This window comes from Lissotriton vulgaris, chromosome 7 (genome assembly GCF_964263255.1).
Source record: "Lissotriton vulgaris chromosome 7, aLisVul1.2, whole genome shotgun sequence".
NCBI classification, from domain to species: Eukaryota; Metazoa; Chordata; class Amphibia; order Caudata; family Salamandridae; genus Lissotriton; species Lissotriton vulgaris.
Window position 1 is genome coordinate 418,933,060 of NC_141695.1, and position 144,179 is coordinate 419,077,238.

At 44.4% G+C, this 144,179-nt stretch overlaps 1 protein-coding gene across 1 annotated transcript; it reads right to left on the reverse strand.

The window, feature by feature from the left end:
• Positions 1-12,550: 12,550 nt before the first annotated feature.
• DBP (D-box binding PAR bZIP transcription factor) lies at positions 12,551-116,268 on the reverse strand. Its single transcript, XM_086930402.1, has 4 exons — positions 115,934-116,268; positions 93,853-94,185; positions 24,778-25,001; positions 12,551-14,756 (listed from the first exon to the last, which is right to left on the reverse strand). The coding sequence occupies exons 1-4, from the start codon at positions 116,097-116,099 to the stop codon at positions 14,541-14,543; spliced, it is 939 nt and encodes a 312-aa protein (XP_086786528.1). The 5' UTR covers positions 116,100-116,268; the 3' UTR covers positions 12,551-14,540.
• Positions 116,269-144,179: the final 27,911 nt, after the last annotated feature.

Consider the following 144,179-nt stretch of genomic DNA (forward strand, 5'->3'; position numbering starts at 1 on the left):
CATAGGATGTAGCTTTCAGAATGTTTATACAGAACATAGACTTCGGAGGAGTTCTGCAAAGGTCATTTGGAGCCTGTAAGCTGCCAGGGGTGGTTGGTGTGACCTATGGAGAAAGAAGCATCTTATAGTTTTTGATCTTTGATGGAGTATTTCTTTATAAACACTGGTGAGGAACTGTCTGGGAGGAGACAGACAGGCATTGTCATCAACCTTTCCTTTAACTGGACCCATGCGCTGTACGCATATGTGAAGATGTCAACTTCTTCACTGTGCCACAAAGGAATGTAGTGTAACCGTGCCAGACTCAATTAGTAAACATTTGTGTGGATGGTTTAGTCCACGGGATTTTGCATAATGGGGAATGGCGGGGCATATTACCAAGCAATAGCGATAATTATCGCTATTGCTAGGTTAGCGATAAAAAATTATCGCCAAGCTGCGGCGATTTTTATCGCAGATAAACCTTGGTATTACCAAGGTTTATCGCAAATGCGATAAAAATCGGCAATAATGCATGGATATCGCTGAAAAATCAGCGATATTCAGGCATTACCGAGCTAATGCTTTTAGCCATGTTATCCACCTACCATTGGATAACATGGCTAAGAACTTCTCCTGGGCAGGTGTTAGCTTTTGGAGATATTCGCTCGTAGCGCGAATATCTCCAAAAGTTGGTAATAGGAGATAGCGATGTTAGCAACTGTTTCCAGTCGCTAACATCTTGGCACACCCACTTTGCATGCCATTAGTGATAAATATTTCTGACATGCAAAGCGGGGCCCAAGATGGTCGCTATTATTATTATTATTATTATTATATTCTAATATGGCGCCACATTCGACCCCTGAAGGGGTATCTCCGCGCTTGCCTTGGGAACCCGTCCTGGCTTTTCCCTGTGAGATAGCCCCTACAGGGAATCCCCAAGGTGAAAGCCAGGCATCCCGCCGCGGGGGGCCGTTGTGGAGATTAAGCAAGCTTAATGCCCAGAGTTGCAGAGTGTGAACCCATGATTAGGTCAGGCACCGAAGTGAGAATTATTGAGTCCATGGACATTTGAGCTCAAGACCCTGCCGCGTCGGGAATTGAACCCTGGTCCTGGGTCTGATCTCTGCTTCAGGGTATGCCTGCTCTAACCAGTGAGCCACACTTCTCCTACTAGCTGTCGCTAACTGGTGTTAGCGACAGCTAGGTAATAGGGAGATAATTTTATCTCCACTTTCTTGGCTTTTAAAGCCAAAAAAGCGGAGATAAATCCCTTGATAATATGCCCCGGCATTCTTATTGCACGGATGCCTCTGTTCGTTGTAACGACAGCTGTGGAAGCACGTTTGAGCCTCTTGACAGCTGTGTATGCAAGCTCTGTCTCCCTAGTCTGGGTCCCCTGTCAGCGCATCCTCGTTAGAGTACGTGCTTGGTATCTGGCACGCTGTGCATTCGTGATGCCATGACGTCATTACACACCATCACACCTCCATTTTGAATTTGGTTGATGATACGACAACAGAGAAAGGCGCCGATCCATACAATTTGTGTAACATGTGCATAAGCAACTCACATTTTTTAGGTAATTTTGGTGTTTTACATAAAATCACAGCAGCGTAGCTTCCTTTCCCATCCTCTCTTCCTGGCAGTCAGCGCTGGGATGTCCCTTTGCCGGGACAGCCATGCTCTTTACAAATCATATGACATAACATAACATTTGTGAGGCTTGGTAAATGTTACAAAAACTGTTAGAGCACTAACTTGTATAGCTTAACTGTGGCAGCAAGCTGTATGTTTCAACCACCACCTTTTCTTTCAGAGAAGCGAGAATCAGTTTATCCCTGGAAGAGCTGGAATACATTTTCTGATTTTTATCTACTGGCAATTGGTATTGAAAGGCAGCTAGAAAACAAGGAGTTCTATTACATAATCTAGGTATGAAAGGAATTAACATTTATGATAGTCTAGAACCCATGGCCATTGGTGATGCAGAACGAGAACCAAGTGGTAACTATGAGATGTCCGTCAGGAAGTTGGCAAATCATTTTGATACTAGATTGAATGTGGTTTTGGGGCGACATAAGTTTTTTTAATTGACTCAAGGCAACATTCTGAATGTTGGAGATTACAATGCGTGTTTGCGAATGCTTGCACGCACATGTGATTTTGGTACTGTAACTGACTCAATGAACAGAGACCAGTTTGTACGTTGTAGCAACAGGAGGCGTGTTCAAGAAAAACTGTTAGCAAAAATCCCTGATTCAAAAGAAGTTGTTGACACTGTGGAAAGTATGGAGACTACCAACAGCAAAATACAGTAGATGAGTCAGGGTGGTTTGCATGGTTGTTCAGTTGCCGAGGTTGTAGAGAGGAATGAAAATGAGTTTTCTCACAGTGAATGCTGAGGGGAGAACATCCTTAGCTACAAGATAAGGACTCCAGGGGTTTTAAATTGAAATGTTATTGTTGTGGTAAACAGGGTTAGTCTTCAAATAGTCCAAACTGTTATGCTAAAAATTAAACTTGCAGGCAGTGTGGAAAACAGGCCTGTATGCAGGTCTAAAATGGTGAGAAGTTTCATGGTCTAGAAGCAGTGTTTGAGGGTGTGAGCAGGATGGTGTACAATGTTAACCCTAGGGCATGTGCAGTTGATGATGGACCCATTAAAATTCCTGAATGTTATATCAGATTCGATGATAAACATATTAAGGTTCTGGTGGACTCGGGTTCCTCGAGTACAGTTGTTGGAGGTATGAATTGGGAGGAAGAATTTGGGAATAGTGTAATTTCCCTGTTGCCACCAGATATCAATCCACTGCATTATGGCTATACCAAGATTGATGTTTTGGGATACACTGTTATGAGGAAAGAGTTACAAGGGAAAGAAATGTTTGGGAAGGTTTCCGTTGTCAAGTGTGCTTACAACTTATTGGGCTGGCGACATTAACTTGACATGAATATCATGTTGAATCTGAATACAACTCACCAGGTCAAGTTAGTGGGTAATGATTTTAAACATCATGCTATTTATTAGGAATTTCATATGGTTTTCAACAACACTTTAGGTACTTTGCAGGATTTTGAACATAAATCATAGTGAAAAAGAATGCCACATAGTGTGTTCAGAAGATTAGGAAGGTTCCCAGTCTAATGCTGGGTCCCCTGAAAAGTGTGCTTCACAAGCTGATGGAGACAGGAGTAATAGAGAAAAATGTAATCTTCAGAATGGCTGGGACAGCTAGTGCTAGCGCCCAAGGATCGGGTGAACAGATTCGGATGTGTGTGGATCTCAGGGATTTAAACAAACATATTTACGTGGATCGACAGCCATTACCTAACATTTTTTAGACTTTCTCGGGACTTGGTGGGTCAAGGTCTTTCTGTGTTATGGACCTTTCATCTGCTTATCAGGTTATGTTGCTTGAAGAGTCAAGGCATCTGACATCCTTTGTCATGCCATTGTGAGCCTTTTGCTTTTTAAGAATGACGATTGGGTTAGCATCAGTGGCAGCCGGTTTCCAGAGGATAATGAAGAAGTTGTTAAACAGAATCTCGCAAGTCCTCTTCTTTCAGGATGACATACTTGTTTTTGGAAGTGAAAGGTCTGATGTTAGGTTGAAGAAGGTAAAATGCAAATTTAGAGTTACCATATTCTCTTACCTGGGGCATACCATTTCAGAAGGCAGTAGACCCAAGTTGGAGTTGGTTAACTCTTTTGTCAGAATACCAGAGCCACAGGACAGGGACAAAGCCAGATTATTCCATGGGATGGCTCAATACTATTCAAAATGAATTGCCAATTTTTCAAGTGTGGTGTAATCTCTTTGATTGTTACTCAAAAAAAAGTATTCGTTTTGATTGGACAAGTCAATGTGTGTCAGCTTTCTCCTTTGTTAAAAAGAGGATCAGTAGCATGCCCACCCTTGGTCATTTTGATGTCTCTTTAATAAAACAGTGTTAAGAACCGATTCAAGTCTTAATGGGCAGGGGGCAGTCTCATTGCAAGTTGTGGATAGTGAAGAGAAAGTAGTTGTATTTGCCTCATGTTCCCTCAAAGTCACTGAGGAACCTTATTCTGTCATTAAGAGAGGGGTTTTGACATGGGCCATTAAACATTTTACATTTTACTTCTCAGTAATGTCTTTTGAGGCTAAGACTGATTATAGGCCTCTTGTCCAATTTTTTCCACCAGAAAGTGCAATACAATTACTCCAGAAATTTAAAGATGGTTGGAAGGTTTAACTGATTTCAATTTTTAAGTGGAATATGTACTCGGGATAAGGAATAAACTGGTAGATTTTCTGTCAAGCCAGCCTATTGAAGGAGGTGATGAGGTTTCTGACATCAATTTGATTAGTTGGGTGCATGAGAAGCCCATTTCTGGAGATGAGTGGAAATTAGCGAGGGAGGAAGACGGTGAAAGGAACATTCTTGGAGATTTTGTTGTGAGAGGGTGGCCAGAGTACAAGAAACTCCTTGATTCTTTGAAGGGATTCTTGAATGTGAGAGACGAGTTGTGTCTATTGGGGAAGAACTCTTTAGAGAAATTAGAGCGATACCACCTGCAAGTTTGAGAGATAAAGTTTGAGAGATGGAGCGTGTTGTCAAACATTCAGTTCTGTGTGCTTAGAATGATAAAGGTAAAGTAGTATCAAAGGCACCACTGTCACCTGTAGAGATTCCTGAAACACCTTGGAAGAAATTGTGGTTGGAGTTTATTGAAGCTTTCCAGCATTTACCTGCCAGCGAGTGCTATGTAATGTTTTTAGTAGGTTACACTTCGAAGGGTAGTAACTAAATGTGTAGGGCACTGGATAACAATGTGGTGATTTAATTTCTTAAGGAAGAGTTTTCATGGGAAGGTATACCCAATGATCTTTTTACAGATAATGGGGTCCACCTTACTCCCCAGGAAACGCGGGAGTTTTTGAAAGGGCATGTCATTGTCTATTTAAAAACAGTGTTCTATTTGACATAAGCCAATGGGCTTGCTGAATGCATGTACAGAAAGGTCAAATCTTGTGTCCAAAGTGCGTTTGAGACAAAGAACCCTTTGACAGATATGCTAAGTGACAAGTGGTGGGCACATCGTAATACTCTGAAATGCATAACGTCAGTGTCCTCTTTTATGTGTTTGAGGAGCAGAATAGCTTGCACTAAGATGAATCTGGTATAGATGGATGTGTTGGTGCAGAGAGAAGATCCTGGGAGGGACACAAACCACCTTTCTTAGTTAAGGAAAGGTCGCCAGGATACATATAGATTAAGATATGAAAAACAACAGCATAACAAATCCACGTTGATCTGTAGGTAATAAGATGCAGATAACAAAACCAGGCCTTGTAAGGAAAGGCTGGTCTGCATTTATGGGACTTTTGTGATTCTAATGCATAAGAAGAATGTGGTAGTGTAGTTTGTGGCATGATGTTCCCAAATCAAACAACGCTAAGGGCATTGCTCCTGCACAAAATGACCAAGGGTTTGACTTACCTTCTGGTAATAACCTGAGATACATACAATTTGCAGACTAGTATGGTGGAAAGAATATGTATCTTAAGGGACGCATGGTTCTTTTCTGTGGTCCTGCCGTTTATTTCTTTTGTTGCAATCAACGTAATTGCTTGGTCTATTGTATTTCCTAATCTATTTTATCGGTATTGTTTACTTGCATAGCTGTTATAGTTTAGTCCAAAATTGTTTAGGGAAGGGGATATATTGTGAATTTCTATATACTATAGATTGTAGCTTTCAGAATATGCATATTTAATGTAGAACGTTGACTTCAGAGGAGTTTTGCAGTGGTCAGTTGTAGTCTGCAAGCTGTCCTGGATGGTTGGTGTTAACTATGTATAGTAAAGCATCTCATATGTATCATCTTTGATGGTGTCTCGCTTTACAACAGGAACCAATAAATGCACAAGAGTCCCCATCAATCATTCTGGATATCATAACCAAATACATTATCCTACTAGTCACTCATTTATTTTTGCTTAATAATTTGTTAACATGTAACATGTTTAATCACTGCATCTATGTGTACGCACATTATTTTACACTTATGTTTAGCGAAAGAAATGATTGATATGATCTTGTTGTTATTACAGTTAGGATGTGCCTTTAAAGTTCACAAGTGTGTCTGCATGCCTCATTTTTTTTTTAAATAAATGTTTTTGCTTGTTGTGCATAAACCTAATTTTTTTTTTCATGCATTGTGTTCTTCTTTAGAAATTTTCTTTTTGATAGCTTTCATTTTGAAGGTCCTAGCATAGCCATTAATTTCTTTGGACGATGATTCCCAGCGCCAGCATGTACGAAGGAGAGAAGGTGAATACTCCTTTGTGAGATATCGTGGAAGTCGCTACAATGGGAAAAGATGGCATTGTGTTATCCGTGAGGAGGTCGATCCCGATTGCAGAAGGATCACAGAGTTTTGATTGGTCTTGTTCAATGGGAGTTTGTGAGATTAGATGCATCTTCATGTTTTAACTGTGTGAAGCTTGTTAGCTAGCTAGGTCGTTTGGCCCTGTTCAACTTTGCAGGTGGATCTCCTTTCTCCTCTCCTGAGACCAATGATCCGTACTTTTCTGCTCATAGAGATACTCTCAAGAGCAAATACATTTCTTCTATATCTAATTGGATCTCATATCTAGTTCTTCTTTCGATTCTGTGGATTGCAAAACCATAAACATTTATTAAAATCAGGTGTGGCCAGCACAAGTAACAGCGGTGTAGCAGGCGGGAGAATTGGACAGACAGCGGGATAGGGAAAGTAAAACGAAAAAAATAAAAAAGCTGCTTACCTTGCGCTCCTGCATCACTGAGTCGGCGAGCACAAGGTAAGTGGTTTTTCAATTCTTTATGGGTTTTTTATGGTTTTGCAATCCACTCCTCTCTGTTGTTACTGTGGGGTAAAATCAGCTTCACTCTCAATACAATGTAATGAATTTGTGATTTCAGTCTCAGTTCAAGACAAAGATACCTTTGGGTGAATTTAGCAAAATTCCCATTTTGCACCAAGTTAGCATGGTGCACTACCATCCTTATCTCATCTGCTATCAATACCTTCCTAAAAAAGATAATTTATTATTCGTCTCTCAAGGTCAGGAGCTACAAAACCTGCACCTGCTGCAGTCTGGCCACTCCATGAACATACTCACATACAAACTTACAATGAATATTGGCCTTACAATTGCAATTATCACTGCTTTGAGGAGGCCTGATCTTCCCTGAGATCAGGGAAGCATGCCAACAAGATATTTCAGTAGACCATCATAGCTGCCACATAGCACTGAGACGCCTTACAGGCCTCTTGTCTAAGACATGGGAAAGAGAAACCACAATCACTTTTGACATGAGGAGATCCCAGGAGATACATACAGAGAAAAGAATGCTGCACAAAACAAAAAAAATCAACACCCACCATTTTGTTTGTTGTTGAAATATTTTTTTTAATTTTTGACATTTTTTTTGTGTTGTTTTTTGAAAGAATACATTATTTATTTCTCATTAAACCTTACTAAAACGCATAGGCTTTAATTCCTGCAGTGCACATCTTCGCCTCCAATACACTTATTCTAGGCTTTTATTTATTGCAAAATGTACAAAAATGCAAACAACAAGTATTTTTTTTTCTTCTTTTTAAGTTATCATGGACTCTTAAATGCCACGGGAGAGCAGTCAAAAAGTAGGCAAAATGTTGAACTTTTTTTTTAAGCAGTGCTAAGAAAAAGCATCTTTTTTTCATGACCTTGTGAGATTTTCACTCCCTACGTAATCTTTCTCTTTTTTACACCTTTTTTCGTTAATGCCCCAAAATTCTTGTTTTGTCTTGTTTATTTACATGCCTCATGGCACCAACTCCTTCGTTTCGTTGCATTCGAGTAGTTCAGTTCAACATTTATAATGAGAAAAGGTGTCCTATGCTACACACAATTATTATGGGACAGGTTGGTTACTCAGTATAAGCTACCTCTTCAATTGAAATCAATTTACTATTTCTCAGGCTGTTTTCTCCCAGGCAGTTTCTGCTTCTTTACTTTCATCATCCCTCTCTAGTTTCACAACAGTTTTGGCTTTAGCCAGCACATTGCCTCAATCCATGCACTGGAGTCCTGGCCATTCCATGAGTTTTCCCTGTTTATTTATAATGATGCAGCCAGCAAGGCCAACCATTAAGTGGCCAAAAGGCCCTTCATGAATTTTCTGACCCGTGCCCTGCTAAAACCTCTGAAGGGCCAGCATCTACCTGCACAGAGATCTTCAACACCCTATATATGGATATTGTTATTGCAAAAGGATGTCCAATACCATATGTGTCCTTAGGGGGATAGTGTTAGATGGCTGCACCAACTAATTAAGCATTAAAGTGGATTTATATGGCACGGCTAATCATCTAGGAGGGTATCCAGGCACTTGAGGGTCATGATGGCTCAGGTGACTCAGAAGAACAGCCAGGTCTTGAGTGCTCTCCGGAAATCCAGTAGAGAGATGCCACACATTCAATAACCATGTCACTCCTGCTGTGTGTGTTAATCCGTTCTCTTGGTTTGTGCAGTGCAGGATATGACCCTAGCACTGCTGTCTCAAGCTTGAGATTCATTCGCGCATTCATGCCAAAACTGCTTCCATTTAGGAAGATTAGGCCCAAGGAAGCCATATCTATTAGGCTTTTTAGTTTTTAGACTTTCCATAACCTGGAAGGCTTTGTCACTACAATTTGGGACCTAATGTGAAATTTCACTTCTGGTTCATTCTAGCTAACTTAGATTAACCATATTTTCCTTGCACCCGCCATACACAGATTCAACCCAATAAAACCAACCCTTCTTCTCCTCAAAAAGTTTACTGAAAAAAAGATGCTTTTTGTTACTTTCACCTTCAAAGTCCATTTCATCACCTCCAACCGTTGTTCTATCAGACACACAATGACAGTTCGATATATAGCATACCCTGCAGTTTACCTTATTGCTCTGTGTAAAGGAAACATCTCTCTCACAAGGTTGTGAAAATAAATATATATTTATATCTATTCATATATATTTTCCGCTCTTTTTTTAAATATATTTTGATTGTGCTAAAAATAACCACATTTTGGCAACTTTAGAAAACGTGCTTTTGTTGGGGAGGGGTTTACATGCGTCTGGGTACCCCAAGTCCGTCGGTACAGGTTGAGCATGAAGTTTCACATCTCTCTTCGCATAAGCCCACTTCAGTCTTCCGCTTGTAGTTCTGGTTCTCAGCAGCACAATGGGACGACGTATTCCAGAATAAACCAGTTTGACTTTACCACTACTTAACGCTGCTGTGGGCCAACACTGCCCCCACCCCATAGTTCTGGATACAAAAGGAGATATAAAAGTGTCCGTGCTAAAAGTTGTACGTGACAGACTGGCCTCGATTATGAGTACTTCAATATTACACTGTCATTTATCGCATCTGAGGAATAACAGTACCATTGGCGTGGTTATGTATCAGATCAAACAAATCATGGCAATTACAAGTTTTACCCTCCAAAACTTGGCACAGCATATGGAATTTGGTACTCACTACAACCAACATTTGCATATCTTGTTATTTACTAGTTTTTTTTCACCTGGTAAATTCCAAAAGGTTTCTGCTGCTAAAATGTATCGAATGAAAAATCTGCCTGTCGAATTTCTCCGATAAATTCATAGCTCTGTGCAAACCATGGTTTGCCTGGGTGTTGTGAATTTAGCAAGGCACTCATTATGGAGGCCACTGTGTTTCTGTTGAAAGAGTTCTCATAAACAGTGTGAGTGCGCATGTGTACTTGTGTTTGAAACCTCAAGAGAGTGGATGTTTGAGATCACTGTGTCCTAGATCCCTCCACAGCACTGTAAGCTTCCTAGCACCCAACAGTGAGGGTGGATTAAAGACTCTACGTTCATCCAATCACTGGACTCTCCCTAGAGGCTGCCATTAAAGGTGTTTAAACAAGGCCTACATTGAGGATAGTTTAAATGGAGTCGCCTTACTATGAAGCAAAGGTTACGCCATGTTTCCAGTATTATGCTTTCATTTGAAACCCTTAAGCATTCTGGGAGTTGTAGACTTGGTTCATGTCAATTAAACCAACTGGGCCCAAGTGCCAGAGTACAGTGGCTTTTACAAAGGAAACCTAAGGCTGGAAACACGGTGTTCCCGTTGACAGAAGCCACTGGGTAACTTTGTACCTAGAAATAAACTGAATACTCATTTGTCGGACCTCCAATAAGGAAAGCTGGAGAGGGGAATGAATTCTTAGGAATCTGTGCTGGTTCAAAACAGTGGCAAAGAGATCAGTTGTGCAATTTTCTCTCTGCTAGATAATGAAACCTTTTATTACAAAATCTGAAAATATGGTGCTCCGAAATTACTCCATGTCAGGTGTGGTAGTTAATCAATTAATTCTCTTTGCATTCTGGTACTTGTCGTTTGTTTGTCTCACTTTGTTAATGCAGTACTATTAGCAGGGGAATGCAGTCAAAAATGTGAACTACGTGTGCTTGACAAGTGATAACTCAAAATCTCAGGGTTATTCGGGGGCAGTGAACCACAATATATTATATAAACGACTAAAGCATGAGATTTTCTCTAAGGGAAAACACACCTCTCAAGTTACTTTGGACCACTACCAAGGTCACCCAGAATAAGTAGCAGCAATTGGCACCCCATTTGCTCATCAGGCAATACTTTTGGCTAACTATCCTTCTACCTGTTATAGGTGAAGAAGCTAGGTCGAACCAGAATGAAGTAAAGACAAGATACAAAATGTCGTGGTGGAAACCCAGGCAGATAAAGTGCAGTATTCTTTGGGTGATAGTAAGCAAAAGACTCAGTGGAGATAAGCAGTCCCATGTGGGTGACCTTCAACGCTGAAGGTATAATGTACGACCACGCCTGCTTATCTAAACACATCCTTGACCACTTTACTCTGAGGCTTTTTATTTTATGTGTCTGTACACAGACCTTTAAGAAAGCCGCCGGAATCTAGATTGAAGCTGCATCCTTCCCAAGATGATGCTTTTGATTAACCTGAGCTGTGTAGGAGCAACTCTTATGAAAATACTTCTCTATCCCAGACTATCAAAAACATTGTTCCCAAAAAATAAGTAGACTTTTCTTCCATATATAAATATACAATTTTTATAAGGTTCCTAAAGGTATGGTTACCCTACTAGACCAGGATATGATAGTACGAGTGCAGCTAAGGCAGCTACATCAGCCCTCATACGTATACTAAGCGCGGTGGGCCATCCCTATCCACTTTTTGACATGCCATTTTTGTTGTGCCTCCTTTTCCCCGTGGAAAATGGTATAATAAAGTAACGTTTGTTTTTTTATCAGTATCCCTACTAAACTGCAAAAAATGTTCACCACAGTGCTGTTTCTGAGGTTCAGAAGAAGCCAGTGACACCTGGGTTTTTTGCATAAGCCCGTAGTGCCATATTGTTGCCACTAGCTAACAAGTGTATTACATGTTCATGGAGGATAATAGGTCTTTGGCAGATAAGGGGATATCTGGAATTGTGCTCCTGCTAGTGACTGTTCTCAGAGAACAACTCATAAATGTCTCTTGGGTCCTGTTGTTAAAAACACTGACATTGCTTGCCCAACATTTGGGCACACTGGATCAACTGGGATATAGTATTACTTAAAGAGGGTAGTCTTTTTCTAATGAGCGACATTGCAAATAACCACTGGGGATACAGCTGTGTCTCTTGTTTTCACATTAGAATTCTTCAACACACAGTGGGCTTACAAGGGCCCAGCAACGCTGCAACGTCTCTTTAGTAGAGGACTGAGACAAGAGGTACTCCTTTAAGAGCGCCGGGCGTGCCTGAACCGCACCTAAGGCTTGGAAACAAACATTTACTGGGGACCGATCCAGCAAGCTAAGTTCAGATTAGGACAGACCAACCCTCCACCCACACCTTAGGTGAATGTATCCCATACACGCCAACTCCTCGTTGCCAAGTCTGGGTTGCAAAGTAGAAGATCCTGTCCATCATTGGAGATCTCACTCACACATACCTGCCACTGTCGCTCATCTCAAGGGACAGGCACATTATTGTTATCATGCTTCATTAGGGCCCTTGAGACCAGCGACCTATGTTTTCCATTGGGACTATTTCCAATAGCTATCACTATTAATTATGGCGTTTGCACTCACTATAACTTCATAGAACAGAGTCTAGTAGGGATGCCAAATTAAATGAAATACTTACTCTTGCTAATTGAGTACTTAACACACTGCATTCCAGTATCCCTTTGGGTTTTCAGGATTACAAATAGAAGCACCAACCCTGCCAGGTAATATCTTCAAATCTTAGATATTTACTTCTCGTATCTCTGTTAAAGGAAACTAGATTGAATTTGGATTTTTGGTAACCTGTATGTGCTCACCACTTTTTCTTCCTTATCTGGGAATGCTACCCACTCAATGCTATTGAGTACAGGAGAGACATCTCTTCAGTGGGATGCTGTTAACTTAAGGGGTGGGTTTCTGGCTGCTGCCCCAGCTAGGAACATTGGCAGGCTTGATGGTCCTCTTTTCTTTTTTATTGTTATATCTACATAACTTTTAGGTGATGTTATTCATGGCCTATCATTGTGCAAGGGAAAGGTCTGCCAAACTTGGGCAACTCTTTTCCAGATCCCTTTGTGGGTGAAGTTGCCCCGTTCAGCACCCTTTCAGACAAATTCACCATTTTGCTTTCACCATCTTTAAAGCCCTCATTGCTATGCCTTGCTTTCGAAGACTGGGTAAAATTGCCTTGCCGTGAAAATACATGTCTGCATTAGTCTCTATCATATCCTTGGTCTGTAGGGTATGTATCTATTTTCGCCACATACTTTTCAATGCTTTGGGTACAGATAAAATTGGGCCTCATCTAATTTCTGCTACTAGCAAAAAATGTCCACCCCAATCCGCCCTCACCGGAAAGCAGGAGGCAAGGGATGGTGACTGTGCTTGGAGGGCAGGATCAAGGATTAACACAAACAATGCGGTTTGGTGCCATCTTGTCTTAGCACTCACACTGGTCTATGTTACGTAGATTTTCCTGAGCTTCCATTGTGCTATAACCTCCTTCACAACCCACAATTTAATGCCACCTACACCACAGCCACTACGTATGAGCAGGAACCAAAATTAGAGAACAGGATGGAATATTATTCCTGCTGCTTCCCTGTGGTTTGTTATAAATTTCTTGGCTGAGGTCAGTCTGTTAAATTTCCAGCAGGTTTTTTCGCACATGCTACACAGCCTTTTCAAAGAGGAACCCTGTCCATGTCACTTGGGATTGTATTACACACCCTCTAAATAGGCCTGGGATTCTTCAGAACCTTAGTGTGAGAATGTGCAGCCTCGGTGCTTAGTTGATGAATACTGAGTGAGGCCTTATGTACTCCATGACTTGGTGTCTGCGTGGCAGAACACAGCGTGAGTGTGAGGATGGGTGTGTGAACGCTCATGTACATTTCCAAAATATATTGACATGCCATAAGTGGCAAGTGCATTTAAAAAAAGCATCTCTCCCTCTGTCATTAAATTCGCACCAACTTAACAAATCTAGGGCAGACCCCAGAGATTGTGGCTGTTATTTTCTCACTCGCGCACAGAATATAAAAAGCACTGCACAAATACAAGAGACCAGGAGGGATAAAACTAATCCTTCCTTGAGCACCTGTTATCCCTGAAGATTAAGGAATCATCTAGCCGCTACGCTCCTTGGAGTCTGAAAGCACAGAGGTTCAGCTCTTGCTTCACTGACAGGAGCCTGCCAAAAACATAGGTATCATCTAAGTCAAATAGACAGGTCCCATCTTTTAGAAGGGGCTTGCCTACCATCTGATGGACTGGCATTTCCCAAGATCAAAAATAGAATTTGCCTCTCGGTAGATGGGCTGGAATCTTCAGGAAAACAAACATGAGTTCTCATCAGTTGGCAGGACGTTTGCACAGAGATGATTTGCTCACTCTCAGATTTCCTATGCAGTTAGAAAACTAGGCAATGAGAATATTGAGGGTGGGAGGATGGTCGTGTGCCCTAGACGCTATTGTACTCTGACTTACTTGACGTGCATGTTGGCAATCGTCAATTCTGTGCTTATTGACGAAAAAGTGCTTACCCTCCCTCCCCGTCCAAAATGTTGCCACCGCTGCGGCTTTAAGTCTGTTTAACTGGAATGCAACTCAGTGTCCACCAGCACACACACACCAAGCAACGCCTTCGGTCACAGTCCTCACAGAAGGCAGCGTGAAGCCCATGGCCAAATCCCGGATCTGCAGGAGTCCATTTGAGACTAAAATCCACCGTGCTCCTGTGCATTTCGACTGCCATTTTATGATGCTTCCTGTGCCGATGCACTCCTGGGATTATCCACGCCTCGTCGCCATTCAACCGCATCCTTGGAGAAGAGGTGGGAGAAAGGGGAGATCTCTATTGTGTTTATTCGTGCACACCCACGTTGGGGGGGAGCCAGGAGGGAAGATACAAAAAAGAGAAAGGTCTTATCCTTGTTTTTCTTTGCTCGGTTCAACGCGTGTCCAAAGTTTACAAGGTTCCATGCTGGGATTCGTACTTGGAAAGGATGTTTCGATAGCGCGAGAGTTCCTGGCGAATGTTGGCCACTTCCTGCCTCAGCACGGCGTTCTCCTTCTCGAGGAAGGCGGCCCTCACCGTGATCTGGTTCTCCTTCAGGCGTCGGGCGTCCCGGGAGCGCTTGGCGGCCTCATTGTTTTTGTACCGCCGGTTCCAGTATTTCTCATCCTGGGAAAAGAAAGAGATGTTAGAAAGTAAAGGGGCATCTACTGATCATGAGGGCTATCATCTAGGTTCAATATTAAATCCCAAATTGAGCACTCATTTCAATCATGTTAGACTCAAATCTAGTTGAGGCAACTGGAAAAATCAGTCAACTAAGATGCTGAATGAGCTACCCTCAAGACACAAGCTGAAGAATATGATACATTTTCTGCAACATTTACTCATCACTTTGCTCATTCTCATTATTGTGTTTTTCATTCCTTCCCCAAATATTTGCCTCCTGCTCTGTTCCCTAATTGTTTTTCCTTGATACAGAAGTCATAACATTAGAGATCTGTGTGTTTGTAGGTTTTTATTGAATGAGGTTTTTTTTTTATCCCTTCTCCATATCTTACACAATCCTTTCTCTTCTGCTCAGTTGTTTATGTCCCCTTAATATGGCACTCTAAAATTTGGGGAGTGTGTTCGTTTGCAACATTAGGCAAGTTTTCTTTTGTGGGCAAGATCATTTTAATAATTTAATTATATAATGAAATTAATATTAATCGTCTTTAATAGCCTCGCACTTATTTTAGTGGAGAAACACGAAAAAACGTTTTCACTGGCCAAATGAAGAAAACTTTTCAAATGTTTTCCTCCTTACTCACTTGACAAGATTTTTCCAACAAACGGAAGACTTCCTAAAGACAATGTTATTTAGCTTCGGTAACAATCTTCTTTCTGGTGGGTACTTCACCTACCTGCAGATTCCTAATTTTTAAACATCCCAGGCACTAGATTGAATCCTTAAACTTTTTTTGTTATAGCTCTCCTCTGTCGGTAGGCGGCACTGTCCCCATCTCAGTGCCAACAGAGATACAGATGTGACGTCACAGTAGCCTTATAATGCACCAATGTAATTTCATTGCCCATTTTTTCCTGATCCCTTTTGTCAGAGTGTTCGTTTGCATCACTTCAACAGTGGATGTGCAGTGCCATAAAATAATGTGGAACCTTATTAATACCAGCGTCTTAAGACCATACTTCACAATGGGGAGGTGAGTGGGATCAGTGAGGAATATGCTTGTAGTTAATCCACCAGAAAGCTCATGCATATTTCTACATGCAGTTTCCTCACCTCATGAAAAGATGCCATAGAAGTCCCTATCCCAGGTGTTGGGTCAGAAGGCATGGTCAAAATGCTGCAGCATGGAATGACCAAAATGGCCACTGGTTATCACTTCGGAGACCAAGCAATAGTATTTTGCAAAAGTGTGACAGGAACCCCATGTCCCTATCCAACATATCTCTGCTCTGGGGACAAATCCTGAAATTGAAAGCCTTTACTCTAGTGAAATGAGTGTAGATTCCCTCCGAAAGTTCTTCTTGGCATAACACACTTTAAACCACAGGACAATCCAACGTGATAATGTATTTTTCTGGACCGACCAGCCCTTTTTGCAGTCTACATATCCAACAAACAGTTGGTCTTCATACCTAATCTGCTCCTTTTCATCAATGTAACTGGCAAGATGGGATAGAGGGACAATCTACAAAGAGTAATGGATTGCTGGATATGGAAAGGGGTCATCACGTTGGGTAGAAAGTCACTTTAATTCTCAAGACCAGTTTGTCTGGCTAGAAGCAGGTGTACTGGCTCATGCACCTCACCAAAGTGATGGTCACAAGAAAGACTGTTTCAAAAAGTAAACAACCTCATTTAACAACTTTGTAAGAGTTCAAAGCAGGCCCCATCAAAAAGGGGCAAAACTAGGTTAAGATCCCATGAGGCATCGCAAAGGGTGTAGGGGGGATAGATGTTCTCAGCAGGTCCACATCTTCTTCTCTACACCATGATACAAGGCAATTCCATTTTCTTGGCAAGACAGATTTTGTGGAGGGGTGATGAGCTGACAGTATGATGCCAACGACCTCTGTTAGCAAATAAAAGGAGGTTAGGTGTCCTGCTCAATCTCCACGTATGAAGGTGGAGGCTCTGGAGGTGGGGGGTGCAGCACCTGAATCTCCAACTGGGAATGGTGTCTGCTCAAAGAGGTAGACAGAGCAGGAAACACAAGGAGAGCCACAGGAGGTCTGTATACCACAACCATCTTGGCCAGTCTGGGGTGATCAGTACACCTTGGGCCTGGTCCTGGCAAAGGTTAAGGAATTAAGGGTATGTGGGAAATGCAATGAGAAGCAAAAAATCCCCATCAACTGAAGCACATTCGACTCAGCGATCTACATGGTAACACCCAGGGCAGAGTAATATACTCATTCCCGTGAGTAGCAAAAAAGTTCACCCAAGTATCACACTATAGGGCAAGATGTTTGAAACCACCTGCAGGTGGAGATGCCACTTGTGGGTGGCAAGGTGATGCCAACTGAGGCTATAAACTCTGGTGGTTAGAAAGCTGTGTAAATGTTTTGCAACCAGCCAGATTTTTAGCAACGGAGCCTAGGCACAGAGTCTCAGAGCTTCCCGACAGAGAAAGAGAGGCAGCACACCACCTTGCTTGTTGATATAACACATCATGATCAGGTTCTCAGTAAAGGTCTGGAAAGATCATCTGTGAAAGGAGGGAAGGGAATCCTTAAGGCCAGATGAAGTGCCTGCAGCTTGAGAATTTCGATGTGAAACAAACTGCTCCTCTAAGAGACCAGAGGCCTCTAATCTCCAGGTCCAACAGATGCGCACCCCACCTAAGGTGAATGTGACCGTCACTACTCTGGCCACTGCTGGTGAAGGTCGCGGCACAAGGTTCTTCTCTACCCACCACCAGTTTAAGACTGTTGCAGCATGCATCAAGTGGGACAAGAGATTCTGATGGTAACACACCACTGGAGAGCCCTCATGTGGTAGCAGGTGTGTGAGACAGGTAGAATGCAGGAAGCTGCCAGACCCAGAAGGTGAAAAATCACCAAGACTGAAACTTGAGCCTTCTACAGGGACATTGGAATCATAATCCTCAATGTCCAGGATCCTCTAAGAATTAGAGAAGGTTCTTAAAAGTATGTTTGATACTGCCCCTATGAACAGGAGATGCTCTAAGAGGTCTAGATTTCACATGGGCCGATTGATGGAAAAGCTGAATTCGGACACCAGGCATGCTGCTGACTATAGATAATGAAACACCAGCTGTGGCGAGATGGCCTTGAACAGCCAATCCTCGAGCTACAGGAATACAGGCATCCCAAACTGTGCAGATGTGCTGCAACCAACTCACGCACTGATAAGTCAGACGAGCCCTTCTGGCACTGTCAGACTGATCTTTAGGTCTGTCGAACCTTGCCTCGTGCTGCAGAATCTATAGGTGATCCTCTGACTGAAGGAGGCATCTGTTGAATGAAAGGGCACTCCCCGTTTTTAGGATTTGCAGGAGCTGGAACTGCATAAAGGAAGACACATTCCCTCCTATTGGTGCACATGCTGATGCAAGAGGAAGCTAAAGTGCCTTCCCAGATAGTGGAGGGAGGACAAATAGGAGGGGTCCTGGGTCTGCCGGCATTTTCCTTTGCCGCTGCCCCTGTACTCCTGCAAAAGCTGATTCGGCTGCTGGGTGGACTGGATGCTGCTGCTGGTGAAAGCCATAAAACTTGAGAGACTGCCAGTAGTCTCAGACAGGTGACTGAAGCTCAAAGATCAAACAGTAGCTCTCCCTACCATATATCTACCCAAGGCTGAGTAAGGTGTATTGCCGAACAGGTGCACCCATTTGAAAAGCATCTGTATGAGCATCACCTGTACATCACTAGAAAAACCAGTAGAGAGCAGTCATGCTTCTCTCCTCAGGGCTACGGGAGAACCCATGGCCCTAGCCACAGAGTCCACTCTATCAAGGCCTGCCCTTATAATTTGATGAGAGATGGCCAGAGGTGTCCTGCCTGTCCCTCAGCACTTCAGCAAAGTGGTGTTTTAAGTGGTCTGATGTTTGGCTCCACCATGTCCCACAAGGCGGGGATAAACCTGGTAGGCAGATATGTGACTTTCAAGGACCTATGGGCTAAAGTGGAGTAACGGCCAGAACTGCTGACTTTAGAAGTGGGGCTCAGGTTCGAGTCTCGGTTCAGCATCCTGTGATTCTGGGCAAATCACTTAATCTCCCCATCATTAATATAACAAAATGTAAAGCACTCTAAATAAGTTCTGGTTGAGTTCACACTATGTAAAACTGCAAAAGTGTCAGCCAAGTACATCTTCTTCCTTACCCCTTCAAATGTTTCTAATTCCTATAGAAGTTATTGGATAAGGTGCAGGGTTCTGTTTTGTGCTGGAAGAGGGTCGCACCACCAAGCTTTTTGGTGAGGGATAGTTCAATAAAATGTTGGGATACTCAGAGGCTGGCTAAATCACCAGGCAATCAACTGTTACCCGACTGGGGCAGAGTTTGGCTTCTTCCAAGTTGCCCTATTATGGTAGAGTAGGGTCTCATTAAATGTGAGTGGAAGTTCTGTTGCAGCCAAAGCTGGTTGTTGTACCGCCGTAAGCATACTGGATCTGGCCTTCACTGTTAGTAGTGGCAGTTGTCTGCCTGACCACAGCATGAAAAGAGCTGGCCGTACAGGGCACTCAATTTCCACCGGGGGATGTGTCAAGCCCACTGGCATTCTGTAAAGAGAGGTAGTCAGAAGAAACAGGAGGTAGTACAGTGGCTGCTTCACATCTATGCGGGACTATCTTAAGCATTTGGAAGTCACGTATGTCAGAGCCAAAGATATCCTCTGTAGTTTGGTTGTAGCTTGCCTCTTTAGCTAGCCTTTGAGTCTTCCTCCTAGATCGCATTAGGATGCATTTTATTTTCGACAGCTGTTTCTGTGTAGGAACTGACACTGGAGGCGGTGCCGGAGTTGGCGTTGTCAAAACATGTGGTGCACAGGTATCAGCATCAGAGAAGGGGACATTGGCAAGGGGTTTATCACCAGAATGGCTGCAACCAGCATCAGGGGTGTGCCATGAATGAGTCTTGTGGGGTTGAATGGGCCCGAGGGTGAATCCACCCGCAGTAATCGAAACAGAACACAAAATGGTCCCATGAGGCTTGGGGACACACCAGGGGAGACTGCTGCTTTCCTGAAAAATGCTATCATGGAAATGAGGAACTGTTCCAGGAGAAGGGAACCTCCTGCATTCCTGCATGTGTGCCAGTGGTGAGACTGGCACATGGGTTGGTACTCACCCTTCGGTTGGAGGCGGAGCAAGTGGCAGGCCAGCAAAAGACACTCATACAAGTGCCAGAATTTGTGGCACACCTGCAGGATGTTCCTTGGATCAGATTGATATTGACAAGCTCTGACTCAGTGGACTCAGATCACGGAGATGGCATCCCAAGCAACATAAAGAAGAGTTGTTGTCCCTAGTCCTGTGCTTCCTCTGTTTCTCCCTGGAAGACTCAACAAGTGGAGATGAATGCGATTTTAAGGCTGACCGCAACTGGCATTGGGCCAGACACTTGCCACTTATGTGATTCAAGTAGAGTTTGGCCTCGTGCTCTTTAATGGCCTTGGTGTGCACGACTCAATAGATCGCATGTCTACGATTTATCCTTTGGTACTTGGCACCACAGGCAGATCTGCCGGGCGTCAGATATAGACTGTCCATTTCAGAAGCAGCAAGTATTGAACCCTGATTTCTTAGGCGGAGACACCCCTAAGCATTGGACAATTTACTGAAGAAAAATATTTTAAATGTGAAAAATCATTGAGACCAGGTCTATATCTGCCTCAAAGAGCATGGAAAAAAGTAACATGTTTTGATGCACTGGGATAAGTCTATCGGAACCTAATGCCATCTCAGCGGAGCCCTTTAATTCTTGCCTGGCTGAAGTTGCCACTTGGATGACGAATAGCTGTTTAAAATTGAATGTGAATATAACAGAACTCATGCTAGTAGGAAAGCCTCCTTCGATCTAGACTTAGGTCTGGTCGCCTGTATCCTTGGGCCAGCCACCGGAACCCAAACACAGAGTGAAAAATGTAGGAGTTTGGTTTGACTCCAAACTCTACTTCGAAGATCAGATTAGTAAGGCTGCGGGTAAGTGCTTTGCCACTCTCAAAACCCTAAGAAAACCGAATACCTACCAAATCCCACAAAACCATTGTACGCGCTCTCATTACCTGCCAATTGGATTATGGTAATATTCTGTATCTTGGAACCACAAAGGGTAGTATCAAGTCGCTGCAGCTTGTTCAAAATGCCACAGCGAGACTTGTGCTAAATCTCTCCAAAAGATCCTCAGCATCAGCTACTCCCAATCAGTTACAGTGGCTCCCGGTGTCCCTAAGAATTAAGTTTAAATCCTTGTGCTTTTACTGCTGCATACTTCACAAGCAAGGCACTGGTTACCTGCATTCAATGATACGAGCTTACATCCCAAGACGTGATCTTAGATCATTAGAGCCTAAGCTTGCGGGAACTCCGATGACAATGAACGCCAGACTGGGAGCTCAATCTTTCTCCTTTCGAAAATGTGGAAGTCTCTTCCTTATGCTCTGAGAGCGTTTCCTTCTGAGAAACAGTTCAGAAGCGAACTGAAAACATGGCTGTTCCGCAGCCCGTTCCAACCCCCTCAGCCCGCTCGATTCCTATGTTTCTCTTCCTCTGGATCTAGGTCTTAGCGCGGGGACACACCCTCTGTGGTGTAACCAGGCGCTCTACAAATCGTATTATTATTTCTGTATATACTTTAATCATTTTAGTATTCTAATCTGAATATTATTTAATTTTATAAGATTCAGGGACCCACTGTGTAGGCCTCAAGGACCACCATCTGTCCTTGGACCACACGTTAAGAAACACTGACCTAAGGAACGTAGAAAGAACTGAAGGCATAAAGGAAGAAATCAAACTGAATAAGAGCGGTATTAGACAGTTTTTGGAGCTTAAAGAAAATGACTGTACTCTACAAATTACTAGTTGGCCATGCAACTGCCACTTCACAGGAGGAGAGCCGCGGTAACTACCATGCCCCTCTGTGATTTGCATGAGTACAAACAACAACACATTGTTTGCAGTAATATCTCATCCAATTGTCTATTGCAGGCGTCAGTCGCAATATGTACGCTAACTGCAGAGCCTGATATTGTATAGATCTATCCAGCAAGTAAGATAGATACTCATCGTTGTATCATTGCTCTCCTGAGAGGTCCTTTACTATTTTCACTTTTGCTTTTATGTGCTCGCAAGTGTATGCAGATAACCCTTTTGTATGGCAAAACGACACATAGTTGTATGTTTAGATATTTACAGAGCAAGAGAGCGCTGTTCATTACTGTTACAAGACTGTGTACATGAAAGGGAACGTCACACATTTTGGATTAAACAGGTACATTTGACATGTTTGTAGTTTCTAGCCAAATGGAGATTTTGCCAGAATCTCAAATTGTTCATTTAAATACGAGTCCGGTATTTAAACCCAGATGCTCCGTTTCCATAGTCAGCAAAAAAGACTCCTTATCCTCTCAATACTTTAATCACATGCCTGGCATAATGAATGTGAACTTTTTCAAACAGGCACAGTTGACCTTCCTTTTGCTTCCTGAAACTTGAAAGCAGAAGAGTAGTACAAAATGGTGCCTGCTTCTAATTCTCCCTTGCTATCTCTTTACAAACCGCAAACTTGGCTTGGCCAAATAGTCGACAGGGATGTTACACTGCCAGGTCTGATGTTCAGCCTTAATCTATGCACGTAAAAAAACGGTTTTATGAAAAATCTGAAAAAACTTTGAGTGACCCTATGGCATATATCTAAAGGACAGATGATCTAGTCCAGAAAAATATATGCGTCCAAGATTGGACTTGTGACACACTATTCTTTAGGTCTATCTAACAACCACAGAAACCATTGAACTTACTCATCTATCTCAGAGTCACCTTGCAATGTCGTGTCCTCATGTGGCGTTGCGACGTTGCTCAAGTACTCGCGCCAATACTTCTACGTAGCACTGTTCGTTCAGTTTCTGTTTTGATATTCAAGAAAAGTCTACCCTGCCTGGGGGGAGCCACTGATCTTAATTCAGGTGCTGAATATCACCTATTTCCTGTATATTCGTGAATCGCTGTAGCCGGGCCTGTAATACTGTATTCCACGGCACTATTAAACTCAGGGGATGGGGTTCTGCAGTAATCAGTATAGAACCCCATACACGCTGCCTGCGGAGGAGTAGGGAGACCGACTATTTTTTAATAGGATCTCTTCTTAACCTGAGGTCATCCCCTGAGTTTAATAGTGCAGTGGAATACATGTCGCAACGCCACATGAGGACGCAACATTGCAAGGTGACTCTGAGTAATCCCAGAGCATTTATACTGAAGAGAAACAGTCCTGAAGAAGGTGCCTATTACCAACACCGAAACGCTGCGTCGACATTTGTTCTCTTGAACTTTTTAAAAATATTGATGTGTAAAACTTTTTTTAAATTTCTCCTCAAGAATATTATGGTGTATTGATTTTTTATTGACGTTTGTATTTGTTATTGTGTGTATATAAAACCATACCATGCAGAATAAACATGTACATGTTTTAAGTTTTTAACCATAATCTCGTCAGGACAGTATTTTTTGATGACTTACACACCTTGTGTTCTGTTAAATTGTATGTATAAATTACCAACACTATTGATTTATGTACTTGAATGTTTAGCTCCCCTCTATACGAGTAAGTTCAATGGTTTCTGTGGTTGTTAGATAGACCTAAAGAATAGGTGTGTTCACAAGTCCAATCTTGGACGCATATATTTGTCTGGACTATATCATCTGTCCTTTAGATATATGCCATAGGGACACTCTTAAAGTTTTTTCAGCACCTTTCCCCTGGTCCCAGATCTGTCTATTAAGGGGGCCTCCTGATTTTTCTCTTTTATGAAAAATCTACCAACAGTACAAGCGGAGATTAGCATCTTCGTATGAGTGTACTTTTAGACGTTTTTTCTATTCCCAAAATATTCCCAGAAATGGAGCACCATGTATAAGTGCACACATTTTTTCTCTACGATAAACATTTTTCACAGTGGAGAAAGCCATTGCCCTATATCACCATCTGGTTAGGGTGTATTTTGTTCCACTTGTTATCCTGGAAGAGGTTTCTAGGGGTGTATTTGACTAGAGTAAATCTTTGACTATTTCCAGGTTGAAAACGGGTATGAGAAGGGCAGAAAGACCCACAAACATATGTCTGTGGCATTCCAAAGCTTCCAAGGCAAGCCATGCCTTGGCACATCCACTTTCCAACGCTTGAGTGGGATATAGGATATTTGGACAAAATATCAGAAACACAAATGTGTCAAAAACATTGAGAACAAGAATATTGTGTAAGTCATTTTCTATGGGGTAAGTAAAGTTTTACTCTATATAATTCCACATATATTTACCTTGACGATATATATATATATATCTTCAAGGTATGTAGATCTGGAGTTAAGAATAGTACATTTATACTTATCTATTTGCACTTACCTACTCAATATTTTTGACACGATATTCTGTCCAGATGACATTTCTTTTTTTGTTAATATGTTACTGATCCGGATATACTACAGCGAATATTTCCACACTCATGGAGTTGAAATCTGCACTAATAAATACATCTCTATATCGGCCAGGAATCCCTTTGTGGATTCTTAGCAGGCAAAAGAATGAAGTTTTGGTTGTAAACTTACATTCACGGCCAAATTATCTTTGTGAACAGATCCTATGCGATTAATTTGTAGAGGAATTCCAATGCCCTCTGCGGGGAAGGTGGGAATAATGGTGGGAAGATGTGACACCAAATGCCACAGCACTTTCCAGTCTCAGAAAGAGCCTTTCGGACAAAAACATAGGATTGGGGAAATGAAAATGGTCCTCTGTGTGTCTGCCTGACTTTATAATTGATTACAGGTCATTGCATTCGTCGAGTTGAAGTGCATCAAAGCTACAGCTCCTAGAATAGCTTTGTCTGCTTAGAGAAAAGCTAGGAGTAGAAAACTGGTGGGCTAGAGGCATGGAACTTCCATCATTCCAGGATCTCCCTCCCATCATGCCTTTGTCTGCCTACAATAGGTCCCTCACCTTCTGCTCATCGGGCACCTGGATCTTCCTGGCTTTCTTCATGATGGGCTGAGGTTTTAGATCTTCTTCTGAAAACCTATGCTTCCTGGGGTCAAAGGTCTCATGCCCGGGCACGCTTGAAAGAGCCAAGTCTGTTGGGTCGGGGTCAAAGTTCATCATCACTTCCACGTCATCCGTGTCCCCACAGGGACTAGGGCTTCCTCTAGATGCAGGTGTCACTTGATCTTGAAGGGAACAAAGAAAACATTTCTTTAGTAAAAATTAGATCATACACAGTTAAGTACTTTTCTGCAAGTACACAGGTTACAGTGCACATATGTGGTGTGGTCATAACAAAACAAGCTTACAGATGTACACTATTTGAAGCCCAATGTTTCATAACTGTGTTGTGGTGAAAAAGCAGTAGGACTTCTGTGCTGGGCATGCCACAAATCTCAATCAGGTTGCAGTCTACTAAAAAACTGAACGATGGCTAAGGTCTAAAAAAAAATTCTCGTTGATCCAGTGAGGTGTCCATCGACAGTGATTGTCCCAGCCAACGATGGACTGGAGGATACACAAACAGTGCGATGCTTATGGGAGACATACATTTTTCCCAAGAATAAAATATTTTGTTCTTTAATACTTGTCTACCTTTTGTTGGGTTTTGAAAAAAACCTTCTATTTATATTTTTCATATTTGTTTACATATTTAAGTTTTGACGTTACCAAGTCAGAGTTTTTCCAGCTCCTAAAATAGGAAGTACCGTCAGAGGATGACAGAAAGCACGTCAAGTGATTCATTAGACTACAAAAGGTGCAGTGCAAAAGGTTTTTTTTTCTTTAACTTTCCACCATTATTTTTAAAGCCACTTTTTCTCCAATCAGTCCTACGAAGACCAATGGGCACTGTGATGCAATTCTTTTGGAGCAGACACTGCACAGTGGCAACCGTATCACTGTAACTCTCCTGTATCGTTAGATCAGATAAAGTACAGAACTTATGTCGATAGCTATTTAGCAGTCTGGATCAGGCAATTGCCACGCCCAAGATATTTCTCAGTGGGTTTTAGGTTTAGGCCTGGCTGCGAACAAATACCAGCTTGAAAGAGATTTGCCCTGGCCAACCAAGAGCCATATGTGTCTCTATAATGATTAGATACTCATTATACCCGTCACTACAACACTTTACAGAAGGGTGAGGGCAGAAAAACTCGGGTATGATTTAAAGGGATCATCCAGTTAATGACATCACAAGAGAACTCAAAACCACAACTGATGTCATCAAACGAACATTCTGGAATACCTATCATTTGCAATTGTTTGAGATACATAAGTCGGCAAAGAGAACTGTCTTTTTTGCTGCACTGTAACATCGTGTTACAGCAAACAAATGACAGACGGAACGCTGATAATGCAAACATTCTCCCCAGTCAAAAGATCGGGGTTAAATTCATTGTTCTTTTGCCCACTAGGCCACCCCAGTTTGGACCCACCCATATGCAAATCAGTCTTGCTTCTGTGCCTCATGGGAACAGTCCAGACCGAACTGCCAGGCCAGGTCCTCCCTGGAACGGAAACAAACATCCCGAGCCGGTATCAGGGTATGTCACCCTTCTTCAGCCAGGCTAGTTTGAATCCAGTGGCACAGTGAGCAAGGGACCCACATCTGGGCATACCCATCTCACTTAGGGCGAAAAGCGTTACAACAAACAAATGAGGGATGGAATGCTAACAATGCAAACAATCGCCCCCAGTCAAAAGACTATAGCACTCTACATCGAGCACAATCACTTTCACTTTCTGAATTTCTGTGTAACGTTTCTACATTTATTAAGACAATCAAGCACTGCATCAGCCCTCCCTGCTGGACCCATCTATTCCTCACTTCACAGAGAAGAGCAAATGCCATCAAACACTTCTTCAGCAAAAATATACAAATGATCCGACAGCACATCGACGACACCAAACCTGCTTCATCTCTTATGCCCAGCCCTTCCCAAAAAAATCCCACAATGGTGATCCTTCAAAGCTCTATCTCTTGTAGAGCTCATGATCGACTCTTCTCCCTCAAGGCCACTTCCTATGAAGATGATGTTTTACCCCCGTCATTCTTCAAATTTCTCTTTTGGAATGCTCCGTCATCCCTACTTACCATGGTCAATGCCTCATTTTCAAGGATCTTCCCAAAAGCTCCCATGAGAGGCCAGACCCTGTCACTCCTAAAGATACATAAACCAGAAGTAGTCCACCACTCACCTACCATTCATTGGAAAGATCATTAAAAAAGCAGTCTATGTTCATTTCCAAAATAACATTAATACTAGCCATCTCGTGCACAGCTGGCAGCCTGGCTTCAGATCACTCTGCAGCACGCAGACTGCCAACTTACACATGCATACTGCTAACTTACACATCATAGATTACCTCCTGATTACCTCCTGCAAGGGGCAGCACGGTTCATCCATGAACTATAAAAATATGATCACATCACCCCACTGAGATTGAACCACAGTGGCTCCCTTGCTGGTTCCTACGATCTTCAAAAGCAACTGTATCATTTACAAAGCAATCACACCAACCCCTCCACCCCCAACTTATCTTGCAGAAAGGATCACCGTCGCTAATGGTTCTCAGCACACTCGCAGCCAGGACACTATCAGACTGCAGACTAAGAAGTGTAAATAAGTAAAACAAGGCAGTAGGCCTTTTCCATCTATACATCCAGGATCTGGAACAACATCCCTGTGTCCATCAAGAATGGCCCACCGCTGTTCCAAACTAGAAAAGAGTTGAAGACACATCTCTTTAAAAACACTGCAGCACAAAGAAGTAATATTGCACCTTCAGCTAACTCTCCTATCACTCGTTGACTTTATGCTGGTCTTTGACCCTGTACAGGACACTGCTGCCTTTTGACTAGGTTCATACTATTGAAATACCACATAGCTACATACAAACCAAGGTTACTTAAAGTGCGTTCTTTTCTGTAAATTAACATGGAGTGTATTTGTGTTTCAAACAGAGATTCTCTTTATTTTTATGTAAAGATTTATAAATACATTATAACATTTCTGAAATGTTCACTGGCTTAAAATAAACATATCTGTTTTCGTTTTCACTCAAACAAAACAATTTAACACTATTTGGGGCAAGTGATTTAGCTACAACTCCTGAAAAATGAACTACACGCTTACTGCAGAAAATACTTATTTGCATTGATCCAGGCAATCTGAGTTCACGGCACGCCTATTCAATAACCAACAACCAAAGGACACTGCCCACTGCGGCGACCTCCCCCACAGAGCCTGATGCACAAATGACTAGGAATACCATGCGTCACTGCTGGTGCCCAGGGTCACCCTTTGTGGTAGGAGTTAAGACACCCATTGCTGCATGTTCTGCTGCCTTCAAGCAAAGCCCATGAGACCCTCCCATTTATTAAAGCATAGGGAGCTCAAAATAAATCCTACCAATGGGAGGGCAAAAACTGGCAAGGATCTTCAGTACCGAGGAGAGAGTGTACACTTGCTACAATGCTGGCCTACCCTAGGGGATCATCATTGTGCCACTGACTTAACTTTATACTGACCTCCACTAAATGGCATTGTTCAACATGAATGCAACTGTAATAGTGGGCTCCAAGTTGGTCAATTAGTCCCATGCGGTTCCTTGTGTTTATGTAATTGTGAGAGAGTGGTACAATAACCATAGTTAGGTCTTTTTAATGTATTTACTTGCATCAGTCGCTTATGACAGAGTAGAATAATAACTAGTAATTAGTATGTAAATATCTTAAATAATCTGTCCACTTCATTCATTACGACATGTTATAATCGTCAGTGAGATCTTTCAAGGCTAAGGTGCATCTAATAATCCCTCCAATTATCTGTATTTGGACTAGCCGTACCTTTTAGGTACATACATGCACTGATGGCCCAGCTGCATTACAATGTTAATAATGTAAAGAGGTTCCTGAATAAAATTTAATTGTGGAACCACTATGATTTCCCTAATACTTTTTCTACAATATATAGTTGGCCAAAACACATCTGCTTAGTTGTCAATTTTAGAAATAGTCCGTACCTCCTAAGCTTTAGGAATCTCATACAGGAGTCTCCTGCAATTTCATTGGCCGCTATGGATCGCAGACAGACATGATGCAAGCTGAATGGTGGCCCACATGGATGCGACTGCCACGTGCCCCTCATTTCATGATTCTGATGAACCAATATGTTTTTCAGTGCAGGAGCCTTGTGTATCAAGGTGATGTACCTGCTTTGGCTGTAGCTCACCAACAGAAACTAGACTTTGCAGGGCAATAGAAGTGGTACTCAGTTTATCATGGGTGATTACTGTACCAATGACCATGACAAGACACTACTAATGGTCGTGCCAGCTGATATGCAGTCTTGGGGTACAGCCTTCTTTAACTGAACTATGGCACATGGAGATTGCCTACTGGGTATCTGAGTAGTTTATTATGGCTGGGCCCTTGATTTCTCCAGAGTATAGGATGCTTGTGTAAGGTTTTGTTGTATATAAGTGGTATGGGATGTCCTACAGTCTTTGGGGTGCCCCAGTATGTAAGAAGCTCCAAAGGTTGCAGGGTGCTTCATAGTTTGAGAACTAGAAAGATGTCTACCGGTTTCCGCTCTTTGTATGTTCCTCTGTGCTGCACTTCCCATGCCTTACTCTGGATTGCAACGACTAAAAGACAAGTGAATGCTTCAAGGTTTGATTCACATCACATTCAATGGAACATAAAGGTTAATTTGTGTTTACTTTCCCCATATCAAGCCAATTGATGCAGGTCAGCTTGCAGCCTGAGAGATGAGACAACTGAACTAAACTGTGGTCAAGAACATGCGCACTGCATCATAGCTATGTAAACGAATATGGGCTGTGTGCCCATTCCTGGCATCCTGTTTCCTATTCTGCCATAAAACAAGAGCCCAGCAACAGCCCCATATATGCTGTTATGTTCTACTATGCACCACAGTGGTCATCATGAAATGCCTGCCATCCCCAAAGAAACAATAGCGACAGTGCAACTTGTGGTAACTAGTTACCATGCAGGTGTACAACATCAACTGGAAGATGCACTTTGGAATGTCCAATTCCATCCATAAGTGTGAGGTCAACTTGAAAGCGGCATGGTGAACTAAGCTCAACTCTTTCCAATTACAGGAAGGCCCTGTGAGCCAGGTCAGTTTATTGTTTCACTTGAAGAAGCTTCTGCATCTGCACAGCTACAGGTTGGGAAAAGAGACAGAACGCTGGCTAAACAGACATACTCCTAGGAAAATACTTGCTGCTGCTCTGACTTGAAAGGAGGAGGTAGACTTCATAGTCTGCTGAAACTTGACTTCATTCAAGCCCTGAGATCCAGGGCTAGTTGCTCTTTACGTTGACATCAAGTCATTTGAATTACAAGGTGCTTCGGGACAGGAACCTACTGCTGGCCAGCGTGACCCAAGAATGCTCAGTCAAGAGATCAGTCTCTCTACATCTCCACTAAGAGATATTTTAACTAGAAAACACACCAAAAAGTCCAGAAGTCAGCAAGTGGACCACTGTTAAAGTTGGCATGGCCACAGCCTGTTCCTAACTCCCTTTTCCCAGGTTCCATTCCCGTGTGGTGTGCCTTTGTTTGCAACCTGGCTGGTGGTCCCCCAAATCACTTACTCTTGTTTAGGCCCTGGCTGCAATAAACACACTATTGCCCGATTGCTGCATATCCGCATTAACTCTGTCATGCTGGTGCTGCCGCAATCCTGATCTGCGCTTCAGCAACCACAACTGTTAAAAAACCCACATCTGCACCCGGTACTCAAGTACCCTGCTGCGCTGTGCCTCTCACATCCATTGAATGAGTAGAGGGAGTCTCAGAATTCTGCAGCGGGTGCTGCGGCTGCAAAAGCCACTTTGCTGCTGCTCCCCATACTCACTCCTTTTTTTTAGGCTGCACTGAACTGTCCGCCACATTTGCATGCACCGGAAAAAAAAGAGGCTGTCGAGCGAAAGCCTTCTCTCAAACCACTCACTGAGTTTAGGCCACCCCCTGCCACAGCCCAGCTTCGCCATGCCCATTCCATCCCACACCTACCTGACAAAAAGGAACAGTTTTTTTATAAGCTCCTGCTCTGACTTAGAACTTGACCTGAGCATAATGCTACTTGAATAAAAATAAATAATACTGTCTGCAACCTATAACTATTGTATGTTGTACATATGTCAGCTGAATTCATTGTTCTACCACACAAAGCTAAACCCTTAGTTGTCAGTCGACACAGCCCTGAGGTCAAAGCCAAGCAAACAGAGTTACTAGACAATTCTAATTGCACCCAGTGACCCCAGATGAACACGGTCCATACTTCAAATAGGGTCCATACTTCCTACTTCAGAAGAACCTCCCCCATTTAGAGTTCACTAACTGGGCCCAGGTGATGAACGCCCTTACAGCTGCAATACTTTAATGTCCCGTATCATGGTGCACCTGAGTATTTGCTTCACAAAGAAGCAAAACACCACAGCAACATTCCTTCTGCATCTGTGGCCAGGAGACAGGTTCAGCCCAGCTCTACTCATTCTACAGTGGTTTCGAGCTGCAAGAATAGTCTCACTCAAGGCGCTCTGCATAGGCGAAGAGTGACTTAAATCAAATGGGACCCTTCATCCTCCTGAAGAAAATGTGCATCAGTCTCTTCCAGCTGTTGTATCCACTCTGAATCCCACCATATAAAAAACCCACAACAAGAATACTCATAGGAACAAACTGGACTCTTCGTTTATACATAGATAAGCCTCATATACTTTCTCACTGACTTAGCCTGGCTTACCACACACTCTCACCAGTGGAACACATCTTTGAACATCACACACTTTGCGTATGTCCACATATATCTCATTTCCACTCCTGAATAATATGTATGACACGCTATGATCACTTCATTCGCCCTATCAACACATGCAACTCTCAGTGTTGGCTTCATGCTTCTACATCTCCTAAGCAATACAACTGGATCACATCTCTTACAGTCTCAAAAAAAACACTCTTGCCTACATAGAGGATGCACCAACCAACACCCCACCTTATCCTCACTTGGATACGCCTTCATAATCTACACTCGGTGGGACATGGCAGACGACTGGTGACATAGTTATACCAGGGTTTTCCGCGGGACCCACTGAGAGCATTACCCAAACTGCACAATGCCTGGGAAGACTCGCTGGGTCAAGCATCACAGAATGGTGTACAGATATGGACTACCTCAGTAAAATACCTCGCAACTCCTACTTCTAATATATTCAATTTGTATTCTACACGGGGCCTACTAGACCTTCCAGTGTCTACACCGGATCTACCAGTGTGCCCCGGATTATCCCTGATGTAGAACAGGCCCAGCGGTTGTGCTACATATGTTCAGGAACTGCAAAACACTGGGGAACTATTGGGATATGGCATTGTCACACACAGCTCGAGCAACGGGAAGAGACAGCACAACAATGTCAACAATGCTTCAAAAATAAAAAAGTGAATACCCACTTTGTGGGCTTCGCCCTGCTGCTAGCAAAGGGGGGGGGGGGCGATGAGGTGGAAATCAAATGCAAAAACAACAGTTGATGAACATTCACCCCAGTACAGAGATCTCGTACATCGTTTTATTGCTCACCATGCCATTTCAGTTAGAACCCAGCCATATGCAAATCAGTCTTGACCCTGTGCCCCATGGGAACAGTCCAGCCCGAAATGCCAAGCCAGGTCCTCCCTGCACTGGAAACAAGCATCCTAGGACCGGTTTCGGGCTTTCATTTTTATTTTTATTCCAGTTGGAAGGAAGAGCCCGAGACTCACGTCTGAGCATACCCGTCCCACTCGGGGTGACAAATACAAACACAACAGTTGATGGACAGAATACAGAACAATGTCATACATTCACCCCAGTACAGAGATCTGGGCCTAAATCCATCGTTTTTTTGCTCACCATGCCATTCCCGTTTGAACCCAGCCATATGCAAATCAGTCTTGACCCTGTGCCCCATGGGAACAGTCCAGCCCGAACTGCCAAGCCAGGTCCTCCCTGGACTGGAAACAAGCATCCTAGGACCAGTTTCAGGCTTTCATGAGGTGGAAATCACCATTGCCCCATTCCTTGCACAATGGACAAGCAAAGTCACCAAATGAGCAAAAGCTGAGAGCACCCCCCACTGGAGGGAGAAAAGGCGCTGGTGACAGAAACACCATCTTGCAACATATTGGGATGATCATACATGACTTCACAACTCATCCAGCCGATAACACAAGTCCACCTCAGACGCAACCCTCGCACGTCACAACACCCAATACCTATTATCCATGTGGGCATATAAAGTGGCAGCTGCTCCTCCTCCATCCCCTTGCTCCTTGATTGGAGAGTCCCATGACCACTTTTGAAATACCTATTACCCCCTGCCCTCCCACGCCCGCTATGGCAAAAATAGGAACAGATTTGCATGTGGTGGTGAGTCTCTGGGGGCAGCAGGGATATGAGAATAGTTACATTTAATACAAGTTTTGTTTGTCCTTCTTATCAAATGCAATCTCGGCAACTGTTGCGGAACCAGATTCTATCATACTGACCCATACGATAGACTGGAAAATGTGCCGATATCTTCTTTACATATTTTTATTCTGTGAAATGTTAAGCTCAGTCTCATTTGTCGCCCCTTATCCTTGTAATGCAACTGTATGGGATTGTCAATAAAACTTTTTTTTTAAAGCGGTACGCCTACATTCCAACAAGGCCCACAGAGATGCTGAGCCATGCTAGCTACAGTAACATGCTATCTAAATGGGATGATAAAATCAACATCCATAACAGTGAGCCTTTCAAACCAATTCACAAACCTGCCTGGACTCAGATTATGACGGACGCTGATGAAGTGTTATCAAACCTTAGTTTGTGAGAACAAAAGGGGATAGGTCCGTGAACGCGCAGTGAGGGCTAGACCTTATTTTAAATCGCAAAAACACACAGTGCCCACACCACAATTACTCAATCAATGCTTTAAAAGGGTAAGAAACCAATTTATTGTAATTTCCCTTAGACAACATTATTTTGTGTCCATTATTTTATACTTTTTGTATTTTTCCAAAAGTCGTAACAGAACAAAGGACAATAAATTCAAATATTTACAAGACTAAATACACTTTGTACATACTTCAAAGACAAACATTATTTACACAATTTAAAACATTTTTGCATCAAACATTAAGTTTGGGTGGAATAAATTGCCATCTTTAAACAGACTGGGACCGGCTGGTCCAGTATTCAAACGTTTACAAGTCATTAAGTTGTTTATATTCCCCCTCAAAATTTGTTTTTCTCATGTTTTGAATGTAATATCTGTTGTCTGTGAATTAATGTTTGATGCAAAAATGTTTTAGATTGTGTAAATAATGTTTGTCTTTGAAGTATGTACAAAGTGTATTTAGTCTTGTAAATATTTGATAAGCATTGATTGAGTAATTGTGGTGTGGACACTGTGTGTTTTTGCGATCAAACCTTAGTTGTCCCTTCAGCTACACGGACATCCGAAAAGCAATTTGAAAACATCATATCCATAAAAGAATGTCAAGCTTTTCCTAAAGGGTCTTCCCTGAAATCACTTGCGTTGTGAACACCACAACATCTGAATATGCAATATTGCCCTGATAAAAGAAAAGGGCTAGGAATAATCAGCGCCTTTTCTCATCGTTTGGGTGCTACTGCCCAGGGAATGGAAATGAGCTATATGTACCAGGTTTAGATACTATGGGCCTCATTTATAAAAAAATTGTAGTTGGGCAGCGCGCATGTCTTTTTGCTGTGCTGGCCTACGCCAGCTTGAAAGGGCAGGATTGCACCATATTTAAGAGATACGCTGCATTCCTGTCCTTTCTGCATGAGCACAATTTAGTGCCTAGCGCCAACGCAGGCACCCTTGCACCATTGTGTAATGGTGTCTGCGTTGCTGGCAATTGTTTTTGTGCAGGAAGGGGCTCCTCCCTGGACAAAAACAATCCATGGAGGTGCTTTCCTCTTTCTATGTGTGATGCAGAATGCAGCGCACATGGGAAGAGATAAAAACGAGGAGAAACTAAACCATTGCTCCTCGTAACGCCGGTTTTGGGGGAGGTGCAAGATTTGTGTGCTGCCCCAGGTTTACATGATTTTGCAAATCTGGGGCATCGTCAAAATCCATGGGTGCTGCGTGAGAACACCCACTGCAGCGCCTCTGTAATGTCTCCTCGACGCAGAGTAGGGCAACGCATCGCTTTGCGCTGCCTTGCCTCACTTCTTATCTATGAGGCCATGCAAAGCCACACCGGGTGGCTTGGCGTTGCCACATGGAGATGACTGAGAGGCCTGCGCCACCGGAGTGTCAAAAAAAGTGATGCTCCAGTGGCGCAGGTCTCTTGTAAATAACCCTCTATAGCCCATATTTACGAGGTTCATGCGCCGCCGTTGTTTCACAACGGCGCAAACCACAAAATCATATTTATGGAGCCACACAAAGCTACAAGTGGCTTTGAATGGCTTCATAAATATAGAATAAGGTAAGGCAGCGAAGATCGCAGAGTTGCCTCACTCTGTGTTAGGAAGGCGTGCCACTGGGGTGGGTGCTCCTTAGCAATACTCATGATTTTGATGCATCCCAAATTTACAAGACCTTGTAAACCTGGGGATGCGCCAAAACCTTACGCCTCCCCAGGGGAGATGCAATGAGGAGAAATATCTCTATTTCTCCTCGTTATTTCCTCTTTCATTGCCTTCTGTAGTACACATAGAAAGAGGAAAAAGCCTCCCAGGATTGTTTTTGCGCAGGAAGGTGTACCTTCCTGCACAAAAAAAATTCTGCATGCAACGCAGACATCTCTGCACCAAGGTGACTTGCTGCAATGCCCTGCGGCAAAATCTCATAAATCTGCTCCGAAATGTTTTGAAATCTCTTCACTTTATAAACTGACCCCCAGCTAACATAAATGGCTTAGGACAAAGATAGGAAAATGACAAAAGATGACATACTAGGCTATCTCCCACCATGGTTTAGACTTCAACTCATGACAAGATGTGGATTCCTTGATGGAGGTTACACTGCTACTCTAGTGCAAGCTGCCATTTTTCATACTGATTTACCTAGTTTTCGCAAACTGCACAATCCGCCTCTAGAGGCCCAAAATAGAGCCATAGCTGACATTTACCGAGCTACACTTATGCAAGCACGGTGTATACAACGTCCCCCTTTTCACGTGCTGTTACCCTTGCCTACCTGCTTGTGGGTCATATGGTTGGGGCCAGTTTTACTACCTCTGGAGGCATTTCCTAGGCACATATCTGAAACACAGGAGGCTCCAGCAACCTCCCCCTGCAAGGATATAAGGATGCACAGCAGATGAAGAGTAAGAGTGTGTGTATGCATACTTTACTGTGCTTTATAAGATATTTTTCCGAAATTAGCATTATCAACCCTTTATGGCAGTGGGCCCCTGAACTAACTAATTAACATCTGAGAGGGCAATCCAGCACTGAAGTCCAACGCACCCACTGAGAGACTGTGCAGCTGGACTGCCAAGCTGCAAGAGTCTTGTGTGTTTGAGTACTGCAGAACATCTCTGTGGTTGTGCACTACTCATGTGGCCAACCTACGCCCAAAAACCTACATCTGTCATTGTGAGGTTCCACATAAGTCTCTTGGTGGTGCCAATATCCAGAAAAGAGTCATTGCCACAGGTGACCTCCTGGTAACATCATTCATCATATCTTCCATAGTTGTTGACCTGCTCCATGTGTGCTCTGTGGTAATGTCCTCTCCACGAAAAGGTAGCCACGGTCGGTAGTAGGAGTTCCTGCAGGGCGGTGACGTGGGGAGGGGGAGGGGCAGGGTGGGGGGTAGTAATATATGGATTACGGAGTTTAACAGGTAAGTAAACATATAAATAAATAAAACGAATTTCGTTGCGTGTACTGCATCAGCAAATGCGATGCAGTGCGCGCAAAGAAATTCGTTTTATTTATGTATATGTTTACTTACCTGTTAAACTCCGTAATCAAGCGAATCAAGCTGCAAACTTCACAGAGAGCATGCAAAATGTATTTATTTTTTAATTTATTTTAATTAAATCAGCCGTTTCCTTTAAGAAAATCGGACTGCTTTAAGAAAAAATATGGATTAGAGTAGCTAGGCGGGAAATAGATCTTCAGAGTTACACTCAGATGTATGTCAAAAAAATCAAAATAGCTGAGATTCACAACTGCAGGTAATAGTAGACTGAAACGGCAAGATGTGAAGTGTCAAGTCAGAAGTAAGCAGGGCTTGACCAGAAGACATAAACTTGAAGACCAGTACAAGAAAATGGACAATCCTAGCATGAAGACAAGGGCATAACGTTTGATTTCTAAATTTTAGTCTCTTGGGGTCGAGCATCTATTATTGGGAAATGTTTACCAGATTTGGAGCCATATTACATACATTGTGCACTGGGCGAAAATGTCTCAAGTCATTTTTAGGTCGAGCATTCGAGACCTCTTGTATATACTTTTGTTTATACACACACTCTGGGTGGTACCATTAGCTGTGGAATGTTATCCATATATACGTCCAGGCAGAATTGAAGATGTCTTGTGGTTCCATGCAGAGCGAATGTGAATCAATCTATTGTACTATTTATTAGTAATTTTTACTTTGCTAGGCTTTTTTAAGCATAAATACTTTACAATCTCCTGTGAATGCTTTCTAGAACATGGGAACTTAGGGAATGCACTTGATAAAAATTGGTATTTGGAAATGTGGTGTTAAGTGAGACATTTCAATATGATTACAGAGGTTGCATCAAACATTGTACATTCGGGTCCAGGTCTCTCGTGATCATGGTGCAGACATTGCATCACAGTTTGGGTTTTAGAATCCCTTCCAGTTAACTAAGGTGTTGCTTGAAGACTAATTTAAAGGTGTTCATGGAGGGGCGATTCTAAAACTATGGTGGGGACAGAAAAAGTGATCTGACCAGCACTGGTAAAAAGGGACAGGAGAGTTTACAGGAGATGACAAGGATGTTGGACTAGTGATCAAACGGGATCATCAGGAGGTAAGTGGGAGGTGAAGCAAAGGACAGACTTTCAGGAACCGCACAAGAATCTTTACAGGGGCATGTGACAAATTCTGAGCAGCATGCTGGAGAACTTTAGGGGGTAGGGCTCCAACTGTGCTGTTGGCAAGGGGCTGAACAGAACGAATGGCAAGATAGATGATCTGGATGCTGCAGGCAGATCAGCTTGATAACAGCTAGCTACTGTGGGGACGTTTATGCAAATGTTGATGACTGTGGAGGGTCTTAAATCGCTGACAAAAGAATGAAATCCCAGGATGTGGGCAAACACATTTGCAAGGAAAAGAGAAGGAGAAGACATATTTTGGCTACAATCTCAGAGGGCGCAGTAATTTTGTAGGTTTTACCTGCATATCACTTGCGCTGTGCTTGTGGTATGTACTGTATTTAATATAATATTAAAAGGGGCTTACATCCTGCTATTGCTTTTCATTGGTTCCTGTGCTTGCCACTTACTTTCCTGCAGTTTCTATTGCCTGTAGCATACTATTTCCTGTTGTTCCTCTGTGTGTTTGTCTTATTAGTCTCCCCTGGCCCAAATATTGCTTTCATCTGCTTTGTGGGACTTTTTCTTTAAGCTTTTGCCTGCACAGCACTTGCGCTGTGCTTTTTAAACAAAGACGCCATCTGGCCACGATAATCAACGTACTAGCGTTTTGTCAAACTTTTTTTATGTTTATGCTTGTAAGCAGCGTTGTAGAATTGAGGATAATCTTAGCTGAGAATCGGGCTCTTCCTCCTTGAGTGCCTTTCACACAGTTCCGCACGCCAACAGCCAATACTTGCTCTAGCTCCCTTGAGTGCCTCAAACACAGCTTCACACAGAGCTTGCACTGTGCTTGATGAACAAAGACGCAACTCTTGTGGCCACGATAATCAGCATACTATAGTTGCTGTGTGCATGTGAGCATGAGCTTCACCTCTTCCTCAATTATGTTATAAGCTCATATGCAGAGTTGCAGAGTTCATGCGTAAGAGACAATTTGGGCAAATTAAATATGTGCTTATTTCCTTCTATGTATTGTATTGTATTGTAATTGCATTATAGCTTTTACTACCCCTGACGAGGCGTCGAAGAGCATTTCAGTGAGTAGCACGCTAATCCAGAACCCATAAAGGATTAGTGGTTAATGAGTATAGTGAAATATTAAAGTTATTAGAGCGGTTGATATCTTAGTCTGTTATTTGGATTGAGAAGGATAGTGGAGGGATAGAAGAGGGAAAGGTTTTGCATATATATAGTGCTGCTACCCCTGATGATGTGTTGACGCGAATTTACAGAGAGTAGGACACTACTCCGGAACACATAAAAGATTAGTTGGGATTTAGTATAGTGAAATGTGGAGTAATTTGAGCAGGTGATATGTTAGTCTGTTATTTGAAGAGGGAAAAGGTTTGCGTTTATATAGTGCTTGCTTCCCTATGTATTTACAGATATACTACAATGTAGTATATTCCACCATCGGGAATATTTTATTGTATAAAAAGGAGGACATAATCGCCCAAGCTTCTGTGAGGATTTTATGTTATTGCTCATAACTAATCCCCGCTTGACTGCTGACTTGTTTCACTCGCATCGCACTTGTAATATGCCGTTCCGTATTTTATCCCAGCTTGACTGCTGACTTGTTTCACTTGCATCGCTCTTGTAATAAGCAGTTCTGTATTTTAAAAGTAAAAATCCACTTTCAGAAACCCAATTGACTGATTCACGCGCCTTGTAGATCACTGTACACGCTCCATGAGTCCCCCTGCCCGGATTAGGGATAAGGGATGTATTGTGCGTCAACTGGAATGCATTCAGTACTCCTGCTTTAAAATTTGTTTGCTACTGAAAGGTTCTAGTTTTTGATTAAGTGAATTGCTTTCTGTGTGTCTGATTTGTGCAGGTGTTTGTATAAGTGTACTTATTTCTGTGTATGTGTGTGGCTGTGTGTTCGGCGTGTGCCGGTTTTGTATAAGTGTACCGATTTGTGTGTGTGTTTCTGTATGTGCCAGTGGTGGTATAATTGGACCATTGTGTATGCACTTGTTTATGTTGGTATTTGAAAACATGTGAGTGTTGGTAAGTATGTGCATGTATGTATTTGTATTGATATTTGAAAGTGTTTGCTTGTGTGTCTATTTGTGTGCATGTGACAATGTGTCTGTGCCAGTGCTTCTTGTGTGATTGTTTGTGTGTGAGCCTTTATCAAGAATACCTTCCCTTTCTACTAAGCGATACCGATTTACAAAATCTTTTCATTGTTCACCATACTCTACCCATCCCCTTCCACTTGCTTGTTTGCATTTCCTAATACACACTCCTTACAAGTGCATCTGCAGGTCGTCTCTCTCCTCCCCGTCTCTCTCCTCCCCGTCAGGTGCATGCATTTTTTTCTTTTTCCTCCACCCTTTACCTAATCTCCCCGCTTTAAAGTACCACCAGTAACAGTCCAATATATTGCCATTCTCAATAAACAAGTCATAATACTTTAACAGAGTTTCAGTAACTTATATTGCACAACTCCTCGCCAAGCAACAACTTACAACAAGAAACAGCTCATTAATAATTATATAGGCAAAACCTATTACATTTACCAATGTTTGGTTCGGTCTTGGCAGGGTTGAGCATTACGCACATGCATGCTAACTAGTAAATACGTGTTGTAACATATTCACTTCTACAATCTACTTTGGAGAGAGAGAGAGCGAGAGAGAGACTCCCTGAGAAGAGACGCCTTTTGGAACCCTAGGGCGGTCTCAGAATCCCAAACGAGCAGGGAGGCCGGGGCCTGTCGGTAAACGTCCGGGCTGCGGCACGACGTCAGCGCACGTGAGGGAGTCTGCGCTGGCAGGAGGTAGGCCCCACGTGCCCAGGCGTGGACACAAACACGGGCAAGGGTATATTTACACACGAGCGGGTGCCTCCCTGCTTCCTCCACGCGGCCGGGCCAGCCCACGAACACCCCCTCCGCCTCTTCACACGGGTGGCACGTGTGCCCGCCCCACATACCGGACGCGCCTAGTCAGCCAGCACACATAACACGAGTGCGCAATACTCACTCACATGGACGCACGATCCCGCCCACGAGCTTCCGAAGTTACATTTATCAAGATTCTTAGTCCTCGCCAGGCAGCAAAAGACAAGAGGAGGGCGTGATTGTGATCTTCCATGATACGTAACGGGCAGTATCACCTTTAAGATGACAGCATACGAAAAATCTTAGTCCTATATGTATTTCGATTTCCAATAGCACAGATGACGCTTGCCGTGCAAACCTACCCACTCACTTTTCTGTTACGTGTACTGTCTTCAAGGAACTATAATGTAATGCCTCTATCTACGGATTTCTAGCTCTCATTCTCGTTATGTATCACCATCTTTCTATCTCAATGTGTCACTACCATCCTTTCATCCTTTTTATTATTTTAATCTTTCCTATTCCTTATTTTACTCTTTACCCCGACCATCTCTGTCTCCTCCTCTCTTCCTATATACACCTTTCTTTGTCTCACACACCCTCAAGCTCACAATAGTCTATTCCTCTTCTCTAGGACTCTCGCTGTTTATCTCTCTTCCGGTCCCCTTTCGTTCTCTTTCTTTTTCTGCCCTCTCTCTCCTCCCACTGCCACACTGTCACTCTCTCATCCCATTTTTTACGTTTCTATTTCCAGTTCGTGAGCTGAAGGATAACACTGGAACTGAAAGGCAGCTGGAGCAGTTACTACTAGCTGAGAAGTGTGTAGCCATGCCATCCACCTGCTTTGTATTTATGGGGTTTAGTGAGCTCTAAAAGGACTAAGTACACCATGAAATACAAACTCCTGTGACATAAGGGTCCCAGGCCACTAAGTCTGCTAAATTAGATGGAAGATTCCTTCTGTTTCAGGATCAATTTCATTCTTTGTTTCTCCCTTTCACTATTTCTTCTTCTGGTGCTATTTCCTCCCCACTTAGGCTCCCTTCAGGACCTACGAGGTGCAAATGCAAACACCGACTTAGTAAAACAGGCTTTTCTCATTTAGCCTCTTTGTGTTGCCATAAATAGGTGAGTATTGTTCTCGGCAGGAAGAAGACTATGCCAACCTCTTGTAACAGATCTTCAATGCTTCTTTGTTTTCTGATATCCTTCTCCTGGGTGTTTGCAGAGCTTCAGTCATGCTTTACAGATCTCATTTTAAGTCACTATAGAAAACAACAGGGTGGAATGCTTGTAAATGTTTGGTCTACTGGGAGTCATTGTTGGTGCATTCCAGGCTATCATTTTTCACCCACTGTGCCCTTACGGAAACCAGATATGTGCAAATCTGCCTTGGTGCTGCCCAAATAAAAATAGCCCAGTCTGAACTGCAAGGCCAGATATCCTCTGAATGGGAACTCAAACTTGTGCTCCGATTCAGATGAGCGGGACTGTTCCTATTGGGGCAGGATCAAGGATGAATTGCATATGGCTAGACTCCGAAGTGGCCAAGTCAGTGAAATCGAAGGACAAGAATGCATCCCTAAGTGACAGCTCTTAGTGCAGCAACTACCTTGATGTTTTCTTCAGTGCAATGCATTAAGTGCAACACGAATGCCTAGAAATAGATTTTGTTCACAATATGCCAGAGGACTCGAGCAATACATCACTGATGAGACCTTACTAAACTGAAACGAGCCTGGGTTATCTTGTGTTCCTAACTAAAGGAGACTTGTTCCAGCAGGCTGGACTGTTCATAATGGAGAAGGACAAAAACTGGTTTCCATAAAGCTGTCTATGTCTGAAGTGGTACAGTGGGCATAAGTGGGTGAACTGAAATAAAAAATGGTGCATGCGGCAAAGTGAGTATTATCCCACCAGGCTGCCCTAATGAGTGGGCTGGGTGGTAGTTTCTGCTAGAGCTCTTGAATCTTCAACAATATTAGACAAAGCAACAACATATAAAATATATCACAGCTAATCAACTGTGAAAATCCCAGAATCAGATGAATTTCCACTTGTACCAGTACAGATTAATACAAACAATTCTATATCAGTCAGTCACTGCTAATGAAATTTAAAGGCAAACAAATCAATAGTGTCTTATGGATTTTTTGGAGCCCCGGGCAAGACATAGTTTGTCCAGCCTCCCCCCTTCCCCCACGCCTTGTTTGTAACAATTTTTAGGCCAAATAATATTAAAAGCATGTTACGCTTTCATAAATGGAAGCACGTAAAAACAGACAAAAGCTCATGCTGCCCATTATAGACCAGTAAAATAGTACAAAAAAACAAGAATTGATAAAAACCATTTCTTTCTTGTATTGTTTTTTGTCTTGCTGTAACAGGTTTTATGTCAAATTCAGTGCCTAGCCAACTACTTTCTCCCATTTTAGGAAAGACATCGCAAATACGGCTGGGTGGATTTTTCGGTCCGGTAGGTATAATATTTAAATAAGCCATAAGCACATGGTGCTTGAAATTGTAGCTTTAGTAGCAAAATATGTGCCATCACAAATAAATCTCAATTCCCAATTGGTGTTTCTCGCTGAAGCAGTGAAAATCAAAGCACCGCTGGATGTTTTTCATTATTCCTCTGCCTTATCTCTCCTCTCCTATTTCTATGTTTACACTTCGCTGGTGAGACTGAGAACTCGGCCTCTGCTGAAAAAGGAAAACAGGAAGAGGGAGGTAAAGAGAATGAAACAATGAGAGGCTGGCGAAGTAGAAGGATAAAGGTGGTAGTGACATAAATTATAGAGAGAGGTATGTAAGGTAGGGACAGACATAAGGTAAAGAGAGGACGGGAAGATGGAGGAAAAATATGAATTAGAGGCTGAGTTGACAAGGTGCAGTGGATATAAAGGTAGAGAGAGGATGCGATAGAGAGAGAGAACTGTTGTGTAGAGGGAGAGGTATTGACAGAGGTGAAGTGCAGAGATGTATAAGAAAGATAGGAAAAAAGAGAGAGGATTTAAAGAGGGAGATCTGAAAGAGAAGGCAGTAATGATAGAGAAAAAGAGATCAAGACAAAGCCGCAGCAAAAAAAAAGTAATGTAGTGAGAGAGGTGAGAAAGACTTAGCAGAGGTAAGCAGAGGTAAAAAGAGCTAGACGGTAGATGGGAGGTGAGATTGCAGACGAATGATAAACTGAGAGGGGGTGATGGAGAGAGTTGTGTGGTAGAGACAAAAATCAAACAGAGAGATAAGATGATGAGAGCTAAGGAAGAGAGACAGCCAAGGGAGAGGAAGATGGAGGTACGAGGTACTCCTGCTTTGTTATCCCTCCTCTTTCTACTCTTTCTCCATCTGCTCCCTCTGCACAGTGATCCACCATACCCTCTGAGCTCCCACTTGCATCTTGAGTGCGTGCCTTCTTGCATCTGGTGTTCCTGGATACTGCTGTGCGCCTGTCCAGTGTGTCGCCAATGCAGGTTTGCACTACACAGCCTGTCAGTGGGGGAACCATATACCGATGGTGTCTATGCTCTACCTGTTCTGCACGAGGGCCAATAAAACCTAATCCCTTACACCCTGCACTCCTCATTGCACCTTTCCCTCACGTCTTATACCATGCACTCCCCCTTGTACTCCATGTTCACCCTGTACCCCGTGCTTCCTCCACACCCTGCACACTCTTCTCCACTTTTCAAAACAGAAATGCCATCCTGATTGGCATTGCCAGTGCCTGTTGTAAGATTCCTGCAAAAGATATGCCAACAATACAGATTTTATAGGACTGACGGATTTACTGAACCAATTTTCACTTGAGCTATCGGGAAAGATAATGCACCTCCTTTCTTGTATATTGATGCAGCTTTGGAAACCACTGCAGTGAATGTGGCCAAGCAAGGGACAATGAAGGAAAGTTGATGGAAGGGCTAGTGCTTAATGGGATACGTATGTGAACAGAGCCTGCCTCCAGCCAGGACCTATGCTCAACATCTCAACCTTAAAATGGCCACTGCATAAGGCTCTCAGAGTTGCTCAGTGCGCTCTAGTTCCTGGTCCTCAGCTTTGGTATGACCATGAGCTGAACTCAGCACCCCTCCATCCAGTGCCCAATCATGTATGGCATTCTGTTGTGCTCATGAGACATTGGGAGCATAGCCTGGCCTTTAGCTGGGTTCTGCATGTGCTATCCATACCCAATTACTCACTAGTGGTGGATTTTGGTGTTGCACCATGGTCTGTTGGGCTGAAGCCTTGAGATCTCCATCTCTGCCCCAAGCACTACTGGACATGACTTTCGGAAGTGGTGCACCACCGCATAACTTGAAAAACGTTGCTCAGCTTTGCTTTGTGTGCTGGAGACCCTTTGTCATTACCCCATTCGAGGAGCCCACTGGTCTTGTATTTTACTACACCCAGCATTCAGATCTTGTGCTCAGCTACCTGTGCCAAGCTTCACTGATGTCACTGTTAATGTCAATGGTCATATGATAAGTGACGCCACTACTGATGTCATTAATGAAGTCCTTTATGGTACATTTGTAACACTACAATAATATTCTTTTGGCCTTGGCCAAAGGAAGAACCCACTCTGTAACACCTTAAGCATAGCAGGTTTAGGGTGGTGGCAGGGGGCCTCATAACCTGCAGTACTTAGTGTTTGCTTTGTTCAGTAAAATTTGGATGCAATGTGGGGCATACAACCATGTACTAAGAGCAGCTCACATACCCCAAGAACTCACAGTGAACGACCTTTGGCCGTGTGCAGAGGCATTTGGATGCACAGTGGGCAGGAAGCCACATAAGGTGCCAAGCACTGTACCCTCAGCAACGTTCATAGCCTTTGGCTACAGACTGAGGGCTTTGGACACAGCCCCAGTCTCCTATTTATGCACAGATGTTTTTTTTTCTTCTGTTTAGGTCAAGCCTAGAGGCAGCGCACAAGCGCTGCTCTGCGAGGCAAGTGTAAACCCTCTGGGATTTTTGGCACCCCCTGCTTTCCATTTGTTTGGCGTTGTACAATGCTGTCTTTTCATTGGTTCATTGGTTGAGTTTGTCCCTCCTTTGTGTGCTTGGTTCCCTCCCAAGGCGAGTGGCCCTCCTATGTGTACTCTTTCCTTCCTGCCGTTCAGTGCAGGTTGCCGCGCACTATTTCTGTTTTTCCTCTCTGCTTGGCTCGTGTTCGGTTGGGAGGAGCAGAGCTCGTGGAGGATTGGCCTTCGGAATCCTTGTGTGTTTACACTTTTAATAAAAATGTGCTTACTACCCCGACGATACGTTGAAGCTCTTTCATCGGATACCGTACAGAGAAATGGAAACAACAAATGAATATGGGAAAGTGTGCACCAAGTGTGCATTCGGGGTTGTTGAGTTCACTCGGGCCTACTACGACCACTGAGTGCTAAACTACAGCGGTATGCTGGAAGTACATGATGCCTAAAAGCCGCTCTCTTCCCCTTTCTCCATAGTTACTAACACTACGCAATTCCTGGTGCAGCTGGGGAATCTGCAGTCAATCACACAAGGAAAGGTCTTTTAATTTTTCATGATGTGTGCGAGTAGAGCTGAACCCGTCAATGACAGCACATTAATATTCGGTTGACAAATAATATTTGAGCTGTTGCTACATATCTATTTTTCATCAAGGCACTGAATGCTCGAGAGTCGGAGTGCGTGTCTAGGTAGAGGTAAGCGGGGAAAGCACTTGAGTGCATAATGCTGCAGGTTTAGAAAAGAAATACAATATTTTAGGAGGCTGCGGCGTGGGTGGGTCTACTAAGCTACCTAAAGACAAATATTACAGAGAGGGAGCCTGGATAGCGTAACACGTAAATCTTTCTTCTGGGCCGTGAATCAATATGTGACCTGCACATATAGTATGTATTTAATGAATCACAATATTCTGCTATTTAGGCACAAGAACCAGAAACGCATTACTGGATAACGGGCATATTATTTAATCCCTGTGGTTGAAAAAAATGAAGCATTTTTTAAAGAAAACCGACAACCTAAATTTACCACTCTCTGTCGCCTTCATTTTCCATTTTCTTTTACTTTTTTTAATGTATTTTGACAGAGGGAAAAGGGTTCCTAGAACGCTGGCCCAGAGCCCCTGAAGCAAAATGTGTTGTCAGCTAATGAAAAGTGAACAGAAATTAAGAGTATTTAATATGAAACCAGGATATTTGTTAACTCGTGTCTGCTTTTACTTCTGGTAAATGGAGACATTTAAACCCCCCTCAGCCAGAGCCACGGGCACCACTGTGGATAAGAGCCAAGGGCCTTGATCTGAAGGCGGCCTCTGACCTCGCTGGGAGTGGCTGGAAAGGTCATAAATCCATGTTAAATCCCCTCTTGGCTTTGACTTGAACTGTCAAAGGCCTGAAAACCTTATACCAACGAACCTAAAGGTATGTTCTGCATCTTCTACTTATATCTCTCTGTGTAGTTAAATATATTAAAAGGGGGGGGGGGCAACATAGACTTCTAACTCGAAATGCCGTCTTCAAAGGTCGTTTTTTTATTACTGTACATTTTAAGTATTTTAAGAAATTTTGTAGGCTAAAAGGGAAAAAGGCCAGCAATAGCAAAGCAATTACATCTCTTCATCTATCACTCACACACCCGTCGCATGTAGCACACGTCAGCAGCTGAACGGCTTTGCTGTTAGGCATCTCATGTTACCGACCTCTGAAGGATGAAAGATCAAGAAGGCCGTGCTAGGATTCAGACTGAGACCTCTGCACCAGGAACATTATAGCACAGCTCAGGAGGTTAAATTAACCTCCTGAGCTATCCTGAATCAATGGAAAGATCCCCAGGCACAGAGGTATTAGTTTAAACAATACATTATATATAGGACAAACACCAGGGGTTTGACAATGCAACCTGTAGCCTGAGACACATACTAGTCAGGAGAACATGCATCAATGTGCCTCTGCTCCAGAACAGTTGGAGTTCACAGCTGGGGCAGTCCAGTATTTGCTTGGGTCTGGAGGAGAAAATGGCATTAAAGCCAGAATTGGTCAGGCAATATATGGTATGAAATACCCCGGGCAGTACATTACAAGGGTATTTTAAGTAAACAAGGAGATCCATGACCCTACAGTGCAATGAGCCCACAGGCCAAGGTGTGACAGTCAGAAGGGAATGATGATCTCAATCCCAGGGCCATCTTGGGGTTCCCTGGTTGTTTCTGGAGTGTCAGAGTGCATAGAAGCACAAGGAGCTGCAACTGCATGTTGGTGACAGTGCAGCTCATCCGCTTTTCTATTCTCCTGTAAAGGCTCCCTTCTTGTCTTGGCATGCTTCAATCGTCTCTCTCACATTTTTACCTTTTCTGTACCTTATCCCTTCTGCCACTTTTTTGATCTTCCTCTTCCTCTTCTTGCCTGCGTCCACCAACTCTGTTTTCAATAACCTTCTCCGTTATTTTCTCTGCTTTTTCTTTTGAGCGCTCAGTTTCTCTTTATTGTATTTACCATTACTCACTATTGCCGTGTTGCCATTTAATTCTTTGTTTCAGTCTGTCTTTCCTGCTCTGCCATTCCATTTCTTTTTCACTATTTTTCTTGCATCTTTTTTATACTTTTTTCTGCTCCACTCGCCTTTGTTCCTCTTTTTTTTCATTTGTTTGATTTCCTTTTAAAGGCGATTCTTTCCTGCTCCCTAAAACCTGTTCCTCTCATCTTCTCATACAGTCTTTCTATTTGAAGATGCCCATTGTAAGTTCACACAAGTAATTCCGACGGCTGCTAAGGCTTCTGCCGCAAATGTTTACAAATCTGTCATTATCTGGCACAATGCTCTGGAGGACAGGGCTGTCAATGTTGGTTCAGTGTAAAAAATAGGAAATCAATTCCTGCCAATTATTTTGAAAATTAATTCCCATTTAGTTACCCTCTGTCACGGTGGAAGATTAAACGCGATGCCGATGAGTGACACAATTCGGCCTGGGCAGCCAAAGAAAAAGTGGCCTACATTCGCAATTCGCAACCTTTCTCAATATGCTGCATGGTTAGGATAATGGAGCTAATTAATGGCAAACATATGCGGTAATAAAAGAAAGTTAAAGCTTATAGGCCCAGTGCATCAGTGCAACACCACCTAAGCAACAATTCAGTACTACCTAAGCATCAGTGCAGCATCACTTCAGCACTACTTCTACATCACCACTGCTGCACAACCTAAGCATCACTCAGCAGCACCTGAGCATCACCAAAACACCACCTCAGCAACAGCACAGCACCACGTCAGCATCACTCAGCACCAACGCTGCACCATTTGAGCACCAGCACAGCACCACCTCCACATCAGCTCTGCCCCAGGGCAGCACTACCCCACTACCAGCGCTGTTTATGTCTGACCGTTTCTGGTTTTAGTGCTCTTTTCTCCATGTGGTAGTTGTGCACCAAAACGCTCATCGACAGAAAAGGACAGAATAAAGAACCACTGCCATTAACTAGTGTTGGGATACTTCTTATCAAACGGATGTGGCTAGTCCTCTGAGAATATGTCAGTACATTTTCAGGGTTAGATTCATCGTGGGTCCAAGTGATTTTAGAGCACATGTGTGTGTGAGAGTGCCTGAACATGTATGAACGCGTGGCTTTTAAAGTTTAGGCCTGAGTTTGTGTTGGCACTCTCATTTTCTTTTTTCATGTATTTGAAATTATTTTTTTACATGTACTCTACGAAAAATTGTGTTTTTGAAATGGTGAATTAGACGAACTGTGTTGCTAGGGCTGATACAAGGGAAAAACAAAATAAGATATAATGTAGAAGTTTGTTGATGAAATAAAACACCTTTTTAAAGCAATATGTATAAGTTTTTGATTTGCTCTACTTGAACCATCTCGTATTATGCATTTAGTATTTGCCTAAAGCAAATTCAGTTGGCGGGTGTTTTGTGTATTGGCAGAGGACTGCTTTAGCGCCAATCTTACAGGTACTAGAGTGCAGTAGTAATCAGTGTTATATACAAAATATCCCTACAGCACCCACAGCTAGAAGACAACCAAAGCCCTGTGATAACGTGTGTGTTTTTTTATAGTGGGAGTACTGGCAAAATCAAAGCCTTGACACAATCTGGACATCACCATATTCACAAGACCGAAATTGCCTTGCACCAGCTATCCCTGCTATAGGAGATGAAACCCTTCCCGCCCAAGTGAGACGTGGGAACAGGCATCCAAGGTCTTATGCTCCAGCATCAGAATAGGGGTCCTGCCCTGTTCCATGGCCTGTTAGAAACTATGAAGGCAAATGCTTCTTAGATGCCTCACTACGCCTATCTACGGTCCGAAGATACTGAACTAGATCACCCTACAGGCTCCTCCTACTTGCCTGCAACTTCCTTAAGGTCAGCTCTACTGTCTACAATTCCATCAAGCTGGCACCTCTTCCTACCTAGCTGACAAAAGCACTACCTCCAGTGGCTCTCCTGGGCACGAATATCGCAAGGACACTGCCAGGCTAGAGACAAAATAATGAGAAAAAAAACAGACCTCCTCCTGTGCATCCACGGTCTGGAACAGCATCCCTGCTTTCATCAGACCACTCCATTTCTCCTTCGAGTAAAGAACAGGATGGCACTACTTTCCAAAGAACACCACATCTCATCACTTGCTGTCTTCAGCCTGTACAGCGCCCTGCTGCATATATCTATATCAGTAAAACATGCATACATGCTTACATTGTAAGGGCCCTGTCATAATCGGGACCTTTTCGCCCTCGCTGCATTTTCTTGATCAACCTCCTGCCACATTCAAAGCACTGATTCATAACAAAAAGCAGAACCCTGGCTTAATACGAGAACTCACATAATCAGAGCCCTGGCGTAATAAGAGAACTCACATAATCAGAGCCCTGGCGTACTAACAGAACTCACATAATCAGAACCCTGGCGTAATAAGAGAACTCACATAATCAGAGCCCTGGCGTAATAACATAACTCACATAATCAGAACCCTGACGTAATAAGAGAACTCACATAATCAGAGCCCTGGCGTACTAACAGAACTCACATAATCAGAACCCTGGCGTAATAAGAGAACTCACATAATCAGAGCCCTGGCGTAATAACATAACTCACAAAATCAGAGCCCTGGCGTAATAAGAGAACTCACATAATCAGAGCCCTGGCGTACTAACAGAACTCACATAATCAGAACCCTGGCGTAATAAGAGAACTCACATAATCAGAGCCCTGGTGTAACAACATAACTCACATAATCAGAACCCTGACGTAATAAGAGAACTCACATAATCAGAGCCCTGGCGTACTAACAGAACTCACATAATCAGAACCCTGGCGTAATAAGAGAACTCACATAATCAGAGCCCTGGCGTAATAACATAACTCACAAAATCAGAATCCTGACGAAATAAGAGAACTCACATAATCAGAGCCCTGGCGTAATAGGAGAACCCACATTATCAGAGCCCTGGCGTAATAACATAACTCACAAAATCAGAATCCTGACGAAATAAGAGAACTCACATTATCAGAGCCCTGGCATAGTAAGAAATCTCACATAATCCGAGCCCTGACCTAATAGGTGTCTCACTATAGAGAGTAACTAATAAATAAAAAGAGCCCTATCAAAGCAAGAGCCCCCACCTCATAATCACAACTGTACAATAATCAGAGACTTGTTTCTAACCAGACCCATGACATACTCAGAGCCATGCCATAATCAGGGCTCTGCCATAATCAGGGCTCTGCCATAATCAGTGTCGCTGAGTAATCACAGCCCTGGCACACTGGCATCTTACCATTACCGTAACATTTAATCACCCAGGCTCGGCCATAATGAGCGGGCCACCATAATCTGTGCTTTGCCATTATCACAAACCTGACATCATTATAGCATTACCATAATAAGTGCCATGTGATAATTAGTGCCTACACCTGCTCAGAGGCATGCCGGAATCTGTTACCTTGCATAATGAGAGCTCTGTCATAATCAAAGCACTGTCATAACCACTGGCATGCCATATTCAAGCCATAATCTGAGTCATGCCCTTCTGAAAGCTCAACTATGCTCAAATGTTGCCATTGCCAGAGCTCTGCTACCATCAGGGCACTACCACAATCACTGCCTTCCCATTCTCAAAGTCCTGCCATCACTATCAATGGGTTCCTGCTGTAACTAAATCTATGCCACACACGATCTTCTGCAATCAAAGCCCCTGGCGGTCAGAAGGGTTCTTGTCAATATTTTCAAGACTTTCCTGTAAACACTTGTGGTTTGATTTGGATTTCGAGGTGGGGGTGAGGCCATTCCATGGTTCTGGGCCTGTGGAACTGGCTGCCTCTGTGTTTCATCTGCTTGAACAAGAACTTCTCGATTAAGTTAGCAGCCGTTCAGCAGAGGCCTCTTCTGAGTGTAGTGTGGAACTAATTTCTGCAGGTATTTTTTCATTAGTCTTTGTGGATGGTGCAGAGAACCCTGAATTTAATTTTGCATTTGACTAGGAGCCAGTTGACGTTGATAGAATTGTTAAAGTTGTTATCAACCACAAAATGTATTTCAGTGTCACCTGCTTGCATCTGGAAATTCAACTTGATGCTGCCTAAAAGGTTTTGCATGAGGATATACATACATTTTGAAAAAGAGGCTGGCTAGAGATAATCCTCTTGGACTCCACAGAACTATCCTTCAAGATAATGTCTGATGAATTTCAGTTCAGTGAATTTGAGTTTTTGTTGAGTCCTTTAATACCTTGCTTATGTCTGTAAGATTTGGAAGGATTAAAAACATAGAGGGCAACTGATAAAATGAGCTCGATATAATTGAGCAGGAATGGAGCATTGGTCGAGTGACGATGCATGGTTTGAACTTGATTCATCTATTGAGTATCTATATGGAGAGAAGGGTGAGAGGTATTTAAAGACAAAGGTCAGAAATCCTTGTTAATGTGGAAAATTCCTTTTTTGTAGTTGGGGAATGGGTGTTATTCTTTTACTGAAGTTTGCTTTTAACCATTGTGTATGACAGTTCTGTAATATTCGTGTGGCCGTTATAGTTACTTTACACTGTTTCATGTATTTAGAGAGAAAATTTGTCTCCTGTATGCATTTTGATGTTTAGCTAAACAAAAAGAGTCAGTTGTACTAAGCAGAGGCTAATGTTTGGGCGGTACGGGGGTTGCAGTGGATTGCGTTTGCCAGATGCAAAGCCTTGTTTCGCGGGATGCCTGAACAAATCATACCGGTAGTTGTAAAATGTCAGCTCCAGTTTGCATGCATACAGAATACTGAGATGGTAGTTGGTTTGAACACTCATAATATAAGAGTCAACCAGAAGGGCTAGTGATTTAGCATATAGCTGATGTACATAGAATGACTGTTCCTTAGTGCAAGAACAGAGAAGCATTTCTGCCAACTCATTTGCATGTGGTTGACAAAAGGACTTCCTCCTAGCTTGCGAACGTGGGGTTGTAGTGTGACAGGGCAGAGTCCGTGAGTCGGCCTAGGTTTTTCACTGACGGGGATGAAGAAAGGCAAGCAGCTATGTTGGATCACCAGAGCAGTGAATGATGTTGCAACAGAAGAGGGTTTTCTACCTTAAATGCATTTAGTTAAATGTGATTTCTCCCATTTAGGGATTAATCTTAAGTAGGTTTGAGGTATAAGTGGGGACACTAAAATTAAAGATAATTTGTGTCATGAGTACAGCTGTAACACATTATGCCAAATGAGCATATCAGTGGGTTTAGTAATTGTGCAGGCATTAAAAGGGATTTAGGCGCCAGCTCATAGGCACTGGATAGGTGTTTGGGAAGTTATCTACCCGGAGTAAGGTTTGTGAGCTGCCAGAGAAGAAAGATGGCGACCAGTGAAGGATCTTAATATAAATTCTCCTAATGTACAGACTGAAATAATAGGAGGGTGCTGTTATTTACTATTTCCAAGACTGTGGAACAACAGGTCTAAGAGGAAAAGTATTCACATTATTGCAGTCACTTATGAGTCACATTTCGTCTCATACCCATATTGGGACAAAATGTATTCCGCATGATCGGATGCCCAGCTGGACTGGGCAAGGCAATGTCTGTGCTTTCATCTGTTCTGTGAATTGATTGTAGATTTGCCTATTAAGGAGTATGACTGCATATGGCAAGTTCAAGATGGATAGTGGTTTGATCTAATTGGTTTTAACTGTTTTGGAAATGCGATGGCCCAGAGAGAGGTGTTGAATTTGGTTTAGAAGCACTTTGATATAAATTGTAGAGAGAGGCAATGACCAAGTGTGGCAGATGGGTTTAAATCTGCTTTTGGTTAATTTTCTTTTGCATTATGTATGTAGTTTAGGTATTGGGTTCCCATCTGTGGCTCTATGTTGGTGTAAGTGTGAGAATTGGTGGTAACTTTCACGGCGACTTTGTGACATAGTTCATGGACAGGGAATTAAGTAAATCACTGCTGTGGACTGCAGAAGTTATTGACTGAGCAAACAACTTTTTTTTTTGTTTAGTGTGTGGATGTAATTTTGATGGTAAAACGTGAGGTAAGCCTTGTCCACTGCTGTTCTGTAATGTATGTGTTGTCTTCAAGTTTTACTTTGACCTATATAAATGATTTTAAGAGTTACTTTCCCTCCAGATTGCGAATTAACCTATAGTTTCATAAGTGAAAGATTTGGATTGTATGTGATCCTGGGAGAAGTGAAGATTCTGTGGGGCAGGAGCATGAAAGGCTTTGCCACAATTTCAGGAGTTCTCAGGAGAGGTAGCATCAAATACAGTGGGGCTAGACCTGCCGAAATGGTTGGATAGGATTCAGGGCCGGACTGAGAATGAAAACCGGCCCTGGCAAAGTGCTCGGCCGGCCCTCTGGGGGTGCGACCGGGCTCTTTGCCGGGGCCGGTTTTCGGCCGTTTTTGTTACAGGGTCGATTTTGCAGCTATGCTGCAAAAATAGCCCTGTAACAAAAACAGCCCCCAGGGCCCAAAACCGGCCCCCACCCTTGCGGCCCGCCGGGGGATTGCCCGGTGCCCGCAATGGCCAGTAGGATTCTTGTCTCTATATAGTTCTTACTTTGTCTTATACTCACTTACATGACCTCCATTTCAAGGTGTTCGCAGGTGACACAGAGATACACCCCCAGCTACAAAATGGATCTGGGTCCAAAACCAACATGACCAACTGCCTTGAATATGAGAGGGGTAGATTTAGGGTTTTAATCTGGTTTTTGTTATGGGGTAGGGTTGACCTTAGTTTTAGGGTTAGGCTTAGTGTTAATGTTTTGGTTAGGATAAGGTTTAAACTTAGGGTTAGATTTAGGGCTAGGATATAGTTATGGTTTAACATTTATGCTTGGGTTCTATGTTAGCGGTGTACACAGTAGTGTTCATTTGAATATATGATGTTACCACTCATGTGCATGCCTTTACAACGCGGTCAGTACAACGACTGCGTTCTTACCATGCGTACCCTTACAAGGCAAGTCATTACAATGACTTGCTGTAGGGGGCTCTGGAGTTTGTAATAGTATAATTTACTATTCCAACTCCAGTCTGTGCAACAGTAGGGAAGGTGTGGGATTTAAAATCCAACACCTAAAACCCCTTTAGCAAGTCGTTGTAATGACTAGCGTTGTAATGGTATGCGCGGTAACACCGCAGCCGTTATACTGACTGCGTTGTAATGGCCCCACATTGTACCAACAGCATTGTAAACGCTGTTTGCCGTTCATTTTGATGTCATGCATTCTATGAAGTGATATCTCAATGTAGATACAATCTGTGTAGTGGCAGGAGTGTTGATTTTTATGTCATGCATTGTATGCAGTGATATCTCTGTGTAGCTATAATCTGTGTAATGGCACACAGCCCTAAACCAGTACAAAACATAAAAACTGTGGTCATGTTCTTGATGCTGGGGTGCTGCCGCTCCCCAGGTTACTGAGGTGGTTAAAGTACAGCATGTCTCGCTCTCTGAACTACAGATACTTTTATCACTCTTCCAGACAAATCGGCTTAGTCACTTTCACTGAAACTGTCCAATGTTCCTAGCAGAGGGCCTTTAAACTCTGAAATATCTTAAAAATGTTCAACAAAAATAGTAATGCATGTTTTGTTACCTTTTATTGCATGGTGACAGAAGTCCAGTTTTTTTTAATTGTTTCCAAGACCTTTTCAAAGTAAGAATGTTTAGCATCATTGCCAGAAAATATCATGCCCACTAGTCTAAATGAATTAACCTTTACGTAGTTTTAGCACAACCCCAACTTAATTCTTAACGTAATTTGTATTATACACAGTGGTACTTAGGTTTTTATGCTATAAGGTTTTTAAAGAAAAAAATCTGTTCGACAAATTAAAGTGATATGTGCAGGATCACACGTTTTGGTCAAGCGGAGAAGCTAGGATTTCAAATAAGTTTCCTGGTTACACATTGTGCAAAACAGCCACATGACGAATAGCTCCTTTTGACGCCAAAGAAGAATGCTTCGTGTTAATTTGTTTCAAGGCCTAAGTTGTAACACTATGTTGGAGAGATACAAGTATCAGATGCTAAGGAAGGAAAAAGAAAGTACATGGTATGCTTGGCTCCGTTTTATTTTGCCTCTCCAGCTCGCAAGGGGGCCGAGCTACATAGAGCAGGACTTCAGCCCGGGCTAGCCATACAGGGCGGTGCTTGGCTTGCGACCTGAGAAGGCGAAGACGTTGTTAAAAAAAACCTGGCTTGCTTTTTGAACGTTACTTAACTCTTCGATATTCCCTTATGTATTTATAAAAAATAATTCTTCTAAAATGTGCAAGCCTACCGCCACCTCTAAGTAAGCCTCCTAGACTGCTTTACCCAGATACTACTGGGGACTTCAGTGACACAAGGCGTACCTTGCTTCCTAAACATAGATAAAACACTGCCTCAGTCACCAGTGGAATACACGGCGTGTGCTGACCAACGGCACGCACACCCATTAACCAGATGCTTTTAATGCGCATACATATTTGACACATGTAACATGTAAACTAGGCGTCTGCATCTGGTGGTAGACTTCACACATGTATCGCGTATTCAGAATATATCTAATTCTTTGCACGTGACACACGTGTACCCTCGGGCGCTCCAATAATAGGTCTAAGTGCACTCGTAATAAACTCGTTAGTTGCGTGGCCACATATACTTTGAAGTCTCTGTTGAGGTCGGGATGTATTGCGCATAACAAATGAATACCACGTAAATACAAGAAGGGCTCGCGGCTAGAGCTGGGCAGCTCCGCCAGGTGCAGGCACTGCAGCAGCCTCGTGCATCCTCTTAGGGCGGTCCCGGGTGAACCCCGCCCCACCTTTCCGGCACGTTTTTGCCCCGCGGCGGCGGCACGCGCACATGCCTTCTTTTGGCTCCCATCTGAACGCTGAGGAGCGAGGTGGTCCCCGCGGTGAGCCGTGCACGTGGAGCAGGGGTGTGAGGCAGTCCCGGAGGAAGGAGGAGCCGTCGTCGTACAAAAACAGCACCCAGTCAAGCCAAGCTAATTGATGAGAAATCCCTTAACTCCTATGCTGGTGTGGAGGAAGGTGGGTGGCGCAAGGGTTGCCACTGGATTGGACTGGGCATGGTGCCAGTGCCCACGCGTAAAGAAACCCCGTCACCCATAAACACAACGTAGGGAAGGGCAGACGTTTGAAAGAAGTTGGCGAGCAGGGTTGTCCACTAGTAATACTGCTCCTTGTGTTGAGCGCTGGTTAAAAAGATTTTCTAAGAGGGCCTGATTCACAATTTAAACTTAAACTTCTGTGTAAGTTTACGTTTTTTTCATATTGACAAAGGTATGCTAGGAGTGGTAACTTTACGACTGAGGAGTCTCCACGCTTGTGGTGGAGACTATTAGTGGGGCAGAGAAGAGTGGCATGGAGTGGAGTGGCACAGAGTAGAGTGCCATAGAGGGTCGTGAATAAGCATAAAGTTGAGTGAAGCTTCGTGGAGTTTCGTAGGATGGAGTATTGTGGAGTAGAGTGTTGTGGTGTAGACTGGAGTGGTGTAGAGTAGAGCTATGTGGAGAGATAGAGTGGAGTATAGTGTAGTCAGGGCTCGAGTCGGGCTACCACGTGGGTGGATGGCGTCCCCCCACTTATTTTACTGGGGGTACGCCATCCCCCCTGTCAAACAGCTGGACTTCACTCTTTGGCCTCTCTGGGACGAGGAGCTCGGCACCTTTCGTGGTGTCACTTCCTGCCGTGACGTCACTTCCGGTGACAGCGTCCCCCCACTTCTTTTGAGTGTAGTAAAGCGTTGTGGAACAGAGTGGAGTAGTGTCATAGAGAGAAGTGGCATAAGAGTGAAGTAGAGTGTCATAGATTGGAGTGGGGTGGTGTAGAGTGGATTAGTGTCATAGAGTGGAGTAGAATGTCGTGGAAAGGTATAAAGTATCTCGGGGTGGCGTAGAGCAGAGTGTTGTAACATAGAGGGGAGTAGCGTGTCACAGAGTGTTATGAAATAGTGCGTGGTAGCACACTGCCATTACAGACAATACATTTTCAAATGAAATGACAATTAGATTTCCACAGACATACAGGTTTACTGACACAACTATACAGCGCACATACAACAATGGGTGGAAATGGCATCACCTAGAATATTGATTTGTTTTGATCATATTAAAGTATTTGTTTCCACCACACTGGAGAATTACAAAAAATAAATGCTTTATTAGGGCTTTCCTAATTCTCATATATTCTGAAATATTTGTACAGTTCATTTACAGACATTTAATGTTGTTGTGTGCTAGAAAATAATGTCATACAGCCTTCCTCCAGCACACCCCCAGTACCCAACATGATTACCACATAAATCCTCTCACTTTGAAGTCAACGAAAGAAAAGTTAACACCACACTCCCTGAGAAGACAGAGCCCAACATCTGGCATCTGTATTTGAATACACAGCAAATGAGACAAACACAATTTAAAGGCCTTTTTAAAGAAAAGCGAGCACTAATGATAGAATACAATAAACAGTCTTTGCTTCATGGGAGCGGTAAAGACATACTGGACATCTAGAAACAAACAAAGCAAGTAACTCTGAGTTAAAAAACACAAAACCAATGGTAAGCAATGGGCAGAATGCATTCCCACAGAAGCTTCCTGAATTTCCCCAAGTCTTTGCAAGCCAGACAGTTGCACTGTCTGGTAGCTTTGACTTAATGAATTGGACATATTTGTTAATTGCTCCTACTGAAGAAATTGTCTGGGTTGCTTGAAGATGCAAGTTCCTGTCTCAAAAGGCCAGTTCAAGTGCATTGACAACTTTGTAAGTTCGCATTTTATGTTCAAGCAGTAATAGTCGTACATGTGATTTGCAGTTTTAATTATATTTATCAGATCAAATTGCATATATCACTAACGGTCTTTAAAAGTTGTATATTTGTTATATTATGTAATTTGCGTAATTATATTTTTCAAGATATATTTTAGATGCAGGTTGGGTTTGTAGGGGTAAAGGGTAGGAAGTTAATTGAGTATAAATAATTAATAACCATTAATTGATTTATTGATAATTATCTAAATTGTGTAATTATATTTTTCAAGTTATATTTTAGGTGCAGGTTGTTGGGTTTGTAGTGGTACAGAGCAGGAAGTTAATTAACCCCTCCCATGCTCATGACGGAGCCGCTCCGTCATGAGCATCGGCTGAGCTGTGCTCATGACGGAGCGGTTCCGTCATGGCTCTGCCACCACGCCTGCGCGGCGCTGATTTCGCGCCTGCGCGGCGTGTTCTATTAAGCGGGCGAGGCCATGACGGAACCTCTCCATTATGAGCACAGCGCAACCGCGGCTCTTGACGGAGCGGCTCCGTCACGAGCATGCGAGCGCCACTCGGGCCCCCACCCCCAGCGCTGCGGCGGAATTGCCGCCGCAGCGAAGGGGTTAAGTATTAATTAAAAATAATTAAGTAAGTATTAATTATATAATTGATTATTCTGTAAATTGTGTAATAATATTTTTCAAGTTATATTTTAGTTGTGGGTTGTTGTGTTTTTAGGGGAATAGGATTGAAAGTTAAATAACAAATTACTAATTCATGATTAATTTTTATTGAAATATTTAATTAATTTATAATTATGTAAATTATTTAATAATGTAATTTAGTCATTTTTTATTGTGTTTGTGGGGGAAAAGGGTGGGAAGTTGTTTAAGTAATAATACATTAAAATGAGTTATTCATTTATTAATAATTGTTCTATTTATTACTTAATATGTTAATTGTGTAAATTTTTTTCCAATTATATTTTAATTGCTGTCTGTTATGTTTGTGGGAAGATAGCGTGGTATGTTAATTAAATTACTTATATTTGTTATAATTGATAATTATTAAAAAGTGTAATAATTATGTAATATGTTACATTTTTTGTTACATTTATATATACAATTTTTACATTAAGAATTTTTATTTTTTTGGTTAATTAATAGAGTTGTTAAAATATGTAATTTGTTTGAAGTGAACTGCTTTCTCTCTACTGCTGCACAGAGTGAAGTGGGAATAGTACATTTTCCCCCTCTGGAGTTGTACGCTTTCCCTACTATCGCACAGCCTTGAGTTTGAATAGTGAATTTTACCCCTCCGGAGTCCAACGCTTTTCCTACTGTTGCACAGACTAGAGTGGGAATAGTAAATTTTACCAGTCCGGAGTCCAATGCTTTACCTATTGTTACACAGACTGTGACCCTGAATAGTAATTTTTACCCCTCAGTATTCAACGCTTTCCCTACTGTTGCACAGACTGGAGAGGGAATAGTAAATTTGACTCCTCTGGAGTCCATTGCTTTCCATACTGTTGTACAGATTGGAGTGGAATAGTGAATTTTACCCCTCCAGTGTCCATCGCTTTCCCTACTATTGCACAGACTGGAGTGGGAATAGTAAATGTCATTCCTCCGGAGTACAACGCTTTCCCTACTGTTGTATACAACGCAGTAGAAATAGTATATATATTTTTCACAGATATTACTACTTTTTAGGTCTCGCCTACGCAGCGTGCATGTGCTGCTTAGGCAAAAAGACCTTTTCCCATTGCCATGGCTTTTCAGCCAAAAACGTGTACGCGTTCCATTCCCATCAATGGCAACGCGTGCACGTGAGGTGATCTACTTACGGGAGCGCAGGCTGCATATGACTCGCGCAAGTGCAGGCTCCCTCCTCCCCACTGCTGCTGCACCTCCTTCTGCTGCCGCGAGTGCAGGCCCTCCTCATCCCCGCTTCTGCTGCGCCTCCTGCTGCCGGGAGTGCAGGCCCCCTTCCTCCCCCCTGCTGCCACACCTCCTCCTGCTGCCACGAGTAAAGGCCCTCCACCTTCCCCCTGCTGTAGCACCTCCTACTGCTGCCGTGCCAGCTTGTTGTTTTTGCACCCCGTCAACAGTGCTCACCTAATGAAATCTGATAACTCGCGATGAAGAAAAGCAATTTGCCATGCTCTATTGGAAATTCCCTTACTGAGTTTAGATGTCTTTTGTGTAGTAAGTGAGGGGGTGTATGTTAACGTAGATCTGACAGCCACTCCATAAAACGTCTGATTTCCATTTGGGAACACATGATGGTAGTTGTCTGGGAGTCTGCATGTGGCGCGCACAGGTATTCTAGTGAGAAACCGTGGGCTGCATTATGGGCATGCGATGTGAACTCTAGGGGCGGGGTTGTGGGGGGCAGAAGGGGTGGACTTGGAGGGAAAGTGTTGGTGTCGGAGTTGTGCACCACTGTGCCTTCTATTCCCAATCTCACGGGACTTGCAGTAATAATGTTTTTGTTTGGGTGCTGAGTTCATTTCTGATGCAAATCATCATTGGCCCTATAAATTAACATAACCAGCACAGACAGATAGGAAGTCTGTGCGCTGCATTAACGTAATACGACCGACATGCCACATACTGACAAGCGACCATAAACCTACATATGTCACTCAGTGTATTTGTGCCTCGCTTAAAAAATCACATACCGCCTAACATTCAGCATGTGACGCAGTTCTATACATCATAAAATACTATACTGTGAGCAAACTCATCATTCAGTTTGGGAATCAAATATGGCGAATCAAGGCTCATTGGAATGTGGTAGTGACATCCAGCTCTTCCTGTGACGGAAGAAGTGTAGAATCAAGAGCTATGGACCCTATGCTAAAATCAAATTAATGACGCCATTAATACACGTCCTTACCGCTTGCAAAGTGCCCCTTTGGTTGCAGAGACATCAATATTATCAGGGCCGAAAGGAAATATGTTCTGTATTTACATATTAACCTATAATACTGCAGTTTTTATATCTGAATATTCAACCATGCATAGCGGTATTCGGCAGATTCTAGATTTTCCATCTTTCTGTGGACAAACATGAATTTCAGAGGCCGGTATTGGTATTTTCGAGAATTTAGCAGGTCATGTGTTCTTTGGTGGCCGGAAAAAGGAACGACATCTGAGAGTGCAGTAGGATGTGTTTAGCATTGCAGATGGCTGTGAGTTGGAAATGAACGGAGCAGCAGCATGTCAGCGTAGCGACACCAAGGGAGGGCTTACTGCACTCTAAGTCTCCAACTTGGTTCCACCCTGTGCCTCCATGTAGTTTTTGCACTGTGCCTCCACGCTGTGTCCATACTGTACCTCCATGTCGGTTCCAGGCTGTGACCCTTTGTTGGTTTTATTCTTTGCCTACATGTTGGCTCATCGCCGCTACTCCTTGCCTGGGTTCTGTGGAAGCCTGCCTGGCGTTAAGTGTTACTGAATTAATTTCTGCCGACCCAGAAGCCCCCGCGAGCCTGGCCCTGGACTCGGCCATAAACCAGAGGAAGCCTTGTACAGAGACCAGCAGCAGGCCATGTAGACAGCAGCATCTCTCTGGAAACAACGAGCACTGCTTGGAAATGGGCCTCTCTGCCGAGGAAGCAGAGCCAACACAGTCACAGTGTGCCGTGCCAGCTGCCAGGGGGCAACAACAAATATTGTCTTGATTGATTGATTGATTGATAATATCGTCTTAAGATTTTGAGCAACGATGCGTGGAAAAGATGGTAGGCACGCGAGTTAAAAGAAAAACCAATTCAGTAGCAGCAAAGCTATGTATAATGGGGACTGAGAAGTAAGCAGCTCTCCATGGCAGAAACAACAACCGTGCAAAAAATGACAGGGTTAATTAAAATACAGCTATTTCTAAACGTTGCGTGCAACGCGCCGAAATCGAAGGTGCCGGTTTCTCCGTTGTAGTTGCAGGGGCAGCGTTAGACTCGCTGCCAGCTACTTTCGCCATAGGCACACCATGCAGTACGTGCCTCAGTTTTTGTGTCTCTCATAATTTCTGAAACTGGATTCTACAGATATATATTGGCGACCCAGTTAGCTTGTGTCGTAGGGTAATGCCTAGTACTCTCATACAGATGGACCACACCCGTGTAAACCTTCATATGGGTGATTGCACCATAAAGGCAGAAACAAGCCCGGTCCTTCATATCGCGTAAAATAGCATTCTGTTTTTGAAAGCAGATGCTTGCATCATCAGTCTGAGGGATTAGCAGACAGAAGATAACCTCTCCCGATACCATACCACATCTAACTTCCTAGTTGTAGGTCAATCAATAAGTACTTAGCAAACTGAAGCTGACATCCTATGCAACTCAAATGTGCCGCAGCAGGTGGGTCTCAATTGCGGGGCTCCATCCATTTGAAGGTTGAGCGGCCTTGAGTGAGGCGGCAAAAAGCTCCCTGAAAACACTACACTTCAAAAAAAATAACCGGTATATGGCTAAAAAGGCAATTCATAGTTGAGCCTTGACACAATGGGCTCTTGCCTGAGCATAGCAGCACAATTTAGAACATGTGGATGTCACACCGCATTTGTTGAGAGTAATGTATGACTCCCACTTAAAATTGAAAATCTGTTTCATTGGTCTGATCTCTTTATGTACTCTGCAGTTCATGGTAGAATTATGAGACATGAATAAAGTGTTTGGTCTCTTTCACTGAGGATCCTTGGAGTAATTATACTTTGGGGATTACGAGTGAAAGAAGCTGGCAGAATAACAGATCCCATCTTTTAGGATCGGCCTTTCCGACTGGTTTAAAGCTCTCAGACTATTAGTTTCTCTAAAATTCATGTGTGATATAAATACATAAGTGCTCTGCTCAGCTGGGTGCAACCATTGGTCAGTTAAATTGTCATTCACATGTTTGCTTCCACCCAGCACAGCATACAGCATGGGGCAACCCACTTAACCCTTACGCTCTATTCACTCTGGGTGACTGCTTAAAGTCTGTGCACATTGTTCACATCTGCCTACAAATAGTTCCATTCTCCTCCGTGACAAAGTTGGTTTAAAGTTTATTTTTTCCTAATATTTACTTAAAATACCAGTTATTGTTTGCCTGCACTTCAGGCTCCCAGTTACATTCAATTTTTCTCTGTCTCTTGTTCTAACTAGCTACTGTGAAGTGCCATTTTAGCTGCCTGCAGTTTAAGTGCTAAGTTAAATGTGGCCTCCTTAACAAATGATAAAATGCCTGTGAGAACTTTTAGCATTGGCATTTGTAAAACATCACTAGTAAAACAACCACGAGTTGCTGTTTTTACACTGCACATTTTTATTGCAAGCATATGGGGGCAGTGTTTGTCATTTGTTTTCAGTTTGTGACATGTGCTTCCAATAAAACTAAGAATTCCACCTTTTTGCCAAGGCTAGCACCATTGGTTTTGCAAATGCTTGCTTGATCTAGATACTAGCTCCTGTTGGTAAGAACTCCTGCAGCAAGCTAGAGCCTCGAAGGGCTACATGAATCGAGGAATTTGTTATTTGTAGACATGCAATGAAGTCTGTACTGGCTAACCTGTGGCATGTTTATGCAGACTCGAGGTGGTGTTTTTTCTATAGTCCCCACTTTTTTTCAGGAACTCCGAGTTTGTTGCTTTGGCCTTTACGGGGGGGGGGGGCTCTCATGGGGTGCTGTGGACTGTAATCCCCACCCCAGGTAACCCATAAATGTACATCATTCAAGGCGATTAAAAAATGGCGATGTTGATGAGCTGGTGTCTAAAGGGTGTGATCCTAACCTTGGCTTCCCCACTTGACCACGATTGCATGAACCTGTGACACGAACATCTCGTCCTGTACCTCTGATTCTCTACCTGGCGAGCACCGACAGCAGACTGAACCTCAACATCAAGAGTGATTAACTAAAAGTGTATCTGTTTGGACCAGCAACGCCTACAAGTGTCTCCATCGCCTTGTATAGTACTAGTCTCACCATTCACCACCTGGTGTAGTGAGACCACGAGAGCTGTCTCGTCTGCTACAATAATAACCTTTATAAAGTGCTGCACCTGTGTCTAAGCGCTGTTCATCGGGTGAGGTGCATGCTAGGTGGAGGCCACCGATCATGAAAGGCTTCTGCTGTGTCTTAAGAGGTTGGTGAGATGGTACTTGCTTGCGCTGCCGCAGTCCACACGTGACGGCCATTTCGACGTGTATAGTGGAAGTTGTAGGCTGTGTGTGCTGAGCAGTACATCCTGCTTTTTCCTTCCACACTGGCTGTTTTTGAGTGGAATGGGTGCTGAAGGCCTTGTAGCTACCTGCTGGTATCCCTTCTATCCACCTGGCCCACCCCCTCCCATGCATACTGTTTGCACTATTTGCCTGTGCCACTGAATTCCTTGAACTGCCCCTACCTGCCCTCCACTGCCAGGGCATCAAGCTCTGGTGTCCATTGCAGGGCAGAAAGGAAAAAACCTCTTCTTGCCACTACATTTTCACTGGATGGAGCTTGGAATAAACCAGATCCTTCTCGGCACCCCTCTTCTTAGTCAGTCATCTATTAAACTTTACTCCTCCCAGAGCAGGGTCTGCTATCGACCCCTGCTGGGGGGGCTCCTGTTGGTCCAGGGTGGACCTTACAAAGCACGTTAACAAATTGCTGTATTTAGTGCATGCCTTTGGGTTCCTCACCTCTGTAATGGGTAGACCTTGCCATGGATGGTGTATCCTGTCCTTGCAGTTGGATGGACAGAGTAGAGAATTTACTGTCTGTAGCCTGTCCCTGTAGAGTGTGCATCACCGTCACACCTGTGTGGACCCGGTACAGCTTTACTGGCTGCCTGTAATTGGTGCATGCCATGGGCTACTGGTTTGTCAGTTGTTTTATTATTATTTTTTTCTTTCCTCCTGGGTGGAGTAAACTGGAGCAATGAAATTCTGACATCTCCCTGACACTTACAATTGGTGATCATAACTAACTTACTCCCAATAACTCACTCACTAACTCTCACTCACACTAACTAAATCTCACAATCTCTCACTAACTCAATAACTCAAACTCTCTCTCACTAACTAACTCACTCACTAACTATCTCACTCTCACTAACTAACTCTCACACTCTCACTAATTCTCTCACTCTCAATAACTAACTAACCAATTGTATCACTCTTATTAACTAACTCTCTCAATCTCTCTCACTAACTAACTAACTCACTATCTCTCACTAACTAATATACTAAATCTATCACTCTCACTAACTAACTAACTAACCTTCACTCTCCTGTTATTTATAGCCACTCCTTTAACAATAAACACCATAAAAGCAACGATTAGAACAGGCAGATACAAGTTGCCAGCATTCAAACATAAAAAAACTTAAATCATTACTTCTAATTAATAGTTTTTTAATATCGTCCTTCTGTTGTACATTATACTTTCATGTTCATAACTAAACTAACAAAAATGTTTTTCATACTTCTTTATTATAACATTTCAGCATACTACAGACTTCTGCACAACACAGCTTAAAAACAAACACAAACTCAATATCTCTAAACACATATTAGGTCCCAAAGGCAAGACCTATTGGCTGTGCCAATGCTTGTTTAATGTTGTTTACGCAGGAGTAAGGAAACAAGATCGTCTGAACGTTTCTTTATTTACTGTACCGTACACTGTACCCATTTCCTTTTTTCTATCACCCCCAGCCCTGAAGAGTCACGGGTAACTACCCGTCTGACAAAACACGTGTTGGATGTTTTTTTTCTTTGGATCTCCTCTTGAAGGAGGACCATAATCATACATAAAACCTAAAAAATCTACTTTTCTTTGTCGATCTTGTTTCCTTACTCCTGCCTTTTCATTACAAAGACTGTGATACTTTCATACTCACACATTACATGTGTTACAACAATTAACTTTACGTGTGCTCTGGACTCAGTTTTCACATTTTGCAGGGAGGGTCGTGACCTACTCTTTCTCAGGGGTTTTGGGTCTCCCCTGACCAAGTGGCACTGTTCTAATTTTGGTACTTATTCTAGTCTCACCGCTACCTGATGTGTGCCAAAATGTTCTGAATACTAAAACCCTGTGCACGATTCTTAGTAAATCATAAATGCAGATGCATGGAATTTATTTCGTTTCTTTCTCTTTATCCATTTCCATCGCTTGAGGGATATGGCGAGCTTAGCATGGAGTACATGCAATGTAACATGCAGAAAAGAAGTACTGCTTGTTTTGTGTTCGTCTATGCCTCTCTTTACGGCTTGGTTATAATATGTTCCACACCAGATTCAAAGCAGAAGAGGCTGTGCACTTGTTACAAGGTATGTTTTCAGCACATAACAGCAGTCCCCTCTTCCACACTGCACGTTCGCCAGGCCTATTTTTATCCACAAAGATGCAGCGTCTTGAATGTTCTGCTGCACTGTAGGATTTTTTTTTTTATAGAGAGAGAATGGAAAGCAAATAAATAGGCAGAGGCAAACTCTATTGCACAATGCAGTGAAACTAATCTTCCGAAGCGCTTCAAGGAGGCACAGACTGGCAGGGCCGGACTGGGAACCACAACCGGACCTGGCAAAGTGCTCTGCCGGGCTCCCATCCCCACTGGGGGGTTGGGGGTGCCGCCGAGCTTTTTGCCGGGGCCAGTTTTCGGCCAATTTTGGTAGGCCCTGTAACAAAAACGGCCCCAAGGGGCCAAAAACCGGCCCGACCCGTGCGGCGCACAGGGGGATTGCCCGGTGCCCGCTATGGCCTGCAGACTGGTCGCATTTCACATATAACTGATTATGATGATTTTTTTTTTTTTTAGCAATGCTTCCTATTTCTATAGAATGGCAGAGTAAAGATGAGGGAGGTCATATGTTTTGCGCCGGATCACGCAGTTTAAGTCAGGGAGCTGGGTCTAGAACCCTAGTCCCAATGTCAGCAACGTAGTTTCCATTAGACCAGGTCTTGTAACTGGTCTTTTTATCCAAGCAGCTTGTGGTAATCTAATGAAATCAGTGGTCCTCTCGGCTGCATTTTCTGAGTCTGCACAGTGTACTCTCTAAAGTCTCCAGGAAGTTGACTAATGGATGTAAGAATTTCTGAAAACTCAACCCAAAAATCGAATGATCAACTCTGAGTAAAGCCAAACATCAGGGCCCCACAGAAAAGTGCATATGTCAAACCAATAATGGTCCCATCACTGAAATACCTGATCGCGGTATTGGTGTCCGAGGTATCTGATGTCTCTGAAAATAGGGCAGATTCTCCAAACTTACTGATGCCACCTCCGGACACTTAAAAAATCTCGCTGCATCTTCCATTATACTAGCCAGATCTTATGTTAAGTGGGCTCTGCCAATGCACTATATGATATCCTTGTACATGTCATAAAAACTACAAGAAGTCTTAAGGGATGCATTCATGCAAATCCATGTTTACATCTCTGTTGAGTAGTCTGTTCTCAAAGTGGCACACAGAGGTTAGAATAATTAGAAACAACAATTTTTAAGGTTTCATGTAGTTAATTTGAAATGTGTCTACTGGTAGGACATTTTTCATGCTATTCTGCATGGGGTTTTCTAGTCCGATAGAAGGCTTTCAGAGGCCCTGTTGTGTGAAGACAACGTGAAATTGAAGACAAGTTTTAAAACCTAGCTAACATCCACACAAGAAACAGGAGACACCTATTTGTAACAGTTAGGCCCTCGTTTTGAGGGTCCCGTAGATTACCAATGCTCGGTAATTCTGGGGCAAAGAAATAGCCAGGATTTTAATGGGCCACTAGGTGTGAGGGCTTATACATGTATAACATGTGTGTGCACATGTAGGCTTGAGTTCTGTACATCAGTTTGTATATTTTTCACAAACTACTTAACTCTGGGAAGAAAAAAAAGACCTTGTAAATAAAACGGCATTACTCTGCTTCCATGCAAAACAAAATAATTGTTTAGGAATAATATTTTGGAAACAAAACCCTGAAAATGCAGTTTTCATTCTCGAGAAACCTATGCACTTTCCAGAATATCCGGATACATTTTAAGGTAATGTCTATTAAAACATCAAACTGACAGAATTTACACACTAACTTGCCTTTAATCAAATATGGTGCCTAACTTGCTTTTCCTTGCTGCACAATGTATGCAATACCAGAGTGCTGTATTATTATTTGCCTAAGTGCAGCACAATTCTGGAGAACCTGATTATAGTATTAAAACTGTCAAACATGCAGCACGTCATGTGGGATACTACTGGGAAAGACGCCTGACTGTGCTCCAGTACTACCAGCCTTACAGAGACAGTGGCCTGAGAAGAAATTCCCTGATTTCTCTATTGCCTACTGTGCATGATACAGGTCAAGCAATCACTTCAGTATAGATACAGCCCCTATCTACAGGCATTCAAACATTTGGCATAATGACATGTTACCATGTATGTCATCTGTTTTTAGGTCTCGGGACGAAGCTGCGAAGCAGCTTCCGGTCAGAGAATTAATGTCCTCTAGTGGGGCTTCAGAACCCGCCTCCCTGCTCTGTCTCTCCCCATTGGCTGGCTTCCTAAAAGGAGGCCAGCCATTGGAGGAGAGAGCCGTCCCTCCAAAGAAGCTCTGTCTTTTTCGGATTCGGGGGCGTGATTTTTTGCATTCTTTAGCCCTGTGACGTCGTCTGTCACTCAGGGCGCAAAAAACACGCCCCCGAATCTGAAAATGGCGTCGCTTTTCTTTATGCCATTTCGCATTGACCGTCGCCCCAAGAAGACGCCGAATCCTCGCCCCTGCTGCTGCATTACTGCAACAGAGCTTACAATGGCCTGGGAGTTAGGTGGAGGCAGACAATTACTGGGCTTCTTGGCACTTTTGGAGTCGGTGCCTTGTGGGGAGGGGGGTGGGGCAGATCCTCTACCTTAGAAGAACCAGCTGAGCTTGCTGCAGTGTTTACGGTGTCAGCCCCCCTGGAGGGGGCGCAGAGGACAGAATGCCTCCCCAGAGGCTGCCTTCGTGCTCTACAGGGCAGCAGAGCAGGGCCAGCACAGTCAGTGCAACTACTTACCTCGTGTTACAACATGCAATTTATATCCGGGTGGGTGTTTCCGCGAGTGATCAGAAACCAAAGGCATGTAAAGGGCCTTGAATAAACGGGCAGCAAATGTGCAGATAATTGCCCCGGTGGCCGCTGCCAGGTCTCGCCGCCGGGGCTGGGAGGGGGGTCCGCGCTCCTGTCATGTAATAACCCGTGCTTGGGAGAAGGCGAGATAATACATTGAAATTGTTCAGAGGCAGTTAGACGCCTAATAGACGGGCATGTAAGGCAGGCAGGGCCTTGGGTCGGCTCCATAAATCAAGCTCAGCCGCCCCTGGAATCCCAAGCACAGAGTGAAAGCGCTTGGCAGCCATGAGCAGTGCTCAAGGCCCGTGATGTGACGTCACTCCTCCAGAGCTCTGCACGGACCTTGGCGGGAGAGAGATGCCTCGCTGCTCTTATGCACAGGGCGGGCGCAGCCGAATCACGACCCGTAGCGCTGCGGGGCTCAGCTTCCCTGCTTGAGGCGCTGTACATAACGGGTGCCCCAACTACATTGATTCCCAAGCACAGAGTGAAAGCGCTTGGCAGCCATGAGCAGTGCTCAAGGCCCGTGATGTGACGTCACTCCTCCAGAGCTCTGCACGGACCTTGGCGGGAGAGAGATGCCTCGCTGCTCTTCTGCACAGGGCGGGCGCAGCCGAATCACGACCCGTAGCGCTGCGGGGCTCAGCTTCCCTGCTTGAGGCGCTGTACATAACGGGTGCCCCAACTACATTGATTCCCAAGCACAGAGTGAAAGCGCTTGGCAGCCATGAGCAGTGCTCAAGGCCCGTGATGTGACGTCACTCCTCCAGAGCTCTGCACGGACCTTGGCGGGAGAGAGATGCCTCGCTGCTCTTCTGCACAGGGCGGGCGCAGCCGAATCATGACCCGTAGCGCTGCGGGGCTCAGCTTCCCTGCTTGAGGTGCTGTACATAACGGGTGCCCCAACTACATTGATGGCGCTGTACATAACGGGTGCCCCAACTACATTGATTCCCAAGCACAGAGTGAAAGCGCTTGGCAGCCATGAGCAGTGCTCAAGGCCCGTGATGTGACGTCACTCCTCCAGAGCTCTGCACGGACCTTGGCAGGAGAGAGATGCCTCGCTGCTCTTCTGCACAGGGCGGGCGCAGCCGAATCACGACCTGTAGCGCTGCGGGGCTCAGCTTCCCTGCTTGAGGCGCTGTACTTAACGGGTGCCCCAACTACATTGATGGCGCTGTACATAACGGGTGCCCCAACTACATTGATTCCCAAGCACAGAGTGAAAGCGCTTGGCAGCCATGAGCAGTGCTCAAGGCCCGTGATGTGACGTCACTCCTCCAGAGCTCTGCACGGACCTTGGCGGGAGAGAGATGCCTCGCTGCTCTTCTGCACAGGGCGGGCGCAGCCGAATCACGACCCGTAGCGCTGCGGGGCTCAGCTTCCCTGCTTGAGGCGCTGTACATAACGGGTGCCCCAACTACATTGATGGCGCTGTACATAACGGGTGCCCCAACTACATTGATTCCCGAGCACAGAGTGAAAGCGCTTGGCAGCCATGAGCAGTGCTCAAGGCCCGTGATGTGACGTCACTCCTCCGGAGCTCTGCACGGACCTTGGCGGGAGAGAGATACCTCGCTGCTCTTCTGCACAGGGCGGGCGCAGCCGAATCACGACCCGTAGCGCTGCGGGGCTCAGCTTCCCTGCTTGAGGCGCTGTACATAACGGGTGCCCCAACTACATTGATGGCGCTGTACATAACGGGTGCCCCAACTACATTGATTCCCAAGCACAGAGTGAAAGCGCTTGGCAGCCATGAGCAGTGCTCAAGGCCCGTGATGTGACGTCACTCCTCCAGAGCTCTGCACGGACCTTGGCGGGAGAGAGATGCCTCGCTGCTCTTCTGCACAGGGCGGGCGCAGCCGAATCACGACCCGTAGCGCTGCGGGGCTCAGCTTCCCTGCTTGAGGCGCTGTACATAACGGGTGCCCCAACTACATTGATTCCCAAGCACAGAGTGAAAGCGCTTGGCAGCCATGAGCAGTGCTCAAGGCCCGTGATGTGACGTCACTCCTCCAGAGCTCTGCACGGACCTTGGCGGGAGAGAGATGCCTCGCTGCTCTTCTGCACAGGGCGGGCGCAGCCGAATCACGACCCGTAGCGCTGCGGGGCTCAGCTTCCCTGCTTGAGGCGCTGTACATAACGGGTGCCCCAACTACATTGATGGCGCTGTACATAACGGGTGCCCCAACTACATTGATGGCACTGGATCTGGGAAAGGTCAAATGTTGAGTACATGCAAGTATATGGTTAGGTGGGCTCCAAGCTAAGCAGGGCGCCATATTTGAGTAAATAACGCATACAAATGGAATCAAGATATTTGTAGCGTCAATTGCATGGATTGCCTCCGTCAGCTAGTCTCCGACCATCCGTTCTCACAGATGTGTCTACAGAAGACTCATTAACTCACTGAGCTATCGCTAAGTCAAAGGATGTGACGTCGCATGGGCATCTTTTGAAAGCGTTATGATACTAAGTGCTTGCAGCCCACTCCAGCCAGCCTGTGATGTAACACATCTGGCCCCTGAGCTTGTCAAAAGAAGCATTTTTTGTCCGTTTTATGCTAACTTTAATAGATGGTCGTCCGCACCTGTTTCCACTCTCTGTTTATGAACATGCTGCCCTTTAAATTCAGATGCAGTAAAAACTGCCCAATTACCCTTATTTGGGGTCCAGCCATGTGTGATGTCATTTCCTTTGAGATAATCGCGAGTTCAAGGGCTTTTCTGATGTTGCATCCGCTGTCTTGAATGATTACGTGAAATAATGCCACCGATGACCACTGGTCATAATTCTTCTAGGTCAAAAACAGGCTTGCAGTTCCTTAAAACGTGACACCCCAGTACATATTTCTAGTTAACGCAGCACACCCACCCTGTTTGAGCAAGTGCAGTTTTGGCACTTTATACATGTAAATCTCGAAGTAGCCATTCAATCCAATTAGTACATGGGGTAATGTAGTAAGGGGGTAAAGGGTTTATTCTATCAACAAAAACTGTCGTGGAGGGACAGAACATAGGAGTATGGAATACACAAATATACCATTACACACCCAGCTGTCACTTGTGTTACCCCCTTATGGGGTCCACATCCTAGTGCATACATAAGATGCTTCAAAGGTGACACCTTTCATTACATTCTTGCACCGTGGGATACGAGAGGTGACTACAGTAGTACAGTCTGCGGAGTACCCTCGCTGAGGCGTAGAGATGATGTGTTCAGACATCATTATCAATCACCCACAGCTACTGACGCCCACCGCTCCTGTTCTCCCTGGGAAGGGGCCGTTTACACATCAAGCTGTTACCCCTGAATCTCAGGTGTAACGCAACTTGAGTATTAAGTATAAAATAGAGCGGGCGTGATCAATTAAACTCTTATTGGTGGCTGTCAGAGTTCATGTGGTTTTCCAGTCCCCCCCCACCCCCTCCTCCCACCCTCCCGCCCGGCCAAAGGGAGCCTCGCCTGGCACAGTCACATCAGTTCAATATACCCACGTCATTTCCGGCCCTTTATTCCCAGACCTGTGTTGTTCCTCATTTTACTCACATCAGGAGGCGGCTGTGATATCCTCAGCTCTGCTGAAGTTGTGGCTCTAGCAGCAGATCTCTCTTCTCCCCATCATTCCCTCCACGCTGCAGCGCCTCGAGGTTCATCACATCAGCATCTCCCTCTTTGAGGCTGAAGGTCAGAGCCAGCCCCGCTGTCAGACCCATCGACCTCTCCCTCCTTGAGACTGAAGGTCAGAGCCAGCCCCGCTGTCAGACCCATCAACCTCTCCCTCCTTGAGGCTGAAGGTCAGAGCCAGCCCCGATGTCAGACCCATCAACCTCTCCCTCCTTGAGGCTGAAGGTCAGAGCCAGCCCCGCTGTCAGACCCATCAACCTCTCCCTCCTTGAGGCTGAAGGTCAGAGCCAGCCCCGATGTCAGACCCACGTCACCGCAGCGGACCCTCCACCCACCCTCCGAGGGAAGGGTATCTGCTTCGTTAGCTTTGTGTTAAAGTTGTAATCGTGTGCTTGCGCATTTCTTCCCCTGGCGTGCAATGCGTGGGCGGTGGATGTCTTGCCCGGTTTCATTCTGCACTGTTTGTTTTGGTTTTTTAATGGCTCGAACCAAGCAGACAACTCGTAAGTCCACCGGAGGAAAGGCTCCAAGGAAACAGTTGGCTACTAAAGCTGCCAGGAAGACCGCGCCATCTACGGGCGGTGTCAAGAAGCCTCACAGATACAGGTATGTTTTTATTATGATGAATGGTCCGTAAAGGTAGATTTAGACTTCCTAGATGAATCGTGACTGCAAACTAAAATAGTTCTTAAGGAAAACTCGAGATTTTTTCTGGTAATAAATGAACATTGTATGTGTATATAATCAATCCCAAGCTACATAAAATGCTGTCCGTGCAAAGTAGAGTGGAATTGTTTGTTTAAAAAAACCCGCCACACTGTAGGTATTTTTTAACCATGATGGTGGGTCTTTGTGCTGGGCAAGCCTTAAGGACCACTAAGCCAAACGCTTATCGTTCTACTGCTACTGGTGTCGCTTACATGTGCAGGTTAGCCTAGGCTGTGCAGATGCCGTAGACTGGAACTGGAAACCCATTGCTGAGCGGTTCCATCTCTTTTGGTCTACAAAATAACTGCTCATCATCAGGTGAATGGGTGGGCAGGTCTGAAAACAAACTGTTCCACTTTAGAAAGCTGCACTACCTCATGATGCTATTAAGCCTGTAGATGCCAGCAGGGGTTGCTTAATATCACCTTTAAAACTGCAGTGTCTTTAGGGTTGAAACCACCATTTCTGGGTGAGGTTAGTTTGTCATAAGTCTACTAACGCTAATACACTTTTTAGGCACGCTGGGAAATGTAGTTCCACATATTGCAGTAATCGTGTGGGCCTGCAAGTGCAAGTCAAATTAGTTCTGTTGGCTTCAAAAGCTATTGACGGTCAATGCATCGTTCCAGTTAAAGGTTCTGCTTTTCTCTAGTGGCCCTGCCTGAGGGAAGACGTGCCGGGATTACCGCTACCAGAGTGGATACTTTCAAGGTACAAGTTAAGAATTGCAAGGGTACCAATGACGTAGTAAAGGTACACTAGTTTGTACAGTGCTACTGGTGTCAAATATCAAAGGTACGAAGTGTGAGGGTACGTACCAGTGGCGTAAGGAACGTAATGGCTGTGCTTGCTCTCCTGCCCCCTCTGGTTGTGCTTGCTCTCCTGCTCCCTGGCTGTGCTTGCTCTCCTGCCCCCTGGCTGTGCTTGCTCCCCTGCCCCCTGGCTGTGCTTGCTCCCCTGCCCCCTGGCTGTGCTTGCTCCCCTGCCCCCTGGCTGTGCTTGCTCCCCTGCCCCCTGGCTGTGCTTGCTTCCCTGCCCCCTGGCTGTGCTTGCTCCCCTGCCCCCTGGCTGTGCTTGCTCCCCTGCCCCCTGGCTGTGCTTGCTTGCTCCCCTGCCCCCTGGTTGTGCTTGCTCCCCTGCCCCCTGGCTGTGTCATCAGCCGGGAGTATTTAAACTGGCCCGGCGAAGCTATTCATCCCCCATCCTTCCTGCCGTGACGTCTTGGCTCTTGCAGACCTGCTGACAGTCTTATACCGGTAAGCCTACTTAGGGAACATGTTGCTTTGTTTTGCTTGATGCCTGGATTTTCTAGTCTTTAATGAATTGTGTCGGGTATAATGTCTCTTGCCTGAGCGGCTACCATGTGTATGTATTTCCAAGGGGGAGATGGGCTATACTTTTACTCAGGAACACTGCCTTGATTTCATACTTGATGGGTGAGACTCGAGGCTTAATGAGGAGGGCCTAGCCATATGGTCATTACATATATCTCTCAGGGATGGCATTATGCCTATAGTTAGCAGAAGCTTGGATCATAAGTGGCCCTGTCTGTGTGTGGCCCTGTCTGTGTGTTGTCTTTGTGTGGCCCTGTCTTTGTGTGGCCCTGTCTTTGTGTGGCTCTGTCTGTGTGTGGCTCTGTCTGTGTGTGGCTCTGTCTGTGTGTGTGTGTGGCTCTGTGTGGCTGTGTGTGTGTGTGGCTCTGTGTGTGTGTGTGGCTCTGTGGATAGCTTTTTTTGTAGGTGGCTCTATGTGTGGGTGGCTCTGTGTAGGTGGCTCTATGTGAATGACTCTGTGTGGGTGGCTCTTTACGTGTGTGTGGGTGGCTTTGTGCGTGTGGCTCTCTGTGGGTGTAAATGCAATAGGTCCTGCATTTGCGAGCGATTAAGCTATTGGCATTGTAAATGACAATGCCATTTATTTATGATAAAAAAAAAATCATGAGCAATGCCAATAGCTCTACCTTTAATAATGCCGAGACCATTGCATTGTAAATGCTTGTTTAGGGGTGGAGGGTGCTTTGGAGGCGGCTACTGCCGCAATGGCTGAATTACACAGAAGGAATCATTCACTGTGAAATGGGTTCTCTGAAAGGAGCCTGAAGTAGGCCACCATGCTTCTGATGGTAAGCAGCTCGCCCCTCCCTCAGCCCCAGCTGCAGGCTAGAACAGACTGACGACACAAGTCCCACACCAACACAATGCTGTGCTATTCAGTGAAGAGGCAGCATACCGAAGGCCACATGCCCCATATGAAGAGGACCCTACAACAGTGAACTGCAAACCAGTGTACGTGATACCAATGTAATGCCCCTTGATGCTCTGCTTTCAGGGGCGTAGCTTCAGGGGGGAGGGTGTTACTAAACGTATTTTCAGATGAATTGTTGGGTACCGGCGCTTTCAGTCGGGTATAGTGAGGTGTCTGTCGGATGCCACCTTTGATATTTGCATACTCACATTGACAAAAACACACACACACTCTCTCATCTCTGTTTTAAAATCCCTAAAAAATATTTTACAAAATATTGTGTTTTTCCTATTTAGTAGTCCTAATAATCCGTATTCCTCTCCCTTTCCACTGCCTCTTAAGCTGCTCCCAGGCACCCTGCTTGTCATGCAATGTATTTTAACATTACATGCCAGCGTGATTGTCGGGAAATCTGATGTTCACATTCCCCCCTCTTACTGACCAAGCTACGCCCCTATCTGCGTTGCTTTTTTGTTGATGGAAACTGAAAGATTCTACAATTCAATGACAATCCCATTCTCTCAATGTATACATTACAGGGCCCTATCTCAGCGTTTGTACGTCAATATGTACCATAGTGCAGCAAAAAAACTGGATCAAATGATCTGCAAACCAACTAGCATAACTAATCACAGACACAGCCCACACAGCCCACATTGCAAACTATTCCATCAAGCACTCTGATGGGGAAGCGTGTCACCCATCGGCAAATGCACGTTGGCAATTCATCAGAAGCGCCACTTAAAAGCATCCACCATACACAACAAAGTTGGAAAATGTCTGGGTCGTATCACTCCTCCTGTCTGTCCAATCTTTTTTAGATAACAGCACTCTCCACACTAAAATGTGTATAATGTTTATAATGAAAGAAGAATCACAACTAGCCATTCACTTCATCACTAAGCTTGTTAGTTAGGTCTTCCAAGTAATTCCTGAGACCGTCACTCTGACTAGGTCACCCACAGTCTAGTCAGTCACGTGATGAGTCTGTCACATCGTAAGTCACTCTGCCACTCGTTATGTCGCTAAATCAGTTACTTGGTCTGTCAGTCATTCTGTCAGTTACACAGGCGGTCACAGAATCAATCAAGCACTCAGTTGGTCACCCCAGTCAGTCAGTCACGCGGTCAGTCGCCCAGTCATTTGCCGAGGCACACACTTCCTCGGCGCAAACAGTACTAAGCTGCCTTCGCCATCTGTTTCTCACTCCCGCCGTTCCTAGGCAGGCAAAAAAAAAAAAAAAAAAAAAAAAAGAGAGACTGGAAGTGCAGCCTGCATTGCATCATGTGAGAAATGTCTGAGCCGCTGCACGTGCCCAGTGCAGCACTCCCAGCCCCGGCTCACGTGCGCAGACAGGGGAGCTCAGGAGGGAGGGGGAGGAGAGGAGCTGAGCCAGAGAGAGCTGGGAATCCGCTCCCTTCACACACACGCACGCGAGAGGGCCTGAGCAGGCGCACAGCAAGCAATGAAAGGCTGTTCGCATCTTCCTTTAATAAAGGGATTGGCGCTATGTGCGGCTTCATTGGAAGCTTCTATCATTTACACCAGATTTTAAATCCGGTAGTTTACTGCAAAGACAGAACAATAGTTGAAAACAAAACTCACTACCCTCTGTTGCTACACCATAGAGTCCTTCCAGGGCAGACTGGCAGGGGTCTCTGAGAGCCTGGCAGCGCAGGGCTGCTTGCTTGCTTTGAATGAAAGCTGAAAGCTGAAAGCATAGCTACAGAAAGGGGAAGGAAGGCAGGGAAGGTGGTGGGCAGGTTAAGGGTGGCAGGGAAAGTATTTTTTTTATATATATTTGGAACAGGAAGAAGAAGCTTTATTATGCTTGGCTCCATATTACTCATTTGGCTCAGCCTAGAAATTATAAGCAAGAGCAGATTATTTTGGGGGCCATACATAACATCAATTTATGAATGGGTAACTGAGTTAGAGGGATGTTTTTCATCTTGGGGTTCTCAGTAACATCATAGCCAACACAGTCCTCGCTCCCTCAGTCTATTCAATGTCACTCAGACCCCTCTGTGAAAAACATTCCCATAACTCACAGTTGTATATATTTCTAGAAATCATCATTATTAATCAAAGGTCAAATTACACATGTGGCAGTGGGAACTTTCCATATAGAAAAGTGTGATTAGATCTGTGTCTATCCTTATACCTGTTCTAATTTCTTCTTCTCTGCATCTGTCTTCCTGCCCTCCTTTTCTTTCTCTGTCGTTCCTTCCTGGTTTCCTCCTTCTGTTTGTTGTTCCATTCCCTCCAACATACCTAATTATTTCCTTTAGTCCTTCCTTCCTTCCTCCTTTCTTGCTTAAACTCGCTTAATCTGCCACCTCCCACTCTTCCCCTTCATCTAGTCCCTCATCCCTTTTTTGGTGTAAGGCCTAAGAGACCAAACCAAACCTGTAGGTCTTATAGAAGAAATATCACTCAGGACCTTGCATGTTACTGACATTTCCGTGCCAACCCCATTTCTCCATTTCTCTCTGCTTCTCTTCCATGCGTAGTAGCTCCCTTCTGCTCCCTCTTCATTCCTTCCCTTTTATCTATCTCCCTTCCTCACTTTACCCCAATCTTCCCTTCCTTTCGTCCTTTCATTCCCCTCATCTTCCAGCCACCCCCACCCCACCTAGAAAGCACCCCACTGACCAAAACATCCATCTAGTTTTTCAGCTGTTACAAGCAGCCTGTCTGGCACGTGACTGACTCAACCCCAGCCTTTAAGGGAAACCAACCCATGCAAACTGTGTTCCATATAAGCTTTTGAGCAGGATTATTTCACTCCTTATTTGTAAAGTTAGATAGTAAATATAATTCCAAGAGGATAATAAAAACAAAAATAGTTTCGTTAGCAGGATCAAAAATTAGTCGATTCGTTTCTGGCTACGGTGTTCTCATAAAAACGTGGTTACCATTGGTGCAGCAGGTGCAGTGAAACCAGGGCCTGGTAATTGCTATATTTTACTATCGCAACAGCCGTCAAAGGGGCCATTTTCCTTGCTTGCACCACGGCCCATGGCATCCTTCCCATGCAGCGGGTTGCAGGTTATACACAGTGCTCTGCACTAGGCGTATTCATCCTTTAAATTGTTATAGAGCGTTCAACAAGCATACCAGTGACATACGTGTAGTAGGCGGAACTAACCAACAGAGACACTTTAGCAGTATTAAACTCTCAAGTTAGCTTGTGAGTTATCAGCAGCGGAGGAGAGTCGCTCCCCCCTTCCAGTAACATAAAAAAGTAAAACGATAATAAACTCAAGATTATTATCATTTTATTTTGTTTCCCAGAGTCTTGGTGGAAGGGCCTGGGGGATAAAAAGCCCAACACAGGCAGTGGTATGCACTGTTATCAGTGTGCATGAATGTTTGGCCGGCCATTCTGTTCCCACCAGCTCACTGTTCACCACTCACGAACACCCTGATTCATTATAATAGTCCTGAATTGTCCCTTAGGACTATTCAGGCCTGATCAGTGTTCCCTTTGCCCTCTAGCCAGCTTCACATTCTACAAACACCTGTACCTTCATAAACATGAACACTAGGGGCCGGTGAGCATACCAGTGCACTGCAGCCAGGCACTGCCACCCCGCACATGATGCTGCCATTGATCCTCTAAACACAGATGGGCCACAATCGGGACCCAGGCCAGGCTGCAACTCTTTCATCCCTCACTCTTCCTTCCTGCTGTTACAGATACTTGTTAACTTCGTTGCACTAGGCTCCTCACTGTTGCATTCTATTGGTGTGCGACAGGGAGCATGCTGGTGCAGTACAGCCAGGAACAGCCGGCTCTGCATGGGACGCAACAACTGGTCGCCCAACTGCAGCTAAGCCACAGTAATATACCTGCAGCCAAATACCACTACAGCGAGCTAGACCAAGGTGTGGCCTTTCTCCCACCTCATGTAGCCACCAACTAAAGACAGTTCTTGACTACTTATAATCCAGAGGACCCTGATGATGAGCAGGCTGGTGCAGTGCAGTCAGACTATCTACCCTAAACCTGCAGTTGCCTCCACTCACCCATGTATAGCAGGGCTGCAGGTATTGTCTGACGGCACAGCAGGCTTTTGAGACTGCGTGCCAGCCAACCTACGCCACTGTCTGGACGCCGCCCCAGGACTCTAAAGACCACTCTGACTGAAGAACAAGTGCTGCCACTTAGAGGATATATACAAGGGGGCTTTAGATAGATCCACCATTTGTATGCATAATCATTAATTGCCAATACAACATACAGTGCATCCCAAAGTCAAACAAGATCTATTGGGAGTTACAGTACATGAGTGCTGTTCTCGCTCCTCCTCCCAGATCACGGTTTTCTCTCCAACAAAGAGCTGCTTTTGAAGCTGGAGTTAAGAGTGTAGACTGTTGATTGGATTTAGTGAGGTTTCTTGTCTCGGGTGAGGTGAGTAAGTTGTCTCAAGCTGTCTGCTCCTGGCAGAAAAAGCGTGCGGGTAAATTCTTGGCCGAGAATAAAGTCATTCGCAGCCAGGGCCAACCTTCCTAAGCCCATCCCTGGGCACCCGAACTCAAATGAACTAAGGACAGCAGCCAACTGCACCTCTGCCAGCATCCTCTCTGATAAGGCGGTGCTTCAGGGTCGATTTATGCAGACAAGAAACCAAGGTAAACTGAGAACCGGATCAAGCAGGATTTGTAAGGTATATGAGAAGAGCAACTGAATTCAGATGAGGTACAGAGATTTCCTTTAAGTGTGGTTTGACGGATATAATGACGTGGAAAAGCTGTAAAACTCTAGCAACTCTTGGCTCTGGTCATTGTCCTACAGGAAACCAAGTTCAAAAGAGTTGTGACCCATCCCTGTTCCTTACACGGTTGGTTATAATTTATTGATATTTCCCTTCTAGGTGCCCTCATCACAGTCTTCCGTCAAGCCCACAGCGTACACATTTCACAGGTAGGAGAAATCCTGGTCCCGGGTTTGATTTCAGATGTGGATGCGTAGCTACGTGAAGATGCGGTCTGGGAGATGAAAGTGTCATTGTGGTTAAAATTAAACCGTGTCTAGTTGCTTGGTCACAATGTAGGCGATATGATCTAGTGTTTATAATGAGATGCCCTTTAATAGCTACCTTAAGATATGCAGGGCCAGGCCGGGAGCCAAAAGCAGAAGTGGCAAATGTTGTCAGACCAACCCCAATAGCGAGTACATAGTGAGTGCAGAAAGCGGACCTGACCACTAAAAAGGGGGTTTGGGAGGTTCTCTCCCAAGAACATTTTGAGAAAAATTGTGCATTCTACCACACAATTGTTAATATTTATTCAATTGTATTGGCTTTTAAAGCATAGCAAATGATGACCTTACTTTGCAAAAGGGTACGACAATCTATGTTGGGGCTCTTCAATGATTCCTTCTCTATCACCCTCTAACAGTACCTCTCATCTGTGCATAGCCTCTCTCTCACATGTATTTCATCTGTCTTATAGCACCACTCATACCAGTGTAGGGTGTCTGAGCACTTTAAATCACACACACATACAATCAATCATATGTGTGTGTGAATCAGTGTATATTAGGTTTTACATAAGGCAAAGGGGTCTACAAGGTGTAGGATTCACGTCATCCGTATTGGTAGGCATTTTTTAAGAGTGCTTGGTCTGGAGATGCACAAACTCAGGATTCAGGACATTTAACACAGTGGTTGGGGCTGTCTTTAATAATAAGAATGTGTTTCTACCCAAACAAACCCTGTTTAGCAATATCAGGATAACGAAAGGATACGAAAAAACATAACTTTTTAAACTGTACAATGCAGTTTGCTTGCAACTCTTTGAGGCAGTTCGTACCTTACTGTGCTAGATTACGATTGTAATTTATGAACTGTAAAGTAACAAAGAAATCTCAGTGACAAAAGCAGCAACTCCATGAGCTATGGACATAAAATACTGTTCTTTGATATGCATGGTACACGTTCTTTGTAGCGGGCATATTGACTCTCTGTGCTATCATAGATGAGTCAAAACTATCACTAGATTAAACCTCATCTCTATAAGAAGGCACATTTATCACCAGAGTTATCTTGAAACTTTTATTGTTGCCCGAAAACTTCTGGATATACATTAAAAATACAGAGCTCTTAAAACTGGTACATTACTACAAAATCGGCACCCATTAATAAAACAGTCCCTCCCTCCCACCCCCAGCCTCCCAGGGAAATGCCTGATGCCGAATAGAGCCAGTCCGCCCTTGGTGATACAGTGGTGTAACACAGGCCCCCGCAGCCTCTACTGTGCAGAGGGTCGAGCTCCAGGGGCCCTCTCACCACAATACCCTGGCCTAAGAACTCCTGACTGAGTCCAGAGGGGGGCCCTTCCATTTAGTTTGCAAGGTGGCCCCCTAAAGTTTAATTACGCTAGTGTGGAGATATGGTATAGTGCTAAAATACATGAGAGCAAGGTTAGAAAAATTTGGTTCTTAACCAGATTTTTCAACCTGAGCCAAAATATTTGATCCTAGGCAAATCACTTTATATCCCTGTAGTTTGGTTTCCTTAGCTGCATAAATTGAGTATTTACAAATTATTCAAAAACAGCGTAAAATGTTTTTTTTCCCCAGTGTTATAACCTCGGTACACAAATCTTGGGTGATGATATTTGGAAAACAAAAACAATGCAGACATAAATACAAGAATACTAGTTGAGGGTGAGAACTAAATTGAGGACTGGGTATAAATGACATAACAGAAGGTTTAAGTATTGTGGGAAATGGGGAGAAAGGTACAAGAGTTACCCTGCAACTACAAATAAAATATAGAAAGTAATGTGTTAAAAATAATATAACATTAAAAAAATAGAGATACAGCTTGTCGAACTCAGGAGAACAAGGAATGCCTCATGATCTTTTTTAGGGTAAAGCCTGCTAGAGCATGCGCTAGCACATTCGTCTTGCTTGCGAGACACTGTTGTTAACAAACAGGGCTTAGAGCTCGCCCGTACCTCACCATTTGTTTGGTTACATAGCACTCTTTTTTAAAGTCTTGTAATTCATCAAGGGAGGCCTAACTTCATTTACGTTCCTCTCTGTGAAGCAGGGACCATGCACTGATTGGTTCAACTTAATCAGTGCCCATCCGCTGCTCCTGATGTGATTTAGGTACTACTTTGTTCTTTTGAACTTTTAGTGCCCTGCAAACAGCAGGCATGTGCCTGGCAAAAACATGCCCAGCAAGACAAACACAATTGCAAAGATTCATTTTCTATAGTTAACTTTCTTTTATTTTGCCAAGTATTTTTTTCTTACTTTGCACTTATGTTTTTTTTTGTTTTTACTCGAAGGTGCTGAACTCAAAAGATGAGGATTATTTTATTGCAAAGTGATATTGTTTATTTCTTATGAATAATTTCAGAAATGATGCTTCAACACATAATCCAATCCACCCCACTCTAATCCATGCCATTACACCCCACCTCACCCCACACCCATCCAAACTACTCGCCCCAATCCAATCTACTCCAACCCACCACACTCCAATCCCCCAATCCACCCCACTCCCAATCTGCTCCACTCCAATTCACCCCTCTCAAATCCACTCCAATCTGCCCAACTCCAATTCAAAATAATCTGCCCCACTCCAATTCAAAACAATCTGCCTCACCACAATCTAAAACAATCTGCCCCACTTCAATCCAAAAGAATCTGCCCCACTCCAATTCAAATTAATCTGCCCGCTCCAATCTGCCCCATTCCAGTCCAAAACAATGTACTCATTCAATCCAACACAATCTGCCACACTCCAATCCAAAACAATCTGCCCACTACAATCCGCCCTACTCCAATCCAAAAAAACGTCCCCACTCCAATACATCCCACTAAATCCAAAACAATCTGCACACTCCAATCCACCCCACTCCAATCCGAAACAATCTTCCCTACTCCAATCCATCACACTCCAATCCAAAAAAAACTGCCTCATTCAATCCAAAACAATATCTGCCCCTCTCCAATACGCCCCACTCCAATCTGCTCCACTCTAATCTACTCCAATCCAAAACAATGTGCCCCACTCCAATCCGCCCCACTAAATCCAAAACAATCAGCCCACTCCAATCTGCCCCACTCCAATCCAAAACAATCTGCCCACTCTAAACTGCCCCACTCCAATCTAAAACAATCGTCCCCACTCCAATCCATCCCACTCTAATACATTCTGCCCCTCTCCAATCCAAAACCATCCGCCCCACTCTTTTCCGGTCCTCCTCACTCCAAATCAAACCACCCCCATAGCAATCCAATCTACTCCACTCCAATCCAACCCACTCCATGCCAACGCAATCCACCCCATTCTACCACACTTCAATCCATCTCACTCCAAACCAATTTAATCTACCCAACCCCACCCCAGTCTAATCCACCCCACCCCAGTCTAATCCACCCCACTACGCTCTTATCCATCCCATCCAGTCTACCCCACTCCACTGCAGTCCAACCCACTCTGCTTGACTCTAATTCACCCCACTCTACCCCACGCCGCAGCAAGGAAATGGAACGAACTGCCTGCAGCCCTCCGACTCACAGAATGCCACCTGGCATTTAGGAAAAAACTAAAAACTTTCCTTTTCCCCCACTGCGATTAAATCAAGCAACGACGCCCACTGCACCCGTACTTTAGCAAACTTAGCGCCGTGATATCCCTTTGGGATGATTGTTAGCGCTCTATAAGAAACAAAAAAAAAAACAACAAAAAAAAAATCCATCCCACTCCAGTCCAATCCAATAACCCCCTCCATTAGAGTCCAAACCACCCCCTCCATTCCAAGGCCGGGTCTGGTGGCTTTGAGGACTAGTGCGCCCACTGTAGAGGGTCTGTGTTCGACCTCATGGTCACAGGTTCAGATCCCGGCGGGTCCACTCAGTCTTTCATCCTTCTGAGGTTGGTAAAATGAGTATCATTGAGTTGGGTAACAATAATCATCAGGTATTCAGCGCCAAGATGCCTTTCTGTGTGAACATGTGCTATACAAATACACGTTATGTTCTGTTTCATAAATTCACTCCACTCCAAACCACCCTACTCTAATCCAATCACTCCACCCCACCCCAAACCAATCTAATCTGCCCCAATCCAATCCACCTCACCCGAATCCAATCCACCCCACCCCCCACTCAATCCAACCCACTCTACCCCAATCCAACCCCCTCAATCCACTCCAACCCACTCCACCCTATTCCATCCCACTCCACTCCACTCTATGCCACTTCACTCTTCGACACTGCACTGTATGACAGACTCTGCCTATGAACCACTAAACTCCACTTCTGCTACTCCATTCTACGACAATACACCTAGTCAACAACAATCTACTCCCACCACTCCATTCTAGGACTCTCCACATCACTAACTTTTAGCCATGCTGAACAGCAGCCACCGTGGTGTACAACACGGCTAAAACACAGTGGCAAAGCCGATAGCTCTAATATAGGAGACACCTATTGGCTTTGACAGTGCTGTCACATGTTGCAGCGCGCCTGCCCTTAAGTCCGCCATTAGGTACGGTGCCTTCATATTGTTACATTTAGAAGCCAGGAGAATTCATGACAAGGAGAAGGGAGCCTAGCGAGGAGCGCCTGGTGCACGCTTTATTTGTGGCTCCGGTGGGGTGACAGTGTCGCTTGTGGAGAAAGGGAAAAGTTCGGTGATGGTGTGGAGCTTTAAACTAACCCTGTGTGTACACTTTTCTACAACGTTCTCGTGACCTAAATAGCCACACTGTGGAAAGGATTCCGGAGAATTATTACTGGGCTGAGAAATGTTTTACTTGGAAATGGTGTTTCAGAAGTAAATACCTCGGGTTAATGAGAAACAACTTTAACATTAACTCTTAAAGGAGATTCAGACATTTGACTCCTTATCGCATGTGCACCACGAGTGCACTACTGACAGTGCGTGCTCTCACCACTCCACTTGGGGGCGTGGTGCGTGCGTGTCAATTCTTGGTGCACGAGTGTGACCGGCGTTTTGCTTTTCATATGGCGGGCCCTGTGGCTAGCAGATTAATCAGTGCACGACTGTCTCTGTGCACAATTACCACATTGTGCCATTTAGAACTGCCTGCAGGCCGACTGTGGAGTGAGACAGTGTGGGCACCCGGTGACACTGTTGTCTGGGGTCAGAGTGGTGGAACAGAGCATTTACTCTGAGCATCTATTGGAAATGAAAATAAAACCCTGTGTGCTAACTCGGGCAGCATGTAGTTTACTGGCACACTTCAGTGTAGAATTAGGGATGGATTTACTCCTATAGGGACACCTCCCTGATCCAATATAAAATCGAGTGCTGTTTAGAGCGTTTTGTACGGAAAGATGTCGGGTGCCATAATTGGGGCTGAGCAGGAAGACAGTCCAGCTGCAGACGGGACATATATTCCGTGAAATAACGCACCCACGTCACGAGAGAAGGGGCATTTGGATCTTATCCAAGAACCAGCGTTGGATCCAGGTGGAAGGCAGGAAGCATCGAGTGAGTGACGGATAAGATGTGCAAAGAGACAAGACCCCAAACTCGTTTCTCAACTGCAGATGTAAGGGTGACAGTACGTGATGCGGAAAGATTGTGCTCCATATTCCTGGCGCACGGCCTGAGAAGGATTGTGCCCGAGCATGTGAGTGAGAACTGCCCTGGAAGGACGGGAAATATCAGTTGGGCAATCTTCTGTTGCCGCGGTGCCAGGCAAGGCTGGTCGGTCGGCATACTGCGCTCTTATACTAATCCGGAGAGCCGGATCACAGCTGGAGGAGGAGTCACCGAGCCGTGACCTCCGGCGGGAGCAGAAAATCAAAGTCCACCTCATCCCCGTGAGCTCTCACTTGGGGTTGTAAATGTACAGTCGTATGCTACTCATTCACCGAAAATGCTTTGGAGCCTCCTAGTTGGTATGAGGCACCATATAAATAATTATGCAAATTATAACCCAAAAAATCTCTTGCTCCCTGATACATTACTTAGTTTCCCTGATGCAAAATGATGTTATCTGCCAAGAGCGGGGGAAACATAAGCAGAGCAGCCTTCCATATGAAGGGCGGGTTAGACAGATCTTTATGTTGTGGTAAAAATTCTGCACTTCATAGAAGGTTGTATACATACAATTCAAATGACCTTGCTTTTTTAGAAGACTAGAGAACTAACATTCAGCCTTGGTCTTTTCATTTTTCGGTTATTTGAACTTCATTGTTAGAGGCGTGTGGTAGGGTGCCTTTCAGAGGGATGCGCAAATATACTTATATTGCCCTACACATAGTTAAAAAAATATTGTCCGATTGGACGTAGATTTTCTTTTTAAATAATGCTTTTTTTCTATGATTAAGTACAGCAGGGCAATATTTTTGTAAACAATGTTTAGGACTATATATTTATGTCAGGCTGGATTCTTACTACAATATTCTAGTACCAAACATCAGCGATTCAAGGCTTGGATAATTCCATTCTCCCAGCAGGATTTGTTATGCTTACCTCATTTTAAGGTAGACATCTTTCTAACACTGATATCTAAATATTGACCTTCTATGTAGTGTAAACCTCAAAGTCAATGATCTCTAGTGTTTAAAATGGACAATGTTATTACTCAAGTTAATGATAATTATTTTATCAGCATCGTACAGATGAAATATGGAGTCAGCCATGCTGTGATTCTAACTTGCAGCAGGCGATCAATGCATTCAGCTTTCTTACTGGATTTACCACCAGACTTATGGTCAAGAATATTCCTGGATGCTAGAATGTTTTTGGGTTTTGTTTAAGGCTTTAGAATCTGAACTGTGCATACTGGATAAATGAACTAACATTTAAGGGAGCCTTTTTGCAATATTTATAAACAGTGGAATTAAACTAAAAAGTAAACTGTTATTAGAACTTCTTCAGCAAGCCCCAAAATATTTGGTGTGTCTACTGTATCTTATCACGTTATGTTTAAGTAGATTTTGCCATTTTGCTGCAGCACATTTAGATATTTCTGCGTTGAAAACTTAATTTTACAGTCAATTTGTAGATCTTGCTTAAGACAGGGCATTAGATTTTGGGGCATATTACCAAGCAATAGCGATAAGTATCGCTATTGCTTGGTTAGCTTGAAAAAATTATCGCCGAGCTGCGGCGATTTTTATTGCAGATAAACCTTGGTATTACAAAGGTTTATCGCAAATGCGATAAAAATCAGCCGCAATGCATGAATATCGCTGAAAAGTCAGCGATATTCATGCATTAGCGAGCTAATGCTCTTAGCCATGTTATCCACCTCCTATTGGATAGCATGGCTAAGAACTGCTCAGGGCAGGTGTTAGCCTTTGGAGATATTCTTTGGAGATATTCGCGCTTAGCGCGAATATCTCCTAAAGTTAGTAATAGGAGATAGCGATGTTAGCAACTGTTTCCAGTCGCTAAGATCTTGGCACGCCCACTTTGCATGTCATTAGTGATAAATATCGCTGACATGCAAAGTGGGGCCCAAGATTGTCGCTATCTGCTATTAGCTGTCGCTAACTGGTGTTAGCGACAGCTAGGTAATAGGGAGATCATTTTATCTCCCCTTTCTTGGTTTTTAAAGCCAAAAAAGCGGAGATAAACCCCCTTGATAATATGTCCTTTTGTTTGCTATAAGGGGCCTGGAGCCTGCCCATTGCTTACTATTCATTGGCTTCAATGTTACTCTTATTTGCTGCCTTCTAGTTGGCCACCATATGCCAGTTTCACTTCATCTTCTTTCTTGTGGAGCATGGATCAAGTACCGATTGTTTCATTTTGATCACTTTCCTTTGCTGCTCGCGCTGGCATTGAGGTACTATTTTTCTTTTTTATTTCCCTGTCATGTTGCTTCTTCCCTCGTACCCCTGTGTCCATGTTGCTTTTGCCCTCCCTCTCCCTTCTCTGTGTCGCTTATTGCCTCCCACACTCCCATTGCTGTGTTGCATCTTTCCCCCCACCCTCCCATTGTCTGTGTTGCCCTCCCCCAAACCTGGTGTAAGACAAAAGAAAGTGCTATGAAGTGGCCAGCGCAGGACACGAAAGAGCTCCCGTTGTCCGTGTTGCTTCTTACATCTCCCACCTTTATTGTCTTTGTTGCTTTTTCCCTTCCATGATCCCATTGTCCATGTTACTTTAGTTTACACAATAATTGGGGGTGATTCTTGCCCCTTGCCAATTGGCTCTTAAACTGCTCAATTCTAAATAAATAACGGAACAGGAAGCACTTTGCATTGGCACTGATTCCATGGTTTTTTATTAACCAATGTTAGGGGAACATCTGTGAGTTACGCATCACTGATACCTAGACCACGGATACAAAAGCAATAATTGTCCGACAATGAAGAGTCAATCTCATGTCAAACACATGCCAAGCATGCAACCAACATTGCCCCTGCACGCCAGTGTCCCACTGGTACCCATTGTTTGAGAAATACACAAGCCCCAGAAGACCACTGTTTTGATATCAACATTCTTAAGCACCACCCAATTAAAATCAGGATGTAGGAGCTTGTAGCACAGAACTGTGGGTATAGGGTTGCGGGTATAGGATTGTTGTCTTTTCTGTCTGATAGGCTCAAGTAACAAATGAGGATGCCCAGTCTTCAGAAAAGACAGTCCAATTTAAAGCCCTACATTGCTCTGCATTTTGTCCCTGTTATTAAATGCTTAAATCCAGCTGCTAGATCATCTGTTTTGTGATCTAGGGCTACCATTCCACAATTAAGCAAATGACACCGTGGCCTAAAGAAATACGAGAACATTATTAATTAACTATTTCTCAGCATCTAACAATTTATGGGTGAGAACTGGTAATTCAGAACATGAGAAAGCTGAATTTCCTCTTTTAATATGGTCTGTTCATGTGCTGCAGAACCTCACCAAAATATTTAAGAGCTTTATTCAAGTTAAGGAGGCTGGACGCATTGTCCCTGATGAACGAAGGACACTGGAGGGCCACGTTAATAGAGTGGTTGCCATTTGCAAGAATTCGTTGAAATTGGTCTGGCATTTCTGGTATTTCTTGGACATGGAAAGCAGAGGTAAAACTGCCAGATGAACTTGAGGGTGAAGTCACATTACTGTACAAATCAAGAAAAAGATATTGCCAAAAATGCAAATTATTAAAACTCAGCTAGATCTTATGTTGTTCCTAGCTGAACATGTTTTAGAAAAGCTGTACATTATCTACCGACACAGGAGATGATGAACTTCAGGCCCTCACACTAAATCAAATGCTAGATGTGGAGGCAACCAAAATGTTTGAAAGACTGTGCCCCAACCTATTTACATGCTACAGAACTTTGGTCTATTAGAAAACCACTTGCCCCACAAAAAACCCGAGGCAAGTACAGCACATAGAGCATTCCCAATTCAAAAAGCCAGGCTTTGGAAAGGGACAGGGAGCAACTTTTTCTGATTGATCAGCAGTGAACATTCAAGGTGGTGCTGAAAACCCAATTATAATTGTAATGAGTCAAGAAAACTGCCTATTCAAGCATATCACACTTGGATGCCCAAGGGGTGGGGCAATATATAAATATTGATGATGATGATGATAAAGTCTAATAGAGGGATCATCACTGCCAATTACGTTCTTGAACAGCTCCTCAAATTTCCAAAGAAATTGTAATTTTCCGTGGCAATCTGGAAAGTACTAAATGCATGGAGATTCGGAGCGATTTTGTAGAGAGGCCACACTTGAATATCAAGAAAAGTATTAGCACTAATAAAAATTGAAATATTTATGGGAAGAACACAAGTAGGAACGATTCACAAAGAGTCAACTGAAATAGAAATTGGCTCAGCTAGGATTGCTCCCAAGTTTATAGAAAAACATTGAAGAAAATGTCTAATTTTCCACAGATTTGACAAGAATCCTAAGAATGCTCATGGAAATCCACCCCATTGATATATTTCCTTGAGCACTCGTTTGCAGAATAATTTCATATTTATCCGAAAACAATTTTTGTTAGTTTGGATACTTCTGCCTGCAGGAGTGCGACACACATGTGCACATTTCACTTTCATTTTCCCCTCAACGGGGAAAATATTTTTCACTGTGCAGGAATCACTTGTTTCCCCTAAAATTCACCCCTTTCAGTTTCCACGCTAGAAACACACTTCCAACTGCCTTTGGCAGGATTAAACATGCATGAGTTTCCAGAGTGAGAAACTACAGGCAAGTGTTACGTGTATACCCAGATATGTGTTCACATGTATTTTCAGGTATGCATACCCAGAAAACCCCACAAACCCCTTATTATTAAATTTGCAGTAAAATTCCTTCAACCGTGAATCCATCAACTCAGGATTGTGAATTTATGACTGCAAAAATGCATTCTGAATCAAGCCCAGTGGGCTGTGCTGTTTAAAACAGGGGCTGATTATGGTTGGTATCTAAAGACCTACGCAGGCAAATCAATCGGTGTTACTCAGTCTGGCACTATGTATTTTCAACATGTATGACTACAGACGTGCATATTAAGTCCATTCCTAAACACCTTCATTAGCTTCGTTTCACCATATGAATCAACTTTAATGATATGAACACCGTAGGAAGGCTCCCAAAATTTTGGAATCTGACTTCCACACTAGTAAAAAAAAAAATGGCATTTTAAGTCCCACACTCATACAGGGACCTCACCTGTAGTGCTACATGAGCCACGAATGCTGGGATGCCCTTTGCATCAGACTCTCAATTGTTATCCATCCTACTACTTTCAGATCTCTCCTTAAAGTCCACTTTTTCTGATGGGATTCCAATTGCTGTTCTATAAGCAACACTGAGCAGGTTGAACATTACACACTCAACACTAGCCTACACCACCAAGCTATTATTTCACATGGGTGTCTCAACATATCTATCTGGGTGAACCGTGATGCACATGTTCCAATCTGAATGCACCACAAAGACATTCAGAGACTAGTCTGCGTACATAAAACTCATGCGCTCGTGCTTTGGACATGCAGAGGTTGCTGGTGCTTTTTGGTTGGTGCAACAGCTGTCTTTAATTTCAACATGTACAAAGTCAGACAAAGAGATGCCCAGCAGAAGAGAAGAGTCACCATGGGAGACCAGAGGAAATCGATACATGCATGCACGGGTGTGCACAAACTCACACATCAATTTTGTAATAAATAGCTTACACGCTGATGACAGAAAATAATCACTATTTCAATACCCTTGGCAATATAAGTCCAGAAGGGCTAGGTCCATGCCAGATTTTCATGATAAGCCCTATGTACATATGTTCCATCTGGATACATTGTATGGAAATCTTTCTGATGTAGAAAACGCGTGCTGGTTTCAGAGTTGCTGGAACTGAGCTGTAGACTCCATTCCCCTGGCAGAGAAGCACCAGCCCTCTTTAGATACCATTGCCTTGCCTGCTGAGGACCTCTAAGCTTATACTTTAGCTTGTGTTTTTTGGCCTGCTCAGCATTTTCTGTCTGTTTTTTTTATTTTTAAACACACTATCAAAGCAGGAAATACAAAAAATCTATTGCCCTGACGAGCCTGACATCGGGCCATTAACTCATTTTGCAGTTCAAAACAGCCATTCGAGGCACGACAGTCCTGAACAGGGAAATCTAGTGATATCTACTCAACCTAAACCAGGAAGCCAATCACAACTACCACCTGGTGGCCCAGTTGCGAACGGACCGCCATGTCAAGGGTTTGCACTGTCAAAGCCAGTTCAGCCTCAGCGGGCGCAAACTTCTTGGTTCTCCCACCACTAAAATAGGGCAGTGAAAATAACCGCCTTCATCTCCAGTTCTGTGAGTGAATTGTCACTATAAAATATATGTATGTATGTTGACTTAAGTAAAACAAATCTAGCTACAAAGCAATGGATTTCTGTAGAGAGGGTGGGAAATACAAGAACATAGAGCAGGATAAAGGAAGATGAACAGCACAGGCACATGGGAGGAGGGAAATGAGTAGTGGATGACTCTCTTTGAAAACCAATTTCTCAGCTAATGTCTCAGCTAATAATATGACACATGCTTCCAATGATGCTGTTGTACAAGAACATCCCGTGTAACCAAACTATTCTTTGCAAACAACTACTTTACACAATGCTAATATTACACAATGAAAACACATAAGATTTTCACTATGTCCCAAAGGGATATCTATTGTTTATCTAGTGAAAGGATGAGGCAGTACCTGCTTTCCCGTTACAGTGTTCGTACTCGTTTGCCATCATGTCTTGCACTGGGGAGGAGCAGGTGGAAATGGAAGAGGCACATGATGCTGGCCGGCTGAGATCTACCACTGACTGGTTTGATGGAGGTGGTGTCAGGTTGGCTGACGAATATGTTTGGTGTGGCGGACTGGGTGGAAGGCCATTCTCAAGGAGGAACTCATCCAGGTCGACATACTCTATTTCATTGTATGGGAGGGTACGCTCCCAGAGAAGCGAGCCTAAGAACGCACAGTGAGATGAACGTGAGCCTGGGATGTCCTCTTCCAGCTTCCGCTCCTTGTCTTTCATTATACCTGCATGTTGGGAGACACAAACACAATGGGATGAGAGAAATGAATATGGAAGAATGTAGGTGGTCTAAAAGTAGGTTCATGAAGAGGGGAGAGATCACATTGTGATGGTAGTCGATTGGCCGAGAAAGGGATAAAGGCTTTCGAGGAATGGCCAAAAGTGGAGACAAAGGCAAAGAGAGCAGAAGATCATACAGGACACAACCCACAGAAAAGGGGGTAAAGTATAATAAAACAGTACATAATGTCAGTAAAAGATAAAGAGTAGCTGAATAAGTAAAGGAAGGAGAGAAAGCAGAAAGGCTGGTACAGGGATATGGTTGGGGCTGAGAAATTGGGAGATCATCAAAGAAGGACAGAGCAACGTTTGGGACAAAATGTGAATGCAAATAGCAGAAATAAATAGATTTTTAAGAACGGGTCCAACAGGGAAAATACAGGCAGAAATATGAAAAGCGGAGATTTTTAGTGATGTGCTGTAGAAGATACAATTGGGATAGGAGGAGGGAATAACTAATGACTTTTACAGGAAGTTGATAATGCAAAGGCTATAAAAAGAGCCCTGATGTGGTATGGAGAAACTTTAATGGTGGGCAGAATGGGGCAAAGTAGGGGAACTTACAAATAAACATTGGCTTGGGTGATTCGGCAAAGGAGTTGTCATCAGAATGAGAGCAAAAAAAATGATAATTTAAAGTAGGTTGTGAGGAGAAATTGGTGAATCTAATGAGGAAAAGATCTACTCATTAAGGTTATATCAGCAGAGAAGGATATCATGAGACAACGCTGGAGAAGAAGGAAAGGGAAGAGAAACTCTCCAGAGCAGCAAAGCAGTGCTAATGGAGACAGCATTTGCATACATTAGACTGTTGTAACATGGAGCCTCTTCTCAAGGAACATCAAGACCAACACTTCATCCGCAAGTACGACTCTGCAGAAACTGGACCACATGTGCAATATATAAAAATTAATCTCATTTGATGCCCTCTTCCTTGTGTTGAATATTTGAGGCCGACATAATAACTAACTTTGCCAACTCCTTGAATCATGGAAGTTTATTAAGAAGAGTCACCTCCGGATCATTATTACATAACGTACGCAGTGGGTACTTCACCCTGACTGCACCCATGGTTTCGTAAATACTATGTCTGCCCTGCCTCAACTTCCTCATTCTGTAAGAACCACTGTTGTCAAGAAACCACCAACAGCAAAACAAAGCACCTCCCAGTCAGCCAGCTCGACAGGACCTTTTGGAAGACTTTCTGAAGTCTGGAATGCTAAGATAAGGGACGTCCCTAGCAAGTTGGCTATATCAACGGGCGTGAATCATTGAGATCTCATAAAAGCAATTTTCTTTAAAAAAAGCTTCTGTAATTATCGAAACCATGAGGTTTGGGATAATTAAGGAGCAGGTTCCATGGCAAGATACTATATATTTATCCCTATTTGTTGGGTGAAAATTTAAAACAGACATACAAAGCGGAAAGCAAGTGATACTACATTTGACATAAGAATGAGTGGGAGGAGGGGACTTCACAGCTGCTTATGGTGCCAGTTATGAGAGTAGAAGCTGAGAAGCTGGTGAGGGAGACATTCGATCAGATACATTGATATTAGACAGAGTCCAGGCAGGTAACATGATACTCTTTGCATGTGCTACACCGCTATGCTTAGTCAAGATGGGGAAATGCTTGAGTTGTGAGATATTATGAATGAATGATCTCTGAGTGCACTTAGAAGTCTACAGGGTTTAAGCTTACGGTAGGAGAGCCAAGGTGAAAGGTACCCGGTGGACAATTTACCTGACTGCTCCTGATATACAGGGAAGGTGCAAGGTTGGATGTGGCAACACATGCTTAAATGGGCCAGAGGCAAGATAATGGATAAAGGTTTAGTTCAGTGTTAGTGGGTGAGGCCTGTGGATGGGAACAGATTTGGACACAAGTGAGGAAAATGTATTAGTTTGTGTGTTACAACATGGTAAAAAAATATCCTGCACAAAGTCTTGATATTTTCGGGTTCAATTTGGTGTTTTCATGATAACAGTGAAAGTTTCTTTGATTAGGTACATTAAATTGAATATCTTTTCCCCAATTTTATTTACTCGCCATAACACTGACATTGTTTAGCATTAACGAACTCAAGATTTATTACTTTCAATATCACAATGGTGAGTCACCAAGTGGGGGAGACGTGTCCGAGTTCATTGGGCATTTTTAGCAGATCATAAAAAGTGAAACTACTATTAGTCTCTGAAATTTTTCTGCGATTTCACGGGAAGATAGCGATAGTAAAGCTAAAATGTTACACCACTCTGAAATTTCATCTTTAGTGGAGGAGCATACTGGTGGACTGGAAAGCCCTGGGGTATTGTGGAACCTTGTGCAATTTCACCCAGGGCTTAATTTCTTTGTTTTATAAAAAATCACGTCATTTCTTTTTTTAGAGTTACATTTTTTTTGCCCCCATTTGGGGGGAGATGGGTTCTAGAAGTGCTAAGGCTTTGGATTTTGAACGGGAGTTGAGCAGGTCAAGGGTCTGCTAAGTAGTAATTGGTGGGTATAGATTAGAACATTCTGCCACTAGAGGGCAGAATGTTCTAACAAAAAAAACAAAGCCTATGGGAGCGTAAGGGGATTAGAATACCCTCAGGCTCCCTGAAACCTTTGTTCACAGTCACAGCTATGAACAAAGAAACCTTGGAATGTTGGAGCTCCGGGCTTATACAAGCCATTATAAGCCAAGAGCGCTCTATTGTTTTCGATGGAGCTCCCAACATTCCAGTGTTCTAATAGCAGGTATAGCCCTCTACGGCGGGCTAAAAGACTATATTATGAGACAAACATAGAGTGAAATGGGTTATAGAAATTAAAATGAAAGTGTTCTATGGTCAAAGGTTTCTAATAGCTTAGTCATCTATTAATTGATCTTAACTTAAGACCCTCCAGCCGAAAGTGGTGTGAAAGCTGTGAATGAGGAATCGCCCATTGTGCACTTGCAATTTACAATTGGCTCAACAGCTTGTTCCAGAGGCTTTGTGGCATAGGCTGTGGGGCTGCTGCAGAGAGGCAGAACTATACCAAGATGTTTTCCCTAATTTAAAGCTGAGCAAAAGAACACACTTAGTAGTTTTACGTAACCCTGTATCGAGTCCAATAACTTAAAAGGTGCACAAAATGGTCATCTTTGGTCATAGACCAAAAGCATGGGCTGAAGGTGTGCAATCTCTATTTATCAGTGAATGAGGGGTTCTTATACATAATGACTATTGCCCACCATAAAGGAAATGTTGCCATCTGTTCCACGTCTTATTGTTTGTGTGAGTGAGAGGGAGAGTTTGTGTTTGTTTTTTGTAAGCGTATGCTGCTACCACCTGTCCCAATATTTTTTTCATTGTGTTAGAGAGATTTGCATCCACGCTGTACTTTTGTTGTGTGTTAATGAAGCTTCTTGAACTCCCTTTCGCTATACAAGGACTGATGAGTCCAAAAAACCCATTCACATCCGATGATAGCTCTGAATTTGGGCGCCAAGAGACACAAGGTGTGACTGCAATGGCAATCGGGCTGGCTGGTCGCGCATGGCAAAAGGAAGTCTTAGATTATGGAGACAAAAGTCTGAAAGCGGAAGAGATTGTGGAGACAAGCGGACAGAACGTCCTGCTGCTGCCAATGGAGCGGGTTGGGGGAGGGGGATTCAACTAACCCCACGTCTAGTGCTGTTTTTCAGGTTCCATTCCAGGATCAGGGACGCCCAAAGCACAATCTCAAGGCATGACAGATGCTTCCACTAGCAAGGCAGCAGGCTTCGGTGAAAGCACCGTACTTTCAACCAGGTAAGAACGCCAGTGAGGTACAGGGTCCAATGATGATCTCAATGGTGGTGGATGCAGGGTGTGAGTGGCAGCAAAAGGCAAGACTGTGTGAGGGTAAGTATATTAGGTACAGAGTAAGCGAAAAGGGATGGGGTAGACGCACAGCTGAAGTCGTCCACAGCTCCGTAGATGACCATAGAGATGGCAAAGTCCAAGGAAGAGTCCACAAAGTTAGGGGAAATGACAAATGAGGGACAAAAGGAAAGCAGAGGGGCACAGTAGGGAAAGAGAGTAAGGAGCTCAAGATAGATAAGCTCCCATTTATGGGGGTTATGAAGTCACTAGGGGCACACTTAATGTTGTCACCCAAGGAGAGCATTTGGAAGAGCGAATATGTTGAAATGTTCAAACTCCTACATAGAGAACAGAGGGCAAAGGAAGGCTCAAAATAGGATGAGTATGAGCTAGCTAAGTGCTTGATGGTACCAATGACCATTGAACATTGGACGGAGGCGCTCATCAAATACATACGCAAAACACAAATATAATTTCGCTATAACGCCTGGGCGTAGTATGACAAGGAGTTCCAGGCACGCATAGCTTGGGACCTGGAAGAAAAATGGGGGGAGATGATCACAGACCTATGACAGCAGACAATGGGATCAGCTAAATTTGGAAATACCATTTACACAGCCAGTGGTCTGCGAATTGTTTACTGCCCCTTTCAGTGCCGTCCCATCAAGGAGGGCTGGGTAATTCCATTAAGAGCCAGGGAGGACCCCAAAGGACATTTTGAGATTTCAATAAGGGCATGTGCACAAGGAATATTGTAGATTTTGGCACAAATGCTCTAAATGTTCAGGGAGACACCCCCCCCCCCCCCTGTCATTTGTATATTTGGACACCTTTTGAACTGTTATATTTAATTAAATGTGAATAGTAGCAATGGGTACAACAATATGTAGTAGGATTCAGATGAGACAGGCCAAGTGATCAATAAGTATCTTTATAGATTTTTGTGACAGTTAGATACATTGAAAATTGCTTAAAGACACTGTGTGCAAGTTTAACTACAATCTAGTAATGGTTTGTTTCTTTATAGAAACTGTCCTGAAGAAGGTTTTCAACCGAAACGCCGCGTCGACTTGTGTTCTCATGAACATTTTTAATGTATTGTGTAATATATTGTATTTTTGGTAAACATGATGTATTCAACAACTGTATGAAAACCAAAACTTTTTTAATCTTGTAAAGTGTAATAAATGTATGCTCAATTTTTAAACTTATCTTGTTGTATTGCTGTAACTTGTCACAAATACATATAAAACTGTCTTTGAGAGATTGATATAACTGCATGCTAGGTTCCAGTCTAGGGTTTATATATTCCTGAATTATTGTGATTTATATAACTATTTTCCTCGTACTGGGTGGTTGTGCCTAATAATCAAACGAAACGCAGTGGGTACTAAATCCCGGTTGATCATCTTCACGGGATCTTTTTGATCTTTTGACTTTAGGGACACTGTAACTTTCTTAAACTTCGTTCCCCTGGTCCAAGACCGTATATTAGGGGGGCTCCTATACATTCTTTGTGATTTACCCAACTGCTTTTTTAAACACAGTGACTGCATTAGGTAGTGCAGCACTGAGTTCCGTGGCTGCCAAAATCTGTTCGACATTTATTTACTGTGTGATTTTGATTTACTTTTTTTTACAGCTATACATATATTGTATGTCATTGTTACTTTAGATTTTCAGTGCCTGTTTATTGTTGGTCAATAATATTTATTTTTTTATAAACAATGTTGTAACATACGCATAACTGATGTGGAAAATGTTGCCTAATGCTTCATTTCAAGATTTGTGGCCTAAATCAGTACCAGGATAATATTAGTGGGATACCCTCAGGTTCATGTAGACCTGCCTGCCGTGGGAGAGAGAGAGTTTCAGCCAGACAGAGAATGTGACAGGAAAAGAGAGTGTGAATAGGTATACAGGGAAAAGAAAGGTAGGCAGAAACACATGTATGGATAGATAGAGACTCACAGGACATACCCTGACAAAGAGACTGAGGCAGATTAAGAGATCGATAGAAACAGCAAAAATAAAATGATATAAGACATAGAATTGCATCCACAAGGAGAAGTTCTGGGTGGAAACTGACAAACTTCCAAATGGAAATAGGGCGTAACCAGGAATTGTAAAAAGTATTGTGGGATACAGTATGCCACAGATAGTTAGTATGTTGTCGGCTGTTGCACCTTAGTTCTGTCCTGGCTTCTGCAAAATTGTATGAATCTTGTCAGATTGAAATATTTCCATATGATTCTGTTCCATTAGCTGAAACGATTGAGTACAGGGAGCAAACGGGCTATAAAACCTCACTAAAAAAATCTGTATTTAGGAACATCGTCTTTCTTCTCTAAATACACCGAGCAAAAATGATTTATGGTACACGCCTGAGAGGAAAATGGCTGACAACAAATGCCTCATAAAGGTCTGATGGAGCAATCCTGACAGGGCGTGACTCAACATCCGCCCTATCACGTTTTGCCACACCCAGAGCAGGTGTTTTGTGTTTGTTTCTTTTCCAGGATGAGTACAGTCAACAGAATTCCTTTTACATAATAATTAATATTACTTAAGAAAAACGGAAGTGCCTTCAGAGACGTCTATAAATAACAGGCACGTGTGTTTATTTTTCGAAGAGGCACGTGCAGGAAACTTACGGTGATAATTTTTTTAATACAAAGGTGGAATTATAGGATTTGAGGAAGATAGGTAGAATAGTAAACACTGAATCTTTACACGAGGGATATGCAACTTCTGAATATCAATATTGTGCACACTTGTGAGACGATCTGAAATCCGTCTTTTTTTTATTCCTCGATGGGACAACAATTCGAGCACTATGTAAAATAATGCCCAAATCAAGTTCAATTCATTACATAAGTGCACCAGTCTAGTGAAAATTTCAAAATGAACTCTAGTTAAAACTTCAGCCAGACTGGTGCATCAGAACGTTGGGAAGCAGAGAAAAAAATAACATGCAACACCAATGCCTGGGCTGTGTTGGAGGGACTGGGCCATGCTCAGTCAAATCTCACCCGAGCAGGAAATTCCTAGGATAGGAAAGTATTGAAGAGAAGGATTGGTGACCTTATGGGTTTACGTGAAAGACTAGCCCTGAGGTTCTTGTGCACCGATTAAGCCCTAGTTTCATCGGTGCACAAGTCAATTACGTTGCGGCTCGAAAATAGAGACTAGTCGCTGAAGGAAACCCAGCGGGGAAACGTGCCGTCGGAATCAAAAACCACGAGCCTCTAAAGACCCGGGTAGATCTTTGAACAATCATACATCGACAAGTATACAAATCAGTTCCGTTGCCAGGACAAGGGGAGTGCAAAACCACAGACCCGCAAAAAGGCCGACTGGGTGGAACATAAAGATGTATAAAAATATTGCATTATGAGGTTAATTCGAAACTTTATTAAAATTGAAAGATATCAAGGCGACATTCAGTTCCAAATTAACAAAGCACCTTATGTAACATTCACCTCGGAATTGGAAAACGGATCCTCATCTTTGTGGAGTGCACAGGTGATGCTGATAATAAGGAGAAGTTTATTTGTATTGTCCTGAAGAAGGTGGTCGTAATCAATTAATACCACCGAAACGCGGCGACGCACCGATACGAGTTAAATTTGGAGAGGTCAACATCAGTGAGGGCATTGGGAACTGTACCCAACTCAATGTTGCACTAAAGAAATCTAGATTAACAACCATAAAACAGAGTTGATTGTCTTTGTTTGCTTTTCTCCTATATAGCTGTATGAATTTTTAAAGTGTTTTTTGTATATATACGTATTTATTGTACATTCAGTGGAATATTTTTTTTACTTTGTAATAAACAGCCTGTTTTTTTATATAATTTCTGTGGTATATAATTTTTCATTTGCAAATGTTTCACTATTGATTGATGGGGTTTCGAATTTTGAATGGTTGAATAATCTGAATGGTAGTTGTGTTTCATGATATACAAACAGCCCTAAGGGAAAAATTCTGTTTTTACCCATATTATGAGCCTACAGTCACTGATATGGCGACTGTGATTTGAGTGAACACTCTGTATTCTATCAAAGCTTTGCAGCTTTGATAGAATACGGAGTGGTAGTGTGCTAGTTTGGCATTTCCTTCAGCACTGGAATAGGTATAGGACGTGGAAGGTGCTGAAACAGGTAATTCTGCAGAGAAGTGTGGTCCTTTAAAAAAGTACATGACTTTTGGAAATGTAATGCTATTTGAAAATGATGTCATGCTGTTTAGTGATTAACTTGTAGGCTATGGATGTGGTTGTGTCCCTAAGATGTCCTTGAGGATATGGTGTACTAAAATGTAAGCTGTGGATTTAGACTAGTGGCTTAGAAGTCAGGTGTGGTCTAGAGAGCAAAGATCAATAAAGATAGAAAATAAAGCTCTATTAACCGCTTCCTCATTTGACCAAACTGTGGGGCCCGGGACAAATTGTTTTAACTTCTTATTTCTCATTTATCTTAGCTTCTGTCAAAAAACGGCCCACCAGAGTTTTAACCTTTGTTAAAAAAATAGTTAAAAAGTGAACATATAAAAAATAACCTGTTATTTATAAGTCCTTCAAGTATGGATTTGCCTTTGTGAATGAATCAATCATCCAGTAACAGGCATTAGCCTAACTGTGCACAAAGCATTTATAGCAGCTAGGAGACTTTGCAATTTGCCCATTATTGGGGCATGAAGGTGGCACATCATTTTATCACCTGCTAACATAGGGAAAAACAAGAAAAACATGTTTGTTGCTTTAGAAAACGACAAAAAATATCTAACTCATTATGAACCGTATTTTCTTTTTTGCCCTCTGTAGATAATGTGGAGCAACAGGAAATCAACTGAAGTGTATTCGGGTGAATAACCTTTAATTTCATAGAAAAAGTATTCCAAGCATTTTTTTGCATGAAGTATATATAGGTCAGGCCTTCTTTTGTCATATCATTGTCTGGCACAAATGAACGATATTATATTTGACCTTTTAGTGGTTAATGCCACTAAAACTACCAATTTCCAAGTCAACCAGTTAGCTTTCTGGAGCTAGATTTTACCTCATTGGCAACATCACCTTCGTTATTTCTATATTGCGCTACTATTAGGGGAAGGAAATGCCTAATGCACCTATCATTGGGGATGATAGTAGACTGTCCCTACAAACATTAAATGTGGCTTACTAATTTCTTGCAGTGACCAATTTAGAGTTACACAAAACATTCTACTACAATTCCTAAGTGATTGGGGAGAAACCCTGACTTTTGGGATGCAAAGAACAATTTGGGTCCCAGGCTTATGTGAGAAATCTGTGACCACTGAAAAGCTCCCGAATGGGTTGATTTGTGGGGGCAATAAGAGTGCTGTTGCATTCTCTGTAATGAAGAGACTGTAATAAAGTAGGTTTCAGATAGGTATCATGAGTTTAGTAGTATTGCTGTTAGGAAAACCCAGGTGAGAGCGAGAGGTGATCTCTTGATCTCCAAGATGGAGGTCTCTATAGGTTACATTCATTTGCCCACTGCTCTGCCACTTTCTGTGACTTTCACATGATCTACCAGAACCTGGTGTTATTTGGCAGTGGCCTCAGTTCCTCAGCAGGACCATCCAAGTAAAGGCTGAAACCAAAGGAATCTCTTCGAACTGAGATAACAACTTACACAGGCCTGGATCTCAGTACAGATGCACTGTGTGCCATAATAAATTGCTGACTCAGTCACTGCATGCCATCGATGCTAGTCAACCTGACTACCAACTGAACATATTTCTTTAAGTAAGGAGCGGTGGCCACAAAACTCATAACTGTTCTTAAAACAATCGACCATTTTGCCAATGGCAATTGCTCCAAGTAAAAGTCAGGGTTCGATTTGAAATATTCTATGGCTCTAAGACTCTTCCTTTTTGGCTAGTGCATCTACTCAATACCACCACCGCAAAAGCCCTCCAACATCCTCTGTAGGACCCTCAGTAATGCAAACATCCTCAGGCTCGGCACTCCTACACGTGACACATGTTGGTAGAGTAAAGAGATGCTTCTCCATCCGAGATCTAAAAATGTGCAACACCCAACCTCCCCCTCATTAAAGTTCATAATGTTCATCACCTTTATCTGAAAGACCGTGAAAACACTATTTACCTCCCACCTCAAGAAGTAAACACTCTACTGAACTGAATTTCCATTCCACCAATCTAAAGATCATGATCAAAGATCAGACCACACTCTTGCCCTATTTGATCACGAATTTCACACCCTCCTCTACATAAAGAACAAACTCTCCCACACTGATCGACCCTCCCCATCACTGTAGCCGCTTGCTCGTATTACTCAGCCCCCTTACTCATCCTCCTAATCCACTCTCCAGTTTTATCTGTCAAACATCTTTCACATCCATCCTCACTGCCCCACACTCCTGCGGTGTCCTCTGTGAGGGAGACTCTCCTCAAATCTCCATCTTAAAGGTATGTTCTACTACACCCTAAACCACAGGCACTTCTAAAACCCTGTTTCAAGCCCTACTCATGTTCAGACCCTTCTCACTTAGGATATACTAAGACTTGTAATCTGATCAAACAAAATACACCTTTATGACAACCTTAAATCTCACCAATCCTGACGAGCACCCAGGTTACACACCTAAACCTGGATTAAAGAGCTGAATTACCCGAAGAACTGCAAATGCTGCCCTTACCTATATTTTAAACTTCTACAGTGATTACCCTCAAAGCTCTGCCCTGTACACAACATCCCTTATGGCTAAAATTGAAGTCCTCGATCCTAATAATCATTTCATTGTCTGACTCTCTGGACGCATCAACAGCTCTATGACGGTCCAACATGGATATGTCAATAATAATCCATTGATATCTGTAAAGCGCGAACATATCACCCCTTGAAAGTTTCAAGGCACTGGGGTCAGGGAGATTAAGTGAGCTATTCCCCAGAGTCACATGGTGCTGGGCTGAGCTGCTGCTAGCAACCGAACTGTGAGCCCCGCGCTTTGGAGTCAGCTGCTCTGGTGGCTGCACCACACCCGTCTACTGTTTCCTCCACTTCGACTCTTCCAGAACTCACTCAAGTCCATCCCGCGCAGCAACAGAGAACCTCGCCAAATTTGATTTACTCAATCATTTTCAGAAAATTACATTAAAGATCGGGTCCTTTCTTGCAATACATCTGGTACACATACCTCAAGCATTTTGTAGGTATATAAGTCATTATGAGAGAAAGATATTCTCAGCCCTCTTACAATAGAATCGGGATAAAGCCATGAAACCTGATTTAATCCCTGTGTAATGCAACTCCCATTTCCACAAATAAGCCCTTATTTCGGAAAAGTGTTCCACTTATTTGCAAAACAGCACCCATACTTTGTCTAGAATTTGCAGACTTGATTAGCTTGGAAAATGCAGACTCACTTTTTGTGAAGGAAATGTGGCTAACCAGAAACATGCAGCCAGAAACTGATCTCATGTTACAAGCAGGCTGTGCAATAGTATATCAGGGAGGGGAAGAGAAATCATGTAATGTTGTGGCCTTGATACATTAGATCAGCCATTCAAAGCATAGATCTAAATATTGAAACGTCACCAACATTCCAATGCCTATGTACTGAAATATGATCGGCTAAATGCATACCTATTTTCCACCTCATCAATTATGCCCCATGTTGACAACGCATTATTTCTTGAACAGCTGATGAAACCTTTAAAGATGGGGCCAATTCTGCTGCAAATAACATCTTCGTAGGCGATTTCAATATGCAAAGGATTTTAGTCTAAATATGGGACAACAGAATGATATGAAAGCTCTCAATTCACCCACTTTCTGAAAAACAACTATCCAGAACGGCACCCATACATTTGAAAGTTTCAACTCTAGACCACATAATCGCAAACGCCGGTTCCATAAAGAGTGAAAATCCAATTCCAGAGAACTGGTCTGATCACTTTTTGTTTCCCTTTACCGTTCCCTGCACCAAGTCCTATGTTATGAGTCAAGCTAAGAAACCAAAACCATGGCTAAATAACTTTAACAACATCAACAGGGCATCAACTGGAAAATTAGATCCCAGCTAAATTTTAGAATAACAGATTGGAACATGACACAACCATGACAATAGACCTTTGTAATTCTATCATGACTGCAGCGTCAGATGAACTTTCCCCATTTGAGATAAAAATGCAGAATAAAAACAAAAGTTACCAATAGTTGTCTAGAGAAATAAATTAAAAAAATAAACTACTAGGCACGACGAGAGAGAAAATATGGCGATAAAACCTATTATCTCCAAACTTTGCAAATCTAAGATCCAACCTTAAAGTCTGCAAAAAACACATAATTGAGATTTAGAATTCCTTTATCAAATTTGAAATCAGTGTGGTGAAAAATCGATCTAAGAAACGTATTTTCGAGCTTGTCAAAAGGTGTATCAACCCTATAAATATCATAACAACAAGACTCTAAGCAAAAACCAGAGAAACTCTTAATTTTCTTCCAAGACAAAATGAGAAAGCTAGAACGAGACCGCTCCTCTGACTATTTTGACATGCCCTTTCATACCTTAAAATACAAACATAGTGAGACGGTCATCATTCCAGGAGCTATCACAAGCAGATATGAAAAAGAGCTTTCCAGATCTGAAACCATCCCTCACTTTCAGGTCATGTCCCGGAGAAACTGCTGAAAGACATCAGTTCATTCCATATTTCATTCCTAGCGACTGCAGTTATCCTTACTGAAACAAGGCACAGTTCCTGTAGTACTAAAAACTGGCTAAATCACCCATTAGTCAAAAAATAGGTGCAGACCTGAATAACTTCCAGTAGATTTCCAACCTTCCTTGTCTTGAAAAAATTATGGAGAGCTGGGACTTGAAATAATAAACAGGTTTCATCTAAGAATTTAACCTCCTTGATGATATTCAATCAAATTTCTGATATGTCTTCTGTGCAGAATCCGTTCTGGTACACATAGTGAACGATATGCGTCACACCCCAGAGAAAGGAGAACCATGTCTACATATCCTTTTCCACTTGCCAGAGACAGCTGCTCAGTCGTGACATAATTTGAATCCTATCTGACTAATTTGTCTCATCAAATAAAGCTGGCAAAATCCATTTTAAACCCTTCCCCCTTCAACAAGGAATCCCCCGGGTAAATTCTGTCCCAACGCTCTTTTATATAAATGTATTTCTCCAATCTAAATGAATGATATGCAACTTTACCTGAAATTCTCCTCTTCTGGGGACATTGTTGACTTGACAAACACCCTAAAAGTCCTCCAGTCCTGGAGGCGTACTCATCAACTGAAAATAAACACTCTGAAGATTGAGTTTCTCCTTATCTCGCCATCAAAGTGCTCAATGCCCAAATCACTTTATTTGGAAGTTAATAAAAAAACATCTCAAAATGTACAAATATCAGATAAAAACTGAAGCTGTAAAAAAATAGTTAATGAAATGCGTACACATGCAATCCAATAAGAAATATAAAACAGGAATAAGGGGGGTTGAAATGTCACAATGGGTCACAGAAGATGGACTGGAAATGCTTAAACACTCGAAGGATATAGTGAATATCTCGGGCAGGACAGAGGTTCTAACCACCAAGATAGCAACTAATGTGAAGAGGTGTCAATCAGAAGCCTTTATAGATAATGCTACCCTCGAGTGTCATTTCAAGAGATGCAATCTAGCCAAACAAGTAGACACCTGTGAAGATGCTTAAACCTCTTGAAAAACACAATTATGGGATTTTATCTAATGAACCCTTCTTCTGAGCAATGTTTGTTTACTGTGTTTTTAGCTATGACATCCAAATTAATGAACTGTTATCATTCTCATGGTTGAAAGCGCCCTGCAACCCATGGTTTGCGCTATATAGAGCTACAAAATAGATAAATAGAGTAGTGGCTTCATCTCTGATGCCTCTTCCTTACATAGGAAAGGGCAAGGCCACTGTTACATACTGAGGCTTTGGGGGTTGTCAGTGGTCGATTTCAACAGTGCCAAACCTTAAAACCCTGAGCTATTCCTACTGGGGTACCTGTCTATTGTAAATCTTGTTTATGCCCACCAGCCACCTCCCCTACTCCCAATTGGAGCCAGAGGACCTGAACCTGAGCTGTGGATAAGGAAAGGTTAAAAAGAACTGATGTTCTTCTACTCAGTGAACAGATATTTACCGTAGTCCGAGTGTCGGTTACTTCCCATTAGTGCACAGAGGCATAAAGACCATACTTATGTGACGACAATCATGTAAAAATCAAAAGGCATGGAGACAGTGAAATAGAACCTGAGTTTATGTTAAGGAGAAAGGGGAGACAAGGTAGTAGTCACTTTGCGCAAAGTGCACCACTTCCCGAGGTTAACAATGCAGATACAGAGAAAAGCCTGTACTATTAATTAGAGGACAGCGAAGGCCATAAGAGTATCTTACAACATGGTTAAACAATTTAGAATCAGACTAGTTGTGGCATTGATACAAAAAAACCACAAGATATAGTCACTATTCCATAGGAAGATAGCGCTGTAAATTGGTATACGGATACTTTCAATAAACAGTAAGTGAGATAAGAAGAATCAAGGTAATCTGGCTGGCTTACGTTTATGTCAAACATGGTCACCTACAGTGATGTTTCAAGGTATGGGCAAAGTTGGCTATTGGCCACAGCACCCACCTTTCAAGGGGATCTCTGGAATGTGATATTTTTATTTTCTAACTCACCTCTGTCCATTTCTCTTTCTCAAAGCCTCATCTCATCTCTCTCCTCTTACTCTGTCTCTCTCTACCCAGTGTAATCGTATGAATTATTTTGTGGGCCCCAGGCAGGACATACTTCAGCTACTTTCGTATGACCCCATTTCATAATTTTAATGTATAATTCGATATTGTGTGGCATGATACAGGCTAGCAGAATATGGGTAATAAAAGTCTAAATTGTTCATAACAGAGGACCCAAAAATAAGACTTGACTTGCCCCCAAAATCCTTAAAATGGCACTGATCACCTAAACCGCCTAAGGGTCTTTAAAATAAACAGCAGAGAGGTTCAGTTGGATGGACAACGAATTTCTATAGAGAATCCCTGGGAAGCCCGCGCCTCTTTGCTACACCACATTCCTTTTGCTATATGTTCAGAGGTTTGGGCTGACGACAACTTGAAAATGATAGATCACATTCAAAGTAAACTACATAGAATGTAGTTTGCTGATGAACTGCAGGTACCTGCCAGCTTCTGGACTCTCAGAAGAAAACGTTAGTAAATTTGAGCTGATGTCCCTTTATTACAAGTGATGCAGACACGCACAGTGAGCTCAGTTACGGGTAGTGGCTTTTCAGTGGTGCAAACCCTTAAGAGGGCCAATGACTGGCTTCAACATTGCACTTGAATTAGGGCTGGCTGGCAGGACTTTTGTTAACCGAGTGACTAGGAAACATGGACAAACCCAATGTATCTGAACAACACTACTTGATAGACATTGCCATAGTGACCCTGAAGTTTCAGCTCCCTGATTGGTCATTTTGTTCGGATCCCCTAGCCCTTGGTGGGTTTGTTGGTTACATATTTTTTTGTTTTTGCAGTTTTCATATAGCACGTACTGGACCCTAAGGAAATGGAGTGCTTTACAAAGTCAGAAGCTCTTGCCGTTAGGCCTCATCCTCTCCCGCAATGAACAATTGCTTCCACAGCTTGGTTGACTGCTCACGGTCAATAGTCTGGATACAGCTGAAAAAGGCTAATGTATTCGAAATAACTCTAGGACATTTGATGTGAGCACATGGTCCTCGCTCTCAAAACTGTAGCAAAGTTATTTATTGAAGATACAGTCCTCCATGCGTGGTGCTACCTCTTCCGGCCAGCAGTAACTGCCAATGCCTGGAACTTACAAGAAGCCCCATGACAAAAGAGCAAAAGAGCGAAAGCCTAACTAACGTTCACCACTGAGGTGCAAAGACATGTTTGGAATGAAAGGTACACAGCTGGAGATTAAAGGAAGCAAGATCACAACAGACATCTCATGTGTCAGCCGACGGCGTGTCCAGAAAACTTTCAACATAAAGTTAGCGATCACGTAATACCACTTAGTTTGGCACTAGGTATCAGGAGAAGTGAGTAGATTTACTGCCACTCCAGTGCCATTGATGAGTTGGTATGGCAGAATTGGGGTAGAGTCAGTTACATGTTTAGCTAGTGCATCATACGTGTTTTGTGGCTTTGTTCAAATCCTGTCAGCCTGTCGGAGGCTCCAACCTCTCACGCTATCTACTAATTTTCCCTAAAGTCAAGTTTGCCTCTGGCTTACCTCTGTTTATACGCAAGGCAAGCACGAGGCCAAAATAAAGATTTCACGTGTGTTTGTGCATCGAACACACCAATTCTTTGCCAAGATGTCGGCCTGGGGCTTCAGTGGGAGGAGGTATGTTGTGGTTTGTGTAAATCCTGTGTTTGTCACCCTGAGGCGGAAACCAGAAAAAACGTGACTTTTAATCCACGAGGTGTTTTTTTGTAAACCAAAGAACTGCATCGTGTGGCTCAGCCGCGTGAGCGAGCGCGCCTTTTTTTTTTTAATTACTATGGTTTCTTAGGAGTGCCGCACCTTTCCGGTGTGCAGGGTGGATCTTTGACGGAAGTGATCCATGTGTTTGAAGCAGGACCTCGTGGGAAAATGTGATGATTTCTGATAGGCCAGGCAGGGCCTTTCAACAGTAGGATTGCATAAAAAGTCATAGGCATATAATGATGCCTCCCTATCCCGTGACTTAATCTGTAAATAGAAATACAGGCCCATCTGTGCAAGGCAAGCGATTAACTTTTCCCTAGCCCGACTGGCTTTACGGAGGGTGTGCCCCTCCGCCCGTGCAATGTTGGCACTAAGAGGTCAGCCACAGAATCCCACCGGCTGGGCGAACTTCATAAATATTGTAACCTTATACCGAACCACCTAACACAAGGAGAATTAGTAATAAAAAAAGTCCCCACTCGGCTACAGTCCATACACTACTTGGTGTAACCTGGACCAACAGTTACACTTGCAACATGCTGGTGACAACTCCAGTTGCAGCTGGCAGCGTTGGGATGGGTGTCATGGCTGCCGCTTTGGGGTTGCCAAAGTAGTGAACCGTGGGTGTAATGTAGAGTCTATATAAAATGCAGGCGGTAAATAAACAACAACAAAAATCACGTGTCTACCTTATCAGCACTGCAGAAGTCAGGTTCAATGGGTAGGCTGGAGATGTATGTTAGGAAAGGAACGATATCTGGTTCAGAAAACAAACATTGGCCTACAGGTGGAACAGTCTATACTTCTTCGTAAGGGTGAGTGAAGGAGCTGATAGCCGTGAAAACACTACAGTCCTAGCAGTGCACGCCACAGACGGACTTTCACTTTCAAACGACCTTATAGTTTTCCAATTCCAACTTGGGGAGGGTGAAGGATGACTACAGGCGGATATCCGAATCTGCGCCCAGGGCAGCTACCCACAGAGGACCAGGCCGCGCGGGCAGCCCTCTGAGCTGCCTCTTGCAGCAGGTGCCTGTCACTGCCGGGGAGGGCGGCGCTTTGCCCACCCTCCGGCAGAGCAGCAGGGCTCCTCACCATGGCAACCTGCAGTGAGGCAGCCAGTAAGAACAGGCCTTACATACTGAGCACTGACCGCGCCGCACTGTTCCCAGGATCATCATGTAACAGTAGACGTGATAGACAGGAGACAACCACCAGGTGACAGGCGGGAGACCCACTTTATGTGACAGAAGATGGGACGGACGTGCAGACTGAAGGCCTCCCAATAAGAGACAGTAGTTATGAAAATCCTACAGAGAGCCGACCCTCTGCAGGTGACAGAAGATGTGACAGACATTTAAAAAAGTACACTGCCAGACGTGACAGACATTCAGGCGAGGATCTAGGCCCACTCTTATGTGATAAGTAGACAGGACAACCGTCAGGTGACGGTGAATGTGACAGTCAGAGAAACAGAAGACACCATGTTATGTTATGTTATGTTATGTTAAGGGAATTTTGTATAGCGCACTGTCACCGGAGGTATCATGGCCATCAGGTGACAGCAGGTGTGAGATCGAGATACAGGTAGCAACTCCCACCAGGGGATAGAAGTTATATCAGGAAACCCCGCCGGGGGACAGCGGGTAAAATATACAAGCCAGGAAGTCCCACCAGGTGACAGCAGGTCAGGTGTGACATGTATACAAGACAGGAGACCCCCAGTAGGCCATAGATTCAGGATATGGCATATATAAAAAAGAAGCCCCTCATAAGATGAGAGCAGGCGTGACAGACCGACAGACATGGACATTCTAGAGAGGCAGACGAAAACGTCATTTGACTGAGGCAGAATGGCGCACACCCGAATTAATGGACAGATACATACACATTGATGCATGTGCAGAAACAGGGAAACCGGGAGGCGCTTGTGGACAGATTAAAAGATGAAGGCAGACTCGTTGACAACGATAGACAATTGAATACAGAAGTAGGGTTGTCAGAGGCAGGGCAGACATTGCAGCGTGTCTTGATGACGCTGGCAGAAGAGATCGCACTGTCGTCACACACTGAAAACGAAAGAGGCCGAGATAAGCTGGTCCGAGGACAGGGAATGAACCCACAGCTGCAGAAGGACCGATGGAGGGGGCAGAGGGTGCCCTTCAACGGGCACAGACATGCCACGGTGCCAGCAGAGGCACCAGCTGCTACACATATACTCCTCTGATCTGGGCATTGCGTATCCTGGCACAGCCACGTGTGAGTCCAGTGCCTTGACACCGCCATGCACACCTGCTAGTGGCACAGAACCCCCCCCCCCCCCCGCTGTACCCACTTAAATATACCTTTCTGAAACCACAGGCATACTTCAGATGCAAAAGAGACCCACCGCATGCACACAGAGCTAGGCCCTGCACAGAAGCAGGCCGTGTACAGATGTTCGGACGGGAAACGTGCAGAAAGGCTGTCAATGAAGAAATGGGGAGGCAGGCACAGCGAAGACACAGGGATGCACCCGGTGTGTGCAGAGGCAGGAGGGGTGCAAAGGGATAGTGCAGAGAGAGGAGGCAGAGCACATCAAGTCATGCACGCAGTGTGCACGGAGGAAGACAAAGTACACGAACACAGGCAGATTCATAAAAGCAGGCCGACCCATGGTAGAGAGACGGGGAATGCCAGAGAAGAACGGAGCAGCTGGACAGGGCAGTAGGTAAGCAGGCAGACATGAAAGTAAGTAGGTAGGTAGGTAGGTAGGTTGTCAACTAATGTCTGTTTGATGGTTGTTCACGCGGCAGGCAGAAGGCGAGCTCTGCACATTGGTGTCAGTCAGTGACTGGGAGTCATGTCTGTAGAGGGGCATACGTCCAGGCAAGGCTGAAGGGTTCCCATGGCCCTGCATTGGGTGGTCCGTAGACAGGGAAAGAGACAGTTGTTTGAAGATGGATCCTCTGGTATGAGGTTAGTATGGGCGGGGGAGTGGCTGGCCAAGCCAGGGAGGAGGCGCCTGCAGGCAGGATGATTAGACATTGTACAGTTGCATCAGTACCCCAGCAAGAGTGTCACTTCTAGGGGCGTGAGCGCTAGTTAACGGGACACAGACTGGCATAGATTGCACTACAGAAAACAGGCAGGCCTTCTGCAAGAGAGAGGGTGCGGCTGCAAGCAGGGAGGTTGGGAAGGAGAGAGCTCCAAGAGACACTCCCTAAAAACATTACCAAAATAGAGAGAAGCACTCAAAATTCAATACAACCCTTCAACGCTTTATCAAAATAAAATTCAGTAAAATGTCCACACATTGATTGACACTGATAGGGCTGACACATTGATTGTGACATGTTGAAACGTAAATTGAAGAATAAAACCTAAACATTTTACAGTAGACTGTGGTTGGAATTTCTTGGGTGGGTCCCACAAGACCTGGAGTGTTCCCATAGTATCACCAGCAGATGGAAATTGGATGCATTTTATCTTGATAAAGTGACTAAAGTCTGTATCAGTGTTTCTCTGTATGGGTGCACGGTTTGCAGTTTTGTTTCTTAAAGGAATGCGTCGGCAGGCGAGCCTCGGGGGTTAAGCACCATATTAATGAGATCTGGACCTCTGTGATGAAATAGTAACACTGCTGCCAAATGTGTTGATTATTATCCTTCCTAAAAAAAGCCAGGAAGAGTTATGCAGAGAGAGGCGGGCGGACAGTCATGAGGAGGCGAAAAAACTAGAGGCATTCCGTCTGCAGACAAACTTCACCGTCCCAGGGGTCAGTGCGCGGCAGAGACGGGGGTACGTGGAGAGGGAGGGAGAGATAGAGAGAGAGAGGAGCAGACAGGGATGGGGAGAGATGGAGGGTACCTGGCTTAGACAGACAGCCTGACTGAGATACAGAGGCACAGCGCGCCTAAAGAGAGAGAGAGAAAGACAGGGAAACGCACACAGGAATGGAACGTTCGTCAGACATACAGCATGATACAGAGGCACTGACAGGGGGAGAGAAGAAGAATTAGACAGTATAGAGGCACTGACGGACTGAGTGAGAGAGCAGCAGACAATCTGTTATGGCTATGCTGTCTGTGCTACGTGACAGGCAGACTGGTAGAGGGGGTGACGTAGAAAAGAGGGGACAGTGTGTGTGCTTATGTCTTACAGGATGGCGACAGGCAGAGACACAGGGAACAGACGGGCAGAGATGGGGATGGGAAACAGGTGTATCCACAGAGACGGTCCCAGACAGGTTTGAGCTGCACAAGTGCGGTTTAAGATGAACATAACACCACTCTACACAAACAACGTACACATCTGCAGGGGCCTAGACCGAGGCACCGGCCTTTGCTGAGATAAGACCACAGAGGAGGAGGAGGAAGAGAGAAGTGCTGGGAAGGGACAAGGCAGCACTTACGAGACATGCACAATATCTACATGCATTTAAAATAGACAATATGTTCCCACTGTGTCAGCTTGCCACTGCGAATGCCCCTTTGGCGCTTAATGAATTTTGCACAAAACACAATACTGGGCATTTATGAGGACAAGACCGCCACGCGAGCTGTGTTTTGGAGGTTCACTGGTAACTCACTGATACTCAATTCATCCACCCCCACTTCCGCGCGCCCCTACGGATTTGAACAAGCAGGCCAAGGGTTGCACTTTGATCGTTGCAGCGCAGCAGGTGCATCAACCAACCCAGAGGCATGACTGACGTTCGAGCCTCTGCCCTGCAGACTCCATGCCGGCAGAAGGTGATTCATCTGATACACTGGCTACCTGGGACCCAGACCCTGCACGCATATCTGCGCAGTAGCGACATTAACCCGCCAACTATCTTATTGGAATCAAATCTGCCTTCAGAGTTTACAGTAAGGCCGTCGCCCACACACCCTGCATAGATGCACAGATCTTATTAGCGTGCATACGCACGCGCACACAACGTAACATATATCCCTGATTACCATATCATTTTAACAAACCAAACTGTATTACTACATTCCATATAGCTTGGTATTCGACCACAATATGGAACCGAACAGTCTTACTTAACATAGTTTAGCACACCATACAATACCGCACTATATCATTCCATAGTCAACGCCGTACTATACAACCCCAACACGGTCACCATACGGTAGCACAGCATACCACAGCCCAACTGCATACAATATAGTATGCCATATTTTGCTATATGATATCACACTAGGCTCACAAAATATATTTCCATACTATCGCGTCACTTTACTATGCAAGCGGTGCCATACAATAAATGTCAAATAAATGTATGTACATTGTACATGTTATGCCATACTGTGCCAAAGCATACCATGCCACGCCATACTAAACGCAGAGTGCCCACTTGATCCCCGATACTTACATGTACTGTGATCCTTGCCTCGCCGCTCCTGGCCCTTGACGGGCCCCTGCAGCAGGCTCTTAAGGTTCACCATTCCAGCCCCGGGCACCGCTGCCAGCGGAGGACTGGCATGCAGCGGGCCCTGCACCCTTTCGCTGGCGCCCAGCTGGACGCCTGGCCTGGCCATGTCGTCGTGTCTGTCGCTCCTCTCGGGGTCCCTCGGCCGCTCCTGAAGGGATGCCAGGGCACCAGTGGGTGCCAGTCGCAGAGAAGGCACCGACCAGTTCCAAACAGGGTAAAGCGCAGGACCCAAAGGCAGTCTTGGAACTTTGTAATAATATATTCCGAAATGCGCAGCGAGTTCTCAGTACGAGTTGAATTTCCTCTAGACGCGTTGAGCTTCTTGCCCGGGATACCCAAGTTGGCACATTTCCTTCAGTCTTCCCTGTAAAAATGTTTTGCTTTTTCTGTAGCGCCTTTTCCCCTCCCTCTTTAGCACTGGAAAAGGGCGGAGTCTTTCTCATTCCCCTCCTCCTCATCCAGCCACATCCATGAAGTGAGACCAAGTGGGCCCCCGGCAACCAATCAGAGGCTTCGGATCGCCTTATTTATTTATTTATTTTTTTATTCTGAAGGCTGTGTGTGTGTTTTCCAAGTTTCCCAGGGAAAGTCATGTGGCAGTGACATAGGGGTGGAGGAGGCAGGTGGGCCCTGACCTAGATTTGACCAATGGGCGCTCGTGCAGGAGGGGCCTGACCCACATTGAGCCAATGGGAAGGTTCCGAGGGAGTGGGGGGCGGGGGTTAAGTACACATGGACAGGCATGTGTCACCTGGCAGGGTTCTGATTAAGAGGCAGAGATTTTGTGTGTCTATGTGTGCGCGCGCGCGCGCGCATTCTTAAAGGGACCGTGACTCAGCGTGTCAGCCCTGTCATTAGGCGCATCAACGTGTACTGATTCACAAAAGTCACATTCGGAGACACGTTTTTGGGCAGGGATCTCTGCTCAGAAGAGAAGACATGCATTTTATATACGTAGTAAATCACCCTGCCGGATTCAGCTCTGTGCAACTTTTCGGTCGATCACATTGCATTGCCTGCACCCGACTCAGACATTTGTGTGCAATCTGTTAGCATGTGAAGGGGGTTGGGGGTTCAGTCGCAGGGTTAGCTTGGTAGGTTGAAGTACCTGCAGCAGATCTTTCTCTGCCACACTTTGGCTTTAAGCGCAGTAACGTTATTTGGCATTGCTATGCTACGGCACAGAATCGTGTAGGGCATTTCTGCGCTTTCAGTAGTGGGCAATGATGTAGTAAACATTTCTGCTAGCGGGTTTCTTTATGCAAATGGGGGGGGGGGGGCATACATCGTTATCTGACGAATCTACGTTCGCAATGGAGGCTAGTCAAGGAATCTATAATTTTAAATATGCGGAACCACTTTAGGCTCCACAAGAAAAACTGGAGAGTGGTTAAGTTTTCAAACCGTAAAGGTTTATTAAAAGGTAAAATGTTACATAAGGCAAAATCATCGTTGGCGTCAATGAATAATCTATATATGAATGTATTAGTCAATATGAAGTTCAAATCAAAGTAATATTAGTAAGAGGACGAACTATCATAAAATTGTCTAAAAATAAACAAAAGCTAACTAATAATCAGTTCTCCCGCAGAGTGCCCTACTTTGCTAAACCTGTGTCAAAAATGGGCAAAACATATCTGAACTATACTCAACCCTGCACTAGTTTAAATACACAATTCAAACATTTGCTACATCTACACATAGTTCCGTTAAAACGTTCCAATCCGGTTGGAGTAAAGTGATACAATATTGCGCTCATTAATTTCTCAGACTCATGCACAATACAGCTCCACTAAGCGTTCTTCAAACACACACTTATCTGCAGCAACACATAATGCACTGGACCAGCCTGCACTCTGCAGGTGTACTGTTGCAACCATTAATCATAACATGATATGGCTATCACACAAAAGAAAATGTTTCACATAGGAAGGAAAGCAAAGGAACCTCATGTTTATTAATCTGGACTTCAGTTTTGCCTAGAAATAAAATGGGCACGTGTCAGGAAGCAAGATGGTGACCAAACGTTAGCTATTTTAAAATGCAGGCCTACATTAGCTATGGGTAATCTGCAAATGAATAATACACATTCAATACATTTGCGTGCTAATATGTTAATGCTGGGTAAATTAAAAACATTTAATATGAACAAAAAATCCTTCGCTTATGAAGTTTCAATGGGGTGAAGGAGAGGACCACTGTTAGGTGAATGTGCTAAACTTAGTTGGCTCTCGGTTTGAAGCTGGAAGCCAGAGGGCTGTAATTGAACTGAGAGCATTTATTGTTTTTCCCTCTGTAAATACTGGCGTCTTGCACATCACTGGTTTTAAGCTTAGTAAAACAGCTGGGGGTAATGTGACAGTGCGAATATATCTGTGTAACCAGGTCATCTACTTCATCCTAGAGACTCGGTTTAATGAGTCCACTGTGTAAATCTGTGTATAATTTGTAAGTATGACACAGACATTGATTGACTATTTCTGATTGAAGGGAGAGTTCCAGCAAAATAACTCTATAAGTTGAGTGTCTGCAGCATGGACCTTTGTTTAAAAGCAGTCAAAGGTTTAATTCCTTGTAAATAGCTCAGTGTGTTGAGCTCTGGCTGCAGAAAAAAGAGGTGAAACTTGCAAGTAATAGGTCCCAAACTTAGTAATATGTATCAGTGTTTGAAGGCCAATCATCAGATATTTCGTCACAAGAGAATGGGAAATGTTGCAGGTTGCAATGCAATGGTTAATTTGTAAATAATAAGTTCCAGGGCCCAAAGTATTGTTCAGGAGGCCTCTAACATTTGCACTACAACTGCATCAGCCATCCCTGCCGGACGTCAGTGTAAGCGCACCTTAACAGGCATCACACCTCTACAAATGTGACAGTGTGGACTACTCCAGGCCACACAAAGTTATGTGAATGGCCCACACATGCCAGCATTATTTTTTTAAATACAAATTTAATTGTTATACTGGTGTGCTGTTCTTTAAAATAGACTGTGCCACCATGTGGTGAACTGTCAAAAATAAGTGCCAGTGTTAAGAATGAATTGCCAGTGCCATGACGAGCAACAGCAAACACAAGCACAAATTAAGCTCTGTTGCACTACCAATAGGACAACCTGGTTGTTTCATTTGCAAGGCAGATTTATGGATATCTGAAGGTCATGGGTGCCATTCATAGTACAAAAGCATAATAGATTAATATACACGTTTTAGCATCCAATGTATAACCTGTGCTTCACTGCGCTTTATCCTGTGTAGACACCTCAGTGAGATGAGGATCTGTCTGCTTTACACATCTAAATGTAAACTTCATGCCATACGTCCACATCTCAGTAAAACAGATCTATACATTCATGAACATGCTCTAGAGATCTAACTAAATAAAACCACCAGGTCACAGCTTCCAATTGCAGTTAGATGCTTCAGTGCCGTCATGGAACCTGTGTGTAACCTGCAGTTCACAGGTTTCAAAGAACATGTATTAGCTGAGGTTGCTACAGTGCCTGTTGTTTAGGTATGTGTTGCTCGAGAATAAAAACCTTAACAAAACTGAAGATTAGCAAAAAAGGAACAGTTTGTTAATGAAAAAGTTTGGCCGGGAGAACAGACAGGACAGGTAATAAAAGTTTCCGGCATACTATATATGGTGAGGAATGTTGGTTGCTGCCTTCTGAGTCATAAATTAGTGGTCTAATGGTTACTACAGGTGGATCTTGACCTTCTACGGACATAATGGGTCCAGTGGATAACGCGTCCAGATGTCTGTAATGGGGAGCACGTGATCACTATGTGTGCTAGGTCCTGATTGGCTATGTGTTACTAACTCATTTGGCATCTGACTTTTTATGGTGTTTTTTGGAACCTGCATTGTAGAAAATTAGAAATATTGATGTACATAAGCAACGTTCATTTCCCTTTTCCCACTCCTCTCCCTGCGCGCACCATGAATACCGTAAAGCATTGACTGCATCCCTCTGCCAGCAAAGGCCTGTACCCATGTGTACATGACAGCCATTTTAGGCACCCTGGCCTTTTGCCCGCCTAAGATTAGAATCTCCGGCTTCCCTTCTGCGTGTATTTGAAACCCCCCCCCCCTCTCTCTCACATGCATAAACCATGAAACCCTCTCCCTCTGCGCGACCCTGCCCTGAAAGGCAGCCCTTCTGCTTGACCCACGCAAACCCCCCCATTCCCTCTTGAAGAGGCATCCTTCGCCTTAGCTGACATAGCCCTCCCCAGCTGCACCTGACTGCCCCCGCTCTCTCATGTACGGGTCATAAGATCTCTCTCTCTCTATGCGACTCTGTCCCTGTGTCCACCCTGGCTCCCCCTCCCTTCTCCTCACATGGGCAAGTCATAAACCTTCTTCTTCTGCAAGACCCTGTCCTTGGGAGTCACGGCCGCGCCTGACCAGCACCTCCTCTCCTTTCATGAATAACCCCTCTGTTAGTAAACCCTCCCTCTGCGATTGACTGTCCACACATGTCTGAGGTCATCGCCTAAGCCAGGAGATGCTGTTTACTGCTTATTGTATGGAGTCACTCCTCTTCAAAGGACCCACTATTGATCCTGGCCACCCCACCCCCTGGGCTATGATCAGGCGCACACATCCTAAACAGTTGACGGAACACTCAGCTGCGTGATTGCCCTCCCCTCTTATCAGCAGGTCAAGGGTCCCTATTGTGAACACATGTGGGGTAGGATTGACACGAGGATTATGGGGATGTCTTCTCTTTGTTTCACAATATCGCGATTGTAATGCCAAGTGTTTTGTAAAGTATAAAAGACGGAGTCTCAGCTCACTTGTTAGAGCACCTCCCGAAAGACACTGTGTTTCGTGTCCGAAATGACTGGCTCTCCTCATGAGAAATAAACTCTGTTCTTTGATTCCGGCTTCCAGCGCCCGTCTCTTTATTCAGTAATTATTCAGAATGGGAACTAAGAGGCGTCTTGCGCCAGCAGCCCGGGCATCGATAGTAATATGGGCTCCTGTTCCACAATTGGCGTCCCAACGCGGGGTCCATCAGTGACATAAGGTCCGGTAAGAGAGATCCAGACGAAGAAGTGAACATCTAAAATGATCGGAGTATACCTGCCTTGAGAGGGCCCTCGCCCGGCTGCCGATCGAAAGAACTTCACCGATTCTGAACGGACCTCTCTCGAGTGACCTATTGTCCTGACTGGAATCCCACAGGAATGCTACACGGAGTAAGAGAACGATCGGGCGCTGGAGGAGGAAGACGAAGAACTGTCCGTATGGTCCGGTCCGGGTAAGATTAAGTAGGGTGTTTTTACGCCTGATTGGTAGGGTGGTTCTATCCACCTGATTGATTGATTGATTGTATTGGAATCGGTATTTGTATACTGATATTGTTGGTATTGGTTCATTTAGCTTTGGATGCTACTTGAAATATTGGTTCTCTTCTTGAGAACGAGACATTCTCTGTTTGCAAACGGCGGTGAATAGGAACGTTCGTCCCTCTTTGCATATAGAGAAGGGTAGGTAATGCAGACTTTTGTCCCCGTTGTAATCCGTCATGCCTACCTTTCTCCCCACTGATTGTTTGGAATCGATTAATAATCGATTGTTGCTCTTTGAGATCTTCCCTGTCCACAAACAGAGACGAATAGGAATATTCTGTTTCCCTTTGCAGATAGCGAAGGGCAGGTAATGCAGACATTTGTCCCCGTTGTAATCCGTCATGCCTGTTTTTCTCCCCACTGATTGATTGGTTGCCTGGACATTGTTGTTCCAGGAATTGTTTCGTTTGAGGTATTTTCTACCTGCAAACAACGTGGAGTAGAAATATTCTATCTAGTCTTTGCAAGTAGTAAAGGGTAGGTTATGCCCCTTTGTGAATTCGTCAGTCCTACCCACTCCCCACTGATTGTTTATTTGGGGGGTAGCTCGCATGGTCCGCCCAGGAGACTACCCTTATGGAGGACATATGCTCCCCACTCATGGGCCATTTAGTGGAAGTAGACCATCTGGTCCGTCCAGGAGGCTACCCTAGTAAGTGGAAGTACATCGCTTGGTCCGTCCAGGATGATACCCTAATGAAGGAATATATGTTCCCCTTTTGATCGATAATCTAGTTCCACCCGGACCATTTATTGGAGGTAACTCACCTGGTCCGTCCAGGAGTACCCCCCAGTGAAAGGACATATAAAAATGGAGTGATCACCGTACCCTACTAACAGAAAACTTTAGCTCGAAACACGCTAAGGAAAAGAAGGAAAAATAAAAAGAAATCGGGCTAAGTCAGTAACTCCCTGATGAGCTTTCGACTTCACTAAAAATAAGAAACATTAGAAACAGTTCGTAATAAGAAATATAAAATGGGGAAAAATCGACAGCAAGACAGCCACGAGGTAGCTAGGCTCCACTGCCTATTCCTGCTCCCAACATGTCTGCCTCATTACCCACCACGCCCAAATAACGGTCACATGAAATAGATACAATTGAATAGGTACCTACCCCCATTCCGGAAGCTCCCGAAGTGCAACGGGTCCGCGGTTACGCCCATCCGGAAGGCGAGGCCTCGATGCTTGCAGGGCTCGGCTGGCCGCAGTCGAAGGGGGAGGTTGTAGGGCGGACGGCCCGAGGAATCATGGAGGTCTCCCCTTTCCCTCTTCTGCCGCCCTGCAGGCCATGGGGAGAGAGGGGGCTGTCTTGCCTCGGCCACCGACCACCTCTCTCTCTCTCTCACCTGATCCGGCTTTCGTCGAAGGCCGAAGCCAAAGCGAGGACGGCGGCATTTCTTTGAGCTATAATGGCTGCAACTACACCCAACGCCTGACAGTTGCAGATAGTCCCGCCACATGCCAACGCATGGATAGTTGCAGGTAGTCCCGCCACATGTCAAGGGGGGGATGTCTTGCCTCAGCTGCCGACCCCCCCCCCCCATCTTCATCGCCTGGCACGGCCTTACCGAAATCCTGGAGCCGGAGAACGGCGCGGGGTCGCTGGAAGGGGGAGGTGGCGCGAACGAGCCTCCCCCACCTCCCTCCAGGTGGAGGCTTCCAGCGACACCCCAATGCTCTTGCTTGAAGAGGGTCAACATCGAAAAGCGGTCTTTTGCCCAGGACGGGCACACGCCCCATGCCTTCTCTCCTCAACTTTGAAGATTCTATGAGAGCCGGGGGGGCACCCCGATCCCTCCGCATGGGCGCCCCCGCCCCCTCACTGGGAACCGCGACATCGGCGCACTCCTGCCGGCGCCAGCCTCAGTTTGGAAATGGCTAAAACACAGCCAAGGTACAGACTTGTTCAGTTCCGGTGGAACACCAGAGTGACCCGGTAGGAAAATTGTTGCCGCCCTCCCCACTCTTTGATTGATGGTCCATATTGTTAGACTGTTACCACATTGCGCAAAACTTTTTGAACTACCAACGGAAGGTTCTGGTCCAACCACGAGTCGTTGGAGACATTCTGACTATGCTGGAACCTGCCTGACCTCGCCCAAAATGGCGCCGATACACGAAACAAAACTTTCAAACTCCCTGTTCACCCGGATTGCTCGAATCTTGATGCTCTGAGATACGTGTGCTTTTTTGGACAATGAAAGTTGATAAGATGGATAGTGATTATGTGCTTAGAGAAGAAAGCAATACAGATATTTATCATATGTTTGGACAATGAACTGACTTAGGGTGGGTACTAATTATGATTTGGAAAATGAATTGGTGTAATTTAGACAGTGAATGAGCATTTGGATAATGAATTAATGAATCAATTGAAAAACTGAATTCCTGACATGCATCATGCTTGCTCTGTAGGGAAGTTTAATACGATTTTATTGCACTGCTGCACTTTATGCAATGAACTGCCACCAACTTCGTTCTTCTTATGTACAGTTTCATCCTGCTCCGTGGCCGGTCCACTGGGTTGTAGGCCTGTATTTATACATCAACACTTTTTATTAAAAGTATTTTGAAAAAGAAAGCATGGTTGTAGCGGTTGCATTAATGAGTTTTGGATGTTTTGCTACTGTGAGCGAAGAATAAGTATGATGAAAGCTGAAGGTTAAAAAGGACCAGATATTTAGCAGCTACATTATGTGTCACAGGCAGCCGGAAAAGTGTTTTAGACGCCCTTAAAACGACACCACAGAAATGCCACCTGACCGCCACCCTTGCACCCAACAAAAGGGGTTGCGACCAAGTAACTCATGTAGATACGCGGATCGTCAATGATTATCTATCTGACATTACTGGTCCCTCTGGGCTTAAACGCCGAGATGGTAAAGAAATGCAGTACGTGGAGATAGGTCGAGTATGTGGTGGGTAAAAACATTTTCGGACTACTGCATGCTGATGTGCTTTGAATGCTGCCACCCACCCCTTCTTTCTCCTCCCTTCTGCAGGTCACGTCAGAACGTCGGCTGAAGTGTGGGAGAGCGATGGTCGAACCACCGACGAAAAGGGAAGGAGGGAATATGTGCATAGTCCTTATGACGATAAGTTTTTTAAAAGACGTAGACTTAAACATGACTGTTCCTCCTTAGAACATAGCGACTGGGAGGATGGACTGACATAGAAACTTGACGGGTACTGTATGACGAAAATTGACTAGAAATAACACGTTAGATAATGTAACTAGACGTTTGACTAGGTAGGGAAAGGACAAAGAAAAGTGTGTGGTTAAGGGTTACCACGGCACCACCCGTCTGGGAAGTTAGAAAAGTTGCTGATGTTCAAAATGCACTGCCCCCCTTCTCACACTCTTATAGATATAGCCAAGCTGTCCGACTGTTCTCCCGATCAATACTTGCCGCTGCCTCAGCCTGGAGAACTTCCCACCAAAGGAAGAAACTGAAAAATGGTTTAAGATCCAACCATGGGTAAATAGCGCGACCAGGTTAATTTCTGATCGACTAACCGAGGTGTAAGTATTGGCAATTGAGAACGCTCGCAGAGATAACAAGCGAGAGGGAAAAGGAGGGAAGGGTAAAAAGAGCTAGGCACGTAGGTAAATAGGATATTAAAAATACGCAGGATGTAAAGATAGATCTTTCTGGCCAATATTTGTTTTATGTTTTGTCGTGAATGTCTTATATATGTAATACATGTACTGTCTTCCTTCGTCTGAGTGTGTGTGTGTGTGAACAGTAGGGGTTTATGTTCTCCCTTTGTTGCGTCTCTCCGATACCTGACCCCCTGTTGTTCTGTGTTATGAACGCACTAAATGACCTATTTTTTGTACACGTCTCACTCTTTCTCTATCTTTCTCCCTTTTTCCTATATCTGTCTCTGTCTCTGTCTGTCTGTCTCTATCTCTCTCTCTACATGTCATACGTGTACCAAATGGCTCGTTTAGATTACGGACGACTCTCACTCTCTATGAGAGTCTCCCTATTTCCTCTTCCTTTTTATGGTAAAACCGTGCCTCGCTGGCACCAGTCTGATTGGATACTTATTGAACGCGAAGGTGTTCAGCGATATTGACCGAAACTCAAATGATTGTATCTCGCCATATTACTACCTCTCCTTTCTGCAAAATGAATGAACTCGAATTGGCTGAGAAGGAAAGGACAGGTAAGACGACTAAGGTCCCCCAATCTGGCCATTTATAGGGGAACTGTATGTCAATGGGACCTTATTTCTGATTCATCAGAGACGAACGCCAACGTCTAGATTGACCCCCAATGCCCACATTGCCCCACCCCCTTTTGCACCCAAGCGCGAGCGCCCGAGGCATCCCCGCCCCATCTGATAGACCCCAGCTGCTGTCCCGGATATAAACATGATGACCATGAGTAACTGTCGTCCCTCGAGAAAAGCCTGTTTTACCCTGACTCTCGATGATAGCGCCCCTGCCCTGTTTGGAAAGGTTAGCCAGCCTTGAAGGGAAATGTTCCGAAATATTGAATTTGATGAAATGCACAGTTGATGGGAATCTTATTTATCCTCACTTGAGTTATAAATGGGACGATGAATAAACTTGGCATGAACTCAATAAGAATGCCGAAATATGCACTGCCTGGTAATAGACCTCTGACTGTGACCGATGAGCGTATCTCCCAAGTATGTAGGATTGAGGGAGGAATTCACGTGCTTAGATGTCTTCTTCTGCCAGTTCTCTAAAAACTTGTTTTGTACCTATTCAAAGATTCACGATCACCGAAGGAGAAGGGTCGGACGTGACGTACAGCCTGGCTGCAGATCTTGGGACACGTGTGACCTCGACCAAAGGTGGAGCTGCAGAGCAACTAGATACGGGACGAGACAGCAATTCCAAACGTGGAAAATGAAACTTGACGGGCTGCCCTGAAGCCCTCCGCCTGCTAACCCACGTGTGCCTGGAGTCTCCGTCCCCCTTCTTTGGGCCCGATTGATGGGCCTGCCTGCTTGTTATGCTTTGCTCCCTTGGTCCCTTTTGTGTGTCCCAGGAACCCTGACCCAACTCCACTCTCTCTCCTATCGACTATTTGAACCACACACACCCTCTTTTCCACGTGACTTTTTGCCAAAAGGAAGAACTGCATTCAAATGGGAATAGGGTGTTGCCACGGAAATATAGGTGCCGAGCATAAGGCGCCGCCAAACGGATTGTTTAGGGAACAGGACTGTGGTCTAACAGCAGAGGACTGACCGCACCCTGCAACGCGTAAGGATAGAACCGAGCTGGACCTATAGCTCCACCGCCGGTGCTCAACAGCGCCAACGAAAGTACACGGACTAGAGCCTACCAGTGATGGCTCACTACTAAAAAGACACTGTGACGAAGAGATCTTGTGTATTGAACTGAATTCCACCCTCAACTACTTGGTCAAATTGTTCATTGGTCACATTTTTTAAGTCAGAAACATTTATGCTATGTAGTGTTTTGAAACGATAGGAACTTGACAAATGCAATCTCCTATGTGCTGCATTCTGCCAAACACATCAACTGTCCATGATTATATGCCATATGTTAGTCTTGACAAATGCTAATTCTTCGACCGCACCTGTTTATATGTACCCTCATCGATTACGAAAATGAACTTTGCTATGTAAAAAGGGGCGACTGTAGAAAATTAGAAATATTGATGTACATAAGCAACGTTCATTTCCCTTTTCCCACTCCTCTCCCTGCGCGCACCATGAATACCGTAAAGCATTGACTGCATCCCTCTGCCAGCAAAGGCCTGTACCCATGTGTACATGACAGCCATTTTAGGCACCCTGGCCTTTTGCCCGCCTAAGATTAGAATCTCCGGCTTCCCTTCTGCGTGTATTTGAAACCCCCCCCCCTCTCTCTCACATGCATAAACCATGAAACCCTCTCCCTCTGCGCGACCCTGCCCTGAAAGGCAGCCCTTCTGCTTGACCCACGCAAACCCCCCCATTCCCTCTTGAAGAGGTATCCTTCGCCTTAGCTGACATAGCCCTCCCCAGCTGCACCTGACTGCCCCCGCTCTCTCATGTACGGGTCATAAGATCTCTCTCTCTCTATGCGACTCTGTCCCTGTGTCCACCCTGGCTCCCCCTCCCTTCTCCTCACATGGGCAAGTCATAAACCTTCTTCTTCTGCAAGACCCTGTCCTTGGGAGTCACGGCCGCGCCTGACCAGCACCTCCTCTCCTTTCATGAATAACCCCTCTGTTAGTAAACCCTCCCTCCGCGATTGACTGTCCACACATGTCTGAGGTCATCGCCTAAGCCAGGAGATGCTGTTTACTGCTTATTGTATGGAGTCACTCCTCTTCAAAGGACCCACTATTGATCCTGGCCACCCCACCCCCTGGGCTATGATCAGGCGCACACATCCTAAACAGTTGACGGAACACTCAGCTGCGTGATTGCCCTCCCCTCTTATCAGCAGGTCAAGGGTCCCTATTGTGAACACATGTGGGGTAGGATTGACACGAGGATTATGGGGATGTCTTCTCTTTGTTTCACAATATCGCGATTGTAATGCCAAGTGTTTTGTAAAGTATAAAAGACGGAGTCTCAGCTCACTTGTTAGAGCACCTCCCGAAAGACACTGTGTTTCGTGTCCGAAATGACTGGCTCTCCTCATGAGAAATAAACTCTGTTCTTTGATTCCGGCTTCCAGCGCCCGTCTCTTTATTCAGTAATTATTCAGAATGGGAACTAAGAGGCGTCTTGCGCCAGCAGCCCGGGCATCGATAGTAATATGGGCTCCTGTTCCACAGCATAACTCCTTTGGCCATGTGTGCTTTATTGGGAAAATCTCAGCTGACCATTGTAATGTCACTGCGCCTATCTGTGGAATTGATCCAGAGTTACCTGCTCGAGTGTTTGCCAGCCAGCTAGGCACCATTCCACCTGGGACCTATCAGTCGTTAATCATGGGCCTAGGTTTTAGGGCCTGCTTTACTAAATATTTGTGAATCGAGGCTGATGTGGCGTTCAGGACAGGTGATTCTATTTATAAAGATAAGATTACATTTGTATTGATGAACACATTGATTTCCATCTTAACATTCCCCCCTAGAGTTCATTCTTCAACTACACTATCTAACTCATGCATTTGTGCAGTTACTTTATTTGGAACCCAGTGTTCCTTATGCTCACTTTTGACTACAATTACCTTCCTAATTACATGCATTCTTACCAGTTTGAGGATTGTGTTTTTACAGCAAGTAATCCACAATTGTATAACCCCCATACCAACAGCAACATAATAATAACTGGCAACAGTGATTTACATAAACCAGATATCCATTGTTTTTTTAGCCAAGTGGTCCAATTCGATAACCACTCCTGCTTAGGGGCACCTCCCTCTTCACACATGTTTCTTTTCAGACTGTGCGGTGCTTGGATGGCAAACAACAGTGTTCCATTGTCTATGCCATTTCCTAGAATGATCATGCAGCAGGCGGCTCCGTCCTTGGCATAGACAGCTCCCTCTATTGTGGTCATTAAGTTCAGTATATAACGGTGCTGCATTACCATGAGGTGGAGTGCTTGCATTTCTATCTTTATAGAATTGAGGCCCAGCTCAGTGCTGTTCATCATATTGAGCATCTTGCATCCAGTAATTTTTGGCCAGCTGGCATTAGTTTTAGTCTGCAGTGTGAAGAAGGGTATCGAGCCCTATACCCCCTGCTGTGCTTCCATAAACAGTCCAAACTCCCTCTGGAACGTCTTTGAATTGACCCCACCTTACATAAGCACGCCCAACGCCTCCCCAGCAGAAGCTGAAACAAAATCATCAAAGACCAGCTCACCTCTGCCCTCGTCAGCACCCCACCACTGAACAAGACAGAATCCTCACTAAAGTACACAACACCAATGGACTCTTCTCCATCATCAAGGAATTCCCCAAACCCTGCAGCAAAACAACAGACGTCCCACCCTCCGAAGACCTCTGCAACAGACTCAGCTTTTTCTTCCACCACAAGATCAAGATGATCTACGAAAACTTTGACAATCAAGACCACCTCACCGCTCCAGCTCCCCCCTCATGTGCCACCACCCAACAGACCCTGCTGGAATGCATCCCGCTCACAAAGGAAAACACCTCGAAGACTGTGAAAAGCATCTACTCTGGAGCACCCTCATACCCATGCCCACACCACATCTTCCACAGAGTCACCTTGGCCATCGTACCCGAATTACATCGGACGATCAACTGCTCCTTCGAGACCGCCATCTTCTCCTATGACTGGAAATACGCAGGAGTCAACCCCCTCCTGGAGAAACCCTCCACGGACCCAACAGACCTCAAGAACTTTTGGCCAATCTCCCTGCTTCCCTTTGCAGCCAAGGTCATCGAAAAGTCCGTCAACACCCAGCTTACAAACTTCATCAAAGCTAACAATGTCCTGGACATCTTCCAATCCTGATTCCAAAGCAACCACAGCATTGAGGCCACCCTACTCGCTGCCACCGACGACATCTGTTCCATCCTCAACCAGGTTGAAACTACAGGACTCATCCTCCTGGGTTCCTCTGCTACATTTGACACTGCCTCCCACCGCACCCTAGCCATCAGACTCCATGACAATGGCAACCGGAGAAAGGCCCTCGACTGGATCCACTCCTTCCTCACTGGCAGAACTCAGCGGATAAGACTCCCTCCCTATCTCTCGGAACCGACAGAGAACAGCTTTGGAGTGCCCCAGGGCTCCTCCCTTAGCCCCACTCTCTTCAACATCTACATGGCCCCCTCGCTACCATTGTCAGGAACCACTGGCTCAACTTCATCTCCTATGCAAACAACGCCCAGCAGATCCTCTCCCTCACCAATGAAGCCAACATCAAAAGATACAGCGTCCAAGAAGGGATGAAAGCCGACACCACCTGATAAAGAACAGCTGCCTGAAACTCAACACAAAAAAGAGTGGCCCTCCGCCCTAGGAAATTCCCCAACCCTGACCATGTAAGAAACCTCGGCATCACACTAGACTCAACGCTCACAATGAACTGCTAGATTCACACCATCTCCTCGACCTGCTTCAACACCCTCCACATGCTTCAAAAGACTTTCAGATGGGTCCCAATCGAAACCAGAAAAACTGTCACACACGCACTCATCAACGGCAGACTGGACTATTGCAACGCTCTCTACACCGGAATTAACAAGAAACTCCTTCGTAAACTCCAGACTGTCCAGAATGCAGTAGTCAGACTGATCCTTGACATCCCTCGTCGCAGCCACATCACCCAACATCTCTGTGATCACCACTGGCTTCCAGTTGAAAGAAGATTAACCTTCAAACGTCTCATGCCTGCATAAAAGCCCCTTTAAAACACTGGACCACATACCTGAACAGCCGCCTCTCCTTCCACGCACCCAATCAATCAATCAATCAATCAATCAATCAATCAATCAGTGAAATTTGTATAGCGCGCTACTCACCCCTGAGGGTCTCAAGGCGCTGGGGGGGGGAGTCGCTACTGTTCGAACAGCCAGGTCTTGAGTTGTTTCCTGAAGGAGAGATGGTCCAGGGTCAACCGTAGGTGCGTGGGGAGGGAGTTCCATGTCTTGGCCGCCAGGTAGGAGAAGGATCTTCCTCCGACGGTGGATTTGCGAATTCGTGGGACGGAGGCGAGGGCGAGGCTGGCGGATCGGAGCTGGTGGGTGGGTGTGTAGAAAGTGAGGCGGCTGTTGAGGTATTTCGGGCCCTTGTCGTGGAGAGCTTTGTGTGCGTGGGTGAGGAGTCTGAACGTGATCCTCCCAAAAGATACCTCCGATCACCCCAGCTCTCTCTGGCCACCATCCCGTGTATCAGCAAGACTAGAACGGGAGGAAAGTTCTTCTCCTACCTCACAGCCAAAGCCAAGAACACCATCCCTTCCACATTCAGCAATATCCCACACTGACCCAGTTCACGAAGGACCTCAAGACCTGGCTTCTCAGATGACCCCAGCACTTATCGGAGCCACCCGCCTTCCCCCCAGTGACTTGAGACCTTCACGGGTGCGTAGCTGTGCTTTACCAACCCTGATTGATTGATTGGCCCCAGCCAAAATAGTCTGCGGCTCTCTTTAGACAAGATTGGTGCAGCAAGGTGGTCTTTTTCTTTAACGGGTGCTGGTACAAGCCTTTTAGCTCTACACCAGGAATGACCAGGGTCAGGTGTGCATGTTGACCAGGGAGCACAGTCCTCTCCATCCGGGAACCAGCTGAGTGTAGGCATGCTCGCTGCATTCACTATGATAATCCATAAGCTTGGAGGTGCCCCATTGCATATCCGTTATATAAACATCCCTCCATAAATAGTGTTCGTGCCCATCAGAAGCTTTCCTTTTCCTTGAAAACATAATGAATATAGTGTAAGTTTCCATACACTTCTAGCCAAGTGTATCCACCCACCTCGGTGTACCAGATTTCCTGACATGTGCTAGTCATACTTTCATTTAACCCTCGCCCATGTGGCCAATTCCCTTTTTTATCCCAGATTTAGACGGCCCTAAATAAGAATTCTATGTCAGGATATCACTTATTATTTAAGAAGACCGCCCTGGAAATACTAAGAGCCACTCTTGGTCTGCAAATGGATGCTGGAGCGGACGTGTGTGTGTGCATTGAGTTGAGGGTTTTGCTACCTCCAAAAATCTCTTCTACAGGAAATCTCGGGTCATATGATATCTTCCTCTATGGTACCTTCTCTATGCATCCTGTCCAGCTAGATTTGGATTGCAGTTGGTTTGGTAAGGATGCATACTGTTGGTGGGTTGGTGTTGTATCAGGTTATGTTTACAACTACTCTGTGTGGTTCTTTCTTGTTGGATTGGATCTTGGCCCTTATCCTACATAGCTAGCAGTGTTTAGGGCATTTTGCTTTCTCGGGGGCTACTTCTTGGGACAAGGAAAGCCTCTCTGCACCTACAGCATGTGGAAACAATGAGCAGACAAAACATGACCTGGCTGAAGCTTGGGAGCCAACTGTGGTCATGTGCTGATACCATGTGTTATGCAAAAGGACACTGTGTAGTGCATTTGGTATGCTGGTGTTCTGTTTGTTGTAAGTGTAAGTGAAGAACAAGAGGTCCCTACGCAGGAGCTTTAGTTCACCTTCAGTGAATCTTTCTTGACTCAGCAGTTCCTCTGTAGTACTCATGTGTGGGACTACCCATGGTAGGCAGAACAAACATAACTATATAAATATACATAACTTTTTCTCAACACTGCAGTTCGAGGTTTGGACTACCAGGGAGTTATCTGTGCTCCTCCGGTCACTGTGTTTCTTCTGACCAGTGAACACCGTTCTGCAGTATTTAGTTCAGGGGTGTCATCATCCTGGAACAGCTCAACTGCACGTTGGAACGGTGCACCCACGCGGGTGTTTAGCAGATCCCTTGCTGAGGGTCTATTTGCGCTAGTACATCTATGTTACTTTTTCCTTTGTGGTGTGGGAGTTGACGACAAATCATCGTTGGTGCACTTTGTTGCCTTTGCGGTTACCTGTTTTGAAAGAACTATGTTGGCTGTTAATTCAGCTAATTATGTGCTTCGTTCTCAATCAGTGATCCTGTAGGACCTGTATTTTACCACAGGGGTGTTCCTGTCAACCTACTAGTCGTGATCTAGTGAGGTATCAAAAGGCAAACCTCTGTTGTAAACGTCTTTTAGTTATTTGGGGAGAGAGGGGTGATTATTAGCATCTAGACAGATCTTATTTTTATAAGCCGTTGAGCCCCCACCTAATCTTACTTGGGTATTGTCTGACCTTCTCTGACATTTCGGTTCTGGGTGGTCAGGTCAGCATTATATATGTTTGTGAAGTGGTCTCATGAGTGCAGGGAGGGATATATCTGTGGCTTTAGTGGGAGCTTTATAGGCATCACTAGTTTTTTCCAAGACGAGTTGCCCGATGTGTGCACAAGAGCACGGTTGCTGCATTGCTCCCTCCCAAGGCTCCTTTCGTGTTGGGGTCTACCTGTTTTAATATTACCCTCAGTTGCATTTGCTAAGATTTGTGCTATTCAGTCAACATGTTTGCTACATGTGCACGGAAATGTGGGAAGATGGGTTGTGTTACCGTTTAGTGTTGCTGGTGCTTGCCCCATGAACACGTTTTTATGCTTGTACATCTCTCTTTTCGTGGCACTTTGTGTGCTACGTGGCCCTCCCTCGTGGCCTCATTAATTCTTGTTATCTGTTCGAGGAACCTAGTTTCCATATGCTTTAATGGGAAATCCATGGCAAATTGGGTTAATTTGGATACCTATAACTCAAATGGCGTTATTCTAGTTTTGTTTACCTAATCATAGGGGCAATCATATGTGGTGGATTCTTACAAATTACATACTAGGAGCTCAGCACTTACAATTTTCACATCAAACAGCTTGAACTAGGATTTCAATACAAACAATAAGGATGCATATGTAGTATTAAAACATAGGGCGAATATGCAATATGTTAGAATAGCATCTGCACGACCGACATTTTTTAAACAATACATTTTTCAATCAACAATTAATGCAACGTCATTACATACAATAATACAGTTCAATAATGGTGACAGAAAAAATTACTTTGTCAAAAAATGTAGTAAGTTGCCATCACATATTTTCCTCTATTAGGAGAAGACTAAGATGGAATATGTTCCTAATGAACTGGATAGTCTGCCACGATCCGCTCCTAGATAAAGGTGGTAATCATAGAAACCGTCTTGTAATGACTCTGGAATCACCGGCCCCTCTTGGCCACACACAAATTATGCCCCATTTCCTGAGTCCAATTTTTCCCTATCTGAATTACGCCCTGTGACGTTCAGGGCCAAGCCAGACTCACCTCCCACACTCCTCCAGATAGTAGGGGTGTTAGGAAACCTCTATATCACTAGGAAAATGTTGAACTAAAAAACTAAGAAACTGAGGTGTCAACTCCACCCAATCACGATAGCTATGTCACACAAATTAGATTCCTGAGAGTAATCAAGGGCTATATTCACTATATACACTATATTCACCAAGGTGACTTCCGCGGAAATGCCCCTGAGTCTGCCCTACGACTGGTCCAGTTAGGATATATAAAATAGGTGACATGCCAGACCCTGTAAGTGGCAGGGCGCTCAGGTTATCTTTTTGCACTTCTCCCTAGTTAGACATATGGCAAATGCTTTAGACGAGAGGTCTTCAAACTTTTGTCGGCTGAGCCCCCCCATATAAACCTTTGTACACGTCGAGCCCCCCCACCACCTGACAAAAAAGTTCTGAAAGCTGGTACTCTGCATCATTGCTGGCCATTCCCTCCTGCAGAGCCCAAAAAAAATTACATTGGTGCTTTATTTTTCACATAAAACACAAAATTTAGGATAGATTAGTAAAAACATTCCCAAAACACAGGTTTGGAGTGTGCCTGTTTTTCTCCACAGAGACAGTCAATGTGTGGATGGATTCTTGCTTCTGCCATCCTTAGGTTGTGCCCCACTTCCAGTCTTGAGCAGTACCCGGGAACGGGATTGCACACAAAAGTTTGTAATATATTTTTTGCTGTTTTATATAGTGCGAGAATGAGGAGTCAGTTGTCTGAATGCAGGTTGCATTCCCAGACACAGCTGAAGTTAATCAGCGTGTTATTGAGGGCTGGCATAGGGTTTCAGATACAAGTTACACTATTGCTTTTATGGAATTATTCAGTGTCCAGGGATCAAGGTTGGAGGAAATAAATATTGTGCTCATCCTGAAACAAACTTCCAGTCTTGTGATTAGGGTTGCCAGCACATTATATTGATGTCCCAGTTGGTACAAAAATAAGCAGTCCCCTAAAGCTTATTTTCAGCACTTATCTGTGCATGCTTTGAACAGAAAACATTTTTAATGGTGTTCTAGGGCTGCCTGAATGATCCATGACTGATAATTAAAGAAAACAAAGATTGAAAAGTCACATTGCAAATGTATACATACTATTTTATTTATAACCCAATTTAGACATCCTGGCCGCTCTTCCTAGTGGCTATGATGCTTTATGGCAAAATCGCCCAGGAAACACACGGGGAGGAGGGGTAGCTGTGATTTTTAAAAAGACGTTGTCAGTGGAAATTCTACTATCAGAGACAGTCGACCTGGCTGATTTACTTGGGGTGAAAGTCACAGTAAACAGCTCATGTTGGGTGGTGTTAGCGGTTTACCGCCCTCCCAATGCAACCCCAATATTCCCGGACCTATTTGCCCCCATTATATCAGACCTCTGCACTCGCTACTCGAAAATTTTAGTCACAGGAGACTTCAACTTACACTGGGATAAACCCCGCTGGGACGTTCCTATGCGTCACTTGGATACCTTGATGTCAGCGCTAAATTTTAAACAAATCGTGAAGGTCCCCACGCATACCAAAGTCATACCCTTGACCTGGTGTGGACTACAGACCCCTCCCTAACACTGAAAGAAGCAGCCCCATGTATCTGGTCTGATCACTATCTAATATCCTGCGAGATACGTATCAAGGGCCAAATAATTAAACCAACATTGGAGGCCAGAAAAACTCGCAAATGGGCAGAGGTCGATTTGAGGACCCTGACCAAGGTATTCCTGCCCAGAGACTGCCCCCCGTGCTTAGATCATAGTCTAGATCAGCAATACGCGGATCTAACGCGATGTCTGACACTAGCTATTGACCAGATAGCACCAATGAAAATGAAGGTGTTAAAAGGTCCGGGTAAGGATGCCCCATGGTTCATGCCAGCACTGAGGGACCACAAAAAGAAACTTAGAGCCCTAGAAAGAGGCTGGAGGAAAACTAAACAGGACTCAGCCAGGAACCTCTACAGAACCTCCTTGAACGCATACAAAAAACATATCACTCTCGCCAAAGCCGAGTATTACGAATCCCGTTTAAGTAAGGCAGCCAACGTGCAGAAAGAGACTTTTAAGATCCTGTCGGAGTTGACCAAAAAACCGGACAGTGTTCAGTCCCCCATAAACTGTAATTCCTTTCAGGAATATTTCCTGGAGAAAGTAAGAACCATCATCCAGGACATAAAAAGTGGGACGCTTAATGGGATGGCCATACCTATAGGCCCTCGAAATCAAACTGACTGCTCTATCACACTGTTTCCAGAGATTGCCACCCTGAGCCTGCAGCAGCTGATTGTTAGAATCAAGTCTGGATCCCCAGCGGACCCTTGACCACCTAAAGTCTTTCAGGCAGCCCGTCCCCTACTGGAGGAGCATGTCATCTCTCTCCTAAATAGATCTTTGGAAACAGGACAATTACCAGCAGAACTCAAGGAAGCGCGTGTAAGACCGCTGTTGAAAAAACCAGGTGCAGACCCCGCAATACTAAAAAATTACAGGCCGATCTCTCAGTTACCATTCCTCTCTAAAGTACTGGAACAACATGTACTAAAATCCTTGTCCATGTACTTGGAGTCTCATTCCCTGCTTCACGAACGACAAACAGGGTTTCGAGCACATCACAGCACCGAGTTGGTGATGCTCTCGGTGCTGGATGAACTGAGAGGCCTGGCTGACGGTAAAAAACCGAGCGCCCTGATTTTGTTAGACCTTTCAGCGGCGTTCGATACCGTCAGCCATGCGTTGTTGCTGGAAAGACTGAGTGATTTCGGCATCAAAGGCCTGGCCTTTAGTTGGTTGCAGTCTTTTCTGTCAGGAAGGACACAAAGAATACAACTTGGAGAAGAAGTTTCCGCAGTGGGAGAGTTAGAATGTGGGATGCCTCAAGGCTCGGCCCTATCCCCACTGCTGTTTAACTTATACCTACAGCCTCTGATTGCCTCCCTGGCGAGTATGGGCTGCACAGTATACAATTATGCGGATGACACGCAGTTGTTGCTGAGTGTTGACAATACAAATGTCGCCCAACTCCACACTCAGAATATCTTGAGATACACGGTCCAGTGGATGACAGGAAACCTCCTAAAAATCAACCCAGATAAGACTGAGGTCCTGGTGATTTCATCTGCCACTTCACCATGGTGTGATCTCTACTGGCCCGCAGAGCTAGGTCCAGCCCCAAAACCCAGCCTGAACGTGAAGAGCCTGGGGATCAAATTGGACTGTGATCTCTCTATGGTCAACCAAATTTCCTCAGTAGTGGGCAGTTGTACTAACATTATCCGACAGCTACGGAAATTAGTACCTATCATTTCCCAATCTATGCTACGTTCCATTGTCGCAGCCACTGTGATCTCACGAATAGATTATGGAAATGCCCTCTACCTTGGCCTACCAAAAACTCTGACAAATAGGCTACAGGTGGTGATGAATGACGCTGCTCGTCTTATCTTCAGACTGCCAAGACGTACCAAAGCATCCCCCCTGCTACAAAGTCTCCATTGGCTCCCTATCAAGGAGCGAGTCGAATTTAAAACCTTGTGCATAGCTCACAAAGCCATCTATGGTATGGCGCCCGCATACATTAAAGATCGTCTGGCAGTGTATAGCCCAAAGAGAGCTCTTAGATCCTCAGACTCTCAACTACTGGTCTGCCCTCGGCACAAACTTGCCACCAAGGGCGGAAGAGCCTTTCCGGTGCTGGTTCCTCACCTATGGAACACATTACCTGAGCCACTGCGCAGGGAAGAGAACCTCCTACGCTTCAGAAAGGGGTTGAAAACGTTGCTATTTAGGAGAGCCCTGTGAGCCACTTAGGCTAGTGGATGCCTTCTGTATTATCAAAGTTGTTGTTTTACCATCGATTCCCGAGCGCTTAGAGGCCTGTAGGTGATTGAGCGCGCTACAAATCAAAAATAACAATAACAATAACAATAACATTTAATGTGAAGACAAGGCCTTTGCAGGCTCTTGGTTCCTAGTGTTTTGCCCTACGAGAAAGGAATGAACTTCTACTGAAGATAAGAGTAAATATTACACATAGGTAAATAGATAAACGTGTGCACGTTTTCTTTTTGTGAATATTTTGCACCTGACTTAAAATTCAGGCCATTTAAGGGTGTAAACTGAACTTGGAAGTGTGAAAGCGTAATTGAGAATCAGGCGGTACATATTTTACAATGCGACTGTAGTGCATCAACGTGTAAAAAACGCTTCATATGTGGCGCACAGCAGCCCTCATCACCCAGTGTGGCGCCCTCAGGGAGGCACAATTCAGCCTAAAGTTTGATATCTGTCAGAGATGGGGCTCTGAGACCTCCCTCGTCATCATATTCTGCAGGTGCCAGAGGGGGGCATCATTTTGTGTTACGTCACTGCACGTAATGTTGCTGTAGGACCTAAGTGTGAAGTGAATAGTTTGCCGCTGCCAAAAGTGTCAAATTGGCGCTAATCTCCGCTACACATCATTCACGTAGTTCCATTCCAAAGGCAACTGCTGTCAAACCGAGAAGAGTGCGGCGACAGCATCCGGAGGCAGTGGCCTTTTCCGAAGCGCAGCACACATCAAAAATAACAGCCCGACGAAACAGCAATAAGAAGAAACCAGCAGTCGAAGAAAGAGTAAAGGCATTGACGGTGAGTTACCTTCACAGAAGACGTCACCGGCCTCTTCCAGGGCAGCCAGGTCCTCCTCTGGCGTGCCGGAGATAAGACTCCAGGCACTGCCCTGCCGAGCCTCCAGCAGCTCGAGCTGCAGCAGCCCGGGCTTCGACACACGAAGCCTAATTAATGGGCCTCTGGAAGGAACAATGGAACTTGAAGGTTAAGTGGTGGGGTGGAGTGCGCGCCCCCCCCCTGAGGGGATGCTGCGCCCCCCCAGGGGTGCGCCCCCACAGTTTGAAGACCCATGCTTTAGACTATGGGCCATATGTATCAAGCCTTTTTTCCCATTTGCAAATGGGCAGATTCTCAGAATCGGCCCGTTTGCGAATTGGAAAAAGCCTTTTGGGATGTATCATCCCAAAAGGCAATCGCAAAATAGAGAATTGCAAAATTTGTGATCCGCTATTTTGCGAATGCAATTAAGGAATTGCTAATTGCGATTCCTTAAATGCAATTCTGGAAGAACCAGAAATTTGCTATTTGGCCTTAAGGAATTGCAAATTACCAGCAACTTGAAGTTGCTGGTAATTTGTGATTTTCTTTAAAAAAGCACTTAGGGCATGTATGTGCGCAAATGTGCACACATGCCTATTTCGGGGGTGCAACAGGGTGTCCTTTTGGCACCCTTGCAACCTTAAAATTGCATTCTCAATTTACGAATCTCTAATTGGTAATCGCAAATTGAGAATGTCTTCTTCTTCATTCCTAAGGGCTTCCTAGCCCATAGGAATGAATGGGAAGGGATTCCTTAATTGCGAATCTCAATTTGTGATTCGCAAATAAGGAATATGTAGGATTCGCACATTTTTTAGCAAATCCTACATATATTGTATTTTGTGATTCTCTAATTGCAATTCGCCAAAAATCGCAATTTGAGAATCGCAAAACTCTTTTTTGATACATATGAACCTAAGTTTTAGGTTTGGATGTAGTCTCTTACATTCTGCGACCGCTGCTTCAGGACAGACCTCCGCTCCGGGGATTCAGCAGAACGTCCAATCAATTGCGGTGTTGGCCCACCTTTCTCGTTGCACAGACATGAATCCATCCGGACGGGGTCACCTTCTTTTGGCTCCAGTCAGGTACGAGGTCCCAATTCTCCTAGGCTGGCTTGCCAAAATGTTGCTCGAGAACGAAATCCTTTAAAAGACTAAAAAACAGAGGTATTTGGCAAAACAGGAACAGTTATTTAATTAAACAGTTCAGCTGGTAGAACAGTTATAGGCACTAGGTCTGAGGACTGTCTCAATTTACAATCGGAATAGGTCCTTCTTTTATACCAAAACACGACAGGTAATAAAAGTTTCCTGCATACCATATATGATGAGGAATGTTGGTTGCTGCCTTCAGAGTCATAAATGTATGGTCTAAGGGTTACCAGAGGTGTGTTTCGACCTTCCATGGACACAATGTGGTCAGTGGATAACGTGTCCTGATGTCCGGCATTGGGAGTGTGTAAACACTATGTGTGCCACCTGTGCTAGGTCCTGATGAGCCGGTGTTCCTAACTCATGTGGCATCTGACCATTGTAACGTAGCTGTGCCTATCTGTGGGATTGATCAAGAGTTTAATGTCCGAGTGTTTGCCTGCCAACTATGCACCCTCCCACCTGTGACATATCAATCAGTAATCCAGGGCCTAGGTCTCCCGGCCTGCTTTACTGCATATTTGCGAGTTGAGGTTGATGTGGAGTTCAGAACGGGGGATTCAGTAAAAAGGGCCAGATTTCATTTTTATCAATGAACGTACCGATTTCCATATTAGCATATGTGTAACACGCAGGTGAAAAAAAGATATATATTGCTACATTCAGTCTACCAGTAACAGAGATTCAGGTAACTGAAATCGGATGCAGTTCACCGTAAGGTAGCTCAGTAGGTTAACATGTCTGTTGCAGAGATCAGCCTTCAGTCTTCGGAACATGAAAACATGTCTGCAATAAATACGCAGGTGCTATACCGATATTAAATTCATTAATTTATTCAGCATCATTACTCATTTTTACGTAGTATACTCCGCTAAAATGTCTCGGGCTGAATCTAGGCATGCCATTAGAAAAGAGCCTACAAGCAATTTTGGTTTTACAGGTTTGTTTTGACATTGCATAATGTAAGGGCTCTTACTCGACTTCCTAATTACTCATCCACCCATGAATCTATCTCTCACTTACTCATCCACCGCCAACTTGCCCAGCACCCTGCCAAGAGCACAGAGGACTCAAGGAAGCTGCTTTGATTTGGATGCACTCTCAAACCGCACCCGCTCCCCAGATTTTGCCTCAGTACTTAGGAACCCCACTTAAAATAACACAAATACATGTAGCCAAGACATAGCTCCCCACCAGGTGCACAAAACCTGTTGGGTTCACCGGGCTTCAGCACCCCTCCAAACCCCGTTGTGTGTGTCAGCCTGGCTGAGACAGCTTTGCGGCTGATGACCCTCTCATAGCAGCCGCACCCGAGTACTTCACAGGTCTTTAACCCCTTGTATGCTCATGACGGAGCCGCTCCGTCATGAGCCGCGGTTGCGCTGTGCTCATGACGGAGCGGTTCCGTCATGGCCCTGCCGCCGCGCCTGCGCGGCCCTGATTTCGGGCCTGCGCGGCGCGTTCTATTGAGCGGGCGGGGCCATGACGGAACCGCTCCGTCATGAGCACAGCGCAACCGTGGCTCGTGACGGAGCGGCTCCGTCACGAGCATGCGAGCGCCGCTCGGCCCCCCCCATGCGTTGCGGCGGAATTGCCGCCGCAGCAAAGGGGTTAAAAGACCATTTACTTGTTAATGAGGCTTTTGTTGTTTCTCACCCCTTCTTAGAGCCACTCTGCTTATGGCTGGAAGAATTACGCCTCCCCCCGAAATCTTTTTCAACCCCCCACCTCGAAATTTGGCTCTAGTTGCCCGCCTGCTCCCCACTCTGCAGCTTCCGCACTCTGCTCTCCAATGCCAAGACCCGGTCAGACGTTTCCGTTCCCCTGCACTCTGTCAGCCCCTCCTTTCAACTCAAATGTATCTCTCGCCCCTTCTCTCTTTCCGTCTTCCGTCTCATTCGCTTTCTCCCTCCCTCTTTCTTTCTTCACTTTGTCACTTGCTCTAACTCCTGGCTGTTCCACCTCTTCTCTTTCAAGCTGTTCCCAAGCCCCCCGCCCCCCTTCTGTCTCTCAGTCACTCTCGCTCTTCACCTCCCACGGGGTTCTGACATCCCTTTCTGTCTCTACCCAGCTGTTCTCCGCGCGTACCTCCTCACTTTCCCCCTCCTTCAGGCGCCCTCCCCCTCTTTCACAGCTGTTCTTCAAGCACGCGCTCCATCTATCTCTCGCGCTGCAGCTGAACCATTCCCCGCGCCGTACTTTCTGTCTCTGTCTCGTAACCCTCTTCCGCCATGTCGCTTCACCTTGCGCCACCGTCCATATTTGTACTTAGTCCTGCGCGCCCTTGTTTCTTGAGTGGTCCCCTCCACCTCGCGCCTTCTGTCTGTCACCAGCTGTTCGCCTCAAACTCCTTCTCATCTCGGGGTCCCCGGGCTCTTCAGCAAGAATCATCTTTCTTCTCTCGCTTTCAGTCCCAGCAGTTCATCTTGCAGCCTCTTAACCCCGTTCTTCAGCTATTCTCCATGTACCACCCCCTCCCGCTGTCTTGATTTCCCACTATAGCTCATTTCTGGGTTTCCCCGTACAGCTCCTTTCTACTAGCTGATTCTGTGCTCAATTCCTGCATCCCTCGGAGGTTGTCCACGGCCCAAGCACTTTCTTTTCAATCTGCGCTGTAATCCTCTTTGGTGTCCCAGGCCCCCTTCTACATTGCAGTTCCTCCACTGGCAGAGGCATTTTATGGCGTGGGCAAAGTGGGCTCTGGCGCAGGGCGTCAGCCTTTCAGCCCCCCTATTGGTCTGCCCTTTTCTAAAGACAGTCCTGCCCCGATGACCTCTAACGATTCTTAAACATAAATTGTTTTAAATACAATTTCCTTTACTTTATTTTTAATACAGGTGATGTTTGGCAGTCTATTCCGGACATTTTGCAGAGATAAGTTGTGTTTAGGTTTTTCAGTGCAATGCAACATCCATAATAAGTACATTTTAGATCAAACAGGACCTCACTCAAGAGAAATGGCAGTGGATCACAGAGGTTATTTGCAGTAATATTTGTGAGCTGCTGCTACATTAGAATATTGAAAACACACATACTGTCCCTGAATATTAGATGGAAGCATGTTTCAGAATTTGGACCAGCGTTCCTGTGCAGTGTCAGTGATCTGGCCAAAGAGGGCATAAAAAAGGTGACATTAGATCATAAATTCAAACCTGTTCTTAAAATGGGCCCCCAAAAAAATTTGACCCAGGGCCCCCAAAATTCTTAAGATGTCCCAGTCCACTAGTCTCTCGACATGGTAGTTTCTGGTCTCCCTATGCCCTCCCCTCTTCCCAGCTATTCCTTGTGCCTCATGAACCATCAAGTTCAGTTTCTCAATTCCTCATGTTTTCACACTCCACTCTCAGCCATCCATGCCCATCGTCAGACTGGGATAGAAAATAGGCCCGGCACAACATAAAAGTATGTCATATTTTGTTGTTATGCTATGTAGATTTGTAAAGTGCACTAATCACCCGTGAGGCTATTCAGGCGCTTGAGTGGGTTCATGGTCACTATTTGAAGAGCCAGGTCTTCAGCTTCTTGCGGAGCTCAAGAGGTGAGGAGTAGGCCCTGGTGACTGAGGTAGGTTGTACCATGTTTTGGGTACACTTCAATTCCACATCACGCTTTCCACTCTTAGTCCCACTCTAGCTTCCAACGGCGGCTCGTCCACTCTGGCGGAGGATAATTGCCGCACTGCTGAAATGCAGCAGACAGAAGAAAAATAAAATGACAATAAAACTATTTTATTTTTCACTTCCAGTCCGTGAGTCTAGGGCGGGCCAGGTCGTAGCGTCGGTACCAGTGGGAGAAGGTGCTGTAGGCACTGAAAGTGCGCATGTTGGTTTGGCTGGCCATTTTAGGACTACACCTTGGAAATATCCAGAGTTCTCAGGGGCAGAGGCTCCCAGTCCCTGCTGGAGCGTTAAACCGGCCCGCTCCGTCCAATCCCAGCGGTTTTCTCATGCTAGGAGTAATAGCATAAGAAAAGCATTGGGATTGTTTGGGGAGTCTGGGAGCCTTTGCTCATGGGGAATGCAGTGCCAGGAGCAGTGCGGCGCAGGAGCGGATCAGGCCTGGTGCGGTGAAAGGTAAGTTCTTTATTTTTTTTAGCTAGTTGCTCCTGCTCTTTCCACGTGTACCTCCACACCACTTCCTTCTGTCTATTGTGTAACCACATCTCTGAGAAAGTTCTCATC

Excerpts from the sequence above, each read along its gene's own strand:
- DBP (XM_086930402.1), bottom strand. The coding sequence starts at position 116,099 with ATGGCCAGGCCAGGCGTCCAGCTGGGCGCCAGCGAAAGGGTGCAGGGC. Across the intron at positions 94,186-115,933 it reads AGGCAAGGATCACAGTACAT|GTATAATGAAAGACAAGGAG; the intron begins GTAAGTATCGGG and ends CCCAACATGCAG. Across the intron at positions 14,757-24,777 it reads AGGTGCCCGATGAGCAGAAG|GATGAGAAATACTGGAACCG; the intron begins GTGAGGGACCTA and ends TTCTTTTCCCAG.